The sequence below is a fragment of the Populus trichocarpa genome, chromosome 4, assembly GCF_000002775.5.
Source record: "Populus trichocarpa isolate Nisqually-1 chromosome 4, P.trichocarpa_v4.1, whole genome shotgun sequence".
Taxonomy (NCBI): domain Eukaryota; kingdom Viridiplantae; phylum Streptophyta; class Magnoliopsida; order Malpighiales; family Salicaceae; genus Populus; species Populus trichocarpa.
Window position 1 is genome coordinate 17,116,758 of NC_037288.2, and position 125,702 is coordinate 17,242,459.

Genomic DNA, 125,702 nt, shown 5'->3' on the forward strand with positions numbered 1-125,702 from the left:
TTTTTATAAAAAAAGCTTATCTGTATAAAACAATCTTCAAAAATTAAACACTAAACAAATAAAAAAAACCTTTATTTAAAAAAGCTCTAGAAAACATGTGGTCTAGGCCATGAGACCGGGATAAACCGATAGAAAAAAATTAAAGATAACAACAAAACCAATCTTTTTTAAAATAATGCAAAATGATAAAACCATAAAAGAAAATGAGAAAAAAAAATCTCTATCCGTATCAATTCTTAAAACTCATGACTCATGTCATTAGATCGGTGGCACGAAAAATGAAAAAAACATGAAGCCAAATCCTAAACAAACCAAACGCTGAATGATGAAACCGGGAAAAACATTATAGCATAAAAAAATTGCACTTAAACGAATGAGTGTGAAAATCAAAATAAAAAATAAATTAAAGGGAACAAAAAAATTAACATTGGAGGGTTAAATTGAAAAGAAAAAATCTTTAACAAAAGCAAAAAAATATATATCAAAAGAATGAGGGCTGAGTTGAAAAAAAAATAAAACAATATAAACTTTGATTAAAGGATGAAATTGAAAACAATAAAACTTTAATAAAAAAAGACAAGATCAAAAATCAAAGAATAAAAACCGAATTAAAAACAATAATATATGACAAGTTGTAATTTAAGGACTAAGATGAAAACATCAAAAGCTTCCCCAAAAAGGCAAGGACTAAAATTAGAAATAAAAAACATAAGGACTAAAATTAAAAATAAAAAGAAAAGGGAATAAATGTGCACTTTTGCTGGAAGAGAGAGAAAAGAAGGAATAAAAAAAAAAGAAATGACCATCGGCGACAAACCACCCATCAACCACCATCACGCACTGCATGAGGAGGAAAAGGGTGAGATGTCACTTCCAATGACACAGCAAATAACAGATTTGGCCACTAGGATGCTCCGCACGCGTCATACAAAGGGCGCGGACGCCTCAAGCGCGCCAACGCTTGAGAGGCACACACCTGTTGCTTTTTCATTTAAGAATTACTTATTTAAAAGTCTAAAACACCCTTCATGATTGTGGTATTAACAAAAAAAATCCATGTGAAAAGACAAAATCACCCCTGAACTCTTCCTTTATTTTTTTTTCCGATTCTAAGGGCAAAAAGGTCCTTTCATGATTTTTCAAAAAACATAAAGGCATAAATACCCTTAGCTAGCAATTCAATTTTTTTTATTGCGTGGGTAAATAAGTAATTGTACTGCTAAAAAAAAGTTGCAAAGACAAAAAAAAACCCGAACAATCTTTTAATGATCAATTGGTCTTTGAAAAAGACAAAATCACCCTTAAACTCTTCCTTTATTTTTTTTTCCAATTCCAAAGGCAGAAAGGTCCTTTCATGATTTTTCAAAAAACATAAAGGCATAAATACCCTTAGCTAGCAATTCAATTTTTTTAGTGCGTGGGTGAATAAGTAATTGTATTGTTAAAAAAAAGTTGCAAAGAAAAAAAAATAACCCGAACAATCTTTTAATGATCAATTGGTCTTTGGAAAAGACAAAATCACCCTCAAAACCAAGGATCCTCGTTCTTTCTTCAAATTACAAAACCGTAAGTTAACTGTCACAATGAACAATTCTATGTGTTTATGTGCATAATATTCCTTATAATGCTTAGGTTGCTTGTTTTATCGTTTATGTTAATATGATTTTTTAGAATATAACTTTTTGTTTCATTAGAAAAAATATAACAAGCTTGTCCAATTATCTGCACATAAATTATTATTTATAAATAACTATATAGGCTTGTTCATGGTTCGATTCGGTTTGGTTTGAACCACAAAAACCAACCGAACCTATTAACTCAATTTTTTAAAAATTCAAATCGAACCAAACCGAATTCCGGTTCAAACCAAACTGGTTCGATTCGGTTAAATTCGATTTTTTGGCTTTAAAACCGGGAAACCTAATCATCAAATTAATGGGTTTTTTGAATTTTTTAAATGGGCTTACATTAAATTGGGCTTTTAAATTTTCTTGTTGGGCTAAATTCATAGGCTTTTTAATCAAAACTCTTTAAAATTTCCTAATTTGGTTTAGTTTGTTAATTGATATTTTTTTGAAATGCTTATAGTAACAATAAATTTGAAATGCTTCACGTCTTGCTATCTTTAATATGCAAAGAAATAGGCTATGAAAATTCAAATCAATGCAATATGCAAGATGCATGATCAAATTTGGGTACCTCAAATTAAAAGAGGTGTTCACGCTAAAAACATTTACATTAGCAAACAGATACATTAGCAACCAGTAATAAATTATCATAAACATCCAGCGTAATTTGAAGAAAAAAATCCAGCATCAACACTACAGCTGCATCCAAAACTTCCAACAACAGCAAAAGCCAAAAGATCCAGTAAGGATAATGTTATAAAGAAACACTAACAAATTAGCAACATATTAGAGTTTGACTATTAAAAAAATTAACAATGCAAAATTTTAAAAGGAATTAACAAGGTAAAGTAAATTAATTACCTAAAACAATTATATTCCAGGATTGCACCAACATCATCAATACAACTTACAAACAATCAGTTGAGATTTTTAAACTTTCACCAAATTCTACAAAAATATAAATTAAAATGTTAGATTAAACATATGTAAATAAATGATATTATAAAATAACTACATTTAAATTTGTAAAAGAAATTATGTGACTCAATCATCTCAAAATTTTCAATATAATCTATGAAGGTTTTGATGTTGATTATCCATCTGAAATTACAAAAACAACAATATGAATCTTAAAGTTAAAGCTAAGTAGCTAACACGTTTAATTGTAAAGAGGATTTAAGGACCAACAATTATTTCCAATTGCAGAAGCAAGAAAAAAGCTCATTATTCTGCCAGTTAATGCAAAAGTAAGAAAAAAACCTTCTAGTGAATCAAGCAGAAGTTGAGCATCATGTTAGATTCATATAATTACACTGTAATGGAGCAATGATTTATAGCAAATCATAATGGATCAATGGTTCATATAATTACATTGTAATGGACCAATTGATAAGTTTTACTCGATTTATTCAACATCAAATATTTCCATGGAAAAGGTTTTGCAAAAACACACAATAATTTTAACGAAACAGAGCAATCAATATCTAAAAATTTAACAAATCATGAAGCTAACAAAATCAACAGTAAACTTGAACTTATTATAAATCTAACAAAACACCTGACAACCATGTTTTCACATTGCAGCCAACTTTGTAACCTATCCATTGTCCCACTACATTAGTCATCTGCCATACTGTCAGAATTGATAGTTGAACAATCTTCTACCAACTCAATGATTTTATTAAAACAGTCTATCCATAAATCAGCAACAAAATCTTGCCCATAAAACAGTCTATCAATTCAAGGCAAATAAAAAGCACTGGCAATCAAGATAAAACAGATTGATAGGATGTTCTTCGGAGTATATGTAGCCATGCCAAAACAACTTCTATAAGGAAAAGAAAACAAATTTAACCCTAGAACTGTAAGTTGAAGAGAATAATGTTTGCCCAGATTTAAAATAGAAATGCAGATCTTGATCACCATATAAGACAAACTAGAAGGAATGCAATCATAGATGGGTCCACAAGCATCTATCTTAGGAGAAAAACAATAGCCAACTACCACAGCTCACATTAAGTAAAGCATGGAGAGAGAAGGAAAAAAGAGACGAGATCTGATGGCAATCTAGGGAGAATGCACATCCAAAATGATCAGATCAACAGTAAACAAAAATCGACAAAAGGCATGACTGAAATAAGAGAAAGGAGAGAGGGTAGGGGAGAGGGGGGCGAACCTAAAGAAAGATGCAAAAAAACCCTAGCTGCAAGAGGATAGAAAAGGAGAAGCAGAGGTCAGAGCAAGAAAGTAGTGAAAGGAAGGCCAAAGAAGCATGAAAGTTTGAAACAGATGTTACTTTACCTTGCCATCTTTTCTTTAATGGAGGAGCCCTTTCCTTCTGTTGCAAGTATGGGTTTTTGTTCGGGTAGAGAAGAGACAAATGTAGGGGGCAAAGACGCAGAGTGGATGAAAATTGAAAGGGAAAGGAAGAAGGCGAAAACTAGTCTCTGCTGGGCGGCGGCTTTTCGGTGTAATGTTATTACTAGGGTTAGGTTAACTGTAAAGTGTAGACTGTAGTATTTATAGATCTTTTATTTATGGTTGCTCGGTTTGGTTCACCGGTTTTGTTGTCAAACCAAAACCGAACCGAATCGGCAAGATTTTATGGTTTTAAAAATCAGTTTAATCGGTTTTCCATCTCGGTTCGATTTTCTCGGTTAATTTTTCATCGGTTAATCGATTTTTTTGAACACCCCTATAACTATATTACCCTGTACAAGCAAATAAAGGACATATTTGCGTGGGGTTACTTTCTCTATCATTTCCTCACTCCTCCAAAAATCTGAATATTTTATTTTTGTTATTTGATAAAAACATTATCGAAGCTCACACACCTTTTGCTCTCTATCGTGCTTTTCCAAAAAGGTATGGGCTTTTTCTCTCACTTTCTCGCAGACTTCTCTCGAGAACCAAATAGAATCACCACCATTAGCACTTTTTTGTCTCACTTACTCACTATCTTCCTTTCTTTCTACACGACCGTATCACATTTCTAAGAACATAAATCAAACGCTAATAATTGTTTGTTTCTCCTCCTACAAAGAGATTAAAGAGAAGGACCGAAAATATGGAGGTTAAAGATGGCAGAAGGAAAAAATCCTTATAATGTATCAATTCGTTGAACCAAATCTTCTTCATCCTTAGAAAAAAAAAGTATCATCGCGAGGATTTGGGCAAGTAAGAATTCTAATTCAAAAGCTTTCCATCTCAGAAAATTAATTATGATATTAAATTAATTGTAGACATATTCTTATTCTTAACTTAATACTATACATAATTGGTTTACTTCAAATATATAGTTGCAATATGTCATGTTCAAAGTTTGGGATTTTATATTTTTCTTAAAAAAACATAAAATAAAGATGAGTCATTTATTCAAAGTATCATTAAATATGAAGATGACATTGTTTACTCCAAAGATACGTGAAGAAGACATAATGCCCAGTTTCCCACCCATGTTGTCACATCATATCCAGGTGAAATATTGCACTTGCATTGAAGCATCTTTATGGTTTTGAGGGCTAATTCATGTTATTTGCATTTATCGTGGAGCATTTATTTGTATAGTTTACCTTTCGGTGGAGCATTTATTTGCCCAATTTCCCACCTTTTTTTTTTGCAATAGAGACAAAAATATAGTTTACCTCTTGGTTGGGATTCTTTTGCTGGCTAGGTGGATTTATTATTTGGATTTGTGTAGGTGTAAAGGCCCGAACTTGGGCCTATGCAATTATGTCTTTTTAGCTTAAACTCTAACATTGTTGCTGCGAAAAATGCTAAGAATAAATTCAATAGATCAAGTAATACATAATGAAAAGGAGAGAATCGTTTTTAAATTGTATGACAAAACGCCTAAGAATTGGAACACCAAATTTGAGTTGATTAATGTTCATTTCATAATATGGTGGAAAGGTGACCTTAATACCAAAAATGTGCTCATCCCAACACATTTATAAACAAGTTAACCAATCTGTAAATATTGATAGTACATCTTAATAATATCTCAAAGAATATTTTCTAGTTATTATAAATTTTCTAAAATTTAGGAGATTTTCTGTAAATCCCTGTAAATCATAAGGGTTTTTATTGTATGTATATGTTCACTCATAATATCAATAAAAATTATTAGAGATATTCATTACAAAACCTTTGTTTTTGACATGGTATCAAGGTCGTCTCTGATTTCCTTTCTATTTAAATGGAAATGATATCCAATCTATCAAAATAGTTATGTATTTTCAAAATAAAAAATTGATGGCTCTTCAACCTAACAAATTCAACTCATGTTCAAGGAACCAATTTCATTTTAATATCACAAATTCTCACATGCTAGTTTCTTTTCATATTGTATACAAACAAGAGGACCATGACCATGACTAAAGCACTCCAAGGACTGTAGAGATAAGTTCTGGTCATCTATATTTGGTGTAAAAAATCCAACTGCTTGATAAAACCTTAATCCAATATTTCTATTTTCTACTCTTGTTCAGTATTTTCTTTTTGGGTTAGGTGATGAAGTCATGGAAAAACTTCACTGAAAAATATTGACTTTCCCTGTCTGATGAGATCTGAACCCGATTGTACTTGTAAAACAAATCCCTCGTGAAACAAGAGACACTCCGATATTTAAGTCAGTATTTGAGTTTTTTTTCCCAAGAAACAAGTGAGTACAAATTGAAGAAGATGAAAATGATGTTTTTATGTAGAGAAGAGATATGTGTGTTCTTTGTCTTGTTGAATGTTCTTTATGTAGTGAAGAGATGGTAAGTATAGTGTTCTTGGATGAATAATCCTCTAGAACACTAGATCTCTCTCTCTTTTTCTATCTCAAAATGAGAGAATATATATCTTGAAAAATATTTAGAAAATTTCTGAGAAAAAGTATTAGTCGTGAATAGTATGATGTAAATAATACTATTCATGAATAGTAAAACAATGTGAGACAAGGTAGCTCGGTCAGGCCAAACCAAGGGAAGATAAAAAGAGGGATGAGAGAGAGAGGAGGGGGTGAAGCTTGGTCTAACCGAGTATAGGGGCCTAGGACTTAGTCTGAACGAGCTTTGCATAGTAAACACTATTCATATATAGTAAATATTATTCATGAATAGTAAACAACATTATACTGAGCTAAAGGATGAGAGAGAAATGTAGAAGAGAGAGAGGAGGGGATGGAGCTTTGTTTGATCGAGTATGGGGACTCAGGACTCATTCTGAACAAGCTTTGCATAGTAAACAAGACTATATTGAGCTAAAGGATGAGAAAGAAATGTAGGATAACACGAGAGAGAGAGGGGGGGATGGGGTAGAGCTCAGTTTGACCAAGTTTAGGGACTCAAGACTCGTTCTGAACGAGTTTTGCATAATGAGTGTCGCACCCAACATCATGACAACTTTTAAAAATTTCGATGCGAAAAAAATAGATTTCTAGCATCTTGTTCTTGGATGGGAAAGGTCTTGTTTAAGGAGTTATCACCTAGTATTATAGTTACTAGAAACCCTGATCAATAGAGATTTTATGGTATGAGACAAGTTGTGCAAAAAAAAAAATATTATCACCCTTTAAGCGTCCTACCTGAGGTAGGCTGTATTGTTGTTTCTGTTTTAAATTGCTAAGATTTGTTGGTTTATGTTATCATGGTCTGCTTATAATATTCATAACTCTAGCGTCAATGAATGTTCAATTACAAATACTTTCAACTCTGGTATTAGTAAGTATTATATATATATATATATATAGTTGGACCCAGCCAGCCCAACTTAATCACTGGCCAAGCTCTGCAAACGTGCGTGAAATGTTCAGGCAGTCTTGCTACAAGAACGATGTAATTATAATTCACCTCAACAGTACCAAGTGAATTATATTGCAAAGGAAGAGAGGAGCAGAGACTTACCTCGTTGCTGTTGGAGACGAAGACGAAGTGAGAGTGACCGTTTCTGGCTGATCTGATGACACTTCTATGATGAATGCAAAAGCCTTCTCCTCTGTTTGCTCGTCTTGGTCTCTTCGTCCTTCTGAACAATGCTGAGAGCTTCACTTGAGATGCTCTGTCTCCATTGTAGTCGCTGATGAAGACTGAAATGATCGTGCCTGATCAATGCTTCTTCTTCCTTTTCTCGTTTTTTTCGTTCTTTTTCTCTGCTTTTCTTTTTTCTGTTGGTTTCTTTTTTTGCTTTTATCTTATTTTCCCTGTCTCTCTCTTTCTTTCTGGTGCTCTCCGTTTCTGTCTATCTTCTGTGTTTTTCTCCTTCTCTCTGTGGTTTCTCCTTCTCTTCTAGTCTTCCCCCTGTGTTGTTCCTGTTATTTCGTCCGTTTCCCCCCTGTTCTCCCCTGTTCTTTCCTTTTCGTCTTCGCTCTGACCTGTGCGTCCTGTGTTGTTCCTGGTCCTCCTGTTCTTGTTTTTGTTCGTCCTAAGGTATTCTCTCCTCTTCCCTGTCTTTTTCCCCTTTTCTGTGCGCTCTGATTGTGGTCTGTATAGGGGAAGAGAATGCCCTTGCATGTGGTGATCGTGGAGATGAGCACGGTTCAGTCGTGCTTGGTACATTACTGGATTGTTGGTGGCACATCGTGGGGGAGAAATACTGGGTAAAGACGTGACCATGATTTGCTACAGTTTCTTGCGGTATCCCTGTTGAATCGGTTTTCTCCAGGATGAAAGACGGGAATGATGAACAGTGATTCACAACGGCGCCGTTTTCAACAGAAATGGCGATTTTCAATTTGGTCCCTGAACATCTAACAATTAACAATTGGGTTCCTAATCAAGGAAAATCTCCTTTCTTTTAATTTTACCCCTGGATCAAATTGCAATTGAACCCCTAGATATTGGCACCATTTACACAATAGTCCTTAGTTTCAATTTAATCAATTTAGTTCTTAATTGACTCTTCAACTTTTAATTCTTTTAAAATTACCCTTGGAAAAATCAATTAACCTCCTATAGTATCACTGTCTTTTCACTTTGGTTCTTGGACTTTAATTTCTTGTAATTTTGACCCAAATCAACCCCAAGCTTTGGTATTTCTTCAATTAAGCCCTTGATTGCATTAATTAATTAAATCAAAGTTTAATTAAGTCCCCAAACTTATCAATTCTTCTAATTTTTTACCAAATTGACTCCTAAATTTATAATTTTATCCTTATTAGTCCTCAAACTTTTAATTTATCTTGTCTTAAGCCAATTCTCAAATTATTGTTTTTTCATTCATTTTTTTGTTATTTATTTTTATTTGTTTATTTTTATTATTTTATTTTTTTAAAATTCAAAAATTGAACTATAACAGTAAGTATTATCCATGAATAGCAAATATTACCCATGAATGGTAAATAAGACTATATTGAGCAAAAAGATGAAAAAGAAATGGAAGGAAATGGAGCTCAGTCGAGCCACAACCCAATTAAATGTGTTGGACTCGGTTGGGCCGCGACCCAACCAAGTCTTGTAGGACTTGTTTGGGCCTTGACCGAACCAACTTCTTATTTTTTTTATTTTTTTTGTTATATTATCACCGGGTTTCTTCTTTCTTGATAAATTTAGGACTATATAATGTATTTATTCCAATAACTTGGTACAATGACTACGGTTTCTTGTTTATAATGATATAATGTAAGAGGTTTAACTAATATAGTTGAAAGTAAATACCACATTTTAACTCAAACTCAATGAATAACGAATAGAACCTATAATAGGTTTTTATTAATACACCAATATACATAACATTTATTATTTCAATATTTAATATTTAGTGTGTGTGTGTCAAATATGTATATATCTTTTTATTTTTTATTAATTAATAAATAGTTCTCAAGTAATGAATATCCAAATGTTTCATAATATAGCAGTATCTAAATTTTTTTTTATGTGATATTTAATAGATATAGTAGAAACAAACTATAAAAGAGAGAAAGAGAACTGCTTCATAAAGGTTTGGGTGATATATGGGTCATGAGCTCAATAAATTTTTTATTATAACACCATTTTGTTATATTTTATAGAAAGTTATTAGCCTTCGTCTCTATGCTTTGCTGCATGTTAAATAATTTTATTTTTTTTGCAAAAAATGATGTTCAAATGCCGGAACAAAGTAAAGAAAGGACATAAAAAATTGGTCATGACAAATCTGTAACCATGGTAATTAAATTCGAGCCAACCTGAGATATCATGTCAAATCCACGGCCCAGATCATGAAATTAAAATAATTCGATAAAAAAAATAAAGAGAATTATAAAGTTTTTTAAAAAAAAACAAATCACGTTAACTTTTCAAGCTTGTGACCTTGATCATTAGACTCGAAGCACCTAATTTGAATAAATCATGAAGTCCAATTGTTAATCATTCAAATATTGAAGGGTAAAATTAAAAAAAAGAATTTCAATTATACAAAAGGATTAAAAAATAGCAATTAAAAAAAATAAGAATCAAAATTAAAATACAAAATAATTTTTATATTTGATTAAATGGTGAAATTTAAAAGAGAAATCATTTTAGTAAAAGGGAACAAAAATAAAAGAATGAGGGTCAGAATTGACATAAAAATAAAATCAATATTTTGATTGGAGAGTAAAATTGAAAGGAATAATAATTTTACAAAAAACCAAGAAAAAAATAGAAATTAAAGCAATAAGGACCAAATCAAAAAATATAATATCATTAATTTGAATTGAATGATGAAGTTGAAAACCAAAAAAACTTTTACAAAAAAACCAAGGCCAAAAATTAGAAATCTAAAGAATGAGGACCAAATCAGAGAATATAATATTTGGTAAATTGGGATTGATTGATGAAATTAAAAACAAATAAAATTTCTACAAAAGGACCAGGACCAAACTTAAAAATCAAAAGAAAATGAACTAAAGTTGAAACATCAACAACCATGCAAGAGGGCTAAGTTGTAATTTTCAAATGAGGAGAGAGAAAAGAAGGTAAAAAAAAGCCTACCGGTGCAAACCGGACCACCACCAGAAACACGCGACACACTGAAAGGAAAAGGACACGATGACACTTCCAATGATGAAATAGAAGGGCATTGTTGGATGCTAGGAGGCATTACATGAGCTGCCTAAAGCGTGCTTGCAGCTCCAGATGCGCCACACGCGCACATTCTTTTTTGTTTTTTATTTAGCCAAATACTAAAATGCCCCCCCAAGCTAACTTTATAATTACAAAAAAATCATTGTGAAAAGACCAAGAAGCCCCTTGACTCTAGGTTTATTTATTTTTCTTTTAAGGGTGTTTTCATAGTTTTACTGTGCATTTTAATTTTTAATTATTTTTTTATATTTGATCAAATACCAAATTGCTCCTTAGTTGACATTCTAATAACAAAAAAACAATTGTGAAAATACTAAAAGCCCCTTGTGTCAAGTTTAATTTTTTTGATTTTCTATAATATTTTGATTATTTCACTATGTAACTGAGATGAAAAATGACTCATTTCTCATCTTTGAATCTTATAATAATAAATGGCTCATGTAAAAATATTTGTTATAGTTATCAATGCTAAAAACTGGAATTGGAATGATATAATAGTGTTTGGTTAACATATGTAGATTTTTTTTTAGAAATGATATGGTCGGAAGAAAGTTTAAGAAGAATGACACATTTTGAAAAAGATTTGGAAATGATATGTTTTGATTTTAGGTTGAACCATCAACAAAATCAGAAGAATTTGAATTTTTTTTGAAAAAAAAAATATTGATAACTCGCAGCCTAGTGAACCAACTCTAATGTATAATGTTAAAGTTATGGTTGAGCAACTCCAATGCGTTTCAGTTTACAAAGAACCCGCGTTGATTAGTGAGAATTATTCTTTATTATTTTTTGCTTTATTTCAAATTTTATCGAACATAAATAATACTTCGCTTTAACTAATATTTCTTATATACTTTGTATGTTTATATTTGATAGGTATAAAGACCAACAACATTAAAGTGATGAATATATTATGAAGATAAAATTAACTTCGTTGCTTTGACTTAATTTGATATTGCTTCGAACATTTTACCTTATACAAAGGTCATTATATGTATGTAGTAAGTTATTTGAATAAAACTAAATTATATAGATTTTTTTTTTACAACTTATATATAATAAATCAAAATAAATATTATATCTTATTATATTAATTTTGACCCCTCCTAACAAATAATTCTAGCTCCGCCCCTGGGTAGAGCATGAGTTTTTACTCTCTCTTCTCACATAAATTACATGAGACCCATCAAAGTCATTGATACAATCCTATTTATGAAACAAATTGTGATGATAATATTCTATTTTCCTCTTTTTTTCCCCTTAGAACTTCAATTGAATTTTTAAACAATATTTTTAATTATTTTGAAACAAACAAGAGTTACATACTTCAATAAAATATAAAGATATATAAAAACAATAATATTAATAATAAATATATAAAAAACTACGAATAATATTAATAATCTCTACTGCATTTGCTCGAATGGGAATGTTTTAGGCTTGCAATGTGTATAAAACACACTATCACCTCATGTTTATCCGGAAAAAACAACATTTAAGTAATTGGATTCGATTTACTACAAACGTAATAAAAAAAAAGTTCAAAGATAAATGATGATATCAAGCCTAAATCACCTAATAATTTGAAAAGATACATGAAAAAAGAGGAAGGGTGTGAAAAACACAAATTATCATAAATAAATAAATATTTGAAATAATAAAAATCAAACTCCAATATCAGATTTAATAAAAAAAATAATCTTAAAACAAAGTTAGGCTATACTTATCGTAGTAGTAAAAAATTCCAGGATATAACATATGACAAAAAAATATTAAAAAAATAACACATTTTCACTTAACCACACTAGTAAAAATCATGATGATTTTGATTAGTATTGTGTGGATTATAATGCGGCTTTACCGGAGGTTAAAATAAATTATAATTTCTATGTATTTGGTTATTAAAAAAAAGATTTTATTTTGGTGGGACCCACAATAATTATGGTTGCACCTGTGGCTGATAAAAAGTTGGAAAATTATGCTTTCCAACAGCAACTAACCTCATTTTTCAAGATCCACTGTGCTAAGTGAAAAAGTCAGCTCAACTATTCATCTTTTGTCTCTGAAATTGCAAATTCTATACGCTATAGCTTGTCTTCCCCAAACATCAACGAGAGCATGTAAAGGATGACTTCCTGGAGCTTTTCCCTGACATGATTGTGTGTGACCCAGCCGAAGACTTGTTTGAAGATCAAGATAGTAAAGATGACTAGGGGCGGAGCGATCCAGCTCCACGATCTGCTTCACAAGGAATGGTGCCTTTCCTCTCTCAAACTTTAATCATCTGCAACAGCTGGAAGAGGTGGATGCCTATACATGATCGAGAGTTGTAGGTGAATTAATCATGGCAGATAACTCGTTCAAGTTTCTTTACAAAAGAGAACGGTGGAGCATTGTTTCGACCAGATTGGGTCCGGTGCTCTTAAATCACGTCTGACCTAGTTAAATAATTTTTTTTATTTTTAATTGTATTTTATTTAAAAAAACTAGTATTCAATATTATTCAATAATACTATATAAATTAAAAGGATATCGCATAATGTCATAACATTTATAGAATTTGATCGCAATTTCAATTTTGTTCCTGATAATATTTTACTTGATATTGTTGCACACTCAATAAACCATGGAAATTGTAGTCCTTGTCGAATGAATTTCATACGTTATAGAATTGTAGATAGTTTAATGGAATAATAAAAAATATTTTATATACAATATTATTTATTTCATGATGTAATAGCAGTAGTTAAATCTACAATGTTTAAATTAAAAACCATCAATATTAGTACATATCTTTTTTTAATTATTTTATAACCTCAATTTGAAAAGTATTTTTAATCAAACACATTAAATTACTTTTTATTCAATCATATTTTTAACCAAACATATATAAATATCAAACTAATCTCAACTAAAAATATTTTTTATAAAATATTTTTTTTAAACTATAATTACAAAAATTACCGAATATAATTTTATAGTTAAGCCAAGAAATAAAGGCAAAAGGGGATTCTTCATTACAAAAGCTCCCTGCAAAGCCTTTCACGTTAATATTGAAAAGGAACATGTCACTCTCAGTCAGACAATCCACAATTAATTTTTTAAAGTGTACAGCTGCTGAAGATAAATGCTAAATGCTGTCGGTGTTCAGTTTTTGTATTGTTTTTTAATGTGTTTTTATTTAAAAATTTATTAAAATAATATAAAAAAATATTATTTTTAATATAAATTTAATAAAATAATCTTAAAAACCCTAAAAAAATACTAATTTTAAATAATTTTTTTCAAAAAACAAGCATTAACAAATATTTTTGAAAAAAGAACAGAATTTGGAAAATATAAACGAGAGGCGTCGGCAGTGGTAAATAATAATTATGGTGATTTTCTTGATATTGATTTGATTTGGAATAGTGTTAGACGTGGCAAGACGACATATAGCTTTGATTAAAATAAAGTAGATGTCATCGAGAAGATATTTGCATCATTTCTCTCTGTCTCTTGAGGTGACAAGTGCTTTAAACAACCTACGAAAAGACTCTTATGTCCAGCATAATCGGATAGGATTGGCAGAGCACGTCTGAGGTATGGACTTTCTGGGGTTGTTCATGACAGCCACGGAATATCTTTTTTTTTTTTAATTTATTAAAAATAATATATTTTTGAATTTTTTAAAATTTATTTTTAATCCTAATATATCAAAATAATTTTAAAATTTTAAAAATAATTTAAAATAAAAAAAATCAATTTTGTAAAAAGCAATTCTAAACACCATTTTTAGCAGGTTTGTGAGAAAAAAATAAATTGTGTAAATAGATACAAGTTAATTAATTTGAATCAATTTTAAAAGTTTTAACTTGTTTAATTAATTTAAATCATGTTTTGTTTTTGGTTTTAAAAATATTTTTGAAAAAATTTAATTTTTTTTATTTTTTTCTTTTAAAATAATTTTTTTAGTATTTTTAAATTGTTTTGGATATATAATAAAGGTAAAAATAAATTTTAAAAAATAAAAAAAATATTATTTTAAAATAAAAAAACTTTTTAAAAATCATCTACATGCCAGCCGACATGAAAAGAAATACCAAACCGCTGTAGTGATTGGTTGCCAGCATGCTGTCAATGAAAAGTGATGACAGCAGTCGACATGCCAGCCGACGTAAAAAGAAATACCAAACCGCTGTAGTGATTGGTTGCCAGTTACCACAATACCCTTTTGTTTTGTCATCTTTTTTTTTTTTTTTTTAATTTATACCATGAAAAAAATAATCAGATAAAGCAAGATGTGGAGCCTCAGAGGGGATATGCCACAAGAATAGGGTTCGTTATTTGTCCACTCTTTGAGTATATAAAATATGACACACAGCTTGTTCTTTTGTATAATGAAATTATTGTTGAAGGATAATTTTGCTTTTCTTCTATTTTTTTTCTCGAAAAACCCTAAATTATGTTCTTTCTCTCTCACACACTTCGAAAGAATTCCAAATTAAGTTTCTTTCTCTTCCAACTAGCAAGCTTAAAAGAAATCTTACTTCTTCAGTAAAGATAAATAAAATTAATTGGTTTATAAATAATTATTTGATACATAGTTTGTGAAAATTCTCAAACTCTTGATCATCCTTTTATTATAATTCATATTGGTGGAATAAGATATTAGAGAATTATATAAATCATATATTAAAATCTCATCTAAAAGTTATTGGGTTGAGTTGGTTCTTTGACATGGTATCAGAGCATTGATGACCAATAGTCACAAGTTTGAATCTCACCATCCCTATTTGAGTGATGTGAGTTTGTGCAAGTTTCAAGCCTAAAGGGTTTTCATTTGAGGAGGTGTGTTAGAGAATAATATAAATCATATATTAGGACCTTACCTAATAGCATAAGCTAGGTTGAGATGTTCTTTGACACAAGATTTATTAATATTATTTTAAAAAATATTTTTAGTTGGCCAAGTACATTTTAACACCTTAATTCTGATGAGTTTTGAAAACATGATTTAGACTTAATGTAGATAAGATAAAATAATTTCTCTATCCATTTTACATCTTAGCATCAGCTCACTTTATGTTTTGTTTTCTAGTTACCTTGTAGATAAGATAAAATAATTTGTTTTATATAAAATATCATTTATTTACATTCATCCAAAATTAACGTTTTATATCAGTGTTTAATCAAACCATGCACCAGACCATCAGTTGAAGAACAACTGGCATCAGACCAGCTGTTGTGTGGTTAAAGACCCTAAAAATATCTGGATATCCACTTGCATAAAAAAGGCAGCATTTTCTGACCACAAACGTCTTTTGCCAGTTCTTGCATGGCAAAGCCTCGCTTGTTTGTCTATAAGTCTGTACGAGTGGGTTCACACTTCACATCAAGAAATTGATAGCCAACAAATATAAGAAGAGGAGAAGGGACAAGAGAGAGAGCAACGGATGGAAAAGAAGAAAGGTTACTTGGCGATGAGGACGGATCAAGAAATGGCAAGTGGATTGATTACTTCTGATTTTCAAGACTTTGCTAATGCTGCTAAGAAGCTAGCTAATCATGCTATCAAGCTTGGCGGATTAGGATTTGGTACCACTTTTCTTCAATGGATCGCTTCTTTTGCTGCAATGTAAGCATACTTACTTTGAAGTTTGATCCTTCTTTCTCTTCTTTATTTAACATTGCTGTTGTTGCATAGATCTTACTGATTTAGTGGCAAATTAAGACTTTTGTTGTTTCAAATTTAATGGTGAACATGTTAGCTTGAATTTGATTGCTTAGGCTCGAGAATTATTTTTGATATCTGTGTGAATTAGCTTATCTTAAGCCTTACAATGAAGTAGGTGCTGTTTCTTAACTCATCATGTATAGGTGGTATGGTATCAATTTGCTTGTGTCTAAAAACAATTCTTGATAATTGGAAACTGCAAAGATTAAGTTATTGTGCGATAACTACATGGGTTTGTAGCAGTTGCTCTGCCAAAATCTTTGAAGAACATGGTCAGTTCAGCAATGACTGCTATGTAGATGATTAGTTTTTCTTCAATCTTGCTACTAGTTAACCATCTTATACTTCGTTTTTCTAGCCCACTTCGTCTCTTTTACTTTGCTACTGGATTAATATAACTTGAATTGTGCTCGCTGCAGTTATCTATTGATCTTGGATCGAACGAACTGGAAAACGAACATTCTTACTGGACTATTAATCCCCTACATTTTCTTTACTCTTCCTTCAATATTGTTCAACGTGTTCAGGTCAGTTTACACTCTTTGACCAGCATTTTATGGCTTCCCCACCCCATTTTTGTCATTATTGATTTGTTTCTTTGTGCAGGGGACAGATTGGAAGATGGATCGCTTTCGTTGCTCTTATATTGCGTCTTTTCTTCCCAAAACATTTCCCAGGTATGAAGCTGCTTTCTTCATTAATTTTCCTGGCCATTACGATTTACCGTTGCCATTTTATATGAGTTTAGACAAAAGGAATATCAACTTTCTTGGCAATCTATGCAAGACAACTAATTATGTCTCTTATTGCAGATTGGCTTGAATTGCCTAGTGCTTTGATTCTTCTAATAGTGGTGGCTCCCAGTTTGTTTGCGAGCACGATAAGGAATGATTGGATTGGTGTGGTCATATGTTTAGTCATTGCATGTTATTTGCTCCAAGAACACATCCGGGCATGTGGCGGGTTTAGAAACTCCTTCACAAAAGCTAATGGCATATCCAACATTGTTGGCATAATACTTCTGTTTGTTTATCCTGCCTGGGCAATTGTGCTTTATATCCTTTAAGCACAGTACCTCAGCAGGTGCTCATTGTATCCATGTCAGCAGCTTTCTTGGTTTATGATTGTTTTGTTGTACTATCAGTTTGTTGAGACGTTAAAATTCGCTGTGGTTGATGTGTTATCGAGTCTATCATTCAGTTATGTATGGACATTTATGTAGAAAATCACTCTGTTTGATGGACAAACACTCTGTTTGATGGACAAACTTTGAAGGATCCTTGTGTTGTTCTAACCTGTAATAAAACAAATTATATGTTGTGTCCCCCACATTCGGAGCTGTTGTTAATGTAATATGGGCCATGTTATGATGATCATGTTCTTCTAAATAGCCTCCGGAGATGGTTTTATGAGGAACTAAAACATGTTCAACCCCAGCTTCCCAACCTTCATTAGAGGATTGGGGTACCAAGACCTTTCCTATGAATGGTTCACTGTGTTGATCAGAGGTTGAATGGATAACAACAAAATCAAAGGTTACTGATGTTGTAAGTGTTTTCATCTCCAGAGAGGGGCTCAGGATTCAGGAAGCTACAGAGGTAGAATCTGCAATGCAGTCTTCAAGTTCAGACACCTGCGTGATGAGCTGAATTCAATCTTTTTTAGATCAGTTTGTGTTTTCTGATTCTTAACTATTCTTACATCCATTAAGAGTCACCGATGGACTAATGAATGCTTGACCAAGATTCTGTGGTAAAGATATTCACCACATTGTCCCACGAAAAATTAAACGACCCTAAGAGAATAAAAATGAAAAAAATGTGTTGTTTGGAAAAAAATAAGAGAAATAATTAATAGGAAAAGGTTGGAGGATTAGACCATAAATATAAATGAACAAGGACCAAGTATAAATAAGAGGATACAAACACCAAAAAAAAGAAAAGAAGAGAAATCTAAAATTGAGGGGAGAAAACTAGGAGGAAAAAAATTGAGAAACTAAGTGATTGAGGTAAGGTTTATGTTTTAATGTGTATAATTGTGATTTTTAGTTTTGTCAAAGGTTTTTGGATTTTGGATACAAACATATAAAAACTCTTTTGATAATTATAGCATTTAACTTTAATTTGTTAAACTTGTAACTGGTTGATTGGTTTGCTCTGGATTTCAGATTACTACTATCAATGTAACCGATTGATTGGTTTGTTTCATGTGGTCGACCAGTTGACCTGTTAAGGCTGTCTTGACCTCTTCCTTCTTTTCCTTTTCTCTTCTTTATCTACGTTCTCTATCCCCTTGGAAATATCCAGACCTATCTTGCTATGAAAACAAATTTTGTGCACCCATTATCTTCTTGAATTTTATTGATTCTTTCCTCATGAGCTTGTAATTTTCCCATGAGATCTTGGATTGAAAGAACATCCATATTTTGCCACTCCTCTATCGCGACCACCACATAATAGAACTTGTTCTCCTTATATTTTTTTATTTAATTGTATATGGCTAATACTCTTATAAGGTATTTTGAAATATTCTCCGATTCAAGTATATATAACTTTTCAAAGTCACTACGTAGCTTTTGTAGACATATTTTTCTCACATTGTCAGCTCTTGATTTGATTCTTGCAAAACTTCTCATGATTGCTTGGTGGTGGTTGCATTGGCTACTATCTTTCTCACATTGGTGGATGATTGTTAGTGCTTGTTGATATTTACTTCATGCCTTTTGCACGACCTACCTTTGGGTTGAAGTTAACGTAGCTTCATCTATTGGCTCTTCAATGCCTTTTTTAATTCTCTCCCATACATATTGGAAACCTAGCCAGGCTCGAATACACAAAGTTTCATAGTTGTTCTTTATCAACCTAAGACATTGAAGTAGAAGATTTCGATTGACCATGTCAAATAATCAAATCTAAACTTTGATGCCACTCGTTGGAAGAAGGATAAGTGTGGTAGAAGATAAAAAATAGTAATGCAAAGTCAAAAACTCAAGAACAAAAAGAAGATTGAGAGGAAGATATATATACTTACATTAATTGTTTCTCTCTATACTCTCTTAGTTATTCTCTCTTTTTTGTGCTTCAAGGAAATCTTAATCTGAACATGAATTGTATTCTACCGACTAAACTAGTCGATCGTTTCTGAACCGGTTGACCAATTCAACTTATTCCAGCCAGTCAAATGAATCTCAACAGGTAGATCAATTTTTTCATTTTCAGAACCGAAATATAGTTTATTTTCAACACCTTTAATATATCCATTATAGAATATCCAATTATAATAAGGATACCAGTATATATACGGTTGTAAACTCTAGGAACCCCACAAAATATGCTTTGCTTCAATTCTTGAACGTCCTGCATCAAATATCTAACATTCTGTAAGCAGAATGCAGGGACAACCTCAGTAAATACAATTCAAAGGTGATTAGGTTATAGAGCAAATGGAAATATAAATAACAACAGAAGACAAGTAATCATTGCAAAATTTCATTCTTGATCTTACCCCTTGCCAAAATCCTAAGGAAGCACCTTTATAAATGCAACAAGTCTCAATTATTTGACCATATACATTGGCCAGGGGTAGGAAAGAGAAGTATGGATCTTCTTATGCTGCCTATAACACAGAAACCTAAAACTTAGATCATTTCTAAACTATAAACACACAAAATCAAGGCATTTAGCCTGAATTTGGATACTAGTTTGTTTCCTAGGAGAGAATTGGAGAAATATCAAATTCGTAACTTGAGAGGGGAAATCAGAAATGATTTGAAAACATAATTTGTGTTTAGTTGTTCACCACTCTTGATGCGGGACAATAAATAATAAAATTAAAACAAGAACAGAAAGAAGCTTTAGAAAATAAAGAAGCTAAAGAAGAGAAAGCAAAGAAAGAGAAGAAAGGGGATTGGAGATATGCAAAATCTGAAAATTTTCATTAATCATCAAAAGTGTCTAACATTTAGAAAAGTGGGATATAAATACTAAAACTCTAACTAGAACAAGCGTTTGGGTTTATGGCCCACTAAATAAAATACCCAACAATAATTAAATCAAACTCAACAAATAAAACCAAATTAATAAATCTTAACTAAAAGTTCATATAAATTAAACCCAAAAACATAAGTTAAAGCCCAATTTCTCAATGGTTTGGGCTATCCTCCATCGTCTATAATCATACGCCTGCGTAACCAATGTTTCTGGTTTGGTGTCCCCATCAATTCTCCCGGGGTTGGAAGAACTCGACCCCGTCGAGTATAGGTCAAGGCAGTTCCGATAATACTCTTAAAGATAAGGATCAAGCTGTTATGATGTCTCTCTGATAATCCAAGTATAGTCTGAATCTGGTCGTTGAGCCCATATACTGGGATTTGTTGAAGTTCATCATCCATGGTAAAAACAACTTGTGCATTCAAAGTAGCATTAATATGTTCCTTTTGTGCCAAAGATATGGATAATGAGGTAGGGGTATTAAAAGGAGCATCAATGATAGGTTGTATTTTATAAATAATGAGGTCCTTCATGTTAAAAGTAGAGCTAATATCAAAGTTTAATGGCAATTTAATGACATAACTATTTGATTTAATCATTTGCAACACTTTGAATGGTCTAGCACTACTTACTTGCAATTTATGATCGGTTTCTAAAGGACACCATTCAGGTCTAATCTGTATCATGAAATAATCTCTAACATTAAGTGCATCATGATACTTAAGTAAATCAGCTCGAAATTTGTATTGTTCATTTCTAGCTTGAATTTGTTTCATGATCTCAATATGCAAATTATAAACCCTACATGGTAATGACTCAGCTGACTTAGACATCCTATCGTGATGAGATATAGGAAGGTGTTCTATAGGCTTATCAGGTTTGTAACTATGAACACTAAATGATTGAGGGTGTGGAATGAGACAAAAATTGTTTGAAACCTGTGTAGATATGGTATGAACACAATCAAGTAAACTAGGATTATCTTCATCTTCCTCATCACGTGTATGAGGTAAAGGGTCAAGAAGTTCAACATGTTGCTCTAAATTTATGATTTGCTAGACACTAAGGCTGTGGGGTGAGGAATAAGGTAATTTAGGAGGACTAATAACATGAGACTCTTCTAAGACCATACTTATCTTTATAGGCGATTCCACTGAAGAGTTCCCTAAAACTTCCTCTACCATTAAAGCAGACACATCAGACTCTTTCTTAACCTCATTCTCAAGCTCATGTGGACTCATTGTGTTAGGTCCTTCTTCTTGCACATCCTCGTCATCTAGGTCACTAAAATCCTCAAGATTAGGCTCATACACTTCAACACTACAATATTCCTCTTTATCTATATTCTTATGTTTTTGGATGACTAAGGGTTTAGAGGTGCAATCTAAAGAAATATGACCAAAACCTAAACAATTAGTACACTTATCCTTTGAACTCACCTTAGACACTTCATTGACAACTCGTTTGCCTTTATCTTTTTTACAAAGTTGGGCGCTACTAAGATTAGGTCTGTGGGGTGGAGCACCTAACAAAGAATCACTACTTCTGAATTGGAACCTAGTAGGGATACTATAAGAGCCCTGACGATTCATCCACTGATTCTTCATGACCAATTTGTAATTTTGAACTAAGGTATAAGCTTGGTTAAGGGTAGATACACCTTGAAATACAACTTCTTTTCTAAGATCATCATTTAAGCCTTTACAAAATCTACGCAAAGTCATGGATTCATTCTCTCTTATGACACATCTAATCATGTAATCGTGAAACTGCGTTATATACTCATTGATAGACTTATTCCCTTGTCTTAGATTGTTCCATTGGTCTAAGAGTTTATTCCTATAAGATTGGGGTAGGTACTTCTCCTGAAGTTTTTGTTTCATTTTGATCCAATCAGTTATAGGAGGTTTACCTCTCATCTCTAAACAATCCTCAACATCTCTTCAATAAATTTTGGCTTCATCAATGAGTTTCATCTTAGCAAATCTAACTTTCCTATTATCAGACAAGTTATGCCACTCAAAGAATCTATCCATATCACGAATCCACATATCAAATATCCAAAGGTCATGACGACCGTCAAAAGTGGGGGCTTCTATTTTGTTAGGACTCAAGACTCGCTTATCAAAGTCATCGTGTTTAGAATAACCTAAATGATAGTTATATTGGTAGCGCTTAGGGTGAACTTGTCCATAATGATTATTCTTGTGATATTTATTGGTCTTTGAGTGCCTTATTCGAAAACTCTCTTGGGGCTCAATTCTTCTAAACATGTTAGTCACCTAAGTTTGCAGTTCCCTTTAAATGGTCATTGAGAGTATCACTAAATGTTGAGTCTATAGTAAGTGTAAACTTAAGCTTGGACACTAGATGATCATGACACAAATGCATGCAATACTAACTTATAAATGGAATTGAGATCACAAATGGTTCTTGCATGTAAAATCACAATACAAAAATAAAGCTATTTTTTTTAATTTTTTTTAATTTTTTTTAATTTGTTTTTCTTAAATGTGGAGATTAATCAAAAACAAATTACACTAATAAAATTGTAAGCATGTAATACTAGATTCTTAAGTGTAAATGATTAATCAAACACGATGTCACAAGCAAGAACTCATAATTATCAAATAGAATAAGATATTAGCTACCACTGATGAAAGAGGTTGATGAACAAAAATTAACGTGTCTTCAGATTACGTGTCAGTTGATGTGGCAATAGGCGATGACATGGTGATGCCTGCTGACGTGGCGTCCAGTGGCTTAGCTGACTGAACTGATGTGGCCTTAGACTGTTGACGTGGTGGATGACATGGACACAGATAGTTGACGTGTCGGTTGACATGACAGCGTTAATTAATCTTGCCTCAAACGTCTTCTGTGCTGCAATCCTCTTCGCTGAGTTTCCTTCTTGCTGTTGTTGGCGACGAGGCGTGATTGCTGATCTGTTGATACTGCTGTTTAGGCATTGCCAAGGCTGAAAGATGAGTTGTGGTGGCTGCGGCTGGTGCTGCTGCTGGAGGGTGCGATTTAGTGGTGGTTGCAACAGATGTTTTGTAAAGCTGTTTTGGGTTGCTGAAGACAACTCTGCTGTGGCGGCACTGCGGGACTGTGGAGACAGCAACTCGGTGTGGCTCTGTGGGCTTCTTGTGGTGCGGAGTGGTGGTGGTGGCTGGATGTTCGATCTGCCGATGGTTGGGAGAGGATGAAACTGGTCGGTGCGCCGCCACCGACGAAGATCTACTGCTGCTGGTGTGGGCGACCTGTTGTGGCTGCGGGTTGTTGACGGCGTGTACCTATGGATTGATGTGGTGGTATTGGCTGTGATCGGCGTTGAAGGCAGACTGATCGGCGTTTTCCATATTGCTGCATTTTGAGGATGGATAGTGAACAATGAACAATGCACGGTGGTTGTTTTTTTTTTCCCGTAATCAGAACAGTAGGTGTTTTTTTTTTGAACAATGACAATTTTTTTTTAGATCAAACCGGATCTAGGGTTTAACATAAACATTGTGGATCGTTTAATTGTAAGAACAATTAAAACTCTGGCTCTGATACCAAATTTGATGCGGGACAATAAATAATAAAATTAAAACAAGAACAGAAAGAAGCTTAGAAAAGAAAGAAGCTGAAGAAGAAAAAACAAAGAAAGAGAAGAAAGGGGATTAGAGATATGCAAAATCTGTAAATTTTCATTAATCATCAAAAGTGTCTAACATTTAGAAAAGTGGGATATAAATACTAAAACTCTAACTAGAACAAGCGTTTGGGCTTATGACCCACTAAATAAAATACCCAACAATAATTAAATCAAACTCAACAAATAAAATCAAATTAATAAATCTTAACTAAAAGTTCATATAAATTAAACCCAAAAACATAAACTAAAGCCCAATTTCTCAATGATTTGAGCTATCCTCCATCGTCTATAATCATATACGTGCGTAACCAATGTTTCCGTTTCAGTATCTTCATCAACTCTGTCTGTCAGAAAAAAGTATCTGGTCCACGGACAATACTTCTGCCATGAGAGCTAGCCCCATTGGCTACGATAACACCTTTTGGCTCTCCTGTTGTTCCACTACTGTACACTATTGTACAGACATCAATCTTCTTTTTTGGAGGTAATTCACAATCCAAACTCCCCTGTGAAAATTTGGGCAGTAGTGCAAAACTCTTAAAAACCCAACTTGAATGACTGCTAAAACATGAAGGATTAATTTAACGTAAATAAATAAAAAAAATAAAATTAACGTAAAGAGTAAAATGATCAATTATGAAAGAGGAGAAGCCTATGTAAACATCATAACAACTGGGGAAATTCTTCCCATTAAAAGCAAGATACTCCCAGTTCTTCAGCTTCCTTCTTTTACATGTCAGAAATGTTTCCAAAGCTGACAATAGCTGACAATTGTCACTCTGGAGTATCCTCTCAAAACTTTTCAAAAAGAGGAGCTTTTAATAGTCTTTGGGACCTACTTGTTAAATGTGAAGAGCATCTTGGAAGGCAAGATAAAATCTGCAAAAAGAGCAGCCACTGTGTGAAACAAACAACACATTATATGTCATTTATTAAAATTCTGAAGACGATCAAGATTCCGCTGTGAGATATAAGAGCATTAATTCTCAGTTCGGATAGAATGAGAACTTACTGAAGAGAGCTTGCTCTCTTGGACAAAGGCTAACGAAACTTCAGCACGGTTGATAATGAACTCCACAGCATTAGGCCCTTTATTTGGCAAAAAAAGTTATTAAGTGAGAATTCAACAGGTCATTCTAGAATTGAACTGGGATTTATTGAAGAATGAAAGGGAAGCAATACCAAGAGTGTCGTAGAGTGGTACATATTTCATAGCCTGGTTGTTGCAAGTCTGGGGAAAACCACACACAAATATATGAAACTTGACCAGCAGCACAAGTTATGATCAAATATACTTGTGAAAAGGTGAAAAGAAGACCAGCACTGTTAATCGTCTGCTAAGTTGAAGCTCGAAGAAAAAGTTGGAAATTTTTGAATTGAATATGGTATGGCTCGTAGAATTCACCTCCATAGCAGTAATCCATTCTGGGCAGTTGGAACCATATATACCGCAACGGTCTCCCTAGAAATGAAAATCCATCATTTCCAAGTTGATTATTTACATTAATCATTAGAATGACTTTCGTTGGAAAGAAAACAAAAAAACAAAACAGTTGCTATCACTAAATTATAAGGCAAATAGTCAAATTTTGGACTTACAGGATTGACACCGCGTCTCCTCATTGCGGAACCTATCCTCATGGCAGAATCATAAACCTCTTCTATGAGAAATTCATCCATGTATCTATATATCTATAATATATTACAGTGACCAAGTTAATTAATGATCAATGAAATAGTACCTTGGAATCATTGACTTGCCGTCGTCCTTGAGTGCAGAGTCACTGTAAATAAAGAATAAAAAGTTCAGTGCAAGACATTGAATAGAGGCTCGGAGCCAAGAACTCAAATTCAAAATGTTTGCCTATATATATTCTTGGAACTTAGAAGGATGAAGTCATTTCAGACAATTGTAGTTACGTATTAATAATATGAAACGTAACACTAATCAACGAATGGCCTATTAGCTCAGTTGGTTAGAGCGTCGTGCTAATAACGCGAAGGTCGCAGGTTCGAAACCTGCATGGGCCAATTAGTATTTTATAATCATTTTTGTCCCTCTACTTTTCAAATTTATTCAAACTAGGCCCTTTACTTGAAGTCAAAGGCGATTCGGTATTCAATTTTGTTAGCCCACAACGACTGCATGGGCCAATTGCTTAGCCCACAACGACTCTGGTCGGTATCATTGACTACAAGCAGGCTAGTAGCTAGCTAAAGTTCGAGGCTGCTATTCACAAAATTAATAAACAAATAACGTTCAAGACTGCTAAATCGGTGGAACAACAAGTTAATTGCTAATTGGTGCTATAAAAAAAAAGAAGTTAATTTGTAGTTGTTGCCTTAAAATAAATCCCAAATTTTTACATACATGATTATTTATTAAAAGTGAGAATAAATGTATTCGAAACTTCAGATGTTATGGAAAGTTTTGATTGAGATCGATTATGATTATAAAAATAAATAATTTGTGTTAAAGAATTTTTTTTATGGTAAGAGTTCGTCCAAGATGTTTTTTTCTCTTAAACTTGCTTGAGATAATAGACCTGAACCTTAAATTGTTTTTGATTTCAGGTTGATTGTGGATTCTAGAGCTAAATTTTTAGTTATTAAAAGTTATGAATATGTTCTATAAGGTTTTTAGAGTGTTTTTTTTTTCAAGTTAAAATATGATTAAAAATGAGTTTTTCTTGGTTTGAAACAAACCAGCCTAATTTTTTAGTGACTAGAGGTCGCCAAAATCTGGGTAAGACAGGTAACGTGTTGCTTACTATTTTTTTTCCAAATAATTAAAGGACAAGTGATATTATCTTACCTTTAAAATAATTTAAAAAATAAAGCATACTTCAGGCTGATGCTTCCTAGCATGAGAGATTAAGCTTTATTTTTTTTATCCATTATAATTGGATTTTTATAAAAAATTTCTTATTTATTTTTTTAATTTCATTACTTAATATTTGATTATGAATTAGATAATATAATTTATTTTGATTTAATTTTTATTTTTTCAATTGCCTTGATATTTAGTTAATTTTTAATTTTATAAACATCTATTTTAGATAAAAAAAATTATAAAGAAATTACTTAATCCAATTGAGTGCATGAATTGAGTTACAAGATTAAGAAGTTAACTTTAACTAGGTAAGGATTAGGCTTCTTAATTTTTTCTGTTGAATAAATAATTTTTTATTTATTTGATTAGATGGATGAATAAATTTTTTTAATTATAATGTTTTAGATTTTATTATGTATAAAAACACACAGTAAAAATCTATATATATATATGTTTTTCAAAAAGAATATTGGACCCGTTTTAAAGCACGGATTGACCGCACATGTGTTAAGTCAACCGCACGTGTGTGAAAATACCCTAAAACCCAAAATCCCCAATCCCTCAAAGAAAATAAAAACTGCAGCATCTAGGGTTTTAGACAAAGCGAAAACAAAAACCCATAGCAAAACCAAAAGGAAAATAGAAAGAGACAATGTTTCCAGGAATGTTTATGAGAAAACCAGACAAAGCAGAGGCTTTGAAGCAGTTGAAATCACACGTGGCCATGTTTGGTGCCTGGGTTGTTGTGCTCCGTGTCACTCCTTATGTTCTTCATTACCTCTCCGATGAAAAAGATGAGCTCAAGCTCGAGTTCTAGATCCATTCTTTCTTTCTTTCTAAAGGTAATTAAATTTTCTAACTTTCTTCTTCTTTTCGTGGCTTATTTTACTGTTCTGGGAGGTGTTTTTTTTTTTTTTGTAGATTTTTAGGACTGCCGGAAATCGATTTTTGTTTAGTTTTTGGGTTCTTGGAAAGTTTTGGGAGATGGTTATTTGTTTCATTTTCTGTTTCCCGGTAGGAGTTTATTTTGTCATTCAGAATAAAACCCTTTTGACTTTAAAAGATGGGTCAGTTTATGAAGGGGTTTTTCTCTATTCGTGATCTTGAGAAATTGTTGTTCTGTAAATAAAGGTGCAGACCAATCACATGGAATGCTTAGAGCCTGAAATTGTGAGTTTTCTTGTTAAGGGAAGTGAAACTGGTGCTTTTATTTTTGAGTAAGCATGTAACTCTGTGCTGCAAATGTGGCGTGATGGATGATGGAAATAATTTGAGTTGAAGTTTTGAAATGCACGGATGCTTAGAATCCGTAAATGTCAAATTAAGGGCCAATGTGAGTTTAGAACAACGAAGGGAAACTTCTTCCTTTTCTTCCTTGGGTTTGGTTTAAGAAGCTTATGGTGATGAGTGGGTGAAGTAGAGAGTAGAGAGTAGAGAAAGATGGAGTTGTGGGTATCAATTGTGTTATTCCCCAGGTATTTACAGGAAGAAACAGTGAATTGTGAGTCATTAGAAAATTAGACATTGTTGATCATAAAAAAAGGTGTTCAAAGTGAAATGATGGAATGTTCGTAGTGGGGGGCTTGGTTCCATTTGAAATTGAATATGATGGTTAAGCTCAATGAGGAGGATTTCATTGGGTTTTGATGTCAGATAAATTCTTCATGTGAAAAAAACGAAGTTTATGAAGTTTACTGGCTTGGGTTATCTTTTTTAATTGTCAAATTGTTGCACACACCAATGTGGTGTTATTGTCCTGAACCTCCTGGGTCCTAGTTTGTTCATTCTGGTCATTTAGAAATTTTTGCGTTTTTATTCTTGAATATTAAAGACCTGATACTTTTGTGTCTTGAGGGTTGTGGATTTGTTATGTGCAAATGTTTCAAGTTGTATGGTGCTGACAATCAATCTCAGAGCTGGCTTGCTCAATAGACCTTTTTTCCTTGACAAGTATAAGTAAATGTTAGGGACAATTTCTGGCACTGATTGCACATTATGTGTTCACTAGAAATTGCCCTCACATCCGAGTTATTTATACTATTTTTGGTGGTTGCAGAATTAACTTTTAGTGTATTGCCTGGTTAGCATGTAAAGTGCTGTAAGAATTGATTAATTACTTACTAACTAGTTGTCCAGAATACCAGGAAGCTTCAGGTTGTTTTTAGGCATCCAATTTGGTGGGTTGTAAATTAACTTTTAGTAAATTTCTGTTCTTTCTACTTTTTTATTTTGTCCACTTTTTTTACTTGCATTTGCTCAAGTTCCTTATTATTTGTTTCTTCATTTTTTTGAACTGTCCAGGAAATGTTTTTGTTGTGTTGTAGCCATCTTTCAATTTTTTTTTTTTGTGCTGGAGTGTTGCACGTGGTTGTGCGTGCGCACACATACATCAGGTTCTTTGAGATTTCTTGTCTATTTAGCAATGATGATCTTTGCTCATTGGTGTTAATTTAATTTGATGCGTATTATTGTGCATCCGAAGATCAGAGAATATGTTTCTATGAAGCACTCTGAGAAGCATTTTTTGTTGTTTGAAACCCATTTTTCATCTATGAGAGTGTCAGATACATTCCTCTGGCCAAGTGGCCATTAGTTGATTCAGACTTCTGAATGGTGATGCTACTCAAGTTCACTGGCTTGTTTTAAGTTGCTAATTCGTCACCATTCCTTGATGCACAGCATTTGGCTAGCTTTTATTCTCATTATTTTTGGAGTTTTCTTTTGTGCATCATTAGATGAGCTTTAAATTGCTAGAAACCATTAATAAACTTGATGTCTTATTTCTATGGTACCAGTGTAACGAACTGTTTTTTTTTTTTAGAAAAAAATTTCCTGTCTCTGATTTTATTTACAGCTCTTAAATATAGTTATTTAATCTACTTTCTGCTACTGCAGTGGTCCTGGAGGAGACGAATTCTTTTGAGATGAAGATGAGTGTCTGACCTTCTATCTATTATCATTCTTTTTCCTTCAGATGAAAGTATGTGAGGTTAGCTTGTCCTTACATTAGGTCATCATTTCTAGCTGCTTATGATTTTGGAGATTCATACTTTGATACTATATAATGGCTGATTAAGGATTTAATCCATGGAATGTACTTTGGTTTCATTTTAGTAGCATAGAAAGAATTTATTTCTGTGTTATTTCTGAATGGTGTTTTCTGTGGTACCACTCGGGGTATTCCACGGTAGTTATTTCCTCCTGGCAGTGTAGATGATTTTTCTTTTACTGAAGGGGGAAGAAGGGATGGGCGCCGGGGCGGGTTGGGGTGGGAGGAGGGAGGGGATTTTGCAGGTTTAACCTTCATGCATGTTTCTATTCAGTCGATGTCGATAAGGGCCGCGTCGCCTTTGTTGCATTTAGATGATCTTTGAAATAAAAATTTGAAAGCAAGAGGAATTGGAAACTGCGAAGGAATGACAAATGCAACTAGAAAGTTTACAGTAACATTTCATTTCTCCCCAACGAGACAGGCAGCAACCGCTGGCTCATAATCAATTTTGCATAGATAATTGGTTTCAACGTTAAGAAGGTAACTGAATTGGTTAAAAATTTGATTTTTTTTAAAATTAGTTGTTTTTTATGTTTTTATATTGTTTTGTTTTGTTTTGATGTGATAATATAAAAAAATAATTTTTTAAAAATAAAAAATATTAATATAATGCATTAAATGAAAAAATTTTTGAAAATTAATTAATACTGGATTTTTTTTATCACTCTTTACTCTTAAAAGTATAGTTTTAAAACCGGCTCGACCTGGCTGGTGAACTCGGGACTTGGGGTTGGGTTTAAGAAAAGATAGGGGAAGTCGCAACTTGGGGTGACCTGGTGATTCAGTTAAATCTAGTCAAAAATCTGGTTGTGATTGTAACTTATTGACTATTATTTTTATTTTTTACTAAAATGATATTGACTTGAATGACTCGGTTAAAATCTAATGACCTGAAAAAATTTATAATCCGGGTTATTGGGTCTTGAGGCAGGTCGAGCACAGGACTGGATTTCAAAAGGACCGCATGAGGAAGAAAGTATGCCGGCCATTGTAAAATGACAACATGGAAACAACCTATAACTTGTTGTCGACAGGCTATGCCAAGTCACAAGGGCAAGCTTTATCCACCATTGCGTCGAGCCAACGTGATTTGAGCTGTTTTACTTTTGTACTTTACCACCCTTTTGCTTTGCAATGCAATTCTTCAATGAAAAGAGAAAATACCAAACTCTCAAAAGCACGCTTCCATGGTATCTCACTGTTTCCTATTTTTGTCTTCGAGTACGGTTCACTAGCAATCTGTTTCATTTGTAGTTCTTTCATTGCGGTTCAACTATAGTTTTATTATTTTTATAAATTATTTTTTTTAAAAAAATAATTTATTTTTGTATTTTTAAATCGTTTTAATATTAAAAATAAATTTTAAAAAAATAAAAAATATTATATTGATCCAATTTTATAGTCAACTGTTGAGTGCATGCGATGAAAATTTTATTTTGAAATGTATTCTCTGTCACATTCACTTACTAGTTGTTCGAATTCATCAACAACCCTATCTAGAAAACGGAAAAGTGTAACATTGTATCAAATTCTTCGACTTTAATTCGGTGTGGATAAAGATTGTGTAGAAATTATGCCAGCTTCCAATTATATGAAGAATTTAGAGGCATCGAGTTTCTTAAGAGTAAATCCCCCCTCTCCAAAACCATGAAAATTGAAGTGACTGGTGCCATTCTTGTTCCTCGAGCAGCTTACTTTTATGCTAATTGCTCTCATAATCAAACCATTTTCCAAATCCAGCACCAATCACTCCCAGCAACAAGAAGAATCTTTTATAATGAATTCTGAGGGGTGTAAGTTAACTGATTAAATCCTTGATTTGCTTTTCAGAAGTTATTAGTTCGAGTATCATAAATTTCAGAGCCACTAGAACCTTATCAAATTGTTAATTTCGAGGTTTCGAGGAATTAGTTGAGATATACGTAAGTTAGCTTAGACATTTATAATTATTAAAAAAAAATATATTTTCCAATGACTTTTGTGGTGGCATTTTCTTGGACAAAGAAAAATGGACTTGATGTATCGGCTCACTTGAGGAAAGTCTATGTATTATCAACTCTGATTTAGACCCCGTTTATTTGCTGGAGAGTAGTTTTCTTTGGGAAAATAAATTTTAGAAAAGTGAATTATTTTTCGATGTTTGATAGTGTAATAATGAAAATAAATTGGAAAACACTTTCCAATGTTTGGTTATATCATGGAAAATGAGCTGTAAAATAACTTATTAATGTTTTATTTTTTTCAAGTTTATTAAAATAATGAGGAACAAATCTTACAAATTAAAAAGTTGAATGAGAATGAAATTAAAAAAAATATAATTTCATAAATTATCTCAAATAAAATAAATAATAATCAAAATAATAAAGATCAAATCTAAAAAATAAAAAATTGAAAGATGAAGAAATTAAAATAATAATAATTAACAGTTCATAAATTATTTCAAATAAAATAAGTAACAATCAAAAGAATGAGGACCAAATTTGATAGATAAAAAATTTCAATTAAAAAATGATAAGGGAAAGTCAAATAACAATTATAAAAATAAAGATCAAAATTAATATAAAAATTAAATTCTAAGGGATAAAATTGAAAAACAAATATTCAAAACAAAATATATAAAGCAATCAAAAGTTTGAGGATCATATTTGATATAATCAGTAAATAATATGATATTTCTAATATTTTCATAATTTCTGGAAAGTGTTTTCCATCCAAAATAAAAGAAAAATATTTTTCTGAAAACCAAACTAAATTTTTTTTTAATTGAAAAGTGTTTTCTGTTGACTGGAAATTATTTTTTATTAATTAATTTTTTTAATAACAAATAAACATAAAAAAATTTAAAAAATAATATGTTGAGAACCAGTTTGTGAAAACAAACACAATCTCGTAATATAATAGAGAATTAAAAGAAAAAGGAAGGTTAATTGCCGTATAACGTTTCCTTGCACAACCATCATCTCCATTACACTATTCCGTCTTTCTTCTTAATTAACTAACTAAAATAAAATAAAATAAAATAATTGCCGTATAACGTTTCCTTGCACACAAATTCTTCCATCTCCGCCGTTGGCAATTTCTTAGTTAGGCAAGAAAAGGCCAAGGATGATGATCAATTCTTGGCATAACACACACAAATATTAGAGACATTTGGATTGATTTAGATGGAAAGTATACTGGGATGGAGGTGGCTATGGTTGAGAATTGAAGGGATAATAACAAGATAAGACTTCAAAAGAAGGCAGTTCAAGAGGAAGATCCCATGCAACAAGGCCATGGATGTTGTACCTGGTTCAGTAGGGACGAGTGCCAGCTTCTCTTTGAGATTGGGCCAGACCATCTTCTCTTCCGCTTCTCTTCTTTTCATGTCTCTGGGTGTTGAATTCTACACCTACACTGCTTTCTGGTAATCTTGCTTCTTTATTTTCATCTCATTCGTGAAAGTTGATCTAGCGTGTTCAGTTTTTATTTTGTTCTATTGCAATACAAATGTTACATTTTCAGTTTCTATGACACAATCAAAAACCAAATTGGAGGAGACAGATTACAGTAATTCCTAAATTAATTCATTTGTCAGTTTGGATCGATCGTGAGCCAAAGCAACATCCTTAGACCAATAATGAAAATATCCTTGCCTCAGATTTTACACGACCTCTTAGGTTTTGGTTGCTGATTTGTTTGTTGGTAGAAAGAAGAGAATAATTGGTTTCATTGTAATTGTCTAGAAAGTAGACCAGGAAAATCTTTTGTTTTAGTGCTGTCGGATTTTCAAAATAATCCTGAAAATAGAATTTATCCACTCAACAAATCGAAGTTACTTGAATTCCCCTTCTTCTTAGTTTGTATCAAATGTTGCTGTTCAACATTGGCCTTTCAAGGATCAATAGGTTGGAAATTTAAAAGCTAATGAGATTTTCTGATTTGGGTTTTATGGAGATTTTCTCAAGCTGGTATCAAGATTCTGTAGCATGAGGTCTGCAATCTTGGTATCCTTATCACTCTTTGTTTTCCTGAACCCAATCAAGAGCTTTGAGAAATTTAATTCGATGAACTAAAATGGATTGATTATTCCCTCAAAATTTTAATTTCTGCTCTTAGCTTTCCTAGCATGGAAATAAATCTTCTTCCGTTAGGTGTGCTCTTGCTGATGAATCTTCTGTTTGCACAACCAACTTCCTGGGACTGCATTCTGGCTGGTATCGTTGACAATATTCCATCCGAGTTAAATTTAATTTTAAATTAGAGTCTGTGTACTCCCCCTATTAGATCTCTTGCATTTCCTTGTCCAAATTGTTTCAGTTTTATTGCTCATTCACCTTCTTTTTTCAAAGGTTCACCTTCTCCCTCTAAACGTCATGTTCTTCCCATACCCCTTAAATGAAATGCAGTACAATGTGTGTGATGACACATAATACAGCAATGTGATCCATTCCGTCTGTAAGAGTTAGTTTGGCCTGGTGGTTGTTGGCTCCATGTGGTATGTTTCCTCCTTTCTAAACCATTGGAAACCATGTGCTAGTTTGGCCCAGCTTTTTGTCCAAAACTTGGAAGACTTTAACCATCACCTTCTTAAGAAAGGAGTAAATATTTTGATCAAACAACGGATGATTTTACTTGCAACAATTCCATTTGATCAGCATATTGAATCATCAGAGGCCCTACATGGTTTTTTCTGCTTTTAGCAAACACTGCTTCAATGTTTTCAATTTTTTAGCATGCTTGTTTTTCAGCTACTTGGTTACAATCATGGGTTTGACTATTCCATGGAGTTTCACACTGGCAATAGTTGATGGATACTCTGTTCTGGTCAAATGTCCTGTTCGACAACCGGGAATACTTCTGATTATTGTCCTTGGAGATTGGGTATGTTCCATCTGCGATTTGTCCAAAACTAATTGATGCATTTATTGGAACTCCTTGTGACAAATTCCATCATGATACACGGCAGGTCTTATCAACTCTAACATTAGCTGCAGCATGCTCAACAGCTAGTGTCGTGGATCTCCTGCTCCACTCTGATGGATCCTATTGCCCTCCAAAGTTTTGCAGCAGGTATCAAATATCGGCTGCCATGGCTTTCTTGTCTTGGTTTCTGTCTGTGGCTTCATCTCTTTTCAATCTTTGGTTACTCCCGTCTTTGTGATTTTTCACTCACTGTTCAAAAGAAATTTTTTGTGATTGGTGTAAGATTGTTAATGATATATATATAAAAAATCCAAGTTCTGTACGTTTACATGCTCAAAGTTGTGAAAAAGGTGGATCTAAAACCACATGGTTACAAATTTGTTGATTTATTTGAGGAACTGTACATAATAAGGTTTAATGTAACTTGATAAAAGATCAGGAATGTTTTGTACTTGATATGCATAAACATAGAAAAATTGTACTCTGGCCTTTCTGTCCAAAGCTTTCAATGTGGGTCTCCTCCAGAATTACTCCTGTTTCCTGATTTAAAACCGAAGGGCCCCTGTAATCAATTCTGAACTTCGACAAACTCAACACTCACTTCACTCAAATCTCTGTTGTGGTACTTGCTAGGAGTAACTGAAGTTACCGTGGCCTGTCTACTGGTAAAATATATCTCGCTCATATAACATCCACCTACAATTAGGTAATTGGAAGTATTAACGTGAAATTCTATAACATAAGCTAACAGTTCTGAAAAGTTCAGTAACGAAGTAAGCAGCATAAGTTCAATGACAATAGAATCCTGCATCTCCGTACTAACTCGGATCAGAATATGTTTTTTTTTTGTAATGCCATTTTCTATCACTGCTTCGAAGACCTGTCAAACTACAATATTTACATGATCAGGCATCAACTTATTCTAACTAGTACATTCACGAGAAGAAAAACCATTTTTTCTTTCTCAGAAAAATCTGGTGATTTTATTGCTGCTCGAGGCAGACAAAATAAGTACAATAATTTGTCGAGGAAGCTAGCTTAAGCTTGCTATGCTTATGTGCAGCTAGGCTAGCACCAATCTGAACATAAAATCTCAAAAGTTATATGCGGCAAACATACCATCTCCAGCAAAATGATTCAGGCCGCTGAAGGATATGGATTGATAATCTTTACAGCCAGCATAAAATACATCCTATCAATTCTCAAGTGCCACTTTCTGGTAGTTCATATCCATCACAAATGGACAGGGGACGTTGCATCAACAGAAAGAAGTCACCAAGTAGATAGACAAACCCTCGGTTGTTCTTTCTTTATCCAGTAATTGCTTTAACTAGGTGCAGAACTAATGGATTTCCTAGGTTGCAGCACACCATAATCTGCTCATCTTGATGCCATTTTAACTGTCTTACTCCCATCATCAGAAAAAACACTCAATTCCTACAAGACGACATTTTATTCGATGGGGGAAGGGAGGCAGCGCATTCACAGTGCTAAAAGCTTTCAAGGATCCGAACACCTGTCTTGTCCAGTAAAGGAAAGAAATTGAGGAAAAATGATTAAACTAATCGATCCTGCAGTAAAAGCTGATCACAAACATTTATTTTTTAACAAAAACATACCACATTTCTCAAGCTTTTGAAGGTGAACACAAAAACCAAGGGGAAGGCTCGCAACTAATCAATCGGTAACATTATCCTCTTGCTGCTGCTTTTGAGCTACAGACATTTCCTTCCTCAACATAGCTGCCATTTCCTCATTTCCCAATTTCACATACCCTTCAATAAAAGCACCATAAATTGCTGAATTTGGGTCAAACCCTTTCCCCACCATCTCTGATTGAAGCTTCAATGCTTCTTCCATTTTCCCATCCTCACACAATCCGTTAATCAATAATTCATAACTCTTCCCATTCGGATGAAAACTAACATCTCTCATTGCACTCCTCATAATCTTCAAAGCTTCAAAAACTCTTTTCTGCTCACAAAGCCCTCCAATCAACACCTCCATTGTCAAAGCTTCAAGCCTAAAGTCTCTCCTACGCATATCCTTATACACAAGAATAGCCGAATTAACATCCCCAATTCTACAATACCCCTCAATAAGATGCTCAAAAGTAACACAACTACTCTCGATTCCACTCAATCCCATTTCCCTAAAAAGACCCTCAGCTTTCTCAACCTCTCCAGCCTTACAAAACCCACCAATGATAGTATTATAAGCAACAACATCAGGCATTATTCCTTTCACTCTCATTTCGTCCCATAACCTCTCTGCTTCACTTAACCTCCCTCCCTCACAAAAAACAGCCATTAAAACACCATAGCTAAACCCATTTGCAACGCAGCCAAATCTCTCCATTTCACTCCAAATCTCCTCAACCATCTCCACTTCACCATTTCTATAAAACCCCACCATTAATTCATTAAAACTATGCACATTAGGCCTAACTCTAAAACCCCTTCTCATTTTCTCCCCAAGTTCACAACTTTCCAATCCAAAAACCTCCTTAAAAACCCCATAACCAACAAACGACCCTTTACACCTTGAAACCTCACTAATCAAAGCATTACAAGTACTAATTGATGGACTAATCCCTTTAGACCTTAACATCTTCACAATCTCAATAGACCCATCTATCTTTTTCAATTCTAAACAAGATTTTATCAACAAATCAAACACAAATGGAGCTGAATCACACTCTCTATAACTTTTCACTAAAACTTCAAAAAATCTCACTTCTTTTAGCAGGTGGTACCTGGGGCCCCTGTGTCCTTCACAATCCTGTTCCACCCTGCTCAGTCCTGTCTGCTCAGCAAAGGCATCCTCATCATTATTAAACAAAATCTGCGACCGGAGTCCGGCCCGAATAATTTCCTGGGCATGGGCCTTCAGGCGGGCCCGGGAGAGGATATGAATGATGGTGGCATAGGAGCGGAGATTGTGAGAGCAAAGAGAGGAGTTGTGGAGGGTGAAGTGAAAGAAGCTGAGGGCAAGATGGGGATTTGATTTTAATTTGAGGGTGATTAGGGAAAAATGACCAGGGGCGAGGGGGGTGCTGGTGGTGGTAGTAAGGAGAGAGCGGAGGTGGGACCAGCGGGATTTGGAACGGTGGTGAGTGAGGAGGGAAATGATAGCAGTGGTTAGAGGGGAGTGATGGTTGGGTGGTGGAGACGTGGTGGTGGAGAAGGGGAGAGAGTAGGTTGGTGGTGGTGGTGGTAGAGGTGGATGGTGGAGGAAGCGTTTGAGGAGTGGTGGCATTGCAGGGAAAGCATCGACTACCGTAGGCTATGCTGGAAGCCGGAATTTGTTTTTTTTTTAACAAATTATAGTTTTATAAACAGGGAAGTTAATTAATACTCACTTGTTCCCAGTGGATTTGAAATGAGAATAAAGACATGTTCAGAAAATATAACACAGATGTATAAGAGGTTTCATAAATCAAATAATTATTTTAATTTAAAAATTTAAATTATTATATTTCTCAAGTGATTATACTTGATTTTTTTAATAGGAATAATGAGATTGAAATTTTAATATTATGTTAACAAATTATCTTAATTTAAAAACTTCAATTATTAAATAAAATCTTAAAATATAATTTATATAATTATATTCCGCGTCAATAATTATCATCTTACTATCCATCAACGCAAGATAGGAGATTCTAAAAAAAAAAATAAATAAAAAAATCAACGCTAGATATGTCGGAAGAAATGAGCATTCAATTAGCTAATGATTTCACCTTTTATAAACCATAAGAAATCTTTCTAAAGAAAGAATCTTCATAAATCTCGAACAACGTATGAGAATAAGAGTAAAATGCAAGATGTTCAACAATCAATGGCTTCCTCCAAATCTGACCAGAACAAGGACTCTGAACTCTTTACCATCAGCAACACCATTTTAGACACTCAAAGACAATGACCGCTCAAGAGAAAAACTTGGAGCAATTATGGATAATAGAAAGGGATCAACACAGCCACAGGTAAGTATATACGATACCCATCACTGTACTAACAAAGACTGAAAGAAAAATGCTTTTGGATGATGAAGGAATCATATTCATTATTGTCCGCTCTCAGTTCCTGCAAGTACAACCGCACAAAGCAACTGGCTCTGAACAATTACCTCCCAGACATCACTTGCATTTATTCTCATATTCCACTTGTTTCTCTGTGCTAAGCTAACGAAAGAAATACAAAAGAAGGGAACTAGGAGAATCTTCACATTAATTATTTCATTCTTGTAGTGACTGATCATCTGAGACTCAGTCAGTGCTGTTGACTGATCCTCTAGCTAGTTGTATCTTTGATGATGGTTTCCCAAGTTTATTGAACCACAAACTCCTTGATTTATATTCATTCTTAGCCGCAATTTAAGACCTGTAATTTCCAAGCAAGTCTCACGCCCTTGAATTAAGCATTACGTAATCAAATGATCAGGATTAATGAAGATGACAAGTGTATACTGTTTACGTAATCAAATGGATAAAATACACTATCAATATGCATGAATTGCCACCAAATTTATGAGCAACTTGGACGTTATAAGACAATAAACATCAGGATATAGGAATCTGTTCTCCTTTGTCAACATTTCTATCAATATATAGAGTGATAAATGCAGATGAAATTCACGATCTCAGCCATCTTCTCTTTATGAATTCAATAGTTGTGCTAAGGCCAGACCCACATGCTTCTAATCTTCCATATGTTTGATTAGCATGAACATGCTTATCATCTGTTTAGAAGAAAAGGTCATAAATAATTTAAATTAATGCTACACTTTGGGATGCTTTGCTTGTGATTAAAAAGTTAAATCTTTGCTGATTAATTATTTTGGTAATCTCATCCAATCAACTTTTTAAGATGCCAAATCCTTATTCTTCTGGAATTCCGAGGTTTCTTGGTGTGTGCATGATCCCTCTCTAGATATGCAGACCGCATCTAATAACCCCTTAATAATTATATACCTAATATTGCAGTAAATTCAAAGTTCCAAGTTCTTCAAATATTCCTTGGAAGTTTAGTTTGGACACAGATTTATCCGCTGGAACACATTATTCAATATGTTTTCTCAAATCATATTCTCAAGTCTTCTGATCTTTGTCAAGTTTCAGCATTAGTGGATTGGAAGCATATGCGGAAAGTGAAAACTCGTATATATTCTTAAGTGGGACACCATCCAAATATATGCCTAAATGCTCAAATATATGCGTTATGTCTGCCCTTGCCCTTCTGAAATGGTAATTCTTATGCATACTCATATTCATGTAACCATCATCACCATATCACTAAGCATAATTCCTTGCGTCAATTACAAGCCAAAACCCACACAACTCGATCTAATTAGAAACCCTTAACCACAGTCTCCATGGAATCTAATCTCTCAAACAGAAACCCATAATTCTTAGCTCTATATAATGGTTGCTTAGGTACCTTGTTCGAGGCAGCAAAGAAAAAAAAAACATGAAATATACTGAGATATCTCACTTTAGCCACCCACAACACAAGCTGAAGTTTGAGTACTCAGAATTTCCATTCAAGTGTGATGGCTGCAAGGAAGTAGGAATTGGATCGCGCTACAAATGCACCATGTGTGATTTTGATCTCCATATGCATTGTGCCATCCCTGCTCCCACAATCTTTCACTCTTTCTACACCAAATGTTCCTTCCAATTCTTCTCGAGGCCTCCCGGTGACAAGCCTCGCTTTTGTAATGCATGCGAAAGGGATGTCACGGGCTTCGTTTACCATTGCAAAGATTGTGGATTTGATCTTCATCCTTGTTGTGCAAAATTGCCCATGGTTCTTAACGACGGGGAGATTAAGCTGTATTTGTATAGGAAGGTGAGTGCATCTTGTCTCAAATGTGGACGTAAAGGCAGGAGTTGGACTTACAGGTCTTCGTGCAAGAAATATAATCTGCATGTGGCATGTGTTAAGGACATGCTCATGGAGAATTGGCAAGGGTACATAGGTGAAAAGAGTGCTAGGAAATTTCATTCGAGGATTCCTAGCTTGAAAAATACACTCCTTATTCATAACAAGAGAAAAAGTAAGGCCAAGATAGGTTGGGAAATGGCTGCACTAGCCCTGCAGTTTGTTATATCGGCTGTGCTAGGTGATCCAACAACTCTTATAGCAGGGGTGATTGGTTCTATGATTTCAAAAGCTTGGTAGAGCATGCTGCGTGCTTAGATTATGATGTTTTTCCTTCTATCTTTGTTGAGAATGTTGAAGTTTCGTATTATGGATAAAGGTGTTAAAGTGATGGCACCAAAGCTAGAGTTTATTCTCCAATGTTTCTTTTATTATTTATCAGCAAATGTCATTTGAATCCTTAGATTTAAACTTATCTAGGAAAAGTTTAGTTAGTTATATATATATATATATATATATATATATATATATATATATATATATATATATCTCCTTAGATAAAGGAGATGATGATTGTTTTTTTTATTCTTATCTTCCGTAGTGTTTGATTTCTTCTATAAATAAAACTAGAGGGATGACAGTAACCTTAGACCGTTTTGTTTCTGCTCCTTGTTTTTTATTTTTCCACCTCTATTTTTTTGTTCCCTATTCTCTATTCCTTGTTCTTTAAATTAAAGCCCTACATATATCATTTACTAACATTTGGTATCAGAGCGTTTTCTTGATCTTAGAAGGGTTGTGAGTGAAATACAAAAGATTAGTTGTGAGTGAAAACACGAGAGATTAGTGAGGTTAAATCAAAGCATTTTTCTTTGAAGGGATTGTGTGTGAAACACGGGAGATTAAGTGAGTTTTTTAAAGCAATGGATTTTGCAAATTTTCCAGCAAAAACATCAGTGTTCACAAGGCAGAATTATTGTGTGTGGGCTGTTAAAATGGAAACTTATCTTAAAGCTTTTGACTTGTGGGAAATATTGGAGAGTAATAAGCAACAAACTCCACTAAGAAACAATCCTACGATCGCACAGATGAAATTTTTTAATGAAGAAAAGGCAAAGCGATTCAAAGCTCTTACATGTCTTTATAATGCTGTGAGTGAAGAGATCTTCACCATAATTATGGCTTGTAAATCTGCAAAAAAAAAACGTGGGATAAACTAAAAGCAGAATTTCATGGAGATGAGAAGTCAAGAAAGATGCAAGTCTTGAATCTCAGAAGACAGTTTGAAGGACTGAAGATGATTAAAACTGATACTATCAAAGACTTCTCTTCTCAAATTTCAAAACTTGTGAATCAAGTGAGACTTTTGAGGGAAGACTTTCTAGATTCAAGAGTAGTGAAGAAGGTTCTGGTAAGTCTACTGGAGAAATTTGAGCATAAGATTTGCTCCCTGGAAGATTCAAAAGATTTTTCAGAAATGAGTTTTCAAGAATTAGTTAATGCATTACAAGCAGTAGAGCATAGGCAAGCTTACAGAGAAGAAGGAACAAGTAAAGAAGCTCTTGTTGCAGTTTTCAAAGAGAAAAGTCAGGCTAAATTTTTTACATGAACATTAAAAAGGAAAAAGAGAAAAAAAAGGAAAGGTTGGCAATCAAATAACTAGCGTCAGAACAATATTATTAGAGGGAAAGAAATAAGAGAGCACTTCCCTTCTTGCAAATTTTATCAGAAAACAAATCATCTAAAAGCTTGGTGTTGGCTTAAAAATGCACAATACAGAAGTTGCAAGCAATTTGGTCACATCCAAAGGTTCTGCAAAAACAAACCAGAAGCAGTGAAACAAGCTTATATTGCAGAAAATTCAGAAGCCAAGAAATATCATTTATTCATGGTTACATTAGAATAGATATGCAACACAACAAAGGTAAACAATTCATCATGGCTTATTGATAATGGCTGCACTAATCACATGACTGCAGATTTGAGATTAGTCAAGGATTTGGACACAAGCTTCTTGTTCAAAGTCAGAGTTGGGAATTGAGAATATATGAAGGTTGAAGGAAAAGGTGCGATTGAAGTTGAAACAATATCAGGTACAAAAACTCTAAAAAATATGCTTTATGTACCCAAGATTAATCAAAATTTAGTGAGTGTGGGACAACTACTTGAATCTGGCTACTCATTATCTTTTAATGATGGAATGTGTGACATTAGAGATAAAAAAGGAATACTACTGCTGTCAGCTAAAATGGTGAATAGAAGTTTTAATGTTAATTGGAAAGAAGTTTGTTTGAGTGCTAACACTTGTGTCTGATTCTGTTTTTTGGCACAAATGATTGAGGCATTTCAATTATGCAACTTTAAAAAGGATGGCTGATTTGTAAATGACCTATGGTTTACCAGATATACAAGAACAAGATGATATTTGTGAAGCCTGTCAATTAGAAAAGCATACTAGAGTTGTTTTTCCTGACAATGCATTTAGAGCATTGTCAAAGCTCCAAATGATATACACAGACGTGTGTGGCCCGATGCATAATGAATCTTTGAATGGTTCAAAATACTTTCTTCTAGTTGTTGATGACTATAATAGGTTTTGCTGGGTTTATTTTCTTAAATCTAAGACTGATATGTTTGCTAAGTTTGTAAAGTTTAAAGCAACAGTTGAACTAGAAACAGGAAACAAACTGAAGATATTGAGGTCTAACAATGAAGGTGAGTATACCTCTCGATAATTTGAGGGATACTTGGCAAAAAAAGGGATCAAACATCAGCTAATAGTACCTTACACTCCACAGCAGAATGGAGTCAGTAAGAGGAGAAATCGAACATCGATGGAAATGGCAAGATGTTTGCTATATGAGAAGAAAATGCCATTAAAATTCAGGGTAAAGGCAGTAAACACAACATCCTACCTACTAAATTGTATAACCACAAGAGTTTTGGGAGACAAAACTCCTTATAAAATCTGGTATGGTGTAAACCCAACATTGATAATTTAAAAGTGTTTAGCAACCTTTGTTATATTTTGAAACCTGGAGTTAAAAGGAGAAAATTTGATCAAAAGACTGATATAGGAATTCTTATAAGCTATAACACTAAATCTAAGGCCTATAAAATCTATGATCTGAAATATAATGAAGTTGTGATTGCTAGAGATGTAAAAGTTGCAGGCAATGTTACATGAAACTGGGAAACTACATCAATAGAATAGAGAAAACAGGAGCAAGAAATTAAACTAGATGCTACAGAAAATGATGATGTTGTCGATGACAAACCAGTAAGGGGAACAAGGTCTTTAATTGATATTTACAACAGGTGCAATGTTGCTGAAGCAGAACCAATAGATTTTAAAGAAACAATTAACTCAAAAGTGTGGGTAACAGCAATGAAGAAGGAGCTCACAATGATAAAAAAGAATGAAACATGGATGCTGGTTGACAAACCAGTTCACAAGAAGGTAATAGGAGTGAAATGGATCTTCAAAACCAAATTTAATGCAGATGAGAATATCAACAAGCACAAAGCAAAGCTTGTAGTAAAAGGGTATGCACAAGAACCAAGTATTGACTTCATTGACACATTTGCTCCAGTATCAAAGCTTGATACAATAAAGCTCTTGCTTGCTTTAACAGCACAAAATAATTGGTATATTTTTCAATTGGATTTCAAGTCTGTATTTTTAAATGGTGTTCTAAACGAAGAAATATATGTTGAACAACCCAATGGCTTTGAAAAGGAGATTACATCAAACAAAGTATATTTGCTAAAGAAGGCTTTGTATGGACTTAAACAGGCTCCTAGAGCCTGGTACAGCAGATTGGATAGTTATCTATTGAGTTTAGGCTTTGAAAGAAGCATGAATGAAGTAACTTTGTATGTGAAGAATGTTGATAAACATACTTTAATTGTGTCAATGTATGTAGATGATTTATTGATTGCAGGAGATAAGGAGCAGCTAGTAGAGGAGTTTAAAATATGAAGGATCAGTTTGAGATTAATGAACTTGGTTTGTTGTCATACTTCTTAGGCATGGAAGTGACTTAGTCTGAGCTTTCTATGTCAAAGAAGGTTTACTATAAAGCTACTAAAGTACACCTATAGTACTAGGACAAAAGCTAATAAAGGAGGATGGGGCACCCAAAACTAATGGTAAAGCCTATAAAAGTTTAGTTGACAGCTTGTTGTATTTAATTGCTACATGTCCGAACACTATGTTTGCTATCAATTACCTTTCTAGGTTCATGCAAGGTCCAAGTCAAATCCATTTTGTTGCAGCCAAGGGAGTTTTGAGATATCTGAAAGGGACCTTAGAGTTTGGCATGCATTTTGTGAAATGTAGTTATGTTAAACTTGTTGGTTTTTCTGACAATGATTGGGCTAGAAGTGATGAAGAAATGATGAGCACCTCAGGCTATTGCTTTACTATAAGAAAAAGCATTTTCTGTTAGAACTCAAAGAAGCAATCAGTGTTTGCACATTCCACTGTAAAGGCAGAATATATAACAACACATGTGGCAGCAAAGCAATTGATATGGCTAAGGAAAATGCTAAATGATCTGAACTTTAATCAACAAAATCCCACATAATTGTTCTGTGATAACACATCAACAATAGCTATTTTAAAAAATTTTATTTTTCATGACACGACCAAACATATAAAGATCAAGTTCCATGCTATTAGACATTTCTAGCAAGAAGGGGAATTATAGTTGATCTACTGCACTACAAAAGAACAATTAGCAAACTTGTTTACCAAGCCTTTAGCTAAAGACAATTTTGAAGCTCTAAGGGAGAGGATAGGAATGTGCAACTTTGAAACCAAGGAGGAGTGTTGAAGTGATGGCACCAAAGCTTAAGTTTATTCTACAATGTTTCTTTTATTATTTATCAACAAATGTCGTTTGAATCCTTAGATTTAAACTTATCTAGGATAAGTCTAGTTAGTTATATACATCTCCTTAGATAAAGGAGATGATGGTTGTTTTTTTATTCTTATCTTATGTAGTGTTTGATTTTTTCTATAAATAAAACTAGAGGGATGATAGTAACCTTAGACCGTTTTGTTTTTACTCCTTGTTCTTTATTTTTCCACCTCAGTTCTTTTGTTCCCTGTTCTCTATTCCCTGTTCTTTAAATTAAATCTCTATTATATCATTTACTAACAAAAGGTTCCATGTGTCTCTTATCATGTGATTAAATTTTGTCTCATCTTTATATATCTTCTTAAAGAGCTATTTTTTCTGTTTATTTTTATAGATATAACGTTGAAAAATTGAAAAACACTTGACAAAAATGCTGAGGAAATCAAGCTTAGTGAATCCTCGAGTTGTCAATCAAATAGATAATAATTAGAAGTCTGCCAATGAAGATTTTACATGTCTTGTTTGAATAACAAGAGAAAACCAAGCTTAAGATTGAGGCAAGCAATTAACTTGTCTTAAGTGTCAAAACTCATTTTTTGGTTCTTTCAAATTACATTTTTCTTTTCTTAAAAAAAAAAACCCGAAACAGTGCCGTTTTGAACGGCACTGTTCTCCTTCTCCCCTGCGAATGCAGAGATAGGGTAGAAGAAGATTTTTGAAAATTTTTCCCACTATTCTTCCCCTCTCTCTTTCCCCTCCCACTTGCACAAAACCCATACCTATAAGCCCATGCCGCCATGATGAAGAAAACAGGAAACCATGCCCTGCCAGCAGCTCCCATCACCCACCTTACCCTGCGCCATGACAGGGGTAAGGTGACCCTCTCCTCCTCTGCTTATAAATACCAGAGGAGGAACCATCAAGTAGGGGGGCAAAATTTTGGAGAAGGAGAAGCAAACGACAGATTCAAGGGGGGAAAGCTCGAAAAAAACAGAAGAAAAAAGGGCGTAAAACAGGAGAGCTGGAAGGATTTTTTGAAAGAGAAAGTGAGGGAGACCGAGAGAGAGAGACCGACAGTTTTGGAGAGAAAAAGAGGTGAAACCGAAAGAAAAAGACAGGGGAGTGAAAGAGCAGGAAGGAAAAAGAAAGAAAAAGAAAAAGAGAGGAGAGAAAGGGAAGACAACAGAGAAGAAGGAGGAGCAGCACAGCAGCTGCCATCTTCCTTCCCCTGCTGCAAAACGGGTGAAAAAGAAGGAAAACCGCAGCACTGGTGGTCACAACCACTGTGCCGCGACTCCCCCATTTCTGTTCCTCCCCATCGCCACCGCAGCAACTCCACCTTGAGCCCTCGTCAAAAAAGAAAAAAAAAGGACGAAGAGACAGAGGAGTAGGAGACAGAAACGGGAAGAAGAAGAAACACAGAACAAAGAAAGGGCAGAACCGCCGTCTAGCATTGCCATCCACTGCGAGCACACCGCCTGACCGCCGCCGTTAGCCTCCGCCATCACCACTAACAACACTGCCTCACCATTCCAGGTAACCTTCCTTCCCCTTTGTTGGTTCGTTTTCGTTTGCATGCAAAATGAAATATAATTAGGTGGTTACTGTGTAGAGCACAATAACCACCTAATTATAATTCACTGGTTACTGTGCTCAGCACAGTAACCAGCAATCCACCCTTTTGTTCATTTTGGGCTGGAACATCAGCCCAGCCCACGCGACTGGGCTGAGTCCAGCCTTGTAGCTGGGCCGATATAGGCCCAGCTCACATAATCTGGCCGGGTCCGACCCAGTTCCATTTTAAAAAAAATATTTTCAAAAATTGCGATTTTTCCGCGTATTTTTGTACGCCATTTTGATTAATATCGGTCTGTATTTTTATATCGTAAAAATACACATCCAGTATTAAAATACCCAGTTTTCGTTAAAACATTAAAAAAAAATGTTTTTGTTTTCATGCATACGACCAAATCTCTCAAAGCTAAAAAACTCATATTCTATTTTCATACAACAAAGAAAACTTCAAAAAAAAAAAGTTTTAACATGCATTTTGGCTGTAATAACCAGTTTATTAAAGTCACGAGAACTTGGCCAATATTTCAAAAAAATCCAAAAAAATTATTTTTTTTTCTATTAATATCCGGGATTATGAATTTATACGTAAAACGTACTCCCGATATTAAAAATGTAGTTTTTTTATTTGACGCTAGAACGGTTAGGTTTTACCCCATTAAGATAAGAACCTCCTTATTGAGGAGAGCTTTTCTTGAATCTTAGACAGACAGGACCAACAATTAGAAAACGCGACCAAACCTTAGATTTTGATCAGACAAATAAAACAATGTAGCTTACTTTAGGTAGGGCGTATTTGTGGTGCTAATACCTTCCCTTTACGCAACCAGTCTCTGTACATGATCTCTGAGACCAGTTAGGGTTCCTAGTGACCAGAATACTAGGTGACGACTCGCATTCTATTTTTTCCACTGATAAAAAGACAAGAATTCATTGTCTCCCCATATTTGCCAGATAGATATACACATATTGAGTGTGGAGGACGATCGCCGCGACACCGCACATATGCGACTTTAAAAATGGTCCTCGATTCTAGAAAACAGTCAGCCCAATTTCAACATTGGATCTCTAAACAGGCCACTACAGGCCCGGAACAAGACAAAACCAAGCTTAAAGTTGTAGGTTGGATCGGTGTAAGAGTAAGGCATTGTTTGTAAGCTCAGCCAACCGCAATATTTTTTAATTTAAAATATATTAAATTAATATATATTTTTGTATTAAATACATCAAAATCATTAAAAAAATAATAATTTGAAAAGTGTATTTAACTGAAAAAATTAACACGTCCTAAGAGTGTAAGTCAAAAGCCTTTTTAATTATCTATGACAGAACTGGTGCATGGATAACAAACTCAAGAACTAAATCTGAGGCTAAAGATAGAAGCCCGTCATCTCGATAGATGAAGACTGAACCCAACGTTTACCCTAATTGTTTGATTCACCCTGCATATTTCTCAAAGAGGTCTTAAATCATGTAGAACTAGCTTGCAACTTTAATGCTTTATTTGTTAGCAAATCTCATTAATTCTAGTTTAGAGAAAAGTATACACACGAATTCTTTATTTGTTAGGTATAGGGAAATCAAACGGGCCTGGTTTTGTCTCAGTCTAAATTGTAGGAGCATTCCATAAATAGAGAGTTTTTTTTTTTTTTAAAAAAAAAAAAACAGTAAGAGACATTGTATCTCGTTTCTGTGTATTTTAGAGAGTAATCTTTCTAAAATATTAAATTTAAGGTTAAGGAATATTTTTTAATCATCATCACCAAAGCTACTCCTGCTCCTTGAGTTTGAATAGAGTGAAATGAACTTAAGAGGATAAGGTGTTACTTTCACAAAAAGTTCAACACATGCTTAGTGATCGGATCAAAGCAATTATAATTAGGAGGAAATATCCAAATGGAAAGTTACAAAAAGATAAGAATAAATAAAAGATACCAAATGATATCTGATTAAAATAATTAACAAATGGATTAATTTGTCAGCCACCCTTTTTGGATTCATAACCAGTCACTATGATTGCGATTATATTTATTACTTAATTCCCCAGATAAACTCGGTCGTCTCCTAATCAAGCATACTTATATCTTTGACCCTCACGCCTAGAACAACGTCCATGAATTGAACTCAATACCAGAAAGAAAAAAAAACTGATGGGAAATACTTGTAATTCATGTGAATCCACCTCAGTGGTCACAGCAAAGCTGATCTTTGAAGATGGCAAACTCGAAGAATTTTCATACTCAATCAGGGTTTCGCAGATAGTACGAAGAAACCCTAAGTGTTTTGTATGCAAAGCAGACGACATGGAATTTGATGAATATGTTCCAGCGATCAATGAAAACGAACATCTTCAGTTAGGCCGTCTTTACTTCGCGTTGCCATCAAGTTGGTTAAACAATCCTCTTAGCACTGAACAGATGGCTGCCTTGGCAGTGAAGGCAAATTCAGCCCTGAAGATGAGTACCAGGGGCGGATTTTGTTGGTGTTGGATAAAGAAAGTGGATCCCGCGATTGAGTGGAGTAGCAAGAGCCCTAGTGATGAGACTAGTCCGATGGTGGCGGCAGGCACCCACAGTGATGGCGGAGGATTTGTTGCGGAGAGAAGAGGGAAGAGTGGTGGCAGAGAAAGGAAATCAACGACTAGATTGACTCCAAGATTGAGTGCTATCTTGGAGGAGTAAGTGAGGGGTGCATTTTACTCATTGGTAAATATGCATGTTAAGTTTCTTGAATTAACGTAATTATTTTCTCTCCTCTTAATTTAAAGTCGGAGCAACAAGATCTGATAATGATTTTAATCATGTTATATATCCCTTTTAAGTATTAAATTAGGAGTTAATATATAGTTTACGATTTTTAAAGATCATTTAACATTGATCAGTTTATGGGATTTAGAGTTTGATGATCACCGATGCTCCAACCGATTGTAAAACTAGCAGCTAATCTTTTGGTGCCCATAGTTTAGAAGAAAAAAAAACTAGGGCTGTGTATTTAGCCGAGGAAAATGGTGATTGTCAGTATAATGCAGCATCATCAATCTAAAGTATCAAATAAAGGTTTAGTTCTACTTAAGTTCATGTGTAGGATCAAAATGCTTATATACTGATTTTTGTCTATGATAAATTATCCATGTTATATATTGTCCATACATGTCGATTTTAGCATATAGTTAAAATGAAATGCCTATAGTTAAAACGTAAGCATTAATATTAAACCCGATATCTAGTAGGTTAATTTAGATCCTGACCAACTTAATCCGGATATCATTAAAAAATCAATTTAATTATCTTAATAGATTAATATATAACTTGATCAATCTAGTTAAAATTTAATTATTTTTTATTTTTTTATTTTTAAAATACCTTAATTAACCTGGATTAATTCCTTGCTTCCATTGATTTTTAAAGAAGGCCAAAAGGACTGCATTATGTTTCAAGAATAAAGAAGACGTTAAACAGCCCTAGATAGCTACGTAAAAGTGAAGTAGGTTATGAATTTGTCATTGAATTACAAGGGACGATCAAGTAATGTAAGAATTTGTTTATTTTTATATTTTAAAAGTATTTTAAAATAAATTTAGTTTGTTTTACTTCAAATTAATTTATTTTTGGTGTTTTCAGTTTATTTTGATATGCTGATATTAAAAATAATTTTTAAAAAATAAAAAAAATATTATTTTAATGCATTTTCGAGTTAAAAACACTTTGAAAAACAATCACTACCCGACTCTCAAAAATACCCTCACAAGGCAATGAATTGATCTGTGGCTAATTTAATATTGAATGATTAAGAAGCATTCATGAATGCTAGCAGTCGCTTATACTTTGTTGGGTACATATAATATATATATTTGCTCTGATCTCATTTGGAAGTCTATGAATTAATTAATGTTAATGGGATTAAAACAGGCATGGGGGCCTCTCCTCTGTCCCTATCGAAACAAGTTTCCATTACCACACAGTTAGCAACAAGAAAAAACTAGGCAAATGGTGGGTGGAAAATTTAAGGATAGCTTAGAGTACGTAGGAGAAATTAAGGATATTGTTCAATAAATAGTTCCATTTCAATGTTATGATCCATTAATTTGAGGCAGCCGAACTAAATTTTGTCTGCAGGGCATATGCCATTGTTTTTTCCGCCGGAATTAAATTGATCGGAGACAAACATAGTCGTAAAAAAAAATCCAAGAAAACAAAGTACGTGCTTCGCCCTTTCACTAATTTCTAATTAATAACTAATGTTTAAGATCACTAAACTCATATATGCACTTAGTATATATAAAAAACAAATTACTATTGAAATATATATACATTGCCCTAATGGAAATTGGTTATTACTTATTAATTTAGAAGTTTAATATTGTATGATTATTTTATATTTTATTATTTAGAATATTAGAACTTATCGCTTATTCTATTTTATTTGATTGGTATATTAATTAAATAAGCATCAAGACACATAATTAATTAGTTATTTTTATCTTTAAATTATTATTGAAATCAAAACTTTGATTGGCTCACTGTAATATTATTTATAATTTCTTATTTTTTTATATATCGATAAAAAAATCTATTTATATTTACCGATAAATATATGGATGAAAAATTCTATCAGTAAAATTTACCGTAATATATTAATATAAAAATTCCATTAATATTTTTATTTGAAATTTTTAAATTTAGTGAAAAAATTATCTGGATGGATAAGGGCAAACTTGAAGGATCTTTTAATCTGCCAACTTCGATGCCTTTTCTCTCTAGTAGAGTGGCTATTTCAACTAGATAGAATGAGCTGCTTGTATCCATAATCATACTGCACACCATTTGATCAATTATTCGAATAGTTTTGATCCATATAAATTCGGTCCATGGAATAAATTTCTTGTTGCAACCACTTTAATTGTGGACGTAAGCCTTTCCCGATCAGAAACACACTTACAGTTTATTTTCCCAGGAGTGCTTTCTTAATTAGATGTTTAGACAACGCATGTGGTTTCCTTGGGAGAGGACTCAATTATTATTTATTATAACATATATTAAATCTATTCAATGTTTCAAAACACTGAGCATTGTATAGTACATTTTACAATGAAATGATGGGCTGTTTTTTTTATTAAAAAAATTCGTTTTTTATATCTTTATGGTTTTTTTTTTGTGTTTTTTTCTTTAATAAATTTTTTAATTTTGTTTGTTAATATTAAATTTTTTTTATTTAGTTATCAGACTTTCATGACAGGGATCCTAGGTTAACCTGGTTTGACGAGTTAACCCGGAATTTTATTTTTTACTTTTTTTCTTTTTAATTAATTTTTTTCGTTTAGTTTAGTTTAGTTTATTAATGTTAAATTTCTTTCTAACATATACTAAAACTGTTCAATGTTTCACTGTGCACTGCACAGTGCAGTCCACAGTAAAACACTGAGCTATCTTCTTCTTCTTTTTTGTTTTTAATTTTTTTTTCATTTTTTATGCCTTTATGGGTTTTTTTTTTTTTTTTGCTTTTTTCTTTGTGTTTTATTCTTTAATGATTTTTTTTGTTTAATTTTTTTGTTAATGTTAAATTTTTTTTTTAGTTATCAGACTTTCATGACACGAATCCCGGGTTTGACGGGTTAACCTGGTTTGAGGAGTTAACCTGAAATTTTTTTTTCTTTTTAATTTTTTTTTTCATTTAGTTTAGTTTGTTAATGTTAAATTTCTTTCTATTTAATTATCAGACTTTCAGGACACGTATCCCGGCCTTGACATGTTAACCTGGTTTGACGGGTTACCCAGTTAATTCTAGGTTAACCCATCAATTTTTTTTTCTATTTAGTTATCAAACTTTCATGACGCGAATCACAGGTTTGACGAGTTAACCTGGTTTGAAGGGTTAACCTAGTTAATTCAGATTTTTTTTCTTTTTCTTCATTAGTTTATTTCTTCCCGTTGGTTTTTTTTCTTTTTAATTAATTTATTTAATTATCACACTTTTATGACACAACCTTGCAGCCAAATCTACATCCAAGGCTCTTGGGTCCGATGTTGCAGTTAGACTCACTTAAACTTGAGTCATGTAAGTTTAATATTATTATTAGTATTATAAATATTACTCTTGGGTCAAGCGTTACAGCTAGACCAAAGACTATTGGGTATATCTTTGTAGAAAGACCTAACACTTTTAAATCTTAGCCTTTTTTGATATTTTTTATGCAATAAAAAAAATTAACCCGTGGCTTATGCCTTTGTTTTTTTTTCTTTTTCTTTTTAAGCCTTTAACTGTGGACTACACAGTGCAGTCCACAGTGAAAAAGTTGATGCCTTTAGTTTCTTTTCTTGTCTTTTTTGTAATTAATTTTTTTTAATTTAGTTTCTTAATATTAAATTTTTTCTGTTTAATTATCAGACTTTCATGACACGGATCCCAAGTTTGATGTATTAACCTAGTTTGACTGGTTAACCCAATTGATTCAGATTTTTTTTCTTTTTCTTCCTTAGTTTTTTTCTTCATGTATGTTTTTTTTTCTCTTTGCTTTTTCCTTTTTAATTAATCTTTTTATTTTTAATTTAGTTCATTAATATTAAATCTTTTTTCTATTTAGTTATCTCACTTTCATGACACGAATCCCAAGTTTGGCGGGTTAACCTAGTTGATTCAGATTTTTTTTCTTTTTCCTCATTAGTTTTGTTCTTTCGATTTCATCTTTTAATATTATATGCAGTCCACAGTGAAAAGGCTAATGCCTTTAGTTTTTTTCTTTTTTTGCTTTTTTTTATGCCTTTCACTATGGACTGCACATTGCAGTCCACAGTGAAAAGGCTGATGCCTTTTGTTTTTCTTTTTAATTAATTTTTTTTATTTAGTTTGTTGATATTAAATTTTTTTTCTATTTAGTTATCAGACTTTCATGACACGGATCTCAGATTTGACGGGTTAACCTAGTTAATTTAGATTTTTTTTCTTTTTCTTCATTAGTTTTTTTCTTCTTATAAGTTTTTTCTTTTATTTTTTCTTTTTATTTAATATTTTTTTTATTTAATTTACTTCATCAATATTAATTTTTTTTCTTTTTAGTTATTGACTTATGCCTTTAATTTTTTTTTTCTTTTCTTTTTTTTGCCCTTTTATGCCTTTGACCGTGGACTGCACACTGCAGTCCACGGTGAAAAGGTTGATGTTTTTTTTTTGTTTTTTTTCCTTTTTAATTAATTTTTTAATTTAATTTAGTTTGTTAATGTTTAATTTTTTTCTATTTAGTTATCAAACTTTCATGACACGGATCCCGGATTTGACGGGGTAACTTGGTTTGACGGGTTAGCCCTGTTAATTATGGGTTAACCCGTCAATTTGTTTTTTATTTAGTTATCAAACTTTCACGACATGAATCTAAGGTTTGAAGGGTTAACCTGGTTTGAAGGGTTAACCCAGTTAATTCATATGTCTTTTTCTTTTTCTTCATTAGTTTTTTTCTTCCTATTAGTTTTTTTTCTTTGTAATCTATTTAATTATCACACTTTTATGACACGACCTTGTAGCCAGACCCACATCCAAGACTATTGGGTCTGGTATTGTAGTTAGACTCACTTAAACTTGGGTTATGTAAGTTTAATATTATTATTAATATTATAAATATTACTCTTGAGTTAGGCGTTGCAGTTAAATCCAAGACTCTTGGGTATAACTTTGTAAAAAAATTTAATACTTTTAAATCTTAATTTTTTTAATATTTTTTATATAAAAAAATTGAACCGCAAAATCTCCCGCGGGTAATATAACTATCATGTAATAGTTTTATCTAAACATGCTATAACCATTGTACTGTACGACTAGCGGCTTCTGGATCGGCACGGCACGGGACAGTTTCCTTTGAAGTGTAGAAACGTGATATAGACAAGGTACAAGATCGAAGTGATCGGCACAGCATGCTAGGAAATTACGGGACAGTTTCCTCTGAAACAGCCAAGGTACTGTGGGGCTAGCTGCTTCTGCCGGTACAAGATCGAAGGGATCGGCAGAGCATGCTAGGAAATTACGGGACAGTTTCCTTTGAAGTTCAGATACCCAAAAGCAGGAATTTATGTCAAATTAATGAGGAGATGGGGTTGAAAAACAATTGAGGATTCCATGCTTCGTGCATATGCATTAATTATATGGGGACAACGAATGAAATTTCCTCGTATCAACAGGCAGACTAGGATAGGCATTACCGTGAAGATGCAAGGAAGATATGATGAAGTGAAGACAAAAGAGTTTGCTTAGCTTCATCATGGTTATAATAATCCAAATTAAGTGGGATACACCAGACTTGTTTTAGGTCACTTCAAACTAAGTGCATCATGCCAAACTAGATTGAGACAGCACTAGCACATGTTAACGCGTTTTAGAGCGTATTTGGTATTGTGGTTACTGTTGTGGTTGTGGTTTTAAAAAAGTTGTTTTATAAAAAGTACTTTTAGTTGAGGTTGGTTTGAAAAAAATAGGTATTTGGTTAAAACTGTTGTTGAAATTGAGGTTGAACAAAAAGTAGTTTAATGTGTTTGGTTAAAAAAATGATTTTCAAATTGAGGTTATATTCAAATTGAGGTTATAATATATATATATATATATATATATATATATATATATATATATAATTTTTAATTTAAATATTGTAGATTTAACTACTGTTATTACATCATGAAATAAATAATATTGATATTAAATATTTTTTATTATTCCATTAAACTATGTGCAATGTCATCACATACGAAATAAATCTATCAAATAAGGACTATATTTTCCATGGTTTCTTAAGCGCGCAACAACAAAAACTGAAGTTTTTGTTACGTCATCAAGCGATTTCCTTCTAATATTTTGAATAAAACACAATTAAAATAAAAATAAAAACTGATTTTTTTTTAACTGGGTCGGACCTAGCAAGAACATAATTGGAATTGCGATCAAATTACACAAATGTTACGTCATCATGCGATATCCTTCTAATTTATGTAGTGTTATTAAATAATATTAAATACTAGTTTTTCGAGTAAAACTCAATTTTTAAAAAAAAAATTACAATTTCATTACGTACAAAATTCATTCGACAAGAACTACAGTTTTCTAAAATTTTTTGAGCGTGCAATAAAATTAGGTAAAATATTATCATTTATAAAAATTGAGATTACAATACGAGTAAATTTAATTCACCTTAAACTAATTTTTTTTAAAAAACAAATTCAAAAATATTGTTCACGTTCACGTGAATAGTACGAGTGAAATCACTTAACTGCATTGGTTTTTCAAAAAAAAAAAAAAACAGTGAAACTTTTCATGTGAACAGTGCAAGTGAATTAATTCACTCGCACTGGTTTTTTGAAATTAAAAAAAAAAGAAAAAAACTGTTCACTTTAGTGAACAGCTACAGTGGAGCAAGTTTTATTTTCGTGCATGATAAAGCACACAAACCACTGCCTTTTAACATTACGGTCCCACAAACCAGAAGTGCAAGACAAATATGAGATGTCGATTGAAAAAACTGTTTTTCCCAGACGAGAAGCAACAAAATGCTGCTTCTTCTAAACCAGCGGTGCCATGTGGGTCCTACCCACTGAAAGTGCTTTTATTTTGATTACCAAACGCTTATTAACATGGTTGCGGGTGAACCTCACCCGCAACCACGTTACCAAACGGCATCTTACAGCGGGTTGATATTTTTTTATTTTCAAATGTTAAAAACACTGTTATAAAGAATGTTTTAAGTATTTTGAAGCTAGCAGTTATATTAGATCTAAAAGTCTTGAAAAAAACTTTTAAATTATTTTTGAAATATCTCAAATAGAAATTCTAATTGATTTTTTTAAAAAAAATTATAGGCTCTTGGATCTAGCAGACATGCCTGATTTGACGAACAAAAAAAAACAGTTTAGTTATCAGGAAAGAGAGAAAAGAAAGAAAAAACATAAACAACCAAAAAAATATGAAAAGATAAGATGAGAAATTAAAAGTAAAACTACTATTACAATCTACAATGAAATGTCTTTTAATCTACTGTGATTTTCCCAGACCATTTAACTTTTGTTATAATAATAAAGTGAGATGGCCAAATAGGTGAGAGAGCAAAAGCTATAAAGAAATGACCTTAATTATTTTGACCAATGAAGTTAGGGTATTTGGTTATTTTTAAAAGTATTTTGCTCAAAAATGCATCAAAATAATATATTTTTTATATATTTTTTAAAAAATTATTTTTAATATCATCACATCAAAACGATAAAAAATATTAAAAAAAAATTTAATTTTGTTTTTATAAAAAAACATGGTCATAACTGCGTTCTCAAACGTAATCAGTCAGCCTCTCTGATAGGTACTTTAAAGTCCTTCATTACTTATCTATTTGTGTGTGCGTGCGTGTGTGTATAATTCAATAAATATAAAAATTTCTCTCAATAAGCTTAATTAAACTAATATGAGTATATCTAAACTATTTGATAAACTCAAATTTAATAGACTCAAAACCCTCTAAAAATCTTAAATTTAACAAGTCCAAAAAACTCTGCAAAATGAAACGAGTCCAGGTTGTTGCGTAGGCCCAATTGCCCTTGGATCTAAGCGTTTTCTGAGCCCATATACAATAGGGTGTTGGGCGAACACCCATCACCCATTATTGGGTCCAAGCGTAACACCTAGACCCAATTAATTTGGAAGCTGGGTGTGTGCCCAACACCTATTATTGAGTCCCAACATAATAATTATACCCAATTAATTTTGGGTGCTGGGTGTGCATGCCCAACACCCATTGGGTCCAGACGTAACGCGTGGACCCAATTAATTTTTGGGTGTTAGGCACACACCTAATGCCTTGTTGGGCATGCCCTCAACACCTCCATAAACTTAGGAATGCGCCCCGAGCCCAACACTCCATTGGGATTTTTTCCAGGACCCCACACAAGTCTCTCGACAATTTTTTTAGACCTACACGAGTCCTTTTATATTTTATAATGATCCAATACATATTATTTTGAGTGGAATACATCTCAAAATGCCACATTAACTTATAGGGGATGAAATAACTATTCAACCCCTCATCTCCACAAAAGGACAAGATTCATGAGCTATAAATACCCCTTGAATCTATCAAGTTCAATATTCACAATATTTTTATTCTTAATATTTTTAGCATACATACTTTAAAAGCATATTACTCTAAAATATCATTGCACTTTCACACTTTATGAAGCTATTAACTTATGCATCTAAGAGTCTCAACATCCATTAAAGGGGATCTTCCGCAGGTACTAGCTAGTTTACCACGCATCACTAGTTACTATCCACATATATGATTAATTGATTATCCATCAAATAAACCTTATTTATTAGCCTACTGGATTTTAGGACCTCATCAATTAGCACTATCTATGGGGAACTAAAAACAAATCTATAAGTTTCTTTTTAAAACTTGTTTTTGACATTTCCAAGTCATTCCATGAAAATAACCAAGACATATATAGGTCAAGACACGTGATAAATCTACTCGTCATCACGAGCACTTTTGCCCATCCAAACTTTTAACAACTCACTAGTTAGGTGTAGTCCTCACTCATGACGTGTTGGCAACCCAATGGCAAAATTAGACCTTGCCACCGTCAACAAGTTTTAACACCCTCACCAACATACAACGCCCTAGCGTCGTGGCCATTGACCATACCAAGTGCCCATAAATGATTATATTACCTAGAGAAGATTAGACATAATAACATTCATGAAAGTCTCTCAAAGGGTCGCTCATGCCATTATGATTCTCAAACACATAGCCGGTACTCCAAACATACTCCCTCTAACTACCATAGGATAGACATTAGTTATTATAGCCATCGTTCCACGCCAAATTCCCCGTGCTCCTAAAATCCTAACAAATGACTAAAAGATGGTCTATACATTTCTACAACTCTTATCATGTGAGAGGTTCTTCCTTGTCCAAACAAGTATTAAACACTCGACTTCATAAGGACTATATTTCCATAGAAAAAAGTTTTGACAACTATGATGGCCTGACTGACCTGGGAGAGCGTGTGCAAAATGTGCGTTGTAATTAGAGTTGATCATCCAAGACAATGACTCAGTATAAAAAATCCTCCCTACAACCTTCTACGGTTTAAGCATGCTTGGTACAATAATTTAGAGTCAAGCTCCACCGAAGGGTTCAGTAACCTCTGCGCCAAGCTAGTGGCATGTTCAATGAGGAAATGCTCAAGGTGGAAGAGTTTCTTGAGCTAGTAGCCTTATAGGCCTTGCTAAGATGGGTAAGGGAACATGTCATCTAGAGAAAACTACATGTCTTACAAGACAGAAGCTTGCTCAAAGTGAAGCAAATCATGAAAAATCATATACGGGTGGAAGATGCTAGGATGCTATGACATGGGCCTCCTTGTTTTTACAAGGACAACCAGCATGAAGGACCTTCTAAGCAAAATAATTCTCCTATTAGAAATTAAAGCTTGAGGAAAAACCATGAAGGACCAACCTATAAGTGTTTGATGTATCTTAAAGATTAATTACTCCCTTTAATCAAATGGGATCTCCCATTTAAAGTTATCATAATAGTTAAGGAAAACACTTACCACCTTTAATGCATGTTTCTCCTAATAACCTTTCTCATACTTGTCACTCAAATCACCTTAGGATGCACAATCCTTAATGGGAATGTAAGTTTATTTTTTAAAAATAAAAACAATGTATCTCTAATATACATTTTCTATCTACAGATCTTCAAGTGATGCCTAAAGGTCTCTCACCAATATACCATGGGTTAATCTTGGATCTCATACTCTTCAATGCAATCTAGGACTGACACGGCTCTCTAGTGGGGCTCTAGGGCCTTATATTATCTCTACGTATGATTTTGGATCTTCTACTCACTAGGGATTAATCTCGGATCCCCTACTCTTCAGTGTTGTTTTCCATATATTCCTTACGCTTGATTTCGTTGATATATTCCTTATTAGGGTTGTATCTGCTCAACATGGAAAATACCTTACTGAGGAGCTTGACCTCAATGTTTAAGCCTTCGCCTCCCAATTACCCTTGGCTTTGTAAACAACCCTGGTCTTGTGGGGTTTTGTATTATGTAGTGAATATTGAAATTTTATAAAAAATTTTATTTTATTCATTTTCATGATATTTTCTTTGAGAATAATATTTTGTTAAACTTGTTTAATCTAAATGGGTTTAACAACTAAAGTAAAGTTTACATACTAAGTTCCAAAAGGAAATCTAGGTTCTAGGTATACCCTTAATTAGGAGTTCTTATTCCTTTAATCTGATTGTCTGATGAGAGTATCCCTAGCAAATTGGTGAGAGGCCTTTGAGCATCGCTAGGAGAATGCATTAGTTTGAAACTACACTATTGGAGGATCCTAGATCAACCCTTAGATAATTGATGAGAGGCTCTTAGGGGTCACTTTAAGATTATACCAGTCTGATACTATAATAAAGAGTGAGGGATCCTAAAACAACCCCTAGAGAATTGGTGAGAGGCTTTTAGACATCACTTAGAGATTGTGTCAGTCCAATATTATACTGAATAATGGGGGAATCTAGATCAACCCCTAAAAAACTGGTGAGAAGTCATTGGGCATCACTTGAAGATTGTGTTAGTTAGAGACTGTTTTGAAGAGTTAGGGATCCGAGATTAACCCTTGGAGAATTGGTGAGAAACCTTTAGGCATCATTTCAAGATTGTGTTAATTCAAGATTTCATTTAAGAGTAGGGGATCTTAGATTAACCCTTGAAGAATTGGTGAAAGACCCTTAGACAACACATAGAGATTGTGTCAGCTCGAGACTACACTAACGCATAAGGGATCCAAGATCAAACCCTAATGATTTTGCGAGAGGCCTTTAGGAATCACCTAGAGATTATGCAAGTCCAAGACTACACTAAAAGATAGGGAATCCGAGATCCATCCCTAGAGAATTGATGAGAGGCCTTTAGGTATCACTTAAAGAAAATGAAAATGTATTATTATTTTAAATAAGTCATTCATATATTAGAAACATACATTCATATTCTCATTAACTATGGTAAATTTTTTAATGATCATAGTGCTAGGCATAAGAGACAATATTCCCTTCCATATCTTGTAGATGGTAAGTGTTTGCCTTTACCACCCTTGTGACTTTAACAATACCATTTTATTTTGGAGCTAGTTTGCCCTTACTTTCTTCATTATCCATAGCCTATAACTTTCTTAGCACCAAATATCCAAATTTAAATCTTCTATTATTGACTCTAGCATTATAGTACTAGGTAATTCTACATCAACAAACTTCATTTCTGATTGTCGTGGTCAAGTGAGATTCTTCTAAGAAATCTAAATTAGCCCTAATGCCTTATTCATTTTCTTTTGAGTTATAATAAGCAACTAAATGACTTGGACAACCAACCTTATTATTGACTCTAGCATAACCTATATTTGCTTATCTCACCAAACCCATGTGCAAGTAGAAGAAAATCATACTATGACTTAGAGTTATCAAATTGCTACATAGCCTTTTGATTCTCTCCTAAATAGTACTCATCCAATATCTGCAGAAATCATGTCTTCCAAGCTGACTTTGAACATTTTTTTTTTTTTATCATTATAGTAGTATTCCCTACTAAAGAAACTTCATTAATACCATTAACAACGAAACAAAAAAGTACATCATCATCCTAATTAAGTAATTTCAAAGAGTTTTGTGGAGCTCCTTTTGGCTGGTATATTGATGTTAAAACATGATACATGTTTAACACAAAGATCACTAAAACCTATGATAGATCTCGGATTCAAGTTGTTGTATTAGGCTTGTGTTGACCCCTTAAAAGTTGTAGGGAGGATTTTGTGTATAACATCATAGCCTCCTCTGGGTAGTATTATTGTCTACTAGTCGAGAGGACAACTTGTGGTTAAGAAGCTGGGACTGGGGGTGCTACCTCATTATGAGACTTGTTGGGGTTGATGGGCCTGATTTTGCCCTTGAATGGCTAGCATTGCCTCAGTAAGGAGTTGGACCTAATTGAAGAGTTTTAGAAGCTCTAAAGGAGCATATGTACCAACAATTATAAGGAGGTTCGAGACACATCCCATCCTAGAAGTGTCTTGATTATTTGCTATTGATAGTGATTGGGATATCAAAAACCAATTCTAGAAAAATAGCTAATGACTTTTTTATCAGGTTCCCACAGACAAGGCTAATTGATGATGTCTTAAAAAATTCCAAGGCGTTTAGGAACAAGACTCTCTTAGGTGGGTAAATCGGTTAATCACTTGAATCTTGTAATTACTCCACTCTCCTTAACCAAAATAGCCAAAATAGGTGTAGTATGAAATGGATGACCATATACCTGTAAAATATCACTTTTATAGAAAGAATGCAATGATATTTTAAGGAAATGCTATGAAAATAAATGTATGCAGTAGAGAATGAAAATTGTGAACCATTTACCTTAGTGGTTCAAGGGGGTATTTATAGCCACTAAAGTTTGTTGTTTTTGCTGGAGTGAAGGAACCGGAGAGTCATATCCTCTTAATAGCATTAGTTATTGATATCCCTTAAACAATATTAATGAGAGGGAAATATGGGAGGCATTTAAAATATTTTTTATACACTTATAAGTGTAGGGAGACGAATATCCCTAGCACTAATATTTTATGTTAAATGTTATAAGAATAATAAAAAAAAAAAAAAACCATGGCCTTATGGCCTAATATGAGGCCTATAATGATTGTCAAACCCTTGTCTACTTGGGCTTGACACGTAACTAAACCCAAAGATGTTGGGTTTGGCACCTCGTCAAATCTATGTTTGTTTGGGCTTATAATGTTGTTGAACCCGAGGATGTTGAGTTTGATAATTTATTGGGCTCAGCACATAGTTGAGCCCAAGGCTATCGGATCTGAAAGTTTGTCAGACCTATATACACTTGGGCTCAGTATATAGATAAATCTAAGGACGTTGGATCAGGCAATTCACTAGATTTATACTCACGTGGACTTGGCTTGTAGCCACATCCAAGGGCGTTGGCCTTGAAAGCGAGCTGGACCCATGTTATTAAGGCTTGATATTTTGTCAAGTCTAGGGATGTTGGGTATTGACGTGAGTTCCATCACCTATTCTTAAGTTATCACCTTGCCTTTGAACCTTTTAAATAAGAACTTATACTAAAAATTAATTTTTTAAAAAAATATATTGGTTTATCACTATTCAATAAAAATTATTAAATTTCTCTAAATATTGAAAGGGTATCTTTAAAATTATTTGAGATGGAAATTTAGTCTTGATCAATAAGCAAGCTAACTTGAAAAATATTTTTTATTGTGAAAAAATAAAAAAATAAAATTCCATGATTAACATTAAAAGCTAATCTAAGTAATCAAGTCCAATAGATTTTTTTTATAGAAGTTTCAAACTATATTAAGATGTGAGATACAAAAAAAAACAATAATTTTCCTTAGATCTTAAATATGGTTGATCTGTTTGTCATTAACAAGCACATAAATAGCATATGCATAAACAGGCACAGATAACGTTATAATAATAATTAAAAAAAAAAAAAAAAAACAGGCACAGATAGAGCTTAAGCAAAAGAAAACAATGGGATGATATTGCCAACACTAGAAAACAATGAGTGAGTGATAGGAAGACGACATTTTGCGAAAGATCGCTAATAAATTGAGACAGAAAACTCCACGCCTAGGGTTCCCCACCCCCCCCTCCCAAAAAGCAATGAAACGTGAAAGGACGAACGTCAGCGCAAGCATCTCCACTCGAGGCCTCGAGGTTTCGCTCGTTAGTGATTGTGGTCTAAATAATTTCAGCCGAGTCACCTCATTGCGGGCGAGACTCGAGAGTGACAAGCTATTATTGGACGACTCGGTGCAGTAAAATTAAAGGTACATAAGCATCCCTTATTAACTTTTTATGTGATTGCGATAAGTACTGGCTGTACTTCTCACATTATAATTATTTCTCTTATTTAGTATAGTAAATCGGAGTGGTTGCTATCTTATTTATTTTTATATTATTTTTAGAGATTAAATTGTACATAAAATTTAATTCTTAACACTCACAATAATTTAAAATATAATATTTTATTAAAAATTTTAAATTGAACAATTTCAGGTTTTACATGCACGTGCTTTAAAAAAAATACTATTAAAGAGTCAATCTTGACCATATAATATTCTTGTCCGTGATTTTTCTCTCCCTATATAAATCACTTCTTTATTCCCTCCGTGAACAACAACCCATTTCATCATTCTACTCTCTTCAGCTCTAAAAAACCAAAAATAATCTTTCTGCTCTCTCGTTCTCCTCCTCTCTCAAAAGATATATATGGGCAATTGTGCATCGCCTCAGTACAAGGAAAAGGTTGCCGGTGGTGGTCTAAACCGGACATCTCCGGCCAAAATAGTTCACATAGATGGAAGGCTACAGGAATTCAGAGAGCCAATCAAAGCCAGCAACGTACTCTCCCTGAACCCCAACAGCTTCCTCTGCAGTTCAGAATCCATGTACATTGATCGTCGGCTGCCCCAAGTGCCAGATGATGAGGAGCTTCAAGTGGGTCAGCTTTATTTCCTCATGCCACTATCCAAGTCAAAAACCCCGTTATCCCTGCAAGAATTATGCGCCCTTGCTAGTAAAGCTAACGCATCTCTTGCTCAATCGGACATGGGGCTTACGCAGAAAAAACATTACCGTATTTGGATAGATGTGGCACTAAAATTCTGGCCAGTGATCAACGGTGCTGTAAGATTCCGATTCGCATCGACATAATTGGTCCAAAGTTTCTGCCAAGACGGACCAATCAGCGAACTTGGTACTAAAATCCCAGAATTAACGGAACAATGTATTCTTTTAAGGACTATTGCTTTCTTTGATCAATTTTAGTGTGTAAGAGACAGTAGTTACGGTGTTTTTCATCTTCTATGATTAGACTGCAATGCTAGGCCAGACCAACTTTCGATATCGTCTGAACCGTTGAAATAGTTGTCGAAGTTATGCAGGAATAAAATATAACATCAGCCTCATCTTTAGGCCTTTTTGCTCTTCGTACAGACAGATCCACTATGGAGATTGTACGTGTTTTTTTATATAAAAATCTAAAATGATTTATTAGAAAATAATATAAATTTTATTTTAAAATTTTGTTAAAAAAATCTTAAATTATTAGGTTAAGATGATTTTTTAATATGATATCACTATCTTGATGACTAAGCAGTCACGAGTTCAAATCTTATTATTTTTATTTATTTAATAAACATTAAATACAAGATAATATGAGTCTGTGCAAATTTCAAGCACAAAATGCTTTTCATTTGAGAGGATGTGTTAGAGAACAATATAAATCATATCTTGAAATCTCACATAATATCTCAAACTATTGGATTGAAATTATTCTTTAATACTATCGGATTCCAAATTTATTCATGGGATTTCTTGGTGTGATATACGTGGTTCAATTAAGATTTGTTTATATCAAATATCATATAGTCTTTAATATTTAGGGTTTTTGTTTTTCAAAAGTATTTTAAAAAATTTTGAGAATTTTTTATTTTTTTGCTTCAAGCTAATTTTTTTTTTGTGTTTTCAGATTATTTTAATGTGTTGATGTCAAAAATAATTTGTAAAAAATAAAAAAATATATTATTTTGATACATTTTCAAGCGAAAAACACTTTAAAAAACAATTATTATCATGCTTTCAAACACCCTCTAAACCTACTTGTAAATTAATTATAAAACCCATGAATTGAGTTAGCTTTGGCCAAACCTTTATGCGCGTTCAACAATAATAATAAAAAATTGATCATTTGTCTTTTAATTTATTGTCGATAATTATATTACGGTGTTTTAGAATAAAATGTTTTTTCATTTAGAAATATAATAAAATATTATTTTTTATTTTAAAAAAATATTTTTAACATTACCTCATCTAAAAATATTTAAAAAATTAATTTTAAATATAAAAAAATCAAAATTTGAAAAAAGCACCGTTTATAATACAGTTACAAACTGCTCCGCCGGACAGAGGATATTGTCGGAAAATAATGATTATCACGTGTGGGGTCTCTAATAAGCAGCTGGTAAGAAAGAGCACGGCACATACCTCCAACGTCCAGACGTCCCATCAAGTCGCAGATTAGTGTCTATATTATCAATATACCCCACCCCACGTCCATTCATCAAAGAAAGCAAGGCTAAGTTCTATTTTAGTCCTTACACTTCAGGATTGTCCCATTTCAGCTCCTATGGTTTCGATTTTCTCTGCATCAACCCTAAAGTCTTTGAAAAAATTTCATTCGCGGGCCCACCTCTTAAAAAAGAATATCTGCCAAGATTATAACTCTTATGAGAGTTTGGAAGGGTAGGATAAGAGAAAACGGTGGCGTTTGCTAGCTATTTGAAGGTAATTAACACCTGTATGTAGTGATAAAACGGTCTTCCAACAGTATATGGGTTTTATTTTATTATAATTTGTTTTTGAGAAAGGATTTTATAACTTTATGGATTCCTCACACCGTTAAGAAAATAAGACCATAAATTTATTCAACCATTGCCAGCAGCCAAGCAGGGGAAAAAAACCTAATAATAGCAGGGAAAATATTTTAAGCGGGCAAGAGTCAAGAATAACAATATTTATTACAAGTTAAAATCTTTAAAAATTAAAAACATTATAATTATAATAAGATTTTTAAAATATTTATTTTATTTTACTTATATTTTCACTTTTTAAAAGCTTATTACAACCTCAAGTTAAAATATCACCGTGGATCCTACCACTAGGATTTCTAATAATAGTAGCTGACATAGACAAGAATAACATGCTAGCTCTTGGATTATTTTTTTTCAATGGGAACCTCTTCACCCCCTCCTACATAAATACATAATGTTATGCGACCTATTTCATTCATGATTATTCAATAACACAGCTTAACTAACTACAAAGAATAGTTAGGCTCTTGTACACATTCTTAACGACCTCCATCCAAAACCACCATGAATAATTAAGCTTTGATACTAACTCATACAAGCTAGAGCAAAGAATAACATAGTTTGTTCCAGATCAAAACGCTCAAGTACCAAGAACTTTATAATTATAGGAAGATTTTTAAAATTTTAATTTTATATCATCCATGTCTTCACTTGTGAAAAAGTTATAACCTTTTATATTGAAAAAACTAGAAAACTCTAACAATACTAAATAGAAAAAATAAAATAGAAAAAACTATTCTCTTTAAATAAGAGAGAAAATTAGAAAAACATAATAATAAAAAATAAAAAAATAAAATAAAATAAAATAAAATAAACTAAAAAAATATTTATTTTCCTAGAAAAAGCTCCTACATCATGTTCCTAAACATATGGATTGGTAAACAAAGGTTAGCATAAGCATACATGCTTAATGTACTAATTAATTATATACATTATTGCAAAGTTCAATTCATTGAAGAAATCTAGGAAGAGGGCTTCATTTCTGTTTTAATAGTCGCAACTACCTGATCATATGCTTCTCTCCATGCATTCTTTATTTCTGGTACAACTTTCTTAATTGTTTACCACTCTATCTTCTATTACTATTCCTACTGGTTACTTACAAGCAGTCAAAGAAAAATGCTGGCAGCAGGCCATGCATGAGGAACTATATGCTCTTGAGGCTAATATGACTTGGGAAAGGGTGGATTGTCTTGCGGGCATGTAACTCCACTTGGATGTAAGTGGGTCTATTCTATTAAGGTTAAGTCTGATGGTAATTTGGACAAGTATAAAACTCACTTAGTAACACTTAGAAATAATCAAGAATATGGAGTAAATTATGAGGAAACTTTTGCTCTAGTGGACAAAATGACCACCATTCGCACAATGTTAGTTATTGCCACTTCTTGAAATTATGGTTTACACTAAATGAATATGAAGAATGTTTTTCTTCACGGGGATCTCAAGGAAAATGTTTATATGTGTCCTCCTGCATATTTACTTTCCACCCCTACTTTAGTAGTGTGCAAGTTGCGTCGCTCTTTGTATGGTCTCAAACAGACTCCTCGTGCATGGTATGAGAAATTTACTTCTACTCTACTCAAGTTTGCTTTTCTTAAAAGCAAGTATGATGCATCATTATTTCTTCGCAAAACTAAGATTGATGTTGTCATTCTTTTGGTGTATGTTGATGATATAATCATCAAAGGTACTGATTCGGTTATGATCTCTCAATTAAAACAGTATTTACAAGACTCTTTTCACATGAAAGATTTGGGATCTCTTATATATTTTCTTGGTTTGGAAATTACTACTGGTTCACATGGTATTTTTCTGTCACAGCACAAGTATGCCCAGGATTTGGTTGTTATTGCTAGTCTCCAGGACTCTTATCCTCTTGATACTCCTATGGAAATAAATCTCAAGCTATGCGAAGAAGAAAGTGACTTGTTATCAGAACCCGTAGCCTATTGAATGCTGGTTGAAAGCTTGGTTTATCTTACAATTACTAGACTTGATATTTCTTATGCAGTCCAACAGGTTAGTTAGTTTATGACTTCTCCTCGGCACCTTCATATGGTTGCAGTTCGTTGAATCATTGGCGACGAACTATATCCATGGTACAACTTTACAGGGACTTTTATACCCTTCTGGTACTTCATTTGATCTTGTAGCATATAGTGATGCCAATTATACTGGTTGTAGTAACACTTGATGTTCTACTTCGGGTTGGTGTATGTTTCTTGGTCCAGCTTTTATTTTTTGGAAAAGCAAGAAACATGACCGTGTTTATAAGTCCTCTACTAAATCTAAATATAGGGCCATATCCCAAGCTTACGCTGAGATATATTGGCTTCAAGGGCTACTGGCTGAACTTGGCTTCTCTCCATGTGGCCCTACTTCTTTGTATGTGGATAATACTAGTGTCATTCACATTTTAGTTAATCCCATCTCCCATGAACGCACTAAACATATCAAGGTTGATTGCCATTTCATCCGTGAGGCATTTGAAGCTCGGACTATCTCTCTTCCTCATGTATTTAGTAATCTTCAAGTAGCAGATATTTTTACCAAGGCTCTTACACGACAATGACATAATTTTCTTTTAGACAAATCGATGCTTATGGATAACCCACATTAATTTGAAGGGGTATGTAAATAGAAAGCCATAAATTATGCCTTGTTAATAGCTATTAATATAGAATGTATATACTCTCATAAATAGGAAACAAGATTTTGCTTACTATGTATAACTTCCTAGATCACTCTAGATAATTAGTATATATAGATTTAAGTTTCCTTGTATAACTAGCAGTTTGCCTATATATAATCCATACCTTTTGAAAAGAAAGGTATTTGGGATTCTAACCATTCTGTCAACATTTACATAGGCAAAGTTAAATAAAGTATGACTTATAAACACTAGTTTAATTCTTGAATTAGATATATTGCTAAACAAAAAATCTTGAATTAGATATAATAATTTTTTAAGCGGGTAGATTTGTTACCATACCAAAAAAAACTGTGATTGTTGCCAATTTATTTTAATTTGATAGATGGTTGATGATTAAACAATTATACCTTAAAGTGTTCATCAACTACACCATATTTAAAGTGGATGGCTCTTTATTTTTTCAAGCTAGACTCTCTTACTGTTACTTTCCCAGCTTTTCTTAGTTGGATTGTTGATTCACAAGTCTGCAATATCACACAGTACAAAACATTGTAGTGCAGATTTTTGCCAGTAAAGCATGAATTTGAGACTTGGTGAAGGAAAAGAATAACAACATAGTACAAAACATGGATTTATCATTACCTTGGTAAAGACTGACATAGCATGAGGGCACGAGTTTTGAAATTTACTAAACAGGAACATTTGAGTCTCTCAAGAACGAGAATAATTTTTGTGTTGATAGTGCGATCTCAAATATCTTGCAAATTACCAATCAATGCTATAGTAAGCAACTCATACTATAAGTTGCTGGATAAATAGTTTAAGATGGAAATAAATAAGGAGTTGGCTTAGAGGCATGAAAACACTGTCTTTAAGGTGTTTATTTGTCCCACATAAAGACAACACTTCCAGAATACAACTAACCCCTCTAAACCTCTATAAGAATGAAAAGATTAGACAAAGAAAAGAAAATTCATTTTTTATTGTCAATTGTTTTATGTGTAGTAATAAGTTTTAATAAACTTGAAAATATTATAATGAAACATTATATCCTTTAATATTATGACAGTAAATGAAACTATATGATTGTTAAAGAAACAGTTATATTTTAAATTAAATTGAATAGATGTTATTCAGTTTTATCTCAACAGTCACAAATGTCAAAATTAATTATGAAAATTAAAGAAATTAATTCAAAAATAAATTAATCTTACTGACATATTAAGTGTCAAGTTTCAAGTGCCCTAGTGCTATTTTTTGATATTATAAATGTCCATATAATAACATTAGGAAGCCTACTAGGAGAGTCCTTTCATCATGACTTTCACTTAATTTACTACATAATAGAAACTCACACTTATAAACATTTAGGAGAGAGTGTTTCTTTCCAATGTGGAATAGATATTATTTTTTTCTTCTTTATTCATTTACAAACTACACCAACAATCCTCCACTAGTTTGTAATGAATGTCTTTTCACTTGATAAAATTATGCTTCCAAAAGGTATTTTGCAATTTAAACCTTCAATTAGTGTTAGAACTTGAATCCTATTAAAGTTATTGGTGTCCGCAGATTAAACCAAAACTTTTATTATAGAATAAAAGATACTACACACATAACACTATCCAAACTCTTAAAGAGGTTTACAACTGTTTAGCACTATTATGGTCATGTGCTAAAATCTTATTTTCATGAATATTTACAAGAGAAAATCCTAACTCTTGTCAAAAGCGGCACCACTTTTATATTTCTATAGGTAGAATTATATATGTCTCTATTACATTAAACACGAATTTTAAATTTCATTAAAAGCCTACACTCATCCTCCTTTACATAATAGAACACACTGAATACTATCAGAATAGGATCTAAAATTAATTATCAGTGTCCAACAGATACTAAACAATAACTTGTTATTACCCATTAAACTTAGAGATAAGCTTCTTACTGATCCGAAGTTGGGTTTCTATATATTACCGGTATCTTTAGTAACGGGTATCAACCCCATTCCATTAGTTGTTTTTTGTACCATGTCTCTAAATAGTCCTTTTTTGAGCGGATCTGCTAAATTATTCACATACTTCACATAGACAATGATGATTGCCTCATTTGTAATCAACTCTCGAATATATCCATATCAAATGCTTATATGTCTTGACTTACCGTTGTAAATGTTATTATAAGCTCGAGACATAGTTGTTTCACTATCGTCGTATAAAGAAATAGCTGACAAAGGTTGTGGCCACAACTTAATATCTAATAACATATTTCTTAGTCATTTTGCTTCTTTACTTGCAACAGCCATAGTAATAAATTCTGATTTCATTATAAAATGAGAGATGCACGTTTGTTTCTTAGTTGCCCAAGATATTACACCTCTTCCAAGTGAGAAAATTCATCCTGATATGGATTTATTATCACTCGAACTAGTTATTCAACTTAATCACAATATCCTTTCATCACAGCTGGAAAATCAGAATAAAACAAGCCTAAATCAATTGTTCTTTTTAGATAACCAAAGACTCTTGCAATATAGTCTTTCAATGATTTGTATTCTGCTTGCTTGTATCTTGCTAACTTGCATATAGCAAAAGTTATATCTGGTCTTGTACAATACATAACATATATAAAACTTTTAATGGCACTAGTATATTCTAGTTGTGCTACCATTTTATCACAATAATAATTTAACTTCATACTACAGTTGGGAATATTAGCCTTCTTTATATTGAGATGCTTAAACTTATCAAGCATTTTCTCAATATAAAGTGACTGATTAAGTGCATAGCCACTACTATGTTTTTTAACATTGATACCTAAAATTGTATCTATAGAAGTGAGATACCTTTTGGTTTCAACTATTCCATCATATTTGTACTAAATATTAACATGTTATCTACGTAGAGACAAATAATCACACCAAAATCTTTTGATATTATAAGTGTCAAGTGTCATCTTTTAATATTATAAATGTCCATATAATAACATTAGAAAACCCACTATGAGAGTCTTTTCACCATGGCTTTCACTTAATATACTACACAATAGAAACTTACATTTATAAACACTTGGAAAATAGTATTTCTTTCCAACGTGGGATAAATTTATTTTTCTCTTTATTCATTTATAAACTACACCAACATAAACTACATGACCTGAACTTGTCAGTGCAAAGGAAAATATAAAAAGGGACAAGACCGACTTACTTTAAGAAGAATTTAAGACCCAATTCTGAAGCATTCTTCTTCATTACACTCCATGACTTAACAACAAGTGCTTCTTGCTCTTTCTTTGAAAGCCTTGAACTCCAAGGTACTCATAGTGGCCAACTGATTTAGAATGTGACTGGTTGTTGATTTGATAAATGGGTTCGGTTGTTTGTGCACATCTCGGATAGTTGTTCATCTATATAGCCAAAACCAGAGAAGATGATAGTTACCCTTCGTGGCTTTTGAAAGCCATTCTTGTTAGTCTATATTAATAATTTGCAGCAGTGACCAGCAACCAAATGTCCAAAAACCAGGGGCTAGGCTAGGCTGTTAGTCTATATTAATAAGAACAGCTTCTTTGCAGATGGTGCAATCTCAAAGATTATGCAAAATCAAAACAATGGCATTCAACGTTCACTCAAGATCAGATCTCAAACCCACTTGGAAATTAAAGTTACCAGAAGAACTTCATCAAAATTTTAAGAATATAATTAGTTCTATTATCAAGATTAATGATCACTTCAAAAAAAAAATTAATAATAACTCCAGGCCCAATTCTCCAGCATTCTTCTTCATGGAATTCCATTATTTGACCACCAGAGCTTCCTGCTCTTCACTAAATGCACTTCTAATCTTCTGCTCCTCTCCACACCTTTGCATATTGGCATATAATAAAATGAATACCACAAAGACAGGGTATTAAAAAAGGGTAAAAGAAAGCTACTTCTAGAATATTTTGGAGTTCTGCATACAAACCCATGTAGTGATCCCTCCCTCCTGACCCATGATAACTCCATGGATTGCTGATGCAAAAATCTTAGACCAGATTTTTGCATTACATAATGCTTAGAGACATCTCTTATGTCACATTTCTTGATGCCTGTAGCTGTAAGTTTTAGTTTAGTTTTTTACAATATAAATTAAACAAGTCAAGAAAATGTGATGGAAAGCAAAAGATACTAACCATTAGAGAGGATCATAGCAGCCCTTGAAGTAGGAGTGCTGATGTTATTTAGACTCGTCGTCTGGTGAATTTGTAACAGTGACAAAGAAGAACAAGGGAAGAAATACTTTGTAACAGTGAAAATAAACAGTCGAAATTTTGAAGCACTGGCATAGGATCTATGGAAAGCAGCCTCACCAGTTAGGCTCTGTTATTAATAGAAAAACTTTGGCTTTTCCAGATGGCCGGAACCAAAGAAATTTATATATGAACCTTTCAGGTTGTGGTGGGGCCAACTTTATTTTTTATATCTGGTGGTGTCATTCCAGTAGAATGCATAACCTGGGACAAAGGATTTGTTGAAAGAAGGCAAACATGATTTGGACTCGCTGATTATTTTGAGTTTTTCTTTTAACTTGGACATGTACCAAGCTGGAACAAGAATCTGGATTCAGAGAAAAGGCCAAGGAAAGTAGAATATGAGGAAAGAGTTATAGACTGAAACTAATCTTAGTATCGCTGCTAGAGTTGTAGAACCAATAATGGCCCCATGTTAATGGTATTCAAAGAAAAACCAGTCCATCCAGGGGTCAAGATTTTCTGCAGTTCATGCTTCCAAGGCTCAATCGAGGAGGCCATGGCATTCAGAGAGAAACCACATTCGATACTGTTAGCTGATGCTAGCAAGCCCTCAGGATAAACGCAATAAATTTGAACATTAAAAAAAAGAAAAAAAAAAGACAAGGACTGCAACGAACAGAGTTTTTGTATAATTTGTTAAGCAAACAATTTCAATTAGGATCTAATAACGTAGCTTCTCTGATCTGGAATACAGGATTTCCAATTATTGAATGCAATAAGGATCATTAACACTGTAGACCAGTGACGCAAACTCTTTCTTCACTTTATAATGAAAAAGGTACTGTACAAACGCTAGACAATTAATCTACAAAACTTTCAAAAAGAGAGAATAAAGATAGACACCAGATGAAACTAACCACTCCCATAGTTTACATCAGGCTTTCCTACCAATGAATTAAAAGGAACTGCCACCCTTCCTTTCACAACACACCGGGCTTCACCATCTTCCAGCACAAGAATTCTCCCAGGTGGGCATTGAACGGCTTCTTTCCTCTCTTCAAGTGCTGGTTGCTGAAACAAGCCCAAAACCTTAAGAGGAGCACCTTTTTTCCCAATGCTTGGTCCAAAACCTGCCAAGCTTAACACTGAAATTACTCCAACAAGGGTAATCACGGTCTTGGCTGCTGCACTTATGAAATGTCCCAATCCTTTTCTTGAGTTTTTGGATGCAGTTTGTGCTTGATTGCCTTCTGGCTCATCCAGATGCCTCTTCGCTTCACCAGCGATTATTCCATTGGAATTGCGTGTGGAAGGAAAGTGATACAGATATCGACTGTTTAAAACCAGGGACTGTGGATGGCGGCTGGGATAAGGAGGAAGCAAGAGGTCATTGTTGTGCTCCACTGTTTCCCCAGCAAATGCAGAGGCTTCCTTTATTACTTCCAAGTCTTCCCCTCTGTACTCCTTAAGCTTATCCAATAATATCTTGCGGCTATGTTCAATCTCACTAAGGGCAACTTCCTTTTCATAATGTTGCTGCTGCTGCAGAGCCTGGCCACCAGAGGAAAACAAGTAAAAAGTTCTTAACCATTGTGTATTCCATCTCACAGAAGTTTGTCTCTATACATGTCCTTCTATTAGATAAAGAAGTATTACATATTGATTTTGGATAACACCCATATGCAGGACCAAGAAACTTTGGACTCAAAAGCCCACTATCTGTTAATCACAAGTTATTTATACTGCAGTTAACCCTCATGCCAACCCATTATCTGCACACACACTTGCACACTAGAGGAAGGAAATTACATTAAAGAAAAAAGAAAAGGATGCATGCATGCTGAAAAGTCAAAGGGTGCAACAATGATTGGAATATCGCACTTCAAAGCATGATGAAGTGAACCCCGATAGGATGCATGATCAGTTCATGAAATGAAAGATTGTTTAAGGTTCACAGAACAGAAAACAACAAAACTGATTTATCAGATAGTACAAGTACTCTACAACATCACTGTCCATGTGAGCCTGTCACCCACTTCAACATGGACAAGGGTCTCAACGATCAAAGTTTTAGTAGCATGCCCTTTTACTAGTTCATAATATGCACAGGAAAACCCTGTGGAGATAGAGCACATTCTGATGAAGGACAAACATACTTCCATAATTGACACCCCTGTACATGTTTACAAGTTACTCCATCAAATGAGATAGCATCCATGAGTTAGCAGACGTGAAACTGAATTCTTGCCAAGATCAGGCAGCAATTATTAAGTAGTAGCAAAAAACAATTTCTACCAACAAAATCAGTCTTAAACCAGTTCAACTCATTGTCATTGTTATGGGCATCCACTACAAACATACAGGAACACTGAAATCATTGCAGTTAGAGCTCGATATATAACAACCATTGCAACTTGCAAACACGCTAAGCTTTCAGACAATAATCTTTTGCTTGCCGCAATCTTGAATAATAGGTGCTTGCCCAAATGATTTTAGGACAAGGTCAAGTGAACCCAGCATAGATTCAAGAGAACAAGGCCACCCAAACAATTAGTTGCATTACATTGCAAAGTCTAAGGGAGTGTTGGGAGAGTTTCTGCTTCTACTTTTGGATGCTTTTCAAAAGTGCTTTTAGCTTAAAAAAGTAATAAATGGATTTTTTTGTGTGTTTTTTTTTATGATTTTTGATATGTTGATATTTTAAAAAAAATCTGAAAAAAAAAATTTAATCCATTTCGAGCGAAAAGCTATTTTAAAAAATACTCCAAACCAAAATCTCAAACACACACCAAGTTAAGCACAATTTGTAAAATTAAGTACGGAAATTTCCCATAATGTACAAATATAAATTAATCCATGATGATCAAAAAAAAAAAAAAAAAGAAGCAGCTACATCTCTACTTTCATAAGCACAAAATCTCCCAACTGCTAAGTACCGTTTAAAATCATTCAAGACAAATAATCACAAGAATCAAGTTCCTTGCAGCAATTCAGCTAAAAAAAGCCAAAAACAAACAGTAAAGCAGCCCCGACCTTAAAAACCAAACCCTCGAACTCACTCCCACTCCCAATCATAAACTTTGAAGCACGATCTCCACAGTGAACCAAAAACCCAATTTACAAGTCTCATTTATTACTCATCAAAGACAAACAAATGGGTCTCCTATATTCTTTCTTAAAAACACACTGAGTGCCACCAAAGTTCGGTTTTTACAACAAAAACCCTACCTTTAACAAGAGCATAGAAATTAGAATCATAGAAAAAGAAAAGAAACCTGCAAGTTAGAGAGCTGGCTCTCAAGGGACTCAAAAGCATCACGGATGAGCAAAAGCCTCTCGGTCTCGTCATCCTCTCCTTCCTCTGCTTCACTCAATGAAACCCCATCAAGAAATTCTGAATTCTCAGGACTCTTTTTCTTCCATCCTTTCTCTCCAAGACCCTCACTTTCTTGCTCCTCTTCCTCGAAAGATGGAGTCTTTTTGTTGCTGGTAATGCTGGTGGTGGTTGCTCTATGGATGCAATTACTGATCTTTAATCTCAAGTCTATGGCTTTGGCCAACACAGCTTCAATTCCCTCATCTTCCATTTTTGTTTCTCTCTAAATGGGTTTTGTCGGCATTGCAAAAAGAAATGGACTTCGGAGTTTTGAGTGTTTGTATTGTGTTGTGGAGGTTTTTTCAAGGGTTTTGTTGCTTGAGATTTTGGTAGTGTATATGATCGTATTAGTGTTTGAGATTTTAATAGGGTTTGTATCGTGACGGTGGTATATGTTTTATCTTACAAATATATTAAAATTATATATTTTTTATTTTTTAAAATTTATTTTTAATATTAAAATTATTAAAAAATTTAATTTGATGAAAAGAATAAAAAATTAAAAAAAATGAAGGCAAAAGCAAACATACTTTTGACGGGAAACAGAAGCGCCAAAAAACAGTGCTGCGTTTGGGCCATTTTGTGCTGTTTAAGAGATTTTTTTAGTATTTGTAGGAGTAGATATTTTGGTGGGCAAAATCCTGCATGGAGAAAGTAAATCTTTAGCTTTATAAAATTATATTATCTTTTCTCTTAACCGTTCATTTATTTTCCATGTGAAATCTTTTTTTATTTTTTAGTTGGGCCCTTCCTGTTTGTACTGTGTTTTTAAAAAAATTTAAATTTTTATTATTTTTTTTACTTTAAATTAATTTTTTTTTTGTTTTTAGATTATTTTGATGCGCTGATATCAAAAATAATTTTTAAAAAATAAAAAAATATATTATTTTTATATTTTTATGAATGAAAAGCATTTTGAAAAGTGATCATAACCACACTCTCAAACATGTTTATAAGGTTTTTTTTAACCTTCATTCAATTCAAACTCAACATAATATAAAAACAAAATTCATTTATATTTGATGAAAAAAACCTACAAATACATTGTGTTTTCACAAAACTTTAACAATATTATCAATTATTTAGGTAATCTTGATTTATTCCAAAATAAATTATTCCCATTTTGATTCTTACACTGCATTAATTGTAATTGAGTCTTTTCATCTATATTTATTTATGAATTCCTTTAAAATTATGCCTTTTTTTCACTAAGGACATCAATTTTGTAGGGAATTGATATTTTATGTTGAACAAATCTAATAGAACAAATAATTTTTTTTTTTTTTTTGAAGGATATGGAGCTTCGAAGGAAAAAGAGAGAAAGAAAGGGTGTTGTGTGGCTAAGAGAAAAGGTGCCCCTGCAATTGGCCTGTGGTGCACAGTGCACATGTGACATGAGAGCAAGGTTTTTGTTCTCATTTAATTTATTTTCCAAAATTCTTGACGAGGGCAAGTCCTCGAGCAGTGCATTTGTAATTTTGACCAAGACTTTGGAGAATCCCATATTTTCTGAATTTTGAAACTTTTTCCCTTCATTCTAGCTGGGAGGCAACTTGTTCTCTGTCGGATAAAGCTAGCAAGTAACGTTATATTATCTTGTGACCTTTTCTCTCTTTGTTTTTTGCATTTGGTCAAAAAAGGACAGTTATTGGTGGTTGATGTTGGGTTTTCCTAAATGCATACACACGGGAAAAAAACAAGAAATGTAAATTTTTTTATTTTTTAGTTTCAAGGAATCATAAGTAAATTGTTTAGGGTTTATATAAAAATTATATGAGTATCATATGTTTTTTTTTTTACTTTGAATATTTACTTTGAAATTAAGTTGTTGCAAATCATAGGTCATCTAAATATCTGATCTCTAATAGTAATCTATATGAATCACCAATAAAAAATCTTTTAAACCCTTTAAAAGAGACAAATTATTATATCTTTGAGTACTAGCTCATTTCTTTAGTGTTTTAGACGTTTTTGTATTGTGCTCTTATATACTGTCATCTAATGTCATGTACAGAAAATAAAAGACATGAAATTATATTTATAGAGAAACCTAAAAATCCTATAAATGGTAAAATATCAATTTACCCCTCAAATAATATAACATATATTATTTTAGGATAATTTTAGAAATTTATTGAATCAAGTCCCTACTTGGTTTTTTTATAGGTCTAGAATTGTAATCTCTTATATTAATTACATTCTAGTTTTTAATTTCTAAAACTTATTTACAATCAACTCACATTTGATTAATCATTCCATTTTAATTTTTGACTAATGATTTTTATACATATGACTCATTAGGTTCGTAATAAGTTGGCCCAAATCATAATCCTAAATAAAACAGAATTAAATAAATTAAATAATTTAATTTGTTATCAATTTAACAATTGATTGATTTATATTTGAAGATCAACTATAATGTCTAAGTAATCTGTAATGATCCTTTAAATATTAGAAAAATTATAAGTGGTTTGACTAAACCTTTTAGTGAATAGTTTCTCAATACAATTATTATCTCTTCATCAAGAATGTTACGATTTAGACTTTATAGCATCTACTCTTGATTAAGACAACATGTGATCAGGATTAAAACATAACACTTCTTATATAAAATAGCTTAGTGATCTTAAGTTTAAGAATTAATTACATAATTATCACATGAGTCTTTTCATAGATAGAAGTGAGCTCTCCATATAAAATTTTATCACAGGTCAATTCAATGTACATGTCATCTGACAAGCATCTGCATATTAGTTTCAAGTATCCCTCATACCCTAGTTTATGAGAGCAACTACTTTCTTTCATAAAGAAAGGAACATAATATGCATCGATCTCAACAACTCTAATCAATGTAAAATCTTAATAGAAAATTAAGCAAGAATATTTAGGAACAATGTTTTAATACAATAAAATCTCATAATTATAACAACTTCATAATTTCTTATGCAAAGCATTTTTGTTTCACAGACTTTATATTTACTCTAGATTCATTAATCAAACATCATTGAATATTAACGATAAATAAAACCCTTATTAATAATAAATAAATTTTATATGAATAAAATCAATGCTATGTGTAACCAACCGATTGATTACAAGATATATTCTCTAATAATTGAGGCTTAAAAGGGAGAGTCAATTGTGTAACAGTACCATAGCCACATAAGCCATTTGAACTTTGAAGTTGTAAACAAGAGAGTAAAGATAAATTAGTGAGGGTTTGGTATTGTAATACAAGATATTTTTACAAAATAGTTTTTCCTTGAAAATATATTAAAATAATTTTTTCAGGTTTTTTTTTTATTTTTTACACCAGCACATTAAAATTATTGAAAAAAAGTATAAAAAAAAAAACATCAATTTGATTTTTTCAAGACAAACACACTTTTAAAAATATCTAAAAACAAAAGCTATTGCACTTCCAAACAAGCTCTAGCACAACCGCAAAGATTGCAACCAACATATTTCTCATTCCATTATCCTTCCTCCAATAATTTAAGAGTTCACAATTAAGAAAAAAATAATAATTAAAATAAAATAAGTATGGATAGAGATGGTGAAATTGCCATTTGAAAAAGTATTAAGATACTTCTTGTAAAAAAAAACCCTCTGCTCAGACATTCCTATTTCAAAATGGTACACAATATGGATAAATATTACACAAAGTAGAATCAACCATGCTATTAACTTTTGCTTCTTTTGCATCATGTAGATAAGAGAAGTGGAATGACAGCCAAATCACAAGAATGCTGCTCTAAGAAGATTGCTGATCATACAAGCTCAAGCTATTAGAGTATACTTTTTCTGATCTGGCCTTCAGTTTGATGGATTCAAAGCTCATTATCTTCAGCCCATTTGATCATCATTCTTCTTAGATAGACGCTTCAATTTGGTGTCTAAATCAACTTGGCACCACCTTGTGTGCCATAGATTTTAGTTATGAATATAATCTGTCATTCCACATTATATTGCAGACATAAGTTGAAGAATAGCACTGCTTCTTAGCTCCAGCACGCGGAATCCCACCCTTACTGATGGAAATGAGATAGCTAGGCTAATTCCTTGGAAAGGAGATAGCGAAACGAGAAGTTGTGAGGAATCCACTCAATTTTCTTGCCAAATTTTCTGTACTGACACTCCTGAATTCTTTTCTTCAAATAATTGGGCAGTAAATGCTCTATCATTTCCACCAGACCAGCAGGGCAAAGTTCCAAATCCTTAGCAAAAGACTCTACAATCTTCGAAAGAAGAAGTTTCTTTTCTTTATTTACAATGAATGTTGATTGGATGTATTCTTCCTTCGCAGCTTCCAGATCCTCATACACTCTCTTAGGAGTGTACGCTCTAACCTGAAGAATCGCAATTCATCACTTCAATAAGGAGCACAAGAAGGTATAGAAAGCTATAGGAGACATAATTTTTTCATGTTTGTGTTACTTTGCAACGAATAATTTTATCAAAGGTCTGATGTCTAAGCTCCTTAGAGATATAAAACAGTATTGTTTTGCACTGCAAGATATGAATAGCGGAACATACTGCAGGATCAGAGTAACTTCCTGCACAAAGTGCAAAATATAAGCGAGGTTCGGGATGATGTATAGAATAAGCTTTCCTTCCATCTCCATTCTTGAATTTTGTCTTCGTAGAAAATAGCTGTCGCAGCCACTGCATCCAGATAAAAGCAACTCAGCTTCAGTCAAAGATAACATTCCTTGAATATTCCAATCACAAATGGATTGGGACTTGCAAAGGAATTGAATTCAAAAGGGACAACAGGCTTGCTATAACCATCATTATTGAGGCAGCCTTAGTTAAAACTGAAACCAAATCGTGCTAGCAGGCAATCTTGTTAAAAGAAAGTTTCAGGGAAGCAGACTTACCGGTCCTGGACGGAGCAACCGACATCCCAGAATAGAATTCTGTATCATGTCTACACTAACTGTATGACCCCCAACGTTGTATGCTGCCTGAAACATACAACAGCTTTTAAATGATGCTATTCATGCTTGCTTCCTTGAAGATGATCAGAGAAGTTTTTCTCACCTTGAGTATTAAGGACATCCTTTTCATATTATTCTGTGGAATGCCATATACTAAATATGCCTGTAGGACAACACAATGCAGTGGATTGCATTAGCTCATAGACCAAAAGCAAAACCAGAAAAAGGAACAGGGTAGAATATTGACAATAACATAATTGGACCTTCAGAACCTTACATGCATCACAAGTGCGTTGTGAACATTGATCCAAAAAGCTAGCTTCTCATCATGTTTCATCTTTCTAGGATTAACCCCTTCTAGCCGAGAGACAAGTGACCTGAAACAGGATTAACCCCTCATAGTATTAGACCATATGGTGAAAGTGCATTTTATCTGCTATGGCCACTGGACTCACCTAAAATCTTGTAGCTTATGTTGAATATATCTCAGCTTTTGAGTATCTCTACAAATTCGTTGGACCTTGACCATTGAGCAGTATGGTCCACTGAATTCCTTGGAGGCTCCAACGTGGAAAGGGTTGTCAAGTGATGAATTGAAGGATGAATAGTTCCCATACTGTGGGCTCCATGTATCACCCTGGCCTTGTGATGAAAACTCATTTGGTGATGAAGAGATTGAAATTTTGGAGGAAACATAATCAGGGTTGATCAAAGGCGGGTCTGCAAGCTCACAAAATATGGTCGAGATTCTCCTGATCATCTCCTCGGAAAGCCAGTTCGGCGAATCTGGTACGTCATAGCGAATAGAGGTTCCAAGATGATCTGCTAGACTGATTGCATTTGAAGTATCATTCCGAGCTAGCTGTAAAGACAAGGACAGAGAACCGAGAAATACAAAAAATTACTATTCTTTACCAAAGTTCAGTTGTTTAGGAACCTTGCTGGAATAATTGTTAGGAACAGTTCAATTCAATCAAGTTACCTCCAACATTGACAGTGGGAGAGAATGGCACGAGTCTACTGCTCTGGCTACTGATCGCGTTGTTGGAGAAGTTCCAATAGACCGCTGAGACATTGAGGAGTGACATCGATGAATGCTGGAATCTAGCAGTTTTTCCGGTCCCCGAGTGTCATTGCGTTCCTTGGTCAGTGAAGTAAGATGACTTGCATTATCAGCAGAATGGTCCTTATCCGACATTATATCATTCTCCTTTCCAGGAACTGATGGAAACATTCCTTTATGTGTGTTTGAACTCATTTTGAATCTCTCATGGTCCCTTTCATCTTTGGTTGACAGAGATGATACTTGTTGTTCGAATGTTTTTCTGTACTGGGAGAGAAGATATCGTTCCAAATACACCACTTCCAATTCCAAAACTGCAATTTCCCTAATCAGTTCCATAGCAGGCTGCAATTTCAGTAAAATGAAAGTCACATTGCTTTTAGAAGCAGCTAGGCAGAGCATTTAAATGAACAAGTAGTGATTATAGTGCATAGAAGTAGGTGTATATATATATGCATTAGCAAAATGCAACTTATTATGGATTCACAACTAGAAATTTTACCTTGGGGATTGACTTATCTGTCATGATATCATGGGAAAAAGGCTTACAATTTAGTGCCTTCTCCAAGGTACGGCGTACCAGAACCTGGTCCTGCAGTCGGTCTTGAAGATCTAGGATCTGCAGAAGAGAGGAAACAACTTGCAGTAAGTGAAAAGCTTGTTGCATTCTAAAATATCACAAATAACAAAGGCTCTTCTCTGTTTTCCCTTTTCATTCTCAGCTGTGGACATTTAAATATGAATCAGTGAAGTGTTCTTCTTGTGCAATGGTGAATTCTGTAAAACAAAAGTGGACATGGCTTCCTCTACGGATTGACCAACCATTTTTCCGGTATAAACTTGACATGCGTGACATAAAGCTAAGAGCAAAGCGTATGAAGAGTAGTCCTTGGAAAGTAACAAATTTTACAGAGGAGAAATAGACAGGGTTCCTGAGCAAGTACTAACAATGCAATCCTAAAAGCTTTGTATATAGTTTACACGGTTGCGAGGGATTTCGGTCAAGGTAATCACCTCTTGCTTTAATGAACTTTGAGCCTCTGTGTTAGGAGATTGCCTCTTCTTGGCTTCAATGCCATCCTCAAGCTGTCTCATTTTCTTCTGTGAAACAAAATTAACAACCAAACAAAGTTAACCTTAACAGAAGCAGAAATACCTGTAAACTAACGGCAGAGAATTTATTTTTAACTATCAAGCGGTAAAGGCTTACCGATTTAAGGTGACAAAACTCTTCAAAGATGTTGTTTGGTTCTTGTTTATCAGCAACAACTTTCGTTTGAAATGGATCACTGACAATGAAAAGAGTAGAAATGGTCAAGATAGATATCAAAAGACATCAATGAAGCAGAAGTTCTTCTGTTTTCCCCCTAAAACATGGTGCATCAGCAGCTCAACATGAAAAAACCTGAACGAGTGTGTGAGACTTGATGATCATTCCCTGACTAAAAAGAAAAATGGAGGCAAAAGAAAAATGCAGTTCATGGTTTCTAAGATCACTTGCAGTAAGAGCCATACAATTAACAGTTGCTGGTATCTGTCGGACCAAAAATGTAGAAAGTATGGGCATGAAGCTGCACCAATAGTATTATCAAGTGACAAGAAGTGAAGGTTACCAACTGTTAGCCATTGCCGGAAACCATAATATACTATAACTTGAACTTCTAGGCTTCTACCGTAGCAGCAATTTAACACTCAGAATAAATGTGAGACAAAGAATTAGCAAGAAAAGTGTTCATAGTAGAACTTAAGAATGAAAGCTACTTATTTGTTGGCTTAAAGATGTAAAGGTATGGACATGAAGCTGCATCAATATTAATGTTTAGATACAGAAAATGTATCAGCTGCTGACCATCCACAGAAACCATTTCCTTTATGATTTCTAGCCCTAGCATTAGCGGGAAAAATAATGATTTTAATATTTAAGAAAACAAAAAAGCTACTTAAGTACCTGTTAGAATGCTTGTGCCTTGAAACTCTTACTTCCATGAAATTGAACTGTTTCAAAGTTGAACCAAACCGACACTTCATTTCATGCACTGAGGCAAACGATTGCCTTTAGACCCCACAGTTGAGAATTTAGTGAAGTAGCATTAAATGCGTGGCAAATACTACCAGAAAGTATTGGGAATAGTAAGTAAAGAAAAATACATTACTTGAAGGAAAGATCCAAAAAACATTAAATTGTTACAGAATGAACTGTGTTTACAAGCCACAGTACCACATTGTATGGAGAGAGACTTGTCTCGCAAATGGGTTCTTGTTTTTTCTCTTCAAAAGTTGAGCTAAGACTAGTGGTCCAAAGAACCAAATCTGGGTTTTAACCAGACCTATCCAAGCCCCCCAAAGGCCAAAATACGCAGTTGTCCTATTAATATGTAGCACGTAACTATAGCAAGTATGATAAACATGCCTATGGATAAGTGCTATGTATATATATAGTACCATGGTAGATAGTGCTTAAAAGGGTTGTCATTTTTTGCTAGTCCCCTGTCTTAGAAAGCAATGCCACCTTTGAAGCTTTTGGCTATGGTGGGCTTTTTGCGTTGCATGAAAAGAAGCAAATGATCAGTTCATGGCTTTACCTTATAAGAATTTAAAGGTGATGGGAAAAGGTGCTTTATGAGGGAGAAGGAGACAAGAAACAAAGAGGGAACCTGACTTGTGATGTATATATAGCAAGAGTTCATGGGATTTGAGCTTCAACAAGATTTAAACTTTGCGCTTCATGTGGCTTTTATGCCATTTAACTTTGAAAGCATGAATACATTAATTAACAACAAATTAAGAGATCAAGACCCACTCATATAAAATATTCAAATTATTGTGTGATTACTACCAAATCGATATTACTTAATGATTTTGATGTCGGAAATAATCAAGTACAGTGTCTCTTTCATTCATAACAGTTGGATTTCAATCCATTCATCCCCTGATTCAAGTACTCGCAACAGGTGCAGAGACTATACTTTAGTAAAAGCTGGGAATTCTATCAAATATGAATCCAAAAGATCCTTCGTTGATGCTCATTGACTGTTGTCTTTTTTTTTCCAATCATACAATGAAAGGGTGGCTAGCTAGGGCTACCACATTCTGCGCTAATGGAGACTAACACAGTGCTACTGTTGGTCTTTTAAAACTAAAAAGAGAGAAGCATTTTCAAAAGGTGAAGGAACCTCAAAAGGGCTGAAAGGTAGAGGTCAAAGGGAAAGAAAATACAACAGATTGTTTTGATATGAAATGAAGGTTTTGGTGGGCTAACCATCGCCTCCCTTTCTTCCAGTGCTTGGATACAACCATACAATGCTCCTTTTGTCTGGTCAAAAAAAAAAAAAACTTGCTGGGGAAAGCTTCTTGCTTTTCATTTTGGGTAGAGTGCCATATACATGATGATTAGGGGAATAAATAAATAAATAAATAAATAAAACAGAAGAAATTGGTTAGAAAAAGAAAAATAGCAATGTTGAAAGATCTTCAACCCAAAAACATGTTTTAACGGCTACTCTAGTGGTAATTGTTTTGAAGTGGCACGTTTAACTAGAGTTCCAGGACCTTTATTTGATTAGTGATGGAGTTATAGACACATAAATAAACTAAGTTTTGTGTTAAAAATTGACTAATGCCCTATTGCATCAAAATAATTTTTGAAATTTGTTAGTCACAGGTAGGTTTTTTTTTTTTATTTACATTGCCCACTTTTTTTGTTTTTCTTTACACCTTATCAAAACAAATTCCGTTTAAGAAAAGAACGGTAGAATTGTCTGTTTGGGAGTGTGGTTGTGGTTGTTTTTCAAAGTGTTTTTTATATCAAAATGCATCAAAATGATGCTTTTTTATTTTTAAAGAATAATTTTTGAGATCAACGCATCAAAACGATTCAAAACATACAAAAAAATTAATTTTTAGCAAAATAAAATTATTTTTTTTGGAAATGCGGGTACAACCGCGTTTCCAAACGCTCACTAGTGGTTAACAATTATTTGGGTGTTTTTTTAAAATATTTTTGATTTAATAAAATATTAAATTAATATTATTTTTTTATTTTAATATTAAAAATTAAAAAATCTAAAATTTATTAATATATTTTCAAATAATATTTTTTTCACCCGTGAACTGCTACCCCTACACGAGCCTAACCACATGGGATGTCACTGGGGTCTTCGACGACTCCCATGCATGTAACTCTAGTCACATGCAACCAATTTCACTTTTCTTTTCTTTTTTCTTTTTTCTTTTTTTCAAATTGTAAATGCGTGGGTTTTGTAATACCAATACTTATCTGGATTGATCGATTGCTCCTCTGTCATGGATAAGAAGCCTGTGAGATTGACGAGAGGGGGTGCCGAAACCAACTCTTAGCAAATATACAATGTATGAATACAAGATTTAAATGAAAAATAATTTTGAGGATGTTATAAAATATAAAGTGCTTAAGAATATGTTTTTTTTAGTAATTGAATTATGGATTAATTATAAGTTTTAACAAGATAATTTATTTTTCGTTGTTTATGAAACTTATAACTTGACACGTAGAGAGTCTATAACCTACAAAAACATAATTTTTTAAAGGAATTTTAGGACCGTAATAACAGAGATAGTGACTTCGAAATAAATTGTTACAATAACTAAGAAAATGAGTATTTATTGTTAAGAACAAAAGTGTTTGTTTTGGTTTTAATATAATAAATACTCTCAAATTAAGAAAGTGTTTTTGCTGAGAATAAAAATTATGAACCTTTATTTTTATAATTCTAAAGACATTTATACTCTTAGAATCCTGAAGGAAAGATATCTCTTAAGGGTTTAGGAGGTTTTTATACCTTTATAACACTTATTAGGGTTATATCCCTGACTTTAACTTTAATATGAGATAAAATATCCATAATATTAACATTAATGAGGGATGAAAGATGATATCTCTTACATTGACATTTTTTTTTAAGTCATAATAATAAACAAATGAAGTTTTATGATCCAACATGAGGTCTATAATGATTTCCAGTCTTTTATGCTTAGCACACTGCTAAGTCCAAGGTCAATATTAATGAGTATGGCAGTGAGCAGTCAAGTCCAAGGTCAATGAGTATGGCAGTGAGCAACCAAGTCCAAGGGAGCCAAGTCTAGCAGCTCGTCAAACTCATATCCACTTGGGCTCGGCACGGTGCCAAATCCAAAAACAGTGGGTCTGAAAGCTTACTAGACTCATATCCATTTGGGCTCGGCATGTTGACAAGTCTAAAGGTGCTAGGTTTAGCAGCTCGTCGGATCTATATTCACTTGAGCTCGACTCGTAACAACGCTTAAAAGTATTGGGTTTGAAAGCAAACTAGATCTATATTATCCGAGCTTGATATTTTGCCACGAGCATCGGGTATGGATACAAGCTCTACCTATCTATAAATGAATTATCACCCAATCTTTGAACCTTTTAAAAAAACAATTAGATATTTAAGATTTATTTTTAATAAAATAATAAAAATAAAGATACATTAAATTTCTATAAATAAAAAATCTACGCAGGAACAAACAAGGAAGCTATAAATAATGGAATAGCAGTTATGAAAAATGTATTTCCCGAGACTTGAGTAAAAAATGAGATAAATTCAATTACTACCAAAGCCAAGTTTCAAGGATATTCATGTTCGGCTATCCTTGTGCAATTCCAGTTGTGACCTGCCACGTGGGAGCGGTTGAGCTATATCGTTGTTAGACGACGTATCGCTCATCTTGTATCAAATGCCCTTTATTATTCCTTTATCATTGGGCTACAAGTCGTTTGTTTCAAAGAAGAGAACTTCTAAGTTTGCAGCCGACGACGAATCATTAGATGCCAGACTACATGTCGTTGACGTGCTCTCACCTTCCTCGACATTTTCTTCTTTACTTTTGAGAAACGCATCCCTCGACATTGAACAACATGTACCATTTTTTTTCTCTTATGAACCAGAGCTAGGTTTTGACCATGGATCGTATCTCAAGAAGTTTCTAATTTGGATCGAGGTGACGAGTCAACTTGGAAAATCCAATCATAAAATCATAGATTATAAAAATGTTAAGCTTCTCAAACAGGCCATCGTTTGCACAAAACTAACAAAAATCTCTCCATCCAAGAGCTTTTGGAGTTGATGGAGAGCAGGTTTTATTATCTTAATATATACTCGAGATTTGCAGAGCAATGTAACATGAGAGGTTTCCGATCTGGTTTAAGACAATAGCCTCGTTGTTGACCAAGCCAAGCATCAATTTTCAAAGGAAACTGACAGACATGCTTCCTGGATTATTTAAAACGGCGGTAGTTGCATTTATTGCTTTTGTTTAGCCCAAAAGAAAACAAAAATCTCTACAAACTCCTAAGCACATTTGATTTAGTGCAAGATATAGCCATTAATTTGTAGGAACTAGCATCGGATCTCCAAAAGATGATGTTAGAAGGCAAGTCCATCTCCCTCCTCTCTCTCTCTCTGTATATATATTTATTATACAATCTGTTGGTGTTTTCAACCAAATTTCACGTACTGGAATAAGAATTCTCTTTTAGTGTGCTAAGAAAAAAGAGATATATTCACTAAAAATGATGAAAATTTAACTCCTCGTGATTTTGCCCTAACAATCAGAGAAGAAGAAGAACACCCAGTAACCAATCCATTAATGTTCTCGTGCAGAACCTCTATAACAATGGGATGGAAAATGTTCTCATTGGAGGGTAAACTATAACCAGAGATAATGGGCTTCAAACAATTAACTAAACATAAAGTTCGAATCTTCATGTTAGGATTAGATAAATTGTAAGGCTGCCGCCATGCAGGAAGAGCCTCGTGGAATGGTATTATAGAAACCCAAAAACAGACACATGAAGAAAGCAGCCTAGTCAATGCCAATGATGAAGATCGAACAGCAAAAGGCATCTTCTGTTGGTTTTTGAGCCCTTTCTCATTTCCTGTTTTCTACGATTCTGATGGCGGATTATAAGTTTTTCTTTCTCCCAAAATATAAAATAAAAGAGCCTTTTTTTTCACGCACGTACGTCAGGCAGTGCAATTACTAACACTGAAGTAATCAGACATGTAAGATTCAAATTTTTAACCTAAATTCAAGCTAAAATCAGTTCAAACCTAACCAAAATTAACTTAAATGTTTAATGAAGTGTTCTGTTCCATCCTTCAAAGGGCAAAATCAGTAGAAGAGATTTAATAAGAAAAAGATGCTATAGAGAAAAGAAGCTCCAAAGAGTTTAATCATGATTGAATATTAGCATTAGGTATAGCCTCTAATAATATGTCAACATACTGTCATCAGTTGCTAAAGTTCCAAATATAAGTTCAACATGGCTTTACCAACAGGCAAGCACAGTTTTTGGATCTAGGTATGAGCATCTACAGCAAAATTGTATACAAACATACTAACTTTGACCAACACCTAACGTCTGAAATCAATGTATTTATAGAATTATGCACATCAGAAATGATATGATTACAGCTGAAAAGAGAAAATCACTCATTGAGAATGGGTGTAATGCTTACAATCATTGCAGAAACAATGGACACATTCCATTCTTGTGACCTTATCACCAGATACATCCTCTATGCATAATCACAAGTTATTGTAGAAGATGAAATCAGTGGCACATCATTGTCGAGATGTTCAAAAACAGTCACAACTGCTTCAGTAAACAAGAACGATTTTCCCTTCTCCACGAGCACAGCAAGTAGCTTTTCAACATCCAATTGATAACGGATCAACAATGTCTGTGCACGGTGTTCTTTTAGTGATAGCAACTCCATGACTCAGCAAATCTTCCCTCTAAATCAACAAATCCCAAATGAAAATATCAATAATCGAAATTACAAGAAGACAGTTCAAAAAGTGTGATCCTTTTTTTGCTTTCAGAAGTTTACCTGTGTAGCCAAGAGGAACTCTTTTGTGATCACATGCAAGAAACCCAAAAAGGGTAACAAAAAATTACTTTACCACACTAAAAATCCAACAACTATCTACACATAATCTTCAATTTAACCATCCAACCAAGCTCGATAAAGTTACCAATCACCATTAGAGCTCAATTAAGCTACTAATCACCAAAATCTACTTCCTTTAGGTTCTTCCTCACAAATTGGAGACAAGAAAAAAACACTAAAAAACCAAAAAGCTCAATAATTTAAGCACAAAGCACCCCACAACTGAAAACAATCAACAGCTACACATACAACATTAATAAATTCCTCATTCAAATACCCAAGATTAAACACAGTAAATCCCAATTCACAACAAAATACTCAAAAATCACCATAAAAAAGGCAAAAAAATTCGGTCTTTTCACACTAAAAACTAAACAATTATTGGTGGCGTACCCTTTTAGACTTTTTTGTATGCTATGCTCTAAGAATTCAAGCACAAAGACAACTCTCCCAGACTAACAATTACTGCATCAACTTCCTTTCTTGTCCTTTTGTCATGGAATTCCCCTTCCTCTCCTCTTGTTAGATATTACCAAAAGGTAGGATTAAGACGCAACAATGAAATTATCTTCCTAAATTTGCTCCAGACAGCATCAACAGTGCTGGAGTAGCTCAGTTGGTTAGAGCGTGTGGCTGTTAACCACAAGGTCGAAGGTTCAAGCCCTTCTTCTAGCGTTTTTATTAATTTTATTTATTATCCTTTAACTTAATCTTAATTTCTATTTCTAAGCACTTTGCATTTGTGAATAGCCCAACTCATTCGATCCAACGAGTAAATAAACCCCACTGGATCTGGTCCAGACCCAATCATACTCGGTCAGATCCGATCCAGTCCAAAACAAGTAAGTACCTTGGGATATTGAGAGGCCGAAACAATTCTTGTTGTCAGCAAGCCAACCTCTTTGTAATCGGCTGGCTATATATTTTTTTTCTTCTAATAATATTAAATATAACTATAAAAAGCGTGATTTTTTTACTGTTCACTAAATCATTGTTCACCATCTCATTTATTACTACGGACTATAATAGTGCATTTACTTTGGTTCTTGAACTTATTGTTTTTGCACAATTGATTCTTTTTTAGCTTATATTATATCTCAATTGCATATATATTTTTGAGTGGGGATTGAATTGAAAGATATAGTCAAAGTAAAATAGATGGCAGGTCTGTAATTGATTTAAAAAGTTCATTTATGTCCCTCATCTTTTTAAGTTATTTGTTTAATTGGTCCTTATAATTTTTAAAGAATACATTTTTTATTTCTTTTTTTATGGAGGAGAGAGAGAGGTTGCTGGATTTTGACTTGGAGAAAGAAAGTTGATGTTGGGAAAGATTTAGACCACCAAAACAATTGATTTGTGTCAATTGATTCTATATGATGAGGGGGGTTATGATTAGGTATTCTTTTACCTTGAAAATACCTAAAAAACATATCTCAGTTCAGGAAGATTTTTTATTTCGGGTTTTGGACCAGTTTTTTTTTTGTTTTTTTGGAGGCTATGAATTGGTTTAATAAGGTTCCTAGGGTGTTTTGGGTTAAAAACAAGTTGAAATGGTTTTTTGGGTAAAAAAACAAATAACCCGGACTTTGATTTGCTTAAATTTTAACCCAAGGAAAAACCATATGTTAGGAGACTACATGTGAAATTTCAACTTGATCCAACGGTCGGGTCAACAATTATGTTTGATAGTGTAAAACTGGGTAGTACCGAAATTATAGCTCGAACTTGTTCTTGGACCCAACTTCAAACACGTCGTTCTCTCTCGTCCAAATAAATTAGAAAGCCTACCCATATATCATTGGAATGGTAAAGATATATAATTTCCAACCCAACTAGAAATGAAATGAAATGAAAATCCCTATAAAGCTCAAGATATAGACCGAAAAGTAGCCTAAGGCCTAGTGTGACAATTTGTCCCTTTTTAATTTGAATATCTGGATTTAACTCATTAACTTCTTCTTTGACCCTGTTCAATTTAGACCTTATAATAGGCCCAATTAGTGACATCAGTTGAATCATATTATTTTTCCTTTTCAATATTTATATTAAATTTTCTAATTCTTTTTTTAATCGAAACTTGTTACTATTTTTGTCATTGTTTTGAATTTTAACTAAAATTCAAAATTTTCATTTTAACTTTAACAATACTTTTAAATTTATTTATGGAGGTCATCTCCTCAATTACATATCATATCTATTATTATTATCATCATTTATTTGTTCTTTTCCTTCCCATATTTTCGTTACTCATCGGAATCTTACTACTTTCAGTTCTACATTTATGCAAGGTTTTACACAAATGGTTACAATGCATGAGAGAATAAGTATTTATTTTAAAAAACAAGAGTGTTTGTTCTTAGTTTTGATATGATAAATGCTCTAGAATTAAGAAGGTGTTTTCATTGAGAATAAAGATTGTGAACCCTGAACCTGGATGATTCATTTTATATTTATAGACAATCAATCTTGTCTCCTTTTGTATAGTGAAGGGTTAAGAAGTCAGTTTATCGTGATAACATAGATGATGAATAAATATTCATTGCATCATTAATGAGATGAAAATATAGTAGACTATTAAGAGATTTTTTATATGCCTAGGGGTATAGGGAGAGTAGGATCTAAAACGAATTGGGTCAGTAAAAAAATCTCAAGGAAAGCGCACGAGGTCCTAAAAAATCAGGATGGGAGGGACAGGTTTAGGTTGCATTGTTGAGCTCGAGAGGTGCCCAAAAATGAGCTCAAACGCTGCACTCGAGCCAATAAGTGATAGGCGCTACGCCAAGGCTAAGCTCATGGGGGAAGAACTCTTCCCCAGGACTGAGTTCATGATAGTTAGGCTCTTTCTCTACACTTAGCGAATAGGAGCTAGGCTCTTCTTCTTAGTTGAGCCCATAACATTAAGTTTTTTCTCTAAACTGAGTCCATTCGAATTAATCTCTTCCCGACGGTGGACTTCCTTCATGCTGAACCCATTAGATTAAGCTCTTCCCCCAAACTAAGCTCATGAGAGCTAAACTCTTCCCCAAAGCTATCATTCAGGCTCAGCCCATTAAAATTAAACTCTTCTTCTAGGTTAAGCTTATAACATTTAACTCTTCCTTAAGAATGCGCCCATAGGCATAGGCAGTTGGGCCAAACATGTTACCCGAAACCATTGGTTCTTGGATCTTCAAAGGTTTTTTAGTTTCTTTCAAATTTGAGATTATCACTTTCTATAAGAAGCAAAACACGTCGTCTTGGCAGCATGAGGTAAATGGTCAATGGAGGCGGCATTTGTGACAAAGCATCCACCAAGATTCAAGAATACTGACCTGAAGTTCCATATATGTTGCATAAAACTATAATTTAATGTCAAGTGGATACACAAGCAGAGAATCAGCATGTAGAAGTTACAACCATTGCTAAGAATTTTCATCTATGTTGGTTCGAAAAATAAAATCTTCTCCCTCTAATTCTTCTTGAAATAGACAAATGGATGGTATTTCATTCTTTCCACTAGACCCTTCGTCACTTGATGATCTCTTCCCCTGAAAATGTTGATTTATCAAATATAAAACAAGAAGAAATATAACACAAATCAGAAACATGTCACAAAGGGAGAGAAGCGGCAAATTGTGGAAGCGTTGAATCATTAAGCAGTTAAATTCTTGGCATATCTAGAATAGCACCCTGCCTCATAAATCATACAAATTAAGTGAACTCGTTGTAGAAAAACACCTGCATGCCTTACACGATAAGAACATAGATTGTCTACAGGACACAATTAAGAGCGAAAAATCCCAGGACTTGCCTTCCTCAAGACATTGAAAAAGTAGTGAAATCCATCACCAAAAGTGCTCCACTCTACAGACCAAGTGAAGTCCGGAGCATCAAATAAAGGACGCCTAAAATGTGGCTGCATAAGATGGATTTCAAGTAAGAATAATGGTGCATACAACACCCACCAGTGAGTCCCCAACACCCAAAAAGAAAAAGGCAATTCTGTGTTTGTTAGTCCAACCTGGCCAAAAGAGATCGAGATAAAAATGCCATCTGGTTTCAGAACCCTGTGAACTCCTTCAAGCATTGCCTTCACTTGGGCTACTGTTTCAGGCCTTGGATTCCATGGGTCACCACTGTTGACGAATAATACATCCTTCAAAGAATGGGGAAATAGAGTAAATAAACACACACAACGTCATTAAAATCCCAGAAGGAAATAATAATCTGATCAATAAAATGTCAAGCTGAAGTTCCAACACAAATAAAAAGACAGTCTCGATTGTCTCTTTACCATGGTTCCTTTCTCAATAACCACATCAAAACATTCATCATTAAAGGGCAGGTCTAGCATGTCAGCTTCCAGCACTTTTATTTCTGATGATACAGGGGACAAAGAAAGAAGAGCTTAGACACCACTGCATTTTTGAAAAACAGCTTCTTGTTAAAAAACACAGAATCCCCCCCTTCTTATCTAGATAACATGTTTCACAAAGTTTATCATAGATACATTGAAACAAGTTTTGTTTTACTTGAACAACCCAAACAAGCTAATCAGATGATTTAAAATCCAGCAATTCATCATCAGTTGGTAGGAAGTAGAGACCAACAAATCTTTGATTCCTACATCCCCACAAGTTTCTTTAATTGTGTTGCATCAAAAGATTATTTCATGAACTGAATTCAACTTTCCACCATAAATTGCAGACTACCAATCATTGTGTCCTAGCAGCAAATTGCATAATTAAAAGAACTACTATTCAACGTTATGATGGCATAAACAACTACAAAGGAGAAACAAACCTTTATACCCCTTAGCTTCCAACCGTTTCTGCATCTTCTCGACCGCAACAGCGGACAAATCAATGCAAGTAACCTCAGTAATTCCATCTCTGTACATTTCTTCACACAACTGTGAATTCCCACAACCAAGCTCCAACACCTTCAATGAACCATTCAAACTTTCTTATCGCAAAAACAAGCACAGTAAAAACAAACAATTCTTGAAAGTAAAAAATAAATAAAAGAACCCAACAGCAACAAGCAAGAGAGAGAGAGTGATTACAGAGGAGGTTGGAGGGATGTGGGCTTGAATAAGATGGCGAAAATGAGAGTAGTCTTTGAACCATTCGTAATGTTCCTCCTTAGAGAATCTCTCGTTCCAGTAGTGAGGATCCTGGTAAGCCAGAGCAGTAGAGGGAGGCTCGGTGGTCGGCTTTCGGGACCCTTCCATTTCAGGGTTTCTCAGCTTAGGCTCGCTTTCTTCTTGCATTCTTCCTCTTCTTCCACAGTGCAGAAACCCTGAACCCTAAATGCTTGGGCCTCGATATAACGAGTCCATCTTGTTATTGGATTTTCAAGTTTTTAGAACCGATCTACTTCTTTAAAAACGACCCTTTTTTTCAGCCGACCGATCTACTAGAGATTGGTTGCCTCGTTGAACCTATTATGTTTCATAAATTATTTTTTTATATTTAACATGGTACATGCCAATAAATACATGATACCATTATATTATATATGATTTATTGAAAAAAAATATATTATAATTTAACTAGTAGAAAATGAATAACTGGTTGAGCCAACAAACCACCCAAATGATTTTTTTTTTGGTTCAATATTTAGAGTGTAGTAGATAGGTAGCATATGCTTTTAAAAATATTTTTTGGTCAAAAATATATCAAAATAATATTTTTTATTATTTTTAAAAAATTATTTTTAATATTAATATATCAAATCGATTCAAAAATATAAAAAAATTAATTTTAAATAAAAAAACATTTTTGATTTTTAAAAAAACATGATTTCAACCACGCTAATGAACCAACTCTTATTTGTTTGTACTTAAATAAAATATCTTTAATTTATGGGTTGTCCCTTCTGTCTTTAACAAGACTTGATCTTAGCCTACTATAAAGCATCTAAAAAAATGTCATATTGTGAAGTTGCCATGTAAATACCTTGATAGCTTATAATGAAAATTGTGGTATGAACGCTAGCTTTTGATGATCCAATTGCTCTTTGAACTTTGTGGTGTTGTTATGGTGACCTGTGATACTCAATGGATCAATATGAAAACGAGTCAACGATGCTAGAAGCCGACCATGACACAGATTTAATAAACCATATTTTGGAGCATAACCTTGTAGAATTTGCTGCTGTAATCGACCATTTAATAGAAGCAAACATTAGAGCCAGATAACACAACCAGTTAAACACAAGCAAAATCTTTTTGAGGCCTTTCATGAATGAATGGTGCTTCTAAGTTCTGTCCATGAAATTACATAAGAAAGAGGTCAAACTGTCGGATTGATTTTGCTGGGTTTACGTTAAATTGGTCAAGAGAATAATCATGATACAGTTAATAAGAAAAACATTACAAGTAGCATTTATTATGAAATCATAGAAAAGGATTCCGCATTTCTGTTGCTAGCCTCTTCATAGGTTGCAAGTAAAAATGCTGCAGGAATTCTCCAATGAAATGTCATTGTTGATGCTTAGCTCTGCAATATAACATTCTATAGCTTCAGTGAAGGCGTTGGAGATGCTGGAGGCTTTAGGTCTTCATACCTTGAGATGAAAGAAACAGAGAAACTCAATGGCATAAAAGAAAAAAAAAAAAAAAAAGTGGCTTTATGAAATGACTAACCTCTCTAGATAACCATTACCACAGGAAGTTTGATGGAAAATAAGTGGAAATCAGAAATCAAGCTTACATGGGATAGGGTGATAGTGGCTTTTGCTTCGGCTCTGTATGATGTTGCTTGTCAATTGCTGCTGCCATTGGAGGCGCACGGTTACCTGTCTCGGGCACCGCATTTGTGGAGGATGTTGGTATGACTGATCCCACTGGTGCAGTTGGAGATGGTGATGTGGGGGGTTTGAGATCAGCATATCTGAAAACGCAATTAGTAGGACATAAATGACATGGGAAGATGAAATCATGAATTTGATACCTAGCATAATTTTTTTAGCAGAATGAGAAACTTTCACAGTTGAAGACTACGTGAGAGAATAAAAATTGGGTGCTCAATTCTCATTCTATATCAAAAACATGTTTTGTGTGCCCGATGCAATGGCCAATCATTATATGAAGTAGCAGGAGCAGGAGCAGGAAAAGTGTAAAGCACTAAAAGAAGGCTTACGCAGCATAAGGAGAAAGAGGCCTGGTTGTCTTCGTTTCTACTGGACCTGGTTTTGTTTCAGCTACGCCAGGTGCTGGCATAGGTGGAGTATCTTGAGTAGCAGGCTTTGATACTGCTTCTAATGGACCGGCACTTTCTTTCTTGCTACTGGGTTGAATTGGAGTGGGAGAAGTAGGTGGTTTCAGATCATCATAACTGTCGATAACAGTAACACAATCGCATAACTTAGCAGCAGCAAAAACATAAACTTTTTGGACTGAAAATAAGTTCATTTTGTTAAATGTTGTATTCCATAAGGAGCAATTTTTTTTTTTTTTAATCAAATTACAGACTCTCTATGATAATGGTCAGATTCTAGGCCCTCAACTTTTGGCTTTTATCCCTCTCAATAGAAGGCCTGCATGTGGCCTTGAAAGATCAGGAAAGAGCTTCACATGACTGGCTGTGCGGGTGACTTCGACAAGAAGCTAACATGGAACTCATTGCAGCTACGACAAATAACAGTTCTTGATGTAGCTGCTCAAACAAAGTGGGAAGATGTTAGGTTGGACTTACGCGGTATAAGGAGAGAGTGGCCTTGTCACCATAGCTTTTGCCTGGGCAGGTTCCTTTTGAGAAGGAGAGCTCGGAGCCTTGGGTTCAACAACCTTAGGAGGCACAGGCTTAGGCACATCTGCTGCTTCTGGTTCCTGAGAACACAATATCATCACCTACTCGCTGTTTTTTTTCCTTGCTTTTTTATATGATGCAGAGAAAGAAAAGAAGAAAAATACTAGAGCATTGGTAAATAGGGTTGCACTATGCTTGCTACATTCAAATTATTCTTGTTACAATCCCAACAAAAAAAATGAGTTTTCACTTTATTTTTCAAGAGAGAGTGAACAGAGCATACCTTTGGTTCAACACGTTGAGATGGTATTTTTGCGAGGAGCTCATCCATAGGAGTCAATGGTGCAGTTGTCTCTGCAATTACTTCAACCACTTTACAATATGAAAGCCTACGGTTATTGGCCATAAATGCCATAAGTTCTGCAACCTGCAATATTGGGACTGCCTTTTGTAATTCCTTACCTCCTAGCATGCACCATAATTTTGGCCAGTAACTGGTAGGTTTTACATGAGATCACACCCACCATGCCACCAGGGATGAGTAAAATGAAACATAAATTTTGCTAGCAGTCCAGAGATATAAGCTGCTTGAAAAAAAAATTTGATGGACAGAAATGAGTCCTGGCCTAAAGCAGAAAAGGTAGGTAATGTCTTCACAACCTCCCTCAAAATTTTGATGATTTTTGAACAGGGTTCTGAGATAAATTACAGGCACATGAAAAGAGGTAAGACTTGGCATCAATTAAGTACATGACTATGCTATATTCTAAGGAAAGGAAATGGAAATGCACAGATGCAGACTAGAAGTGAGGCTGCTCATTATTTCATTCTCTGTTCTAAAGCCTGAAGTTTAGGCTATTTTCCTTGCAGTCAGGTGGAAAATACGTCCACAAAGAAAGTTAAAGAATCTCTAATGTAAAATTTTAATGAACCGCACCTGAAGATTCGACACCAGGCCACCAAATAGGGTATCTTCCTCTGAAAGAGTGATGTTATGAGTTTCCTTGTAAGCATCAGTAGGCCTCTCCATTCCACCAGGTCTTACTATCTGAAGAGAATCTATAAATAATTAAGTTCAAGCTAATATAAACTAGTTTACTCATATAACCTGTGTGTCCATTTAATGCATTTGCAGGTTCTTACAGTGTAAGGAACGCCACTTGCTATGAGTGCTTCTTCTGCTTTCCTCTTCCAAATTAGGACACCCCAAAACAAACTTAGCAGAAAAAAATGAAGGAAAATCAGCATTTGTCACCTCCTCACATGCTAATTCTCCTTCCCAAATCACTAAACTTACTTTAGAATAGCAGCAGGAAATCCGACTTTGTTCGTTCCCAATGATGAAACCATAATAAAATGGTTGACCTTTGTAGCAGTTGCTGCAAACAAGAACAATACTCATTTTTCTAAAACAAAACGCTTTAAGCTGTCACACAGGCCGATGTCTTTTTTACCTGCATCAACGAGGTTTTTAGTAGCCAGATAGTCAATCCGATAAGGCCCTGTAACATCAAACACCTCCTTCTCACCGGCACCAATGCAGCATAGAAGCACAGATGCATTGCCTAATGCCGGTCCAATCTGATTTGGTTTCTCCAAATCACATTCCACAATATCAAGCCTTTCCACAGCTGGGCTAAAGACCAGAGTATATCTGTTATAATGCAGATGTTGGGGGCCTTCTTCTCTAAATGAAAATGATTTACATTTTTTTTTCATCACCGTCTTAGTTTCTTTCAATGTTCAAGTAAATTAGAAATGCTTACGCTGGGATCCTTCAACATCAAGCTTCATTGCCATAACACTCTGCAAATGGATTGCTCTTTTAGTAAACATGCTTTGAAAGAAAAACAAATGTAGTAAATCGACTCCTTTGAACTCTGAAATTTATACCTGCACAAGAGCTTCTGCTTTCTGGGCACTCCTGACGCCAGCTCTAACTCGAAATCCAAGCTTGAGAAGCTCCCTGAAGCAAATTCAAATGTCAAGGAATACCTGTAAACCAATCACCAAACTGAAAAAAAATTGAGCACTAGAAAATTACCTCACTGCTCTTGAGCCAACTTTACCAGTAGCACCAGCAACAAATGCAAGATTCTCATCTTTTGTTTCCACTTCCTTTGAATCTGCCTCAACTGCCCCAGACCTAAATTTCGCAGCAACTTGAAAAAAAATTACATGAATATCAGTCAAAAATAAAAATTCCTCAATGCCATTCAAAGGAAATGAAACCCATCTCTCCATTTATGACATTGATGATCAAGATAATAACTAAGAGCAATGAGAAAATCACAAAGAACCATTTCAAGAAACAAAGAAAGACAACGAATGAACTTAGGCATGTTCTTGTTATGTATGTACCTGAAGCTTGAGCTTTGATATCAAGAATTTTGAGCTTTCTTGAATGCGGGAACTTATTGAAATGAGGAAACTTGAGGAGCTGACCGTGTATACAAGATTTCTCAATGAACCCACATTTGGTTAAAGAAGTCGGTATGGTGGTTATAGCTGATGATTGCAGGCAACCACCCTCCATCTTCAGGGAATAGTATTAATGCTGTTTCAATCCTGCCTCAGTTCTTGAACTGAAAATTTAAGAGACAGACACACAAGTGGTTTTAATTATCTTTTGTTTCCCCTTTTCAGTTTGGCAGTTGTGGCAATCTCCACTCCATGTGGATATGATGGGTCCCAGTGGAATGTTCCATGGTTTGATTATGGCCATTGACTATTTGGTACTCTTTTTTTTCCTGTTATTTTAACGCCTGTAAATAAATGTATTTTGCAAGACTTTATAATAGTGTGATGCAGGAAAGTATTAAAGTAGATATGTCTTGAAAATATTAAATGTGGTTATTTTTTAAAATATTTTTTATTTTAAAATATATTAAAATAATATATTTTTTATTTTTAATATTAAAATATTAAAAACATATTAATTAAAAATAAAAAAATTTAAATATTTTCATAAACTAGATTGATTATAATAATTATCGGGAATTTATTGTATCTTAATTAATTTTGTTTATCATAGAATTGAACACAATTTTTATTTTATTATTATTTTTAAATGGAAACAATATAATATGAACACATTTTCCAGTTTTATGGGTCAGAAAAATGTTCATAAATTTTAAGAAATGTACATGTTTTTTTTTCTTTTGGAGTAGAAAAACAAGAGAAGGAGAAGAAAACTAAAAAAGAAAAAGAAAAATGGTTTTGTGTTACTAAATAGTGCGTAAATGCCTCCTAATATTATTGAATATATTTGTGGATGATAATTTTCAAAAGGTTTAACTATTATTATTAATTATTAACAAATGGTGTTACAAAATACTATTGTTCATTTTAATTGCTTTTTTAAAAATTTATTATTTATTATTATTTTAATTTAATCATTTAATATTTAATTTGTCGGGATTGAACTTTATGATTTGTTTCTATTTACTTTAATTATTTTAGTCTCATGATTTGAGTTACGAGTTTTACGAGTTAACTTTTTTTAAAAAAATTTTAATTTCATCTTTCAATATTTAATTTGTGTGGATTGATCTTTATGATTTATTTTGAATTATTTTTCATGAGGTTATCCAAGCCTCATGACTAAGGTCAAAAGTTTGAAAAGTTAACCTAGTTGACTTAGTTCTTTTTCTTTTTTTTAATTGATTTTTTTTAATTTCACCATTTAATATTTTATTAATCGAGAATTAAGCTTTCTAATTTGTTTTGGTCTGTTTTCTATAAACTTATCTCAGTCTAATGACCCGAGTCATGAGTTTGGTGAGTTGACTCGAGTCATTTCTTAGTTTTTTTTTAAATTGATTTTTTTTTCAATTTCAACCTTAAATATTGGATTGATTTGAAATTGTGCTTCATACTTTATTTCAATTAACTTTCTATAAGGTTATTTCGATCTCATGATTGGGGGCGCGAGTTTGATAGGTTAACCAAGGTTAACTTGGGTCATTTTATCAGTCTGCTTTCTATGTGATTATCTTAGTCTCATGTTCCATGTCATGAGTTTGACAAGTTAATCCGGGTTGACTCGAGTCATTTTTTGTGTTTGCTTTTTAATTGATTTTTTTCAATTTCATCATTCATCATTGATTAAATAAGAATTGAGTTTCATAATTTATTTTAATTTTTTTATATGAAGTTATCCCAATTTCGTAACTTGAGTCACATATTCAATAAATTAAACCCCAATCATCAAATATGTTATTGTTTCAGTATTGTTTTTTAAAAAATTATCTTAAATATATTTATTTTAATCAAATTATATTTTTATAAATCATTTAAATTGTCTTTAAACGTGTCAAATTGACTCAGTTATATCATGTCAACCAAAAATTTATAAAATAATTTTTAAAAAATCACTTTTTATCACACAAAGAAGGCTCGTCGGGAAAGTCATCCAGTTGGAGGATCTCTTTTAAACACAGCTCCCTGTCGGGAAAGTCATCCAGTTGGAGGATTTGGCTAAAACTTTAAAGAGATTTTGCGTCACCAACCTCTTCTTTGAATCAGAAATAAATGAATAAAAAAATGTACATATTTCTTTCATATCAAATAAAATATGTATGGCATTAATTTCTTTCTAACCCTTGTGCTTAGCGAAAAGTCAATTTCCTGATCTACACGTTTCATCTTTTATACATCACACGTACAGAGTTAATTTTTCTTATTTCATATTTTCTTAAAAAATATCATAAATCTCAATTCTGATTTATCAAATTAAATACAGAGAGTCAAGGTAATTCTCACTTAAATACAGAAAAAAAAAATTGAGTGACCCAAATAACCAAACCAATAATAAAAACCAATTATATATATATATATATAATAAAAAAATGATTTGATTTGCTTTGTTTTTTTTTTTTATTAAAAACTAAACCAAACAAAAAATTCTCAATTTTAAAAAAAATACCTTTCCGAGTAAATTACATTTGACAATGAAATTACATGTTATAAAAAATTTCAAAAACTGAATCCGATACAAATTTGAAAGGATATGGTACAAAATAAAAGTTGTTTATAACTAATTATTTATTGTAATTGAATTTAATTATAATGTTTGATTTGAATTCAATTCATAAATAAATTAAATTTACATGTTTAGAAAAGATAAAATTCAATTTATTTTATTTTTTATATTACCTTTATTATCTTCATTTTATTTTTTCAAAGATATTGAAAAAAAAGAGACTAGATAGATAAATAAAATATTTTTAATATTTTATTTTTATTTTTATGATATTTCTAGAGATTAAATTTTGTTTTTTATTAAAATCTTTAAATTAAATTTAATTTCAAAGAGTAGAAAACATGCCGTGTAACTTTTTCTATTGTCAACCACGTGTTTTGAGGTCCAGACTTGACCATAAAATAATAAAATGCCGATACCTGCCCACAAAACGACAATCCAAACCCTCCCTCCAAAATTTAAAAACATAAAACAAAAGAAAAGGAAGAACCCGAAAACAGCATGGATGATTACGGATCGCGAGATCGTGCAGGCTCTACCATAAAATAAATCCTCTCTATTATAAAAGCGCACCACCGGTGCACACTCCACACTCTTCGCTAACGTACGCCACTCTCACTCTCACCAATCTCCACCATGGCTATGTCACTCCAACTCTGCCGCGTACCTCTCCGCTCCTACCTTTCCTCCGACAATCGCATACCTCCCCGCCGCCGTATAACCACCGTGTTCTTCCGCTGCGCCGGCGGTGATGGCTCTACTTCTTCAGACTCTTCGGAGTCTGGATTTGACGCCAAAGTGTTCAGACATAATCTGACAAGAGGCAAGAATTATAATCGCAGAGGCTTTGGTCACAAAGAAGAGACTCTTGAACTCATGAATCGCGAGTACACCAGTAAGTTATCTTAAAAAAAAAAAAATCTGAAAAATTAATTAAAGGACGTGCAAGACCTGAATTGCGAGTGATTGTTTTTGGAATTTTGAATTTGTAGGTGATATAATAGAGATGTTGAAGGAGAATGGAAATCAGTATACATGGGGAAATGTTACAGTCAAATTAGCAGAAGCTTATGGATTTTGCTGGGGAGTAGAGCGAGCTGTTCAGATTGCTTACGAAGCCAGAAAACAATTTCGAGATGAGAAGATTTGGATTACTAATGAGATTATTCACAATCCGACAGTTAATAAGGTGTTATAAGTTTTCAATTCTTTTTTTTTTTTCTTTTTAATTTGGTTAATCCGAGCAGTATAGAGCTGAATTGAGGCAGTGAAGCTATTTTTGAAAAAAAAAATTGTTTCTTGTGATTCCATGTTTTAGGAATAAATTGTGAATGGTTAGTGATGGTGCTGTGTTTTATTGTTGTGGCAGCGGTTAGAGGAGATGGAAGTTGAAAACCTTCCTGTTGAGGAAGGGAAGAAACGGTTTGAAGTTGTAAATGGTGGTGATGTCGTGATTTTGCCTGCTTTTGGAGCGGCGGTGGATGAGATGTTTACTTTGAGCAACAAAAATATACAAATTGTTGATACAACTTGCCCTTGGGTGTCTAAGGTATGTTTTAGATGGGGTTTTTATCTGTGAGATTAGTTTATTGCTTGTAATTCTTTGGTTTTCTATGTTGATTATATGTGTGTATTTTGATGACATATTTATTATGACTTGAAATTTTGTGAAGGTTTGGAATGCTGTTGAGAAGCAGAAGAAGGGAGATTATACCTCAATTATTCATGGGAAATATGCTCATGAGGAAACTGTAGCAACTGCTTCTTTTGCAGGAAAGTACATTGTTGTGAAGAATATGAAAGAGGTATGCTCCAAATAATAGCGGTGGCTAGTTTCCTTTCTTCTCTTGGTATATTAGAAAATCCTAGAATGTTTTTTTAGCATGTTAATCACGACTCTCAAGAATATAGGAAGTGCTGTGCATTATCCTTTTAAAAAAAAAATGCAAAAATTCTGAGAAGTTTGTACGTAATTCAGGCAATGTATGTGTGTGATTACGTTCTTGGGGGTGGACTTAATGGATCTAGCTCAACCAGAGAGGAATTTCTGGAGGTAAAGCTTTTGTTTCTTGTTAAATTTATTTTATTTTATTGGATACTACACAAAATTCTAAGATAATCGTTGGCTTGCTTGCAGAAATTTAAGAAAGCAGTTTCCAAGGGGTTTGATCCTGACAGTTACCTGGTTAAAGTTGGCATTGCAAATCAAACTACAATGCTCAAGGGAGAAACAGAAGAGATTGGTAAGTTTTAGTTATGCTAAGCCATTCTATCTTTTCCTCAGAAATTGCCACCATTGATACTCAATTTATTGATTTTCCTATACTTGACAGGGAAATTGGTCGAGAGGACCATGATGCGCAAGTATGGAGTGGAAAATATAAATGATCACTTCATAAGCTTCAACACCATTTGTGATGCTACTCAGGTGATTCTTTCTTCTATTCTGATGATTCTACTTGTTCAGCTTTTCATTAGAGTTCTGCGAAAATCTTGGGCATTTGATGGTCTTACCTGGCTTACTTTCTTTTTACTATTTATGGAAATGAAATTCAAATGGTGCTTTTCCTATCCCCTTCTCCATCTATAACCATATCATAATTTCAAGATTGGCCAACCTTTAAACACCTCGAACCTTGAATTTCCCTTTTCTGAAGGAAAAGAGGTTAGAGACAATGAAAGAATGCTACAAATTAACTAAAAGCAAAGTTTCTTTTATGATAACTGTTTTGGTTCATGTTTTTTTATCTTATATTTACACAAGCTTCGATCTTTTGTTCAATGTGCAGGTGCGACAGGATGCAATGTATAATCTGGTGGAGGAAAAGTTGGACCTTATGTTGGTCGTTGGTGGGTGGAACTCAAGTAACACCTCCCACCTTCAAGAAATTGCTGAGCTCCGTGGAATTCCTTCATACTGGATTGACAGTGAACAGAGGATAGGCCCAGGAAACAGAATAGCTTATAAGTTGAATGTAAGTGCAACTGCTCGTAATTCCCTTTCTTTAACCAAATTTATTTCTCATTTCATTTTAGACTTCTTATTTATTTATCCCTGGATAGCATGGGGAGTTGGCTGAGAAAGAGAACTGGCTTCCAGAAGGTCCCATTACAATTGGTGTGACATCAGGTGCCTCTACACCAGACAAGGTATTTATGCTGCAATCGTCCTTTCTCCATCTGTTGCTTTTGTAATTTTTTTTTCTGCCATTGACACGCGATTTTGCTTCCAAACTTTGAGATGACGGCATTAAAGGATTCCCATCCCTGCAAACCATGTGAATCGTCACGTTTCCTGTTGTGCTAAATGTTATTTATATCATATACCTGGTGTTGGATGTCTGTAAAAAAGCTAATATTATTTATCATCTAAATCAATTTCTATCAGGTTGTTGGAGAAGCCCTTGTCAAGGTGCTCGGCATCAGCGGCGAGGAAGGCTTGCAACTAGCATGATTTGAATCGGTGTGCATATACAGAAGCATTTGAGAGCGCCAGGCAGATAATGTATCGTTTAACACAGGATCAATGTATCAGCAAAAAGAGGTTAGCAAAGATCCATATAGATAATACCTTTCCATGTACTTGAGTTATTGAGTCGAGCTCACAACGTTAGCCATATAGAGGTTGCAGTGGTAAAACAGTGCTGAGTGAAGCCTCTTAGCGACTATTCTTCTTCCACAAGGAGGAGATCTCTTACGTGATAATATAATATATACCAGACAAAAATACTCGTCATATTTTTGTTTATTTGCATTTTCTATGCCAATCCGTGGACAAATTCAAGACAACAATGATGCTGAAGGAGTTATACAAGCACTAATTCCACTACTAAAATCTTCACATCAGACACTCACAATTCAGTTAACTTTCTAACGGCGGCAGGACTAAACACCAAAAGAATTTTACATACCTGGAGCCATTAGCACAGCAATAACAAACATCTCTCCAATAGCCAAAGGCAAGATAGACAAAACAGCCAAAACCTTTCTAGGCAATCTCTTCAAGAACCCCAATGCCCCACTTCTTTCCTTTACTGAAACCTTCTTTCCACCACCACCACCACCACCACCGATCTCCTCTGACACAACAGGTGGAGCTGAATTCGAAAGAAGAATCTTCTTGGACACATTCTTGTCCTTGTTCTTGATTTCTTTAGAAGTTTTTAACTTGCTACAAGTTATGATGGTTAAAGAAAGCCTACTTGTCCTGTTGCTGTAAAGAGTGTGAAGTTGGGGTTTGAGTTTGATAGTTTTGGAGTAAGGAGAAGATGTGGTTTGAGAAAATGGGGTTGAACAGAGATGGGTATGGGGTTTCCATTAATGGAAGTTTTGCAGCTCTTTTGCCCCCAAAATATATTTAATTGGCGAACATAATAAAAAAGTTTAACACAAGTTGTTTTCATTAAAAATCATTAAAAAAAAAATGATTCCTTTGTTTACTTAGTTTGAAGAAGATCAACAAACCATAATCTCCACAAGCCTCTCCCATACTACTATTCTAACTTCTGTATCTGTTTGTTCCCTCTCCCCATCAGATCCTGCAAGCTTTAAACAAAAACAAAAGCTTCAACTTTGTGGAAAGAACAAAATGACTTGTCGATGAAAATCTGGACACAGTTTTTTTATTTATCCAATGAACAGAAACGTGCTCTCCTGTCATAAGTGAAGAAGCTGGTAAGAACCAGCAATCACAAAATCCCAAGTAACCTTGACCTCATTGGACTTTCTTCAGGGGTAAATTCAAAGGATTCATACACTACAATACCAGGGTTGCTGGAATGGAATAGCTGGATCATTTAAAAAGCAGGAAGGTTGGATTGCCTCTCGTATTCCCATTTCTCTGTTAGCCAAGCAATATAACTAGATAGATGACAATCCGTCCGTTCCTCCTCCTCCTCCTCCTCCTCCCACTTTACCCGTCCATCTTCTGGCTATTCATCCGTCCGAGTAACATAGCCTAAATATGTTAATGTTTGATCTCTTTAATTACTAGATGAGGTTGGAAAGTGGTTTGGGGACATTTTGCCATCAAGCGGAAAACTCACTGTGAAAGGAAGGGTAGCAGAGATTCAAATCAAATTGCTATAGATATTTGTGTAAGAAACAAAACGATGAAACTAGAGAGTTGGTTATTAAGGTAAGGGGTTCATGACATGGAGCTATAGCCCACCAGTTTTTATGATATTGTATATAATAGAAAAGAAAAAACAGTGGCCTCCTTATCTTCTCGTAATCCAAATAACAACCATACAAAACCCTCACTCACTTTCGGTTTCAGTTAGTTAACCCGCTCCAAAACCCCCAGAACCATGCTTTACTCTCTCTCCCTGCCATCCTCCTCTCCCTCCTATCCACCGGCGAAACCCCTAAAACCCCGTCATCTCTCTCCCTCTCCCCACCCTTCCCATTATATCAAATTCCGCACAGCTCACCATGAAAACCTCAGGTACCTCAAAGCCATTGGTGTTATTGGTCCCAACAGCAAATCTCGCCAATTCCCTACCCCTGATGCCATATCTCACATCCTTGCCACCCTCAAATTTTTTGAGTCCAAAGGCTTCTTGGAGACCGACTTTGCTAGGCTCACATTTCTATGCCCAGAACTTTTATCTCTCAACTTTGACATCACTGACATTGAGCCTGTGTTCCAATTCTTGACCGACGATTTACATGCTTCTGTTCAAGAATCGAGGGGTTTGGTCATCAAGTGTCCTCGACTACTCTTCTCTGATGTGGAATATTTCCTTAGGCCTACTCTTAATTACCTGAGGCAATTAGGGGTGAATAAGTTGAATGTTCCTAGTAATTTGAATGCACATCTTTTGAACATCCGCGTAGAGAAAATGCAAGTGAGGTTCGAGTTTTTACGAAGCATAGGTTTTTCACATGATGAGGCTGCAAATATTTGTGGAAGATTGCCTGCAATATTTGGGTACAGCATTGAAAACAATCTGAGACCCAAAGTTGAGTATTTGGTGGATGAGATGAAGAGGAGTTTGGATGAGCTGAAGGAGTTTCCTCAATATTTTGCTTTCAGTTTGGAAAAGAAGATAATGCCAAGGCACTTGCATCTGAAGAGAAGGAATGTCAAGATCAAATTGAACAGGATGCTGTTGTGGAGTGATGGAAGATTCTATGGAAAATGGAAACGATGATTTGGTATGCAATTTCAGAACTTGTTCTTGGTTGCGCTTTAGGCCAATTTACTGCCTCTTGTCACTTCATGAATGCGTAGAGTTCATATTTTTCTAGTTTTCGCATTCACATGTAGATATATCCTCAAACATGCAAGTATTACCTGGATAATCAACCATAAGAAGGAACGATTAAATTAAATAACTTTTGTTTTTTGGAGATCATAGGATAGTAATGCAGAATGAAGGGCAGAAATTCTGTGAAAAACCAAATCGATAAGAGTTCATCTGCTTTGGTCTTCCAATTTCAATAGAGATATGATACAATACCGGGTGTCAAGTAGTGCAGTTACCACGAAACTTCCTCCTGTGAACTAAATTTTGCATTAAATCCCCAGAGGCCTCGTTGTATGCATACATGACGGCAGCATATTCGTCAAACAATTGATCGATCCACTGGATCAATGTTATCATCTTCATATGGCGTGACCCAGATTTCATCCAACGTAAGGTCAAATCAATTTCCTAGCTGTTGATCCCTTTCAAGAACTTCTGGATTTTGTTTTTTCCCAGCCCTGCAAACATGGAAAAAAAAATGCAAGTCCTAGGTGAATAGCAGAATTGAGATTCCTATCAAATATGTACTCGTATATGCTACGCTAGTTCTGCACCCTGCTGCAATTTATCTTGCTAATGCATGGCAACTAATCCATCTATGCTAGATATGCTATGCAGAAAGGAATACTGGCTTGCATTTTGAGGCAACCAAGTCTGTCTCCATCTTCTTGAATAAAACATCTATTTTAATGCAGGTTTGAAAAAAGTGCTTACCTCAAACCAACATTCAGATCTGTTTTGTTAGCAATTCAATGTCAGCTCCAACTTCAGCAATTTTGGCTTCTTTAGATGCCTTGGCTGTTTTCGCCACATTCTCAACGTCAAAGTCCAAAGCGATTCTTTTCACCAGACCATCAAGCATCTGTGTTGGGAATAAATCAAAATTTAACTAAATAAACAGTAGGCAGTTCGCAAGAACTCCTATAGTCTGATATATGAAGCAACGAAGTTCACCTTGATATCTGTTTTTCAACAATGCAAGTGTACAGCTCTCACTATTAAAACTCCACAGGTAACTAGTCTTAACTAACTGCACTCTTTTAAAATCTTCATTTCTCTTAACATGTTATCTTACTCGAAATTCAAAGTTCATAATTCATGTTAATTGCCTCGTTGGATGAGTAAGATAAAATGTAGTAGATAAGCAATAAACATTATGAAGACTGTAAACATTTTGAAATTCATTTACTACATATTGAAGATCAAGATGCTACCATGGTATACAAGAAAATATCATTTCATCATGACATACACAAAAAAATAAAAGGTTTATTTGAAAAAAAAAAAAAACCCTTTCTCAATCAATTTGCTAATATTTGACAAAGGGAAAAAAATGCCTGCTGCATTAAAAAAAATCAGAAAGTTTGAAAAGTAATTCAATGGGTTTACATAGAGAGGGTGAGATATACCAGCGATCCAATGGCAACTAAAGCCCGGAATTTCGAGTCAACTTCGATATTTTCCTCTTCCACAATCTGTAGGGAAGAAAAAACACCTATTTGTCAAGATCGGTAACTCTGCATCTATGATCCTTCTCTGAAAATCCCAATGGAATGCTACATAGCCATTCATCATATTGCAATCTAGAATAAAATCAGGATAGAACATGCAAAGCATGACCATTTCCAAAAGGGTTGGAAATAAATGAGTAAAACATACCTCAAGAGCTGCTGAAAGAACTTGTGATTGACCTTCATGATCTTTCTTTTCAATCAACAGCACAGCATAACTGTGAAAACAAATTGTAGCATAGACAGAGGAAGGGCAAAGATATGTGCGTCAATGCTAAGAAAAGAATAAAAAAAATATTATAAATCTATGAACTGACGTGGTAAGTTATCAAAACTGCAAGTGGGGAAAAATTGTGTTAAGGTATACAGATGAGAAAATGCTCACTTGAGTATCATGGTAGCATAAGACAACTGCAAGTTCTTATTAGGAGATGAATAACAACTTGAAAAAGCATCAAGAATCTGCAACATCAGAAAAAAAAAAGAAATTATTGCAATACATGCAATTGAAAAACAAACATGTGAGTGCAAAGTTCTCAGTATGACAAGTTGACATACACAGACCCATAAAGCCAGTGATCAATTGAACAAAGACCAAGAAGCATATACTTTTATAACTCTTAATGCCTAGCAGCCCATTATAATGCCAGATGCCACATTAAGGCCACAGGTCTCTAAAGAAATAACAATTCAGGGTTTTTAACGACAATGCTTATCCAGGCCTTTAGGTCCAAATAATCCCCTGGGTAACAGTTCAGGGTCACTTGTCACTGGTTATTTTTATCAAGTTCCTATATGTAACTTTGATCCAAGAAATTTTTTTTTACCTCACTGCGATGCTTTTGAAGCCAGTAATGATAGTGCGAATTCTTGAAAAGATTAGTCACAGCACGGGTGATCGTTAAAAGGTTTGGAGGAAGTGGAGGATTTGTTGCCACTCTCTTGATCATTTCTATCAACGTATCTGACAGCAAATATGGTCCATAGTAAACATCAAATCTACACAAAATTCAATTACAATCATAACTAAAATTTGTTCCGCAATTAAAACTAGCACATTTGCAGAATCATTTCATATCAGGACAACCTACACCAGAATCACTAGCCATCTTTCCTCATCATCCACTCCATCCAAGATTTAGTCAATAAAAACAAGATTAGAAAAAAAAAAAAAAAGATAATATTTTTTTTTGCAATCAGGTTTCTCAACTAAAACAAAAACAGAGTTACATCTCAAGGTACCGTTTTCATCTTCAATGTGCTTGAGAAGGACTGTTGCCCCATCCGGGTGTAGAACAAGCATCCTCAAAATATCGATAACTGAAACAAATTAATAGACTCAAGTGAGCAGAGTTTATGTACTCATGTATACGGAAGGAAAAAACTCAACAGTCGTAACAAAGCGAGAATCAATGTTATGTATAGCATTTTACATGAGTGGCATGCATGTATTAACTGCTATTTTTGAAGAATTTTCAAAATATCCAGGGAGGTTCACAATCAAGAGCATGTACTGACCTGGAAATATCATAGCCAGAGGCCAAGATTTTAGGAGTTTCAGCAGCAAAGCAATGTCAGCATCTGCAAATTTACTAGTGTGATAATGTGATGTGTCCTTCAAAATTTTTACAACTGCACTCAATCTTGATATCTCAAGCTCCGACAAAGACAGGTTCTTTTTGTCCTTCAAAATGTCAACAGTATACATTCAAGAAACAAATATAAGAAAATTAACATCAAATTGATGAAACAGAAAACCAATAATTGTAAAATAACCTACAGAATCAGAAAGCAAAGAATGGTTGAACTCTGTAAGCTTTTTCAGGATCCCTTCAAATTGAGCCACGTCAAAAACAAGCATTCCTTTCTGGAAATGAAATGGTAAAAAAATAAGAATTGAAAAGACCAGTGGCAAAATTCTATTTAACTAAACTCAGCATCACAAAAAAATTAAGACAATCAATACATAAAGAGTATTTAATCAGAAAAGAGTTGAGCAATAATGTGCTAGAAACAGTTAATATAATATCATCAAATTTCATTGGAGGACTGATTTAGCTATTCTGCATCCTGTCTAGTTTGTATCTGACCTGCCTAGTTCTACCTATTCATTTCTAAAAGTACCCAAACCCTAATTAATGAAAGCACAAAATTAATGCATATAAAATAAAGATCATCTATCATCAAGAAGCAAACTACCTGAGGCTTCCTAAGTTCTAAGCTAACTATATGGAGCTAGAAGCTATTTGGGCAGGTAAGTCGAGAAACAGGATTTTTAGTTGAATAGAGTCTAGCATAGTGCAAAAAGTTTTCTTAGTTGAATAGAGTTGTAGACAACAATATGGGTAGAAATAGATAAAATAATAAATGCAAAATGCTATAATCCCTAAAAATAAAACCCATGATTACCTAAGATTCCTAAATTGGCAGTCTAGAAACGCAACACAAACCTTTCAAATAAGAGCTTTACAAGCATACCTTGGGAATATGTTTGAAAGTTGGTTTCGCTGGAACCTCTGTTGCATAAACAAGAAAGATCATAAATTCAGGCCATGCTTTATGAAATTGGCTAAATCCCAAGGTAAATGCTAAGATAAATATTAAGTTGTTTTTTCAGGTCAATGTATACATACCAGACATGCTAGAAGATCCTCCGGGTATATAAGCATTTGCTGAAATATTAAAAAAAAAAGAAAAAGAAATTCACATCATATGAAAACAGAGTTGGGGACTGCACACCTTACCAGTTACAGATAGCTACATGTATTATACCAGAATGAAATTATACTTACAGCCAGTGTATGGGTCACGGAATGATGAATCAAGTGCAACGCCACCTTGGCCAGAATTTTGGAGTATAAACTCTACAATCTGTTGACGATAGGCAAGAGGAAGATTCTCCTTGAGAAGCCACTTGTCAGCAGTCGAATATGGATTATCTGGAAACATCTCAACCACTTATCTCAGCATGCCTAATACATTTTCTGTACGCAAATAATTATGTCACACATTCTACAACTGTTCTTCTAAAAACAACAAAGAAATACACTCAGTTAAGCATTTTGAGTTGCTTTCTTAGTTACGCATTTTTTTCCCAAGATATTCTCTCCAAGAACCAAAAGTAAGGAATAAAAGAACTCTCAGAGAAAACAAGGCCATCCACAGCCATTAAAAGGCAGAAAAGTTGGCGAAGAAATTTACCTGATAGATTGTATGGCAACTTACGAATAGGCTCTCCATCACCAATATCAACATCAAACACTGATAACAAGATTATATAACAATCAAGATAAAAAGTGAGGTGAATTTCAAGGGAGTAAGGAAAATGAGGCTCAGAGCAGCTGATAACTAGATGCTGACCATAATCATATTCAATTCCATCAAGAACAGGCCGCTTCATGCCATCATCTGGTCCATCAACAACTTCTCCAATCTGAAAATGGATGAGAGATAACAAAACATGAGCAATACGACAATAAAAAGAAATAAATTTCCAGAAGTAACAAGAGAAAAGAAGCACAATCTGTCAACCAAGGCATCCCCTAAGTAGTCCTTGTCATTGCAACGACATCAAATCCATTCCTTCATGATACATACATAATTGGAGAAGCTAAAGCAACCAGATAGTTTTAATTCTCCTTGGAGAAGATATATGATTATGACCATATGTGGTTGCTTAAAACCCACAGTACTTAACAACTCAATTGCTTCTAGAAACTTCATTTCCTCGTGTTCGTTCTCATCTTTGAAAGATGACAACACCTTAAAACACTATGGTCATTCATTCCTTAATCACATAATGGAAGGGACATCAAATCCATGAACTTCATGATACATACATAATTGGAGAAGCTAAAGCCACCAGTAAGTTTTAATTCTCCTTGGAGAAGATACATGTTTACGACCATTTGTGGTTGCTTAAAACCCACATTACTTAACAACTCAATTGCTTCTAGAAACTTCATTTCCTAGTGTTTGTTCTCATCTTCGAAAGATGAAAACACCTTAAAGCACTAAGGTCATTCATTCCTTCATCACATAATGGAAGGGATTGTTCAATTTGTCAGTCAATGACCACCATATGAATTGCATCTGTCTAAATCAATGTCATGCATGGAAATATCATGTGAAAACAAATGAGATAAACAAAGGGGGCTGAGCACATAAATTGAAGCGAAGGATGTTTATTTGTCAAAGAATAAATTATTTTATATAGCACGGGAAGAAACAAGAAAAGAAAACTCTTCATAGTATGAATAAGCATGAATTCTTTTCAAATTGAGAATGCACAGCATCAACTCAATTGAATTCTTTTCAAATTGAGAATGCACAGCATCAACTCAATTTAGCTTGGGTAGAATGTATACGGACAATGCTTTCTGAGCAAAAAGGAACATGAACAGCATAGACATAAATATGCCTTGAATGATAAAATGAGCATGGAAGAACTTGCTGGAAAAACAGTATGATGAAACTAATTGTTACTTTATCCCACTTCTGTTCCCTCAAATTCCAAGCATATGCGACACCGTTGTCCCCTTCTCTGATGATTTTGGTCTGCCCATCACTGGTTCCTGATCATAAGATAATTACAATACATTACTTAATTAGCAATTTCCAACAGAAATTAGGCAACATTTTCACCCATAACTCGCACAAAATACGCTGAATTTAATATAACTAGGTAGAAACACAGTCAGGTACCACCAGAATTTTATTTTCTTGTCACTGATGCAATTATCCAGACACTGGTATTGACTTATATATTGATTGATATAAGTAAAGGCCATTGCTCCGCAATTTTAAGTCCAGCGCAATTGTCTGCTATTCACAATTGATTTTCATGACAACTAGCCATAGCTTCATCAAAAAATAGAATTTCCAAGATAATTAAGATAAATGTTTTTGGAGGGTCTATTTGAAGCCACACCTGGAATCTGTAAAGCGTCAAGGCCTGGTAAATCTTCCAATTTCAATCCCCCAACCCTCTTCCTGACAGAAACAATTTGCAACATGAATCAGCATTGACAAGCATTATAAAGAAACCAACATTACCATGATCCAGAAGGAGAATCAACTTCCACACATCATAAAACTATGAAAAGAAGTGCAGGAATACATATATTTCAAGAATTAATGAGCTCGGAAATGCTATTAATCATGAAATAGACTGAGATTTGCTAGAAGTAGACATATTTTTTCTTAGTCTTTTTGGTGCTTCACAGTTAACAAATTCAAACTTAGGTTGTAAGTTAGCAGATATATCATGAAATAGACTGAGAATTGCTAGAAGTAGATATATTTTTTCTTAGTTTTTTGGTGTTTCACAGTTAAAAAAAATTCAACTTTGCTAGAAGTGGATACATTTTTTTCTTAGTCTTTTTGGTGCTTCACAGTTAACAAACTCAAACTTAGGCTGTAAGTTAGTAGATATATCATTGTGGTTCACAGCTCACAATTACCCATTAAGTAACTAACATACCGTACAAACAACAACAGAAACTCATTAAACATTGATCCAAGACAGTATAGAAGTCCACATTTTAACAACAGAAAGTGCATAAAATATGTATCACTTGCTGGCAAATAATGCATGAATATACCTGCTTAATTTGTATTGAGAAAGTTGGGAAACATAAGAGTCAAGATCTACTGGGTCCGCAATCCTCTCCTGATGTGAAGTCCAAATACGTACTACTCCATCTGAGCATGCTGTCACAATATCACCATTTTCCAAGAATTTGACATCCCAAACACAACCAGGATGCTCTAAGCTCTGAACACAGACTCCATCTGCAACATGAAAATGATTTCACAAGTAAATAACATTTCAAAGACATGATCAATTCGGTTGCAATGCCCAAATCCTCAGCATCTGAGATTACATGAGTAGAAGAACAACCAATAGAAGCAGTCACCTTTCCAAATCTTTGCTGAACAATCTTCACTACCACTAACAATTAGTCCAGACACATGTGAATCAACTGAATAGACAATGGAAGCATGGCCAACCATCTCCATCAATACTTGGCCAGTTAAAGCCCATAATCTGATGGAGCTGTAGCAATGAAAATACTATAGCAGTCAACGACCATTTATGCAAGACAATGAGGGTTGTTCTTTAAAAATGAATAACGAAGGAAGTCCAGGGAATCTTTATTTATAAACTGCAATAACTTTGGCGCTATCCATCATCTACTAAGCCAAACATAAAGCAGAACCATTGCATTATAAAACAGAAATAAATGAAACTGACTGCTCACCCATCATGTGATGCAGAAAGAATTCCCACTCCATGCATCTTTGCTAAGCCTCTTACTGTATCTACAGAGTTCACAAGTACAAGCCAAATTGAGCCTGAATTAGTATACTGACCAATAAGCCATCTTATTTCTTGGTACAGAGAACAGATATTGAACAAAGTGGGGCTGCAAAATTCTCCAAAACCATTTCATTATTTAAAGGTAAACATAAACGTACAACAGATGAGCAACAAGGCATGTGGGAAAGAAGAGCAGGGGGGAAACCCAACCTGAGTGCCCTGCAAAAGTGTGTAAGCATGTCTTCCCTTTCCAAAGTTTTAAAGTTGTGTCAGTTGAACCTACATTGTCATGGAAAGAAAAGTCAAGTTGTTGGTTTAGTGTTTGGCACACAAAACCAAACCATTGGATCCATGTATTTGAATATGAAATGGAGAACGATTAAGAGTTCGAATTAATAATGGAAAGATTAAGAAAAACACTTCCAACACACAGATACAGGCCAGCACAGATCATAAAACTAAAATTTTAATCCTGAATGAAGAGGTGAGGGGCCCCGAGCAAATGCGTCTTCTAAACCAGCACTTCAATAGTGCCAAATTCATTCAATTTTCCAAATGCAGCACCCATATTTTTCACTCAAGGTAATGTAACTAAGATTCCACAAAAAAATAGGCAGAAAATATACCTGTAACAAGCTCGCCGGACGGCAGCTTAATAATCGATTGGATCGCAGACTTATGAGCCTCCCAAGAGTCAACAACTTTACCTTTCCTCCATTTCCTCAAAGTACTATAACAACAAAAGGAATCCATAATAATCACAAAAAAAGAAAAGGCCAAAATTTAGATCATCTATCAAGGCGAGAGAACACACAAAATAATAAGCCTACCAATCAACGGAGGAAGAAACAATATCTTCATCATCCAAAACAACACCAGTAACTTGCAATTGATGACCACTCAAGCTATGGACTTTCTCTCCATTACTCAAATTCCAAACAAAAACCATCGTATCCATTCCCCCAGACACGATCGCGCCTTCTGAGAACACTTCATTCGGCGGAATCCATGCCAATGGTCCCACAAAACTCGAATGCCCTCGCAGAATTTTTGATAATTCAAACTTGCGTTTGTCAGTTGGGTCGGGCACCCAGTACCTCACCGTTTTGTCCCTCGACGACGTCGCTATTCCCGCATTTCCGCAAACACAAATCCCGCGAGCCTGCGAGAGATTAGATAAGTTAATCAAACGGACTTAATTTTAATTAAAGATATATATAGAGAGAGAGAGGGCGGGAGGTAGGGGTTGCTACGTCGTCTTCGTGGCCGCGAAGCTCGTGGCTTAATTGATAAATTTTTAAGTCGGTTTCCATGTCCATGATTTTGAGAGAGTTTTTAGAGAGCGGAGGGTTTTATAGTTTAGAAGTAGAGAGAGAAGCAATTTGCCGTGTTGGACGACGAAGGGATCATGTCTTCATAAGCTTCTTGACTTCCGTTGGAAGTCAGGAGAAAGTGAGTTCTGGTTTGGGTTCGTTGTGTTTTGACTTTTTAAGTCCTTAATTTTTTAATTTATTTCTACTTTGGTTCCTAAACTTCTTCGTTATTTCTTGCTTTTAATGGCAAGGCATTTTTTAAATAGATTTCACGCTCCAAAACTTGAGTCGTTTCCTATCACAGTGTTGTTTATGATTGCTGGTGGTATAGGCAATGACATTGTGGTTCAAACAAAGCTGGATTAGTATAAATTTCATATCCTATCTCTCCATCATCTTTTAATTCTCGTAAAAATTCAAATTCAGATGTTACCAAAAACCAAATACATATATGTATGCGCAAGTAAATAATATAATATTGTGTTGGGCCAAAAATTTTGATGGCCAATATGGCAGGATATACGAGTTAACCCAAGTTTCAGGTGATTTAAAATTTTGATCAGGTTTCAAATGAGTAAAACTCAAACTTGTAATTTGTCTGGTTAAACCCGGGCAACTTACCAGGTCAACATGGAACCTAGGTGAGGCCTGGGTTTTTATTTTTTTATATTTTTTAAATAAATTAAAAAAAAATATAATTAATTTTGAATATTTAGCTTTATATAATTTTTTTATAATTAATATTAACATAAAATATTTCTTAACTTTTCGACATGGAATATATATATAACTTATTTTTATATGGAATGTTTTTTAATTTTTACATTTTTTACTTTTTTCTTGTCGATTTGGTTCAAAATTTATGCATCTCTAGTGTGTTGTTATCTGTCATCTACAACCTTCTTCAATGTTCGTCCCAAGCCACTTCTATAGGCAGCATAGAACATCAACTGCCAATTAATTCAATCTTATACTTTCTCCTTATTTTACCTATGCTTCTTCACATCATGGAACTCGTCTTGAAGTTCTTGGTTTGAAAAGACAGCTGAAAGTTAGACAATCAATTTCATTTTGGATATGATCTTCGAAATTGTACACGCACTGGTTAGCATAATCCACCACCAGAAATTCGTTTAATACTAACTGCATTACCAACAGAATAATTCTATTAGTAATTTATGGTCATAATTACCGACGAAATCTTTTTCGTCTGTAATTTTATCGGTATATACCGACATAAGTATTATGTCGGTATATACCGATGAAATTGCAGACAGAATATTCAGAATAAAAAAAAAGAGCTCAGCTCACCGAAAAATACGAGCAACTATCGGCGACTTATGAACAACACACGGCTTATCTCACCGAGAAATACAAGCAACTCTCGGCGAATTATAGATAGCTTCATCAAATGGTCATGAACATAGCATCACATAGTGGTGATATATGTGCGCCTCCTTTTTGGCCGTATAACAACCAACCTTCTCTTTCTCCTCCTCCAACTCCACCATTATGTTAATTTAATATTTTTTTTTAAACACATTCAATTTGTAATGAATATTTTAATTAACTTTATTTTTTTGTTTTTGATGTTTAATAAAATTTTATTTGCATAATTGATTTTTTTACCATTAATTTATAAAATTTTATATTATTTATTCTAAATATTTTTTTTAATTTTTTTTTAAAATAACCACCGATGGATTTACAGACGGAATGTATTCATCGGCATTTGACAGAGAGCGGGAAATGCCAACATCACCGATGAATTTACAGACGAAATGTGTCCATCGGCATTTCAAGTAGCTTGGTGCAAATGTCATAATCACTGATGAATTTACAGATAGATAAATTCTGTCGGCATTTCACATAGTGGTGGAAATGCCACACTCACCGACAAATTTACAGAGGGATACCGTCCGTCGGCATTTAACCGGGAGCTGAAAAATATTTACTAGATATGTCACTATCACCGACGAAATAAATCTGTCGCTATATTTCAAGTGAGAATTTTTTTTTGCGCGCCATTTCTGTCTGTGAAACCATCGGCAATATTTTTTTTTTTACCGACAGACTTAATGATGAAATTTGGTATTACCGACAAAAGGTAAGTCGACAGATGTTTTTCATCAATGATTTAGTCGGTAAAAAAATTACCGATGACCGCGTGAAATCTTGTAGTGATGTCATTTATGCCTAGAAATACTTTTTGCCACAGCTTTCAAGCTTCCATTGCTATATTTCACAGAAAGCCACCTTTTTGTTATGTCTGTTCTCCGGTTTGGTAAGGCAACGCATCTTGATTTGCCACTTCAAATGCTTCTAGTGCGGTAGCCACCATGCAAGGAGAGCGGGGGTTCTGTAGGCTGGTTTTTACGTAGACAATAAAGAATTCCTCTTGAGCTTTTTTTGAACTTTGAACCCTAATCTCTACGACAGCTACCAGTCAAAAACTTTGAATTAGAGTCAGTTTTGAACTGTGTTTTAAACGGTATTTTACTGAATTTTGAAAAAAAAATTAAAATTATTTTTTATATTTCTGGATTGTTTTAATATTTTGATATCAAAAATAATATTTTAAAAATAAAAATTATTATTTTAATATATTTCTAAATAAAAAAAATATTTTAAAAAATAACTTTAAAATACTCCAAAACTACCTTAAGTTTGGGCCATTGCTGGGATCTCTGTTTAACAGAAACAGGACCAACTTGTCCTTCTACTCGGTCTGATCATCAGCAACAGTAATGATGATGGGGGGGGCGGGGTTATTAGAGTAATTAATTGTGGCTTTATTTTTTATTTCCTAATTTACTCTTAAACTTCCGTGGAAAGAAAAAAAAATATAAAAACATTATTTTGTGAAATAAAAAATAAAACAATCAATTTACCTTAATATATATCCTACAAGCTACAGCTAATTAATTTATTATAATATAAATCCTGCATGCTGCAACCAATCAAATAAAGAAATAAAAATACAAATCACAATTAAAATTTTTCTACAAAAAAATTGAAGCAAAGTCACTAATTAATTTATCTTTCATCAAACAAAATAAAGTAATTTAAATTTAAAATCTATTTTTGTTTTGTTTTGAGATGTTTGCTAATAATTTGATGAGGTTTTTTTATAATTCTACCATTTTCGCTTATTTTTTTCTCAGATCTGCCAGTTCTACCAATTGTTTTTAAAATTCTTGTTATAGTGATTTTTTCTAATTAATTAGATATATTTTATTGGTTTGTTTTCATTATGCTTGGATTTTTTTTATGTTTTGTTTTTAGCAGAGCCACTAAAATTATCAATTTTTTCTTACGATATATGTTTTGATTTTAAGTTAAACGATGAACAAACTAAGAAGAATTGATTCTTTATTATTTTTTGCTTTATTTTAAAATTTATCAAACATAAATAATGCTTCACTTTAGCTAATGTTTCTTACTTTGTATGTTTATATTTGATAGGTATAAAGACCAACAACATTAAAGTGATTGATACATTAGGAAGATAAAATTATCTTCATTACTTTGACTCAATTTGATATTACTTTAAACATTTTACTTTATACAAAGGTTATTATATGTTTGTAATAAGTTATTTGAATAAAACTAAATTATGCAAGTTTTGTTTTACAACTCATGTACAATAAATTAAAACAAATATTATATCTTGTTATATTAATTTTAACTTTCCTAACAAAAAATCCTAACTCCGCCCCCGCGCGCTCACACAAACTATTGAGCAAGAAACAGATATACATTGGACAGAGTAATCAATGATCACAATGGAAATAATTAATGAATTTGAACTAATATTTGATATAAAGTATGTACTGATAAAAATAGATATGAAATAATAGTCCATGATGTCGGAACGGAAACTAGAAACATGTTGCTGCCGAAGAATCAGTGGCAGTCATAAATTATTTTCTTAAACATGATTCAAATTGCAATAATCAATGGTATAAACTAAAAAAATATGGTGATTTTATCATTACCATAGAACATAATTAAGAATAAGATATGTCTCAGAATATGAACAACTATCCAGTTGAAAGTATCAAGAATCACCGTCCTTTTAGTTGTTAGGATTTTTTATGATCCTTTGCAGAACCACAGTCCGAGCCCTCATGATATCGCGGCTGCACGTATCAGCTAGCACTCCCAAATCCTCAACATTCTTCATGAACACCCCCAGCTTCTTCTTGATCTCCTCGATTGCAACCTTCACAGCCCCATGCTCAATTGCGAAGTCAGTGGTTCGCATTAGTGCTTCAATCTCAATCTCCAGGCGATCAATGAGAACCCGAATGTTGTCCAGATCCTTTATGGCAACATAAGTACCAACTTGCATTGTGCTAATCACCTCCTTCTGTCCCTTCAATGCATTTTCATAATTCTTCCACAGAGAATCTATCCACTTCCCCATTGAACCTAATGGGATTGTTGATGCTGCAGCGACAGCAGCAACAACAGGAGGGGCAGTCATGGCTGCAGCCACAACTGAGCAAATCAATACAGTTGCGAAAGTAGCTACAAATATCATACTTGAAACCTTCCTCCAAGTATGAATGCACTTGAGCTTCTTGTCAAGCTTATTCTTCCTAAGTTGTAGCTTCTCAAGCATCATTATCTGCTGCCTGTACACGGATTGAAAGATTTGAAAGAATTCATCGGTGAAAGGATCACCTGCTGCCTTGAAATTCTTCAGTTCTTCCAAGGTCCTCACATACTCCCTCTCTCCTGCCTCACTTTCCTCTTCGAATTGTTTAAGCGCGACAAGAATCAGCAATTGGCTATCGCGGGCACGCTTTAGGCACTTCTCCAATGCAGCACAGAAATCTAGAGTTTGCAAGCTATTTTCGAAGTACTCCTCGACAAGCTCAAACAATTCTTGATCCTTCCATATATCTTTCTTGCACTCCAAGATAACCTTAACAACCTCTTGGTTCATCTCCAACAAGCACTCTGTGACTTCCTTCAACGAGTCAAACGAAAGCGCACGAACCTCAATCCCCACAGCAAGAGTATTGATGACGTGATTGGTCCGAGCTTGGAGGGTGGTGTCAAAGGACTGCAAGTCCTTGTCGAGCCGGCAAGCAGCCTCGTAGGAGCTCAATTCAGTTGTGTATTGTAAATTGTTATTGAGATTGATAGCAGAAGATGATGCTTCAGCTGGCCTCTTGCTCACATGCCCTCCCATGACCTCGATTCAAATCTAAACAATCAAGCAGGAACCAAATTAACCAGATTCACTTTAGACCCTTCTTGCAAACCTTGAACTTCCCTTCCTACCAACAACAGAGAGACGAGATCTTGAAAGTCTATCCAGCGCAAGAGTTCGGATCTATTATAACCTAGATACGAAAAAGAAACAAAGACTTGCCACCAAACCAAGAAAATTTCTCAAAGCTGACACAAAAAGTTATCATATATAGATCACCAGAAGTTTTTTAAAGAGAGCTAGATTTTAAAGGCTCTAAAACTGACCAAGAGCCCGATAAGAGAGAAGTACAAGCTTAAGCCTTGGAACCCTTTGTCAACAAAAGTAGAACATCTTAATTAGAATGAACAAGGGACAATTATTAATTATGATAAAAAGGTACTGGTGAGATTTTCTTTATAAACAAGTAAACTAACAACATAAAGAAATAGAGATGATAAATTGATTAGCTAAAAGAGAAGGAGAGGTGATTGAAGAATGAAGAAGCTTAAAGAGAATTGAAACCGTTTAAGGACCAAGAAACAAGGAAGAAGGGTAGCAGAGCAAGTGGCTCATAGTTTAGAAGGATTTGAGCATATAGCTTGCACGCATGACATTATTAAGAAATTGGGTCATGGAATACGCGGGAAGCAATGTTTTTCTCCAACTTTATCTCTTCTTTCTAAGCTCTTTACAGTTTTAATGCGCAAAGCAACGGTTACCAAAGAAAAGATAGACCCTTTGTGGATAATATTATGTGTGTGTATATATATATATATATAATAAGAAGTTAATTAAGGTAGTTTAGGTCGTGACAAAGGCGTCGTTAGGGTTAGGGGAGGCGGTCGAAATATCTTTTATTAAAAAATATTTTTATTATTAAAATTATTTTTATATATTTTTGTATCGTTTTGATGCATAAATTTTAAAAAATAAAAATTATACATATTATTTTGATATATTTTAAAACAATATTTTTTTTTAAAAAAAATAACCACTACTACATTATTAAACACCCTTTAAAAAATAAATAGAAACAAGATATTTCAAGGAAAAGAAAAAGAAAAGGAGTGAGATGCTGCAATTTTGGTCCCGAATCATGTGGTCGGTGGCTATAGTTTTTCACTTTTTCTTTTTTGAAATTCGAAGTGTGCATATCCATGAACTGACACTATCCTTAACTCTTAAGTAATTTTGAGAGGCATAAAAATCACGTGTTTTATTTATGATTTAACTCATGTAGTTAAATTGATTGCACATCTGTTTCTAAGATAATACTAATGATTTCGTACCCATTTTGCTTTCAAAATAATTCCACCTGTTCTCAGATTTCCCCCCCCCCCCCCTCCATGAAGTCTCCTGGCTATTTTGACAAGGTCTAAGAAACGCGCGTGAAGCGCTACTTGATTTACTGAAGTAAAGCATACATAATATTTATCTGGGTTTTTTTTTTTAATATGTGGGTACTTCTTGAATTAATCTTTTGATAAGAAATTGGAGTTATAATCACAATCTTACTGCACTACGATCCAGATCGATTGTGGGCAAGATCATGTTA

At 33.9% G+C, this 125,702-nt stretch overlaps 15 protein-coding genes, 1 long non-coding RNA gene and 2 other non-coding genes across 27 annotated transcripts in view; 10 read left to right on the plus strand and 8 right to left on the minus strand.

The window, feature by feature from the left end:
• Positions 1 to 15,969: 15,969 nt before the first annotated feature.
• Positions 15,970 to 17,702, plus strand: LOC7480606 (cold-regulated 413 plasma membrane protein 1). The gene is made up of 4 exons (XM_002305370.4): positions 15,970 to 16,274; positions 16,793 to 16,900; positions 16,980 to 17,050; positions 17,186 to 17,702. The coding sequence occupies exons 1-4, from the start codon at positions 16,093 to 16,095 to the stop codon at positions 17,437 to 17,439; spliced, it is 615 nt and encodes a 204-aa protein (XP_002305406.4). The 5' UTR covers positions 15,970 to 16,092; the 3' UTR covers positions 17,440 to 17,702.
• An 8,257-nt stretch (positions 17,703 to 25,959) lies between these two features.
• On the plus strand, positions 25,960 to 26,033 carry TRNAI-AAU (transfer RNA isoleucine (anticodon AAU)). Its single transcript has one exon. It is a non-coding gene; the product is annotated as a tRNA-Ile (tRNA).
• Positions 26,034 to 27,393: 1,360 nt separating this feature from the next.
• LOC7461187 (mitochondrial import receptor subunit TOM6 homolog) lies at positions 27,394 to 29,978 on the plus strand. The gene is made up of 2 exons (XM_002305371.4): positions 27,394 to 27,677; positions 29,731 to 29,978. Exon 1 carries the CDS (start codon positions 27,488 to 27,490, stop codon positions 27,650 to 27,652), a length of 165 nt encoding a protein of 54 aa, XP_002305407.1. The 5' UTR covers positions 27,394 to 27,487; the 3' UTR covers positions 27,653 to 27,677; positions 29,731 to 29,978.
• Positions 29,979 to 32,805: 2,827 nt separating this feature from the next.
• Positions 32,806 to 35,114, plus strand: LOC7480608 (CASP-like protein 5C1). The gene is made up of 3 exons (XM_002305372.4): positions 32,806 to 33,293; positions 34,618 to 34,750; positions 34,836 to 35,114. Exons 1-3 carry the CDS (start codon positions 33,163 to 33,165, stop codon positions 35,028 to 35,030), a joined length of 459 nt encoding a protein of 152 aa, XP_002305408.3. The 5' UTR covers positions 32,806 to 33,162; the 3' UTR covers positions 35,031 to 35,114.
• LOC7480609 (pentatricopeptide repeat-containing protein At2g15980) lies at positions 34,496 to 38,173 on the minus strand. Of its 3 annotated transcripts, XM_024599937.2 has the most exons (3): positions 36,412 to 38,172; positions 35,912 to 36,308; positions 34,496 to 35,041 (listed from the first exon to the last, which is right to left on the minus strand). In XM_024599937.2, the coding sequence occupies exon 1, from the start codon at positions 38,048 to 38,050 to the stop codon at positions 36,470 to 36,472; it is 1,581 nt and encodes a 526-aa protein (XP_024455705.2). In that variant the 5' UTR covers positions 38,051 to 38,172; the 3' UTR covers positions 34,496 to 35,041; positions 35,912 to 36,308; positions 36,412 to 36,469. The 3 variants fall into 3 exon arrangements, with proteins under 3 accessions (XP_024455705.2, XP_024455707.2, XP_024455704.2); XM_024599939.2 differs by lacking the exon at positions 34,496 to 35,041 and having other exon boundaries at positions 35,733 to 36,312; positions 36,412 to 38,173; XM_024599936.2 differs by lacking the exon at positions 34,496 to 35,041 and having other exon boundaries at positions 35,733 to 36,308.
• Positions 38,174 to 40,156: 1,983 nt separating this feature from the next.
• Positions 40,157 to 41,094, plus strand: LOC7461188 (uncharacterized). Its single transcript, XM_002305373.4, has one exon. It carries the CDS (start codon positions 40,261 to 40,263, stop codon positions 40,972 to 40,974), a length of 714 nt encoding a protein of 237 aa, XP_002305409.1. The 5' UTR covers positions 40,157 to 40,260; the 3' UTR covers positions 40,975 to 41,094.
• An 8,167-nt stretch (positions 41,095 to 49,261) lies between these two features.
• LOC127905260 (uncharacterized) lies at positions 49,262 to 49,792 on the plus strand. The gene has a single exon (XM_052452582.1). The coding sequence runs from the start codon at positions 49,262 to 49,264 to the stop codon at positions 49,790 to 49,792; it is 531 nt and encodes a 176-aa protein (XP_052308542.1).
• Positions 49,793 to 64,442: 14,650 nt separating this feature from the next.
• LOC7469974 (uncharacterized) lies at positions 64,443 to 64,886 on the plus strand. Its single transcript, XM_002305376.3, has one exon. The coding sequence runs from the start codon at positions 64,443 to 64,445 to the stop codon at positions 64,884 to 64,886; it is 444 nt and encodes a 147-aa protein (XP_002305412.1).
• Positions 64,887 to 74,295: 9,409 nt separating this feature from the next.
• Positions 74,296 to 77,245, minus strand: LOC7461189 (plastid division protein PDV2). The gene is made up of 2 exons (XM_002306040.4): positions 76,769 to 77,245; positions 74,296 to 75,044 (listed from the first exon to the last, which is right to left on the minus strand). The coding sequence occupies exons 1-2, from the start codon at positions 77,078 to 77,080 to the stop codon at positions 74,406 to 74,408; spliced, it is 951 nt and encodes a 316-aa protein (XP_002306076.1). The 5' UTR covers positions 77,081 to 77,245; the 3' UTR covers positions 74,296 to 74,405.
• A 3,172-nt stretch (positions 77,246 to 80,417) lies between these two features.
• Positions 80,418 to 85,057, minus strand: LOC7461190 (uncharacterized). 3 transcript variants are annotated; one of them, XM_024599208.2, is made up of 11 exons: positions 84,821 to 85,057; positions 84,083 to 84,161; positions 83,887 to 83,973; positions 83,375 to 83,491; positions 82,792 to 83,217; positions 82,265 to 82,671; positions 82,087 to 82,186; positions 81,913 to 81,972; positions 81,750 to 81,836; positions 81,406 to 81,534; positions 80,418 to 81,218 (listed from the first exon to the last, which is right to left on the minus strand). In XM_024599208.2, exons 1-11 carry the CDS (start codon positions 84,898 to 84,900, stop codon positions 80,919 to 80,921), a joined length of 1,872 nt encoding a protein of 623 aa, XP_024454976.2. In that variant the 5' UTR covers positions 84,901 to 85,057; the 3' UTR covers positions 80,418 to 80,918. The 3 variants fall into 3 exon arrangements, with proteins under 3 accessions (XP_024454976.2, XP_024454977.2, XP_002306077.3); XM_024599209.2 differs by lacking the exon at positions 84,821 to 85,057 and adding an exon at positions 84,486 to 84,773; XM_002306041.4 differs by lacking the exon at positions 84,821 to 85,057 and adding an exon at positions 84,388 to 84,773.
• Positions 85,058 to 90,183: 5,126 nt separating this feature from the next.
• Positions 90,184 to 91,486, minus strand: LOC7461191 (uncharacterized). Its single transcript, XR_002981304.2, has 2 exons — positions 90,765 to 91,486; positions 90,184 to 90,669 (listed from the first exon to the last, which is right to left on the minus strand). It is a non-coding gene; the product is annotated as an uncharacterized LOC7461191 (long non-coding RNA).
• Positions 91,426 to 91,499, plus strand: TRNAN-GUU (transfer RNA asparagine (anticodon GUU)). Its single transcript has one exon. It is a non-coding gene; the product is annotated as a tRNA-Asn (tRNA).
• A 2,624-nt stretch (positions 91,500 to 94,123) lies between these two features.
• On the minus strand, positions 94,124 to 96,174 carry LOC7461192 (uncharacterized). Of its 3 annotated transcripts, none has more exons than XM_024599061.2 (6): positions 95,872 to 96,170; positions 95,610 to 95,748; positions 95,101 to 95,183; positions 94,828 to 94,962; positions 94,618 to 94,722; positions 94,124 to 94,354 (listed from the first exon to the last, which is right to left on the minus strand). In XM_024599061.2, exons 1-6 carry the CDS (start codon positions 96,076 to 96,078, stop codon positions 94,229 to 94,231), a joined length of 795 nt encoding a protein of 264 aa, XP_024454829.1. In that variant the 5' UTR covers positions 96,079 to 96,170; the 3' UTR covers positions 94,124 to 94,228. The 3 variants fall into 3 exon arrangements, with proteins under 3 accessions (XP_024454829.1, XP_052308062.1, XP_052308063.1); XM_052452102.1 differs by having other exon boundaries at positions 94,545 to 94,722; positions 95,872 to 96,169; XM_052452103.1 differs by lacking the exon at positions 94,618 to 94,722 and having other exon boundaries at positions 95,872 to 96,174.
• Positions 96,175 to 97,017: 843 nt separating this feature from the next.
• Positions 97,018 to 101,178, minus strand: LOC7461193 (protein TIC 62, chloroplastic). Its single transcript, XM_002306044.4, has 13 exons — positions 100,922 to 101,178; positions 100,605 to 100,722; positions 100,454 to 100,526; positions 100,327 to 100,366; positions 100,015 to 100,191; positions 99,858 to 99,939; positions 99,704 to 99,776; positions 99,498 to 99,608; positions 98,844 to 98,987; positions 98,507 to 98,640; positions 97,952 to 98,146; positions 97,523 to 97,702; positions 97,018 to 97,376 (listed from the first exon to the last, which is right to left on the minus strand). Exons 1-13 carry the CDS (start codon positions 101,094 to 101,096, stop codon positions 97,325 to 97,327), a joined length of 1,554 nt encoding a protein of 517 aa, XP_002306080.1. The 5' UTR covers positions 101,097 to 101,178; the 3' UTR covers positions 97,018 to 97,324.
• Positions 101,179 to 104,030: 2,852 nt separating this feature from the next.
• On the plus strand, positions 104,031 to 107,280 carry LOC7461194 (4-hydroxy-3-methylbut-2-enyl diphosphate reductase, chloroplastic). The gene is made up of 10 exons (XM_002305377.3): positions 104,031 to 104,439; positions 104,537 to 104,733; positions 104,914 to 105,093; positions 105,218 to 105,349; positions 105,523 to 105,597; positions 105,682 to 105,787; positions 105,878 to 105,972; positions 106,334 to 106,519; positions 106,608 to 106,694; positions 106,933 to 107,280. The coding sequence occupies exons 1-10, from the start codon at positions 104,181 to 104,183 to the stop codon at positions 106,996 to 106,998; spliced, it is 1,383 nt and encodes a 460-aa protein (XP_002305413.1). The 5' UTR covers positions 104,031 to 104,180; the 3' UTR covers positions 106,999 to 107,280.
• A 724-nt stretch (positions 107,281 to 108,004) lies between these two features.
• Positions 108,005 to 118,045, plus strand: LOC7461195 (transcription termination factor MTEF1, chloroplastic). Of its 2 annotated transcripts, none has more exons than XM_052452104.1 (2): positions 108,005 to 109,703; positions 117,710 to 118,045. In XM_052452104.1, the coding sequence occupies exon 1, from the start codon at positions 108,854 to 108,856 to the stop codon at positions 109,697 to 109,699; it is 846 nt and encodes a 281-aa protein (XP_052308064.1). In that variant the 5' UTR covers positions 108,005 to 108,853; the 3' UTR covers positions 109,700 to 109,703; positions 117,710 to 118,045. The 2 variants fall into 2 exon arrangements, with proteins under 2 accessions (XP_052308064.1, XP_024455286.1); XM_024599518.2 differs by lacking the exon at positions 117,710 to 118,045 and adding an exon at positions 110,491 to 110,802.
• LOC7469977 (uncharacterized) lies at positions 109,844 to 119,092 on the minus strand. Of its 2 annotated transcripts, XM_002306046.3 has the most exons (23): positions 118,882 to 119,091; positions 118,459 to 118,790; positions 118,255 to 118,358; positions 117,839 to 117,907; positions 117,570 to 117,630; positions 117,225 to 117,364; positions 116,910 to 117,099; positions 116,237 to 116,298; positions 115,792 to 115,880; positions 114,667 to 114,739; positions 114,508 to 114,567; positions 114,099 to 114,245; positions 113,940 to 113,978; positions 113,785 to 113,822; positions 113,087 to 113,173; positions 112,825 to 112,990; positions 112,549 to 112,626; positions 112,134 to 112,270; positions 111,692 to 111,768; positions 111,455 to 111,524; positions 111,205 to 111,270; positions 110,510 to 110,657; positions 109,844 to 110,253 (listed from the first exon to the last, which is right to left on the minus strand). In XM_002306046.3, the coding sequence occupies exons 1-22, from the start codon at positions 118,945 to 118,947 to the stop codon at positions 110,523 to 110,525; spliced, it is 2,286 nt and encodes a 761-aa protein (XP_002306082.1). In that variant the 5' UTR covers positions 118,948 to 119,091; the 3' UTR covers positions 109,844 to 110,253; positions 110,510 to 110,522. The 2 variants fall into 2 exon arrangements, with proteins under 2 accessions (XP_002306082.1, XP_024455285.1); XM_024599517.2 differs by lacking the exons at positions 117,225 to 117,364; positions 117,570 to 117,630 and having other exon boundaries at positions 118,882 to 119,092.
• Positions 119,093 to 122,718: 3,626 nt separating this feature from the next.
• The window catches only part of LOC7461196 (UPF0496 protein At4g34320), a 3,271-nt gene continuing 287 nt past the window's right edge, over positions 122,719 to 125,702 (minus strand). The window contains exon 2 of one of the 2 annotated variants that reach the window (XM_024599037.2): positions 122,719 to 124,159. In XM_024599037.2, coding sequence (XP_024454805.1) covers positions 123,020 to 124,144 — 1,125 coding nt within the window. In that variant the 5' untranslated portion in view covers positions 124,145 to 124,159 and the 3' untranslated portion in view covers positions 122,719 to 123,019. Of the gene's footprint in view, positions 124,233 to 125,702 lie in introns of both variants that reach the window. The other variant, XM_024599036.2, reaches the window with a different exon arrangement.

Coding starts and splice junctions, on each gene's coding strand:
- LOC7480606 (XM_002305370.4), top strand. CDS start 16,093: ATGGAAAAGAAGAAAGGTTACTTGGCGATGAGGACGGATCAAGAAATG. Junction 16,901..16,979: donor ATATTGTTCAACGTGTTCAG/GTCAGTTTACAC, acceptor TTCTTTGTGCAG/GGGACAGATTGGAAGATGGA. Junction 17,051..17,185: donor CTTCCCAAAACATTTCCCAG/GTATGAAGCTGC, acceptor CTCTTATTGCAG/ATTGGCTTGAATTGCCTAGT.
- LOC7461187 (XM_002305371.4), top strand. CDS start 27,488: ATGTTTCCAGGAATGTTTATGAGAAAACCAGACAAAGCAGAGGCTTTG.
- LOC7480608 (XM_002305372.4), top strand. CDS start 33,163: ATGGATGTTGTACCTGGTTCAGTAGGGACGAGTGCCAGCTTCTCTTTG. Junction 33,294..34,617: donor TACACCTACACTGCTTTCTG/GTAATCTTGCTT, acceptor CTTGTTTTTCAG/CTACTTGGTTACAATCATGG. Junction 34,751..34,835: donor TTATTGTCCTTGGAGATTGG/GTATGTTCCATC, acceptor GATACACGGCAG/GTCTTATCAACTCTAACATT.
- LOC7480609 (XM_024599937.2), bottom strand. CDS start 38,050: ATGCCACCACTCCTCAAACGCTTCCTCCACCATCCACCTCTACCACCA.
- LOC7461188 (XM_002305373.4), top strand. CDS start 40,261: ATGAAATATACTGAGATATCTCACTTTAGCCACCCACAACACAAGCTG.
- LOC127905260 (XM_052452582.1), top strand. CDS start 49,262: ATGGGAAATACTTGTAATTCATGTGAATCCACCTCAGTGGTCACAGCA.
- LOC7469974 (XM_002305376.3), top strand. CDS start 64,443: ATGGGCAATTGTGCATCGCCTCAGTACAAGGAAAAGGTTGCCGGTGGT.
- LOC7461189 (XM_002306040.4), bottom strand. CDS start 77,080: ATGGAAGATGAGGGAATTGAAGCTGTGTTGGCCAAAGCCATAGACTTG. Junction 75,045..76,768: donor GCCAGCTCTCTAACTTGCAG/GTTTCTTTTCTT, acceptor TCTGGTGGCCAG/GCTCTGCAGCAGCAGCAACA.
- LOC7461190 (XM_024599208.2), bottom strand. CDS start 84,900: ATGAAGTGTCGGTTTGGTTCAACTTTGAAACAGTTCAATTTCATGGAA. Junction 84,162..84,820: donor AGGCACAAGCATTCTAACAG/GTACTTAAGTAG, acceptor TTTCATTGTCAG/TGATCCATTTCAAACGAAAG. Junction 83,218..83,374: donor CAGATAAGTCAATCCCCAAG/GTAAAATTTCTA, acceptor CTGAAATTGCAG/CCTGCTATGGAACTGATTAG.
- LOC7461192 (XM_024599061.2), bottom strand. CDS start 96,078: ATGCAAGAAGAAAGCGAGCCTAAGCTGAGAAACCCTGAAATGGAAGGG. Junction 95,749..95,871: donor ACATCCCTCCAACCTCCTCT/GTAATCACTCTC, acceptor GGTTCATTGAAG/GTGTTGGAGCTTGGTTGTGG. Junction 94,355..94,617: donor TTTTCAATGTCTTGAGGAAG/GCAAGTCCTGGG, acceptor CAACATTTTCAG/GGGAAGAGATCATCAAGTGA.
- LOC7461193 (XM_002306044.4), bottom strand. CDS start 101,096: ATGGAGGGTGGTTGCCTGCAATCATCAGCTATAACCACCATACCGACT. Junction 100,527..100,604: donor GTTGGCTCAAGAGCAGTGAG/GTAATTTTCTAG, acceptor AATTTGCTTCAG/GGAGCTTCTCAAGCTTGGAT. Junction 100,192..100,326: donor TGATGTTGAAGGATCCCAGC/GTAAGCATTTCT, acceptor TCTTTAGCCCAG/CTGTGGAAAGGCTTGATATT.
- LOC7461194 (XM_002305377.3), top strand. CDS start 104,181: ATGGCTATGTCACTCCAACTCTGCCGCGTACCTCTCCGCTCCTACCTT. Junction 105,350..105,522: donor TTGTGAAGAATATGAAAGAG/GTATGCTCCAAA, acceptor TACGTAATTCAG/GCAATGTATGTGTGTGATTA. Junction 105,788..105,877: donor GGGAGAAACAGAAGAGATTG/GTAAGTTTTAGT, acceptor TATACTTGACAG/GGAAATTGGTCGAGAGGACC.
- LOC7461195 (XM_052452104.1), top strand. CDS start 108,854: ATGCTTTACTCTCTCTCCCTGCCATCCTCCTCTCCCTCCTATCCACCG.
- LOC7469977 (XM_002306046.3), bottom strand. CDS start 118,947: ATGGACATGGAAACCGACTTAAAAATTTATCAATTAAGCCACGAGCTT. Junction 117,631..117,838: donor CACTTTTGCAGGGCACTCAG/GTTGGGTTTCCC, acceptor TGAACTCTGTAG/ATACAGTAAGAGGCTTAGCA. Junction 114,740..115,791: donor GGGAACAGAAGTGGGATAAA/GTAACAATTAGT, acceptor ATCCATTTTCAG/ATTGGAGAAGTTGTTGATGG.